The 129,282-nt window shown below is 47.8% G+C and overlaps 2 protein-coding genes across 4 annotated transcripts; one reads left to right on the forward strand and one right to left on the reverse strand.

Moving 5' to 3' along the window:
- The first annotated feature begins 9,346 nt into the window (after window positions 1–9,346).
- LOC144738098 (uncharacterized) lies at window positions 9,347–70,141 on the forward strand. Of its 3 annotated transcripts, XM_078621008.1 has the most exons (8): window positions 9,347–9,645; window positions 29,001–29,378; window positions 48,576–48,866; window positions 52,524–52,625; window positions 56,623–56,705; window positions 66,088–66,193; window positions 68,348–68,397; window positions 69,669–70,141. In XM_078621008.1, exons 1-8 carry the CDS (start codon window positions 9,525–9,527, stop codon window positions 69,738–69,740), a joined length of 1,203 nt encoding a protein of 400 aa, XP_078477134.1. In that variant the 5' UTR covers window positions 9,347–9,524; the 3' UTR covers window positions 69,741–70,141. The 3 variants fall into 3 exon arrangements, with proteins under 3 accessions (XP_078477134.1, XP_078477133.1, XP_078477132.1); XM_078621007.1 differs by lacking the exon at window positions 68,348–68,397; XM_078621006.1 differs by lacking the exon at window positions 69,669–70,141 and having other exon boundaries at window positions 68,348–68,864.
- A 14,421-nt stretch (window positions 70,142–84,562) lies between these two features.
- On the reverse strand, window positions 84,563–109,897 carry LOC144738082 (uncharacterized). The gene is made up of 7 exons (XM_078620992.1): window positions 109,435–109,897; window positions 103,181–103,462; window positions 102,578–102,682; window positions 94,382–94,446; window positions 90,719–90,848; window positions 87,629–87,678; window positions 84,563–85,435 (listed from the first exon to the last, which is right to left on the reverse strand). The coding sequence occupies exons 1-7, from the start codon at window positions 109,895–109,897 to the stop codon at window positions 85,244–85,246; spliced, it is 1,287 nt and encodes a 428-aa protein (XP_078477118.1). The 3' UTR covers window positions 84,563–85,243.
- Window positions 109,898–129,282: the final 19,385 nt, after the last annotated feature.

Raw genomic sequence — 129,282 nt, forward strand, 5'->3', positions numbered from 1 at the left:
GATAACAGCAGTGCATATTGACTGTACTCATCATTCACCCTCACCATTCACCACTCACAACTCACCCTTACCACTCATCCTCACCACTCACCACTCCCACTCACTATTCACCATTCACCCTCACAACTCACCACTCACCAACCTCCCTCACCAATCTCCCTCACCACTCACCCTCACCACTCACCCTCACCACTCACCCTCACCACTCACCAATCACCACTCACCCTCACCACTCACTCTCACCACTAACCCTCACCACTAACCCTCACCACTCTCACTCACCACTCTCCCTCACCACTCACCACTCACTCTCACCATTCACCCTCACCATTCAGCCTCACCACTCACCCTCACCACTCACCCTCACCACTCACCGTCACAACCACCACTCACCCTCACCACTCAACTTCACCCTCACTACTCACCATTCATCCTCACCAATCACCACTGACCAATCACCACTCACCACTCTCCACTAACCCTCACCACTCAACCTCACCACTCACCCTCAAAACTAACCACTCTCTCACCACTCACCCTCACCACTCAGCACTCACCCTCACCACTCACCCTCACCACTCACCCTCACCACTCACCCCTCACCGCTCACCACTCACCCATCACCACTCACAACCGCCACTCACCCTCACCACTCATCCTCACCACTCACCCTCACAACAACCACTCACCCTCACCACTCACCCTGACCACTCACCACTCATCCTCACCAATCACACCCTCACCAATCACCACTCACCCCTCACTAATCACCACTCATAACCGCCACTCACCCTCACCACTCACGCTCACCCTCACCACTCACCCCTCACTAATCACCACTCATAACCGCCACTCACCCTCACCACTCACCACTCACCCTCAACACTCACCCTCACCACTCACCGTCACCACTCACCCTTACTACTCACCACTCATCCTCACCAATCACACCCTCAACAATCACCACTCACCCTCACCACTCACCCTCAACACTCACCCTCACCGCTCACCACTCACCCTCACCACTCACCCTGACCACTCACCACTCATCCTCACCAATCACACCCTCACCACTCACCCTCACTGCTCACCCTCACCGCTCACCCTCACCACTCACCCTAACCACTCACGCTCACCCTCACCACTCACCCCTCACTAATCACCACTCACAACCGCCACTCACCCTCACCACTCACGCTCACCCTCACCACTCACCCCTCACTAATCACCACTCATAACCGCCACTCACCCTCACCACTCACCACTCACCCTCAACACTCACCCTCACCACTCACCGTCACCACTCACCCTTACTACTCACCACTCATCCTCACCAATCACACCCTCAACAATCACCACTCACCCTCACCACTCACCCTCACCACTCACTCTCACCACTTACCACTCACCCTCACAACAACCACTCACCCTCACCGCTCAGCACTCACCCTCACTACTCACCCTCACCACTCACCACTAATCCTCACCAATCACACCCTCACCAATCACCACTCACCCTCACCACTTGCCACTCACCCTCACCACTCACCCTCACCACTCACCCTCACCATTCACCCTCACCACTCTCCCTCACCACTCTCCCTCACCACTCACCAGTCACGCTCACCACTCACCCTCACTACTCACCACTCACCCTCAACACTCACCTCTCACCACTCACCCTCACCACTCACTCTCACCACTCACCCTGACCACTCACCACTCATCCTCACCAATCACACCCTCAACAATCACCACTCACCCTCACCACTCACGCTCAACACTCACCCTCACCACTCATGCTCACCACTCACCCTCACCACTCACTAATCACCTCTCACAACCGTCACTCACCCTCACCACTCACTCTTACCACTCACCCTCATCACTCACCCTCACCACTCACCCTCACAACAACCACTCACCCTCACTACTCATCCTCACCAATCGCACCCTCACCAATCACCACTCACCCTCACTGCTCACCCTCACCGCTCACCACTCAACCTCACCCTCACCACTCACGCTCACCCTCACCACTCACCTCTCAATAATCACCACTCACAACTGCCACTCACCCTCCCCACTCACCCTCACCACTCACCCTCACCAATCACCACTCACCCTCACCACTCACCCTCACCATTCACCCTCACCACTCACCCTCACCATTCACCCTCACCACTTTCCCTCACCACTCTCTCTCACCACTCACCATCACCACTCACCAGTCACGCTCACCACTCACCCTCACTACTCACCACTCACCCTCAACACTCACCCTCACCGCTCACGACTCACCCTCAACACTCACCCTCACCGCTCACCACTCACCCTGACCACTCACCACTCATCCTCACCAATCACATCCTCACCAATCACCACTCACCCTCACTGCTCACCCTCACCGCTCACCCTCACCACTCACCCTCACCACTCACGCTCACCCTCACCACTCACCCCTCACTAATCACCACTCACAACCGCCACTCACCCTCACCACTAACCCTCACCACTCACTAATCACCTCTCACAACCGTCACTCACCCTCACCACTCACTCTTACCACTCACCCTCACCACGCACCCTCACAACAACCACTCACCCTCACAACAACCACTCACCCTCACTAATCACCCTCACCACTCATCCTCACCAATCACCACTCACCCTCACTGCTCACCACTCAACCTCACCACTCACGCTCACCCTCACCACTCACCCCTCACTAATCACCACTAACAACCGCCACTCACCCTCACCACTCACTCTCACCACTAACCCTCACCACTAACCCTCACCACTCTCACTCACCACTCTCCCTCACCACTCACCACTCACTCTCACCATTCACCCTCACCATTCAGCCTCACCACTCACCCTCACCACTCACCCTCACCACTCACCGTCACAACCACCACTCACCCTCACCACTCAACTTCACCCTCACTACTCACCATTCATCCTCACCAATCACCACTGACCAATCACCACTCACCACTCTCCACTAACCCTCACCACTCAACCTCACCACTCACCCTCAAAACTAACCACTCTCTCACCACTCACCCTCACCACTCAGCACTCACCCTCACCACTCACCCTCACCACTCACCCTCACCACTCACCCCTCACCGCTCACCACTCACCCATCACCACTCACAACCGCCACTCACCCTCACCACTCATCCTCACCACTCACCCTCACAACAACCACTCACCCTCACCACTCACCCTGACCACTCACCACTCATCCTCACCAATCACACCCTCACCAATCACCACTCACCCCTCACTAATCACCACTCATAACCGCCACTCACCCTCACCACTCACGCTCACCCTCACCACTCACCCCTCACTAATCACCACTCATAACCGCCACTCACCCTCACCACTCACCACTCACCCTCAACACTCACCCTCACCACTCACCGTCACCACTCACCCTTACTACTCACCACTCATCCTCACCAATCACACCCTCAACAATCACCACTCACCCTCACCACTCACCCTCAACACTCACCCTCACCGCTCACCCTCACCACTCACCCTGACCACTCACCACTCATCCTCACCAATCACACCCTCACCACTCACCCTCACTGCTCACCCTCACCGCTCACCCTCACCACTCACCCTAACCACTCACGCTCACCCTCACCACTCACCCCTCACTAATCACCACTCACAACCGCCACTCACCCTCACCACTCACCCTCACCACTCACCCTCACTACTCACCACTCATCCTCACCAATCACACCCTCAACAATCACCACTCACCCTCACCACTCACGCTCAACACTCACCCTCACCACTCATGCTCACCACTCACCCTCACCACTCACTAATCACCTCTCACAACCGTCACTCACCCTCACCACTCACTCTTACCACTCACCCTCATCACTCACCCTCACCACTCACCCTCACAACAACCACTCACCCTCACTACTCATCCTCACCAATCGCACCCTCACCAATCACCACTCACCCTCACTGCTCACCCTCACCGCTCACCACTCAACCTCACCCTCACCACTCACGCTCACCCTCACCACTCACCTCTCAATAATCACCACTCACAACTGCCACTCACCCTCCCCACTCACCCTCACCACTCACCCTCACCAATCACCACTCACCCTCACCACTCACCCTCACCATTCACCCTCACCACTCACCCTCACCATTCACCCTCACCACTTTCCCTCACCACTCTCTCTCACCACTCACCATCACCACTCACCAGTCACGCTCACCACTCACCCTCACTACTCACCACTCACCCTCAACACTCACCCTCACCGCTCACCACTCACCCTCAACACTCACCCTCACCGCTCACCACTCACCCTGACCACTCACCACTCATCCTCACCAATCACATCCTCACCAATCACCACTCACCCTCACTGCTCACCCTCACCCTCACCACTCACCCTCACCACTCACGCTCACCCTCACCACTCACCCCTCACTAATCACCACTCACAACCGCCACTCACCCTCACCACTAACCCTCACCACTCACTAATCACCTCTCACAACCGTCACTCACCCTCACCACTCACTCTTACCACTCACCCTCACCACGCACCCTCACAACAACCACTCACCCTCACAACAACCACTCACCCTCACTACTCACCCTCACCACTCATCCTCACCAATCACCACTCACCCTCACTGCTCACCACTCAACCTCACCACTCACGCTCACCCTCACCACTCACCCCTCACTAATCACCACTAACAACCGCCACTCACCCTCCCCACTCACTCTCACCACTCACCCTCACCAATCACCACTTACCCTCACCACTTACCACTCACCCTCACCACTCACTACTCACCCTCACCACTCTCCCTCACCACTCTCCCTCACCGCTCTCCCTCACCACTATCCCTCACCACTCTCCCTCACCAATCACCACTCACCCTCACCACTTACCACTCACCCTCACCACTCACTACTCTCCCTCACCACTCTCCCTCACCACTCTCCCTCACCACTCTTCCTCACCACTCACGCTCACCACTCACCCTCACTACTCACCCTAACCACTCACCACTCACCCTCAACACTCACCCTCACCGCTCACCACTCACCCTCACCACTCACCCTGACCACTCACCACTCATCCTCACCAATCACACCCTCACCACTCACCCTCACTGCTCACCCTCACCGCTCACCCTCACCACTCACCCTAACCACTCACGCTCACCCTCACCACTCACCCCTCACTAATCACCACTCACAACCGCCACTCACCCTCACCACTCACCCTCACCACTCACCCTCACTACTCACCACTCATCCTCACCAATCACACCCTCAACAATCACCACTCACCCTCACCACTCACGCTCAACACTCACCCTCACCACTCATGCTCACCACTAACCCTCACCACTCACCCTCACCACTCACTAATCACCTCTCCCAACCGTCACTCACCCTCACCACTCACTCTTACCACTCAACCTCACCACTCACCCTCACAACAACCACTCACCCTCACAACAACCACTCACCCTCACTACTCACCCTCACCACTCATCCTCACCAATTACACCCTCACCAATCACCACTCACCCTCACTGCTCACCACTCAACCTCACCCTCACCACTCACGCTCACCCTCACCACTCACCCCTCACTAATCACCACTAACAACCGCCACTCACCCTCCCCACTCAACCTCACCCTCACCAATCACCACTCACCCTCACCACTCACCCTCACTACTCACCACTCACCCTCACCACTCACCCTGACCACTCACCACTCATCCTCACCAATCACACCCTCACCAATCACCACTCACCCTCACTGCTCACCCTCACCGCTCACCCTCACCACTCACCCTAACCACTCACGCTCACCCTCACCACTCACCCCTCACTAATCACCACTCACAACCGCCACTCACCCTCACCACTCACCCTCACCACTCACCCTCACTACTCACCACTCATCCTCACCAATCACACCCTCAACAATCACCACTCACCCTCACCACTCACGCTCAACACTCACCCTCACCACTCATGCTCACCACTAACCCTCACCACTCACCCTCACCACTCACTAATCACCTCTCACAACCGTCACTCACCCTCACCACTCACTCTTACCACTCACCCTCACCACTCACCCTCACAACAACCACTCACCCTCACAACAACCACTCACCCTCACTACTCACCCTCACCACTCATCCTCACCAATTACACCCTCACCAATCACCACTCACCCTCACTGCTCACCACTCAACCTCACCACTCACGCTCACCCTCACCACTCACCCCTCACTAATCACCACTAACAACCGCCACTCACCCTCCCCACTCAACCTCACCCTCACCAATCACCACTCACCCTCACCACTCACCCTCACCACTCAACCTCACCCTCATCACTCACCCTCACCACTCACCACTCACCCTCACCACTCACCACTCACCCTCACCACTCACTCCCACCACTCACCACTCTCCCTCACTCACCACTCTCCCTCACTCACCAGTAATCTTTTAATATATAAGAGTGATACAAAATAGTAAACATACATATTTAAATGTTTTAACTGAGCTGTGAAGTTGCGTGACTAACCTCGTAGCTTTTCGACGGAGATAAGAATCTCTGCGATTGTTTGAAGATATTGGGGAGGGTGGGGGGAAGGTAAACACGCCCACTTATGACATCCCCCCACACCGAACACCGAGCAACGCCGCGAGTGTGTGCGAGTCTGACAGTGTGAGTCTGTCTGAGTGTGAGTCTGAAAGTGTGAGAGCGAGTGTATGTGTGAGTCTGAGTGTTAGAGTGAGTCTGTGTGTGTGAGTCTGAGAGTGTGAGAGTGAATTTGTGTGTGAGTGTGAGTGTATGTGTGTGTGTGTGAGAGTGAGTGTATGTGTGAGTCTGAGAGTGTGAGAGTGAGTCTGAGAGTGTGTGTGTGTCAAATATCAAAAATGTAAATATTAAAAACATTTTTTACCAAATGTCTGTCTATAGTTTTCTGGTTAGATTTTTGTTGCTATTTCTTTTATAACTGCTCTCCCTCACCACTCTCCCCCTCACCACTCTCCCCCTCACCACTCTCCCCCTCACCACTCTCCCCCTCACCACTCTCCCCCTCACCACTCTCCCCCTCACCACTCTCCCCCTCACCACTCTCTCCCTCACCACATGTTAAGGGCGATCCTAAAGGAATATACAACCTTCGATGATTCCTTTGCGCGATTCAAAGAATCGATTCCTGGCGCATAGGAGGTTTCCATTTTTAATTACAGAGTTTTATTTTCATTCGTATGTTATGTTTTAAAGTTTGCAGGAGTTTTTAATTATATTTTAGCCCCGGTCAACGCCGGATATTTCCCATTCGTTGCAGTTTATATCAACTCTATAACCAACTTATATTAAACGGAAATTAGGCGATTCTAAATGAATCTACAACCGTCGATTCCTTTTCGCGATTCAGAGAATCGATTCTTGGCGCGGTCGGGTTTATAGTTTTAATTACACAGTTGTCATTGGGATGTTATGTTTTAAAGTTTTCAGAAGATTTTAAATGTATTTTTCCCCCGGGCAACGCTGGGTATATCGAGTTTATACCACAAATTCGTCGCCTGACAGAGTTGCGTGTTGAGGCCTAGTACCGTGCAGAGCCTCCGGCCTCGCCTAGATTGCCCACTCGGCTGAGGCTGGGTGCTGGGGCCGTTAACCCCCCCCCCCCCCGCGCTACAATAATACTGTCTAATCGCTATAATTTTATTATCTACCGACCCTATAATAGTAATTGCACACATTGGGGTGGGGGGGGAGTGAAGAGGACGTGAAACTTTGATGAATTTACCTCAGAGTCGCGTGTTAATGCGTGCACATATTTTTAATGGTAATTCAAAATGGCGTCCACCCCGCAGCGATGTTGTTGCTATCCGTTGCCAGGGGCAACCACCGTGGTCCGCGCCGGTCGGCAAGAGTAAATAAATAAATAAAGCGTTAAATAAATAAATAAAGATAAATTGCACTAAATCGATAATCGGTCCGATTTAAAGTTTAGAGACGAAAAATCGGAAATGCCTAAGTTTACCGCGTGGCCGGGGGCGTGCCCACCTGCAAAATTTAATCTCGCCGAACCCCACGGTCCGAGAGCTAAATCCCCCGGTAGGGAGCGTACGCGGACGGACGGACGGACGGACAAAGAATGAATTATATAGGTTAGATAAAGAAGATATCATATTTAACTCACACCTCATGAAAGGGCAACACCCTTCCATCCTGAGATAATAGACCAGATTTTTTCCAGCTATCTCAATTTGTGTGATCCTTTCCCCCGATCATCAATAAAAGGCTGCCCCATATCGTCAACCCCCTGTGAAGAGTGGTTTGCATGTAGTTTTCCTCGGTCCATGCAACTTGCAAATGTCGGAGTGACCATCACAAAGCGTTTGTATTCCTCGCGCTCTTGTTTTTGTCATGAGCCGTTGCAACTTCCGCAAGGGATCGTGGTCTAACCAACTCTTCCTCCCAGCTCTTGGCTATTCCTTGCTTCACGTGTGTCGAACCAGCCTTTTAAGTTAAGTCTAATTGTTAAAAAAAAAATCTAGATTCAAAACTCATTATTTTAGAACTGCTTGTTGTGTTTAGTTTATTATCCTTCCCCCATGCCTCCGATTACCATGGTTGGCTATGTACGGTGCGAAAGAAGTTCAACATACATAAAATGACTCCTCTACTTACGAACATTCGCCTTACAAACTTTCAGGGATACGAACACACCTGTCCGTATGTCCAGTTGCCTGTTCGGACTGAGAGTCATCTGCAGAACGTGAAGAACAAGTGACTTCTACATCTACAGGATATTATTAAACTTTTGGTGCCATTCCCCATGTTTAGTGTACATGTCATACAACACGTTTATAATCGACAGGAGTAAAGTTGTACTCACGAACAAATAGACTTACGAACAGACCTCTGGAACCTAACTCGTTCGTAATGGTCCATAAACAGAGATGGACCATTGCCAAAGGTTGATGTGTGTGAGTCTATGTATGTGTGTGTGAGTCGATGTGTGTGTGAGTCGCTGTATGTGTGTACGTCGATATGCGTGTGTAACTCCATATGTGTGTCTCTAAAGTCCATGTATGTCTGTGTGTGTGAGTCCATATGTGTGTGTGTGTAAGTCGATATGTTTGTGTGTGTGGGTCAATGTCTGTAAGTGTGTGTAAGTCGATGTATGTGTCTCTTTTTTCGCCCGGGCAACGCCGGGTACTTCCCGCTAGTGGTCCATAAATAGAGATGGACCATTGCCAAAACGGTGCCTACGAGATGGGTCATTTTCCTTTAAGGTCGTGCGTGCAGTGTTATTGAGGAGCGTGGTGAATTCTCTATTTGTTGGGATCATCAGCGCAAAGTTCGCAGTTTGCCTCTTTTGGCTCTTGTCCCGCAACCATTTCTGGACCTGCCCCTTTTCCTCTCTGCCCCGCCCCCTCCGCTGCCACTTGAGTTAATGGGGCCCCGAGTCTTATTCACTGCTGGCACTGAGATTGTGGAGCTGAAGGAGCGTGCGGGGATCGCGATGGCTTGGATGGTGCTGTTCATTCTACCGCTGATCACGCAGGCGGAATCAGGTACTGGCTACACAACATAGACACATAGACACGCGTATATACAGACACAGACACGCGTACATGAAAACTCATATACATTGACATACATACATACAGACACACAAATGCACGTACATACATACAGACACATGTACGTACATATATACAGACACAGAGACACGTGATTACATACAGACACAGACACACGTGCAGGCATACACACATATACAGTAGACACATCTACATACAAAACACAGAGACAAAGATCACCGGTATAGCCTGAACAGACTACAGTATTTGGGCAGTTGTTAAATTTCGATTTAAAGCTTTCGTGACTGCAGGGATTCATCTTCTTGGTTCTTTCGGTAAAGTCACGTAGAAGGGAAATAATAAAATAATTCTCACGACGTTTCGGCCACAACACACAGGTGAAGACCAGGTCTGTCGGGGAGACAGCGTCTGAATGAATCTGAATCATTCAGAATCTGAATCATTCAGACGCTGTCTCCCCGACAGACCTGGTCTTCACCTGAGGACGGCTGCTTGCGTTGTGGCCGAAACGTCGTGAGAATTGTATTTTATTATGTTTAATTTTATTATTTCCCGTGACTTTACCGAAAGAACCAAGAAGATGAATCCCTGCAGTCACGAAAGCTTTAAATCGAAAAGTCCTGGCCTTTGTTCAATTGTTTTTTTTTTTATAAATTAAAACATCAAAATATTCAGTCCTGTCGATGATAATTTAAGTATATGTGTTTAATATGCCTTTACATTTGACCAGAGAGAGTCTTACCAGCAAAAACCGAGGAATATAAAGATGGCTGCGTGTTGAAAATGGAGTTGCTCTCAATCTCTTTCCCGCCTTTTCCTCGAGCTATCCCACAATGCACTACTCCGTAATTTCACGGATATTCCGTTAAAAATTTCATTACAGTAAATTTTCCGTGAGCAAATACAGTATTTTCTCATGTAAAATTACGGATATTTTTTACAGTGTACCTTTTACCCTTACCCCATACAAATTACCCGATTACAGGGTAATTACTGGGGTACTACTACGCATGAAAAAGGTTTATAACGGTAAATGCTAGGTAGAGCGCTTTATTCATATAGAATACTCTCAATGATTCCAATTTTACACGCTTGTCGTTGTTGTCGCATCCTCAAATCTTGTAACTCAATTTTAACCCACTTCCCAATGTGGTATCGACTGCAAACTTGGTATACTTATGTCATACTGATGACAACACTATATTATATCAGAAAAATATCTGTTTATAAACATAATTTTTTATATGTTATGTTTCGGCTTTGATCTAATTGTCCACGCTCAACTGACGTTGGCTGTAAATCACCACGGTCCCTTACGTTATGGCAAGCTTCGGGGACATTTTCTGGAGTCGTGGAGTTCTGCCATTACTCGTACATTTCATTAAAGCGTATTTAATTTTTTAAAAAAAATATTACTTATTAAATGGAGGCCACGGACTGCGCCACGTAGCTTTTAGCAGTAAACAAGGCACCGTATTTACCGGGTAATTTTTCTGAGCTACCTCTACCCTAGCCTTTACCTTACCCCTTGGCATGTCGACACCTTTACCCATTACCTTTACCCTTTTACCCGGTAAAAAGGGTAAATTACCTTACCTTGCCGAGGCCTAGGCAGACCCAATTGCCATGGGTTGACTGACTTGAGATGACTGGCAAGGTCCGCTCCCTATCGGTGTGCCCCCTACCGTGCCAACTTGCTGCGTTGTATCCCGCCTGGCGCTCCGCTCGTTGTCGCGAATGTCGCTCATCTGCACACTCTCGCATATTCACACTCCACAGGCTCAAAAAAATGGAGAATTGTAGAAAACTCCACGGAGAATATCACCCCATTCGCGACTCGAACTCAGGACCGCCCTGCTGCGAGGCACCGGTGTTAATGACTGCGCCACCATCGCCGCCCGCCCTCATTCGTTGCACTTTTAGTGCGAGTCAAGGCCAGTCACTCACCAGTGCTAGAACCAGAGTATTCTATGAGAAATCTCCTTTACCAGTGGCAAAATATAGTGATAGGTTTTTACCCTTTCAACTGGTACAAAAACTGACACCTTTATACAAGGCATCATGTTTGCAATAACCTCAACACAAGCAGTCAAAATGCAAACAAAAAGAAACAACTCTGATGATGATAATGATATGCACTGTCCTTGAAGTTGATTGGTCCACACCCGAGACAGCTTTTCTTAGAGCCTAGTCTCCATTGGTGTTGGGCCAGATGACGCCAAAAGGCGTACAACTCAAAGACGGCGCACTATCGGAGTATTGAGAGCTCGGGGTAAGCATTTACACTATGAGACCTCCTTTACCAGTGGAAAAATATAGTAATAGGTTTTTACCCTTTCAACTGGTCATTATCATCATCATCAGAGTTGTTTCTTTTGTTTGCATTTTGACTGCTTGTGTTGTGGTTATTGCAAACATGATGCCTTGTATAAAGTGTCAGTTTTTGTACCAGTTGAAAGGGTAAAAACGTATCACTATAACCAGAGTATTGTATTTATACTGCAGCAGGGAGGAATTCGATAAGCTATGAAGCTCTTTACTCGCAGATGTCCAGTCGGGGGCACGGGGGTAAGAACGCGACAACAGTGCTGACACGCTAAATGCCCTGCCGGGAAGTGTATCAAAGGGAGATTTCCATGAGATCACGCCACCACATTCCAGATCTGATCGATAACACTGCTCGCCCACCCATCAGCCATATGGCAGCCCTTATCGTATCCAGTGCAGGCGTTTCCCGATACCCTAATCAGTTGGAGAGGTGATAGGGAATAAAATCCCCGCGGTTTTGTTTCCCCAAAAGTCGGCCTGTGCACTTATTTTTTCTCGACACGAATGTTTGCGAGTTTCGGGAAAGGGGTGGGTAATACAGTGTGGTTATAACATGGAACCTTTTTTAAATCCTTTATATTAAGTTCGCTTGCTTGCTTGCTTGCGTGCTTGCTTGCTTGCTTGCGTGCTTGCTTGCTTGCGTGCTTGCTTGCTTGCTTACGACCGTGCAAATCTTTCGGTCGTTTTTTAACCCACTTCCCGTGATCCAATCGAGCTGACATTTCCACACAGACTCGTTGTGACAGACAATTAATTTTCGTGAAAAAAAATTCAAAAATGTTACACTTTTTAGGCAAAATTTTTTTATTTTACATTTATTCAAATATAACTCATTCATGGCTTTGGCTGAACGTCACAGTATAGGAGCCCAGAGCGTAACCCTTACACAGGCCGTGGCGGAGTAGCGCAGTTGGTAGCGCCCTCGCTTCCCATGCCAAAGGTCGCGGGATCGATCCCCGCGTCCTCCACAGGCGAATATATTTTAAATCCTTTATATTAAGTTCGCTTGCTTGCTTAGGACCGTGCAAATCTTTCGCTCGTTTTTTAACCCACTTCCCGTGATCCAATCGAGCTGACATTTTCCACACAGACTCGTTGTGTGTGACAATTAATTTTCGTGAAATTTTTTTTCCAAAATTTTACACTGTTTAGGGATAACAAATTAAATATTTAATTACCAATTGCTTAATACTGGCAGACAATCATCTGACCCATAGATTGCAGCCATCTCAAGCCAGAGGACGAGAGGACTCTAGCCGCCACGCATATAAAGGATTTAGAGTGAAAAACTTTGTTTTTACGGGTTTACTTGTTTTCCAGTATCAAAGTATGAAAGAATAAGAAAATAAGAATGTTTGCATGTTCACCACAAGAACTGCGTGTGGTTAATGCAGAATTGATTCCTTACAAAATGTTTTATTTGGTGTTTGAAAATCTTAACACCTCCTGTTTTATTGCCATAAAGGGTAAAGCCTATTATTGTTTTCACACCGGTTATAACATTGCTTGCCTCACAGCAACAAACCACCTAAGAATGATGATATCGTAGAGTTATAAAATACAGTAGTTATTTTGTTCTCTCCTGCATGACGGTTACAAAATGAAAACATAAATGGTACAGAGTATTTTCCTGTTTGCAGACTTATCAACAGCGATAATCTAGGAGTATTATTATCCATTTAAAGCTTTCGTGACTGCAGGGATTCAGCTTCTTGGTTCTTTCGGTAAAGTCACGTAGAAAGGAAATAATAAAATAATAAAAATAAAACATAATAAAATAATTCCCACGACGTTTCGGCCACAACGCAAGCAGCCGTCCTCAGGTGAAGAACAGGTCTGTCGAGAAGACAGTCTGAATGACACACTCCAGGCTTGGAGCGACTATTTAAGCTGGGATGGAGGGGGGAAGGGCGCCTTGACAAAATAATTTGCATATCAAGAGGAATTTAGCATATTTATGGGAAATGCAGATATGCAATTAGTACTACTTGTGAAATGCGTAGGAGGTTTGGCGGGGGGTTTAAAGTCATTATGCTCGTGCATTATGCAGGATTAGCAGCATCAAAGGGAGGGGATAGGGGTAACATTAATAAAGGGAAGGAATGTTAATAGTATGTAGCTGCAGTAACTAAAACACCACGTAACAACTAAAGTATAAACTACATAGTATCATCAGTATACTAAATATACTCTCCTATGAGATGAGCTACTAGCAGTAAGTAATACCTTACAATTCTATGTCGCAAAAAATATAATATGCTTCCAGCTAAACGTTATTCTCTTACATCACACGCGTCTACACCATACTATATACTGCCATAGACAAACCCAATATTAAATTACATACATTAGGGTGGGTAGAATAATACATAGTGCAATATTACAATGTATAAGGCGGTGTATAGTAATACAGTATATAATTTAATGTTGGGTTTGTCTATGGCAGTATATAGTACGGTGTAGACTCGTGTGATGTAAGAGAATAAAGTTTAGCTGGAAGCATATTATATTTTTTGCGACGTAGAATTGTAATGTTTCTCGCACTCGGCCTACAAGTGTAGTGAGTTGCAGGGAGACTGACGACGGAGTTGAGGCACACTGTTTTTATTAACTCAAGGACAGACACAATAGCTGAAGGGGTAACGGCCCCTTCACCCGTACTAGCTGGGAAACCACCCCTAGTACTAAGTCCCCTGTCCTGTTCCCAGTCCTCCCCTAATAGGCTACGGGAGGCTGTCTGATCTGGCCCTGGTAAGCACAGATCCTGGCACCCAGCTAAGCCGGCCTTGCCCTTACAAGAGCAGAGGTCCGGAAGCTCTTGGGCCGCGCCGCTGGCTTACCCAGCTCGGCCCTGACAAGGGCAGCGAGACAGGGGAGTCCCAGGGCCTATTCTGCCGGTCTTCAGACTTCACTGGTCAGCTTCTTCTTAAACTGGCCCTGAGCTCTCTGGCTCTCCGCCTTTTATAGGGATCCCCTCGGAGGGGCGGGGTTATGGGGGATCACAGAGCCCCCATGGCCCCCCAGTGGTTAACGGATGCGGACATTGGTGTAGACACCCATGTGTGTGGGTGCAGACACCCTTGTGTTTCCCGTCCGCCTTTTCTCCCGTAATAACCCCTACATCACCCCCCCCCCCCCCCCTGTACAGCTCGCAGCCGTCCCGGCTGCAACAATCCCTCAAAACTCAAGAATAAAGACTTAACACAGTCAACACGCGTGTGCCTCGTAACAATAACAAGAACAAGTGTAACAACAACCGACGGTCCCCTATAAATACCCACCGCCCCCAAATGCAACATATGTACAGAACGTGGTTCCCCATCCCCACCCTCAAAAAAAAATTAAAAAAAAGGTGAGCGAGCCCTCCAGCAGCAGAACACGCGCGGAAAGCAACTCACAACAACCGGCGCGTCTTGGCGCGTGTCCGTGCAGCGGGCCCGTCACAAAGGCCCGACCCGGTAGGGTCGGCGGCAGGTGTTGAATTTGCAGGTGCACGGCCCTCCGGCTTCCTGGACGAGCCAGCGCCGACCCCCTCGGGGGAGGCTGGCGGCCGAGAGGGCGTCAGTCCTTGGGCCCCTGAAGACGGAACAGTTAGCAGCGGATCAGAGGCTGGCGGCGACCCCGCCCTCCAGGAGTCAGTGGACCCCCCACATGTTCGGCCATAGTCATGAGAGGAAGCATGTGGAGCAAAGAACGGCTTTAACCGTGAAGGGTGCACGAACCACCGACGCTTCCCCCATTTAATGCGAACACATTGAGGCCGCATAACCTGCACAATTTCCACGGGGCCCCTCCACGGTCGCAACAACTTAGACGAGGTGGCCAATGGCACCTGGGGGCAGTGTAGCCACGCTCTGTCGCCCGGGTGCCATTCGTCCGTGTGTGACCGGCGCGATCGCAACCTTTCATTCTGCTTCTGGCGAGAGTCAGAGTTTTGCATGGCCGCCTCCCGTGCCTCAGCCAACCGGAGGATGTTAAACTTAACATGGTCCGCCAACTTGGATTTAGCGTGTGGTGCGGCAATTGTCGCAACAGGCGGGTCAACTTCGCGGCCATACATTAAAAAAAAACGGCGAGAATCCGGTCGCCGCGTGAGGAGCCATCCTGTATGCTGCTAGGACTCCCGGGATCTGAAGGTCCCAGTCGGTTTGGGACTCAGATACCTGGTGGGATAGCATGGACGTAAGAGTCCTATGCAGGTGTTCTACCATCCCATCCGTTTGTGGGTGGTAAGGCGAAGTACGAATTTTCTTCGTACCGAGAAGCTCACACACCTCATGTAAAAGGGCACTAGTGAAATTCTTTCCCTGATCGGTCAACAACCGTTCCGGAGCGCCCTTGTCGAGGACATAGCCCTGGACAAAAGCCTCCGCAACGGCTGCTGCTGACTGGTTGGCGAGGGGCCAAGCCATAGGCCATCGCGTAAAATATTCCACGCCAACCAGCAGATACTTATTACCCCTCGGCGTGGAAGGAAACGGCCCCAAAATATCAAGAGCGACAAGCTCATTAACCCAGGTGACCGAAATAGACTGGAGCGGTGGGCTGGCTCCCCTCGCTGGCGGCTTCCGTTGAGCACACTGGGTACAAGACTGCAACAGATCGTCCACATCCCTTGCCATGCCCGGCCAAAAGAAATTAAGCTGGAGCATGGCAAGGGTTTTGAGGGTGCCCAGGTGCAGGAGCCGCTCATGAGCGGCCCATACAACGCGGAAGGCACCACCAGCCTGTGGCGGCGGATCGTTCCGTCCCAATGCATGAGGAGGCCCTGGCATAACCCCCATGAGTCAACGCCCGACTTCCCCTGACCAGATCCTTCCGCGCGACGCCGTAGTGCCAGGAGGGAAGTATCCTCCATTTGGAGGCGCCCCCACTCCGCACCTGACAAGCCCAGTAGGGAATCCTTCCCTCCCACAGCAATAGGGTCAACGTCCGAAGGAGCCTCAACGGCGGCCGCAAGGACCCGATCCTGGCCGTCGCTCGCCGATTTGCAACGCCCCGAGCCCAAGAAACAAGTACAAACAGAAGCGACCGGCAGGCGTGACAGGGCATCGGCATTGGTGTGGCGAATCCCCTTGCGATAAGTCGTGTCGAAATCGAAATCCTGAATGATCTCCAGTCATCGGGACAACTGCCCCGATGGCTGGTGAATACGCAGGGCATACTGCAATGCCGCATGATCTGTACGGACGGGGAAATGCCGGCCGTACAGATATGGCCGGTACTGTTGAATAAAGAAAACAATAGCCAACAGTTCACGGCGGGTGACGCAGTATCGCTGCTCGGCAGGAGACAATACTCTACTACCATAAGCCACAACGCGCTCCACGCCACCCACAACTTGGGAAAGCACGCCCCCAATCCCCGTGTTGCTCGCGTCCGTGTCGAGCACGAAAGGTAGAGAAAAATCGGGGTAACTCAACGGCGGGGCCCCCACCAGGGCGTCACGAAGAGAGTTAAAGGCGGCCTCTTCCTCCGGCCCCCAATGAAATTTCACCCCCTTGGCCGTTAAGGCATGTAACGGCTTAGCGATGGAAGCGAACTCCGCGACAAACCGGCGGTAATATGAAGCAAAACCGATGCAGCTTCTAACCTCCCCCCCGAGGTGGGAGTCGGCCAGGAGCTGACACAACGCGTTTTGGCGGGATCGGTTGAGATACCTGACCGGCCGACGATGTGACCCAAATATCTTACAGATTCGCGTAGCAAATGGCACTTTTGTGGTTTGAATTTCAAATTAGCTGCGCGCATTTTGAGAAAGACGACCCGAAGCCTATCAAGATGTTCCTCGAACGTCTTACTGAATACGATAATGTCGTCTAGGTAAATCAAACACACCTCCCATTGCAAGCCAGCGAGAACCAATTCCATCAGGCGCTGGAATGTTGCGGGAGCGGAGTGGAGCCCCATAGGTAACCGATTGAATTGGAAGAGGCCGTGCGGCGTTCGAAAAGCCGTTTAGGGCTTCGATTCGTCGTCCAAGGGAAGTTGCCAAAACCCTGAGAGCAAATCCAAGGTGGAGAAGAATCGTGATCCTGCTAGGGCATCCAGAGATTCGTCCATTCGAGGAAGCGGGTAAGCATCGGCCACCGAGATCTTATTTAACCACCGGAAATCAACGCAGAACCTTAGGGACCCATCGTGCTTTTTAACCAATTCTATGGGTGCACCCCAAGGGCTGGTCGAAGGAGAAATAATGTCAGAAGCCAACATGTCATCTACAGCCGATTTGACATGATCCTTTTCGGCGGGACTTAACCGAAAAGGATTTTGGCGGATAGGAGCGTTGTCACCGGTGTCAATATGGTGGCGCAGCAAATTGGTACATCCGATATCGTATTTGTGCTTACTAAAGACGTCGGAAAATTCTCGCAAAAGGGTGCGCAATTTAGCACGTTGTGAGTCGGACAGGTCAGGTGACTCAGCACACAGCGCTTCCAGCCAACCCTCGTCAATGTCTGAGTGCAGTCGCGGCTGAGAATCGGTGGCCACCTGGCCAATGATCGGCGTTTCCGCAGGTACCGGAATCGCATGTGCGAACACGGTTCCCTGTGAAACCACCGCCGTCTGTGTCCCGACATTGAGGACCGCGATAAACGGGTCCTCATCCCCTTTAACAATAGTCTGGGCCGTCACCAAATCTGGCCCATTCACCCCGGCCCTAGACGGCCCCAGCATAATGCCCCGGTCTGAGACCCCTTTAGCGAACGGTCGACGCAACCGCAGGGGCACAAGCATCTGTGCCCCCGGGGGTACGCGCACCGTTCGAGCAACGAGCGCCTGTACCATTGCACAGGCAGTACGCAAGACAGGGGTGGAAGGCAGGAACGTTATACGTCGGCCCGATGGAAGCTCGATGCATCCCTGATCAATAAAAATTTTGACAGGCAATTTGGCCAAAAAGTCTGTCCCCAATAGGCACGGAATTGCCAGCGAGGAGGAGACCAACACCGGGCCAGATAGTTTAATGTCCCCGATAGAAATTTGCACTCGAATTTGGCCAATGATACCTAACGAGCCCCCGTTTGCAGCGTAACACGGTATATCGACGGGGAGCAACGGGCGACTCTGAACGGGCAGGATATTATAAATCAAATCGGAAATGATAGTCGCCGAAGCTCCCGTGTCGATCAGTACCCGTACCTCCACCCCATCAATGTGCCCCGTGACAACGGACGACCCCGCCGACGCAGCCACAACCCGGTGAGCCAACTCGGACCATTGGCCCGGTTGGAGCGCCCTCCCCATCAAGCCGCGACCCGACGCACCAGCACCCGAACCCCGAGAATCGTGTGTCGGGCCATGTGAGAGGGAAGTGGGTGTTTGTGCAGGCCGAACATGTGGGGTGCCACGACTTGCCAGAGGATGTGGTGGAGGCTTTTGAAGAGGGCCGTCCTCAGCCGCAGTTCTTGCTCCGCGCTGTCGAGGAGCCCAGCATCCCGAAGCCACGTGGCCTCGGAGGCCACAGTTGTAGCACACGACGAGCGCTCCAGAAGACTTGGGCTGCTCTCGGTGGCTCGGTACGTCCCGAGCCGGTCGCCCGCCAGACCGCCATCCCGCAGAACGGCCCGCAGCGAAGCCCCCCTCAGATTCGGAGGTGGTCGCCGCCACGGTGTGTCCCGCAGCTGCCTTGTTAGCCTTCCTCCGCTGGGAAATCAGATTGGCATGAATGTTCCTTGCAGCCCGTAATGACGACATGTCCGCATCATCCTGTGCCAGGATGACGAAGTTCAAGTCGTCGGCCAGCAGCAAAATTTTCTCGGCCACCATCGCATCGATCCCCTCCTCGTCCATGCGCGGGAAGGCCGCCTTCGCCAACGACAGCAGGGCCGTGCGGTACGCAAGTGGTGACTCCTTGTCGCCCTTCTGCCGCTCGTAGAAAAGCTGGCGACAATCGGAAGGCGGCCCATAAACCGTGGCCAGCACCTGCAGCGCCGACTGAAGCGTGGAGCGTGCCGACTTGGGTGCAGCGGTGAGGGTGCCAAGGGCATCGCCATCCAGCATCGCCGGAAGAGCACACAGCACCTCGTTGTCCGTCCACCCAGCCATTTCTTGGTGGGCGAGGAAACTGCGCTGGAACCCACCCCAATCGCCGCCGCTCGATACGAACACCTGCAGGGCCGGCAGGCGTTGCTGAAATGTCGGCTCCGTCTCCGATAATCTCCCAGCACTCGTACCGTGTCCATGGACAGTATGGGGAGCAATGGCAGACCCTAATGGAGGTTGTGCCGTCGGTGACGCGCTGGTTCCAGCTTGGTCGGTGCTGTCGTCCGCTGGTGATGACCTGGCGACCGCTGATAGGCAGCCACTGCGACCCGCCCCCGCCGATGACGTGGCGCTCGCTGTTTGGGCCCCGCCGCCCGCGTGACGAGCTGGGGCCCCTCCCTCGGCTCCTACTGTACCCGTGGCGGGAAGTTCAAGCCTCCGGCCCATCGCAAAGGCGGGAGTTTCTGGCGGGCGCTGTCCATCTTCCCGCCGCGCCGCTCCCCCCGGCCCCAGGCGAGTTATCTGCTCCAGCATGGCGGCCGCTGCATATAGGAGCTCCGCCAGTCGGGAGTGGGCTAACGCCAACTCATCAGCCGACGTCCCGACCCTCTCCGACTGTCCCGCAGGTGTTGGAGCCGGCAGCGGTTGGCCAGGTACGTCGGCGGCGATGTCTTGCACCGTCTCTCCCTCGTCGTCATCCTCTCCGGGGTCTTGGGCACGAGTCGTCCGTCTCGTATCCATGCTTTGGACCACTCCTGACGCCAGATGTAGTGAGTTGCAGGGAGACTGACGACGGAGTTGAGGCACACTCTTTTTATTAACTCAAGGACAGACACAATAGTTGAAGGGGTAACGGCCCCTTCACTCGTACTAGCTGGGAAACCACCCCTAGTACTAAGTCCCCTGTCCTGTTCCCAGTCCTCCTCTAATAGGCTACGGGAGGCTGTCTGATCTGGCTCTGGTAAGCACAGATCCCGGCACCCAGCTAAGCCGGCCTTGCCCTTACAAGAGCAGAGGTCCGGAAGCTCTTGGGCCGCGCCGCTGGCTTACCCAGCTCGGCCCTGACAAGGGCAGCGAGACAGGGGAGTCCCAGGGCCTAGTCTGCCGGTCTTCAGACTTCACTGGTCAGCTTCTTCTTAAACTGGCCCTGAGCTCTCTGGCTCCCCGCCTTTTATAGGGATCCCCTCGGAGGGGCGGGGTTATGGGGGATCACAGAGCCCCCATGGCCCCCCAGTGGTTAACGGATGCGGACGTTGGTGTAGACACCCGTGTGTGTGGGTGCAGAAACCCTTGTGTTTCCCGTCCGACTTTTCTCCCGTAATAACCCCTACACAAGTATTTTTTTTCACTTGTGTTATACGTGTGTGTACCCTTGATATTTTTAGGATGGCAGTTCTCCTGCTATGCATCCTACTGCTATCCCTCCCGGCCATATTTAGTGCCACACTTAACTCTACCAGCAGGAACCCTCGTTACTTCTCATCCATACTTGTTGCTTAATTTGCCACTACACTTGCTAATAAAACAGCTTATAGACACTTCTACACTCCATCATTGTATCCTTTTAAACCCTATCTCTGTCCCATTACTTCACCAGCACTCCTTCCAAACTTCATTCTGCTCTTAAAAATATCGCCATCTGTGAGCTGCTGCTATTCGTCCAAGGTTCGCCACTCTTCATCCTTGCACAGAAAATACCTGTGCAAACTATTCTACTTTTCTTATTTCTGGGAGCTATTGAGCTTCATCCTGGCCCAAATGTAAAGAACTCGTATAATTCTGTAGATTTTTCTGGCAGAAAATGTATTTTTGTTCTACATGTCAACATCAGAGGGCTTGTGATTAAATTAAGTCAACTAAAACTAGAAGTGGCTAATCTGGACCCGGACATGTTTGCCTTGCAGAAACATTTCTCACTCCTGCCGTAAATGACTTGCAGATTACGATTGACAACTACAACTTTTATCGGCTTGACCGAGGGTCTAAAGGAGGTGGAATTGCCATCTATGTTCGTAATACTATTGCATGTTCACCAGCTCACTCCTTATTAAAAAATGTACTTTGAAGGTCTGGCTCTCAGAATAACTCTCCGAAATAATCAATAGATATTGGTCGTGTGCTGCTATAGACCGCCTAATGGTAAGGATGTTGAAGCTGTGTCTGCACTGAGAGAGCTTCTTGGGGGCCTCCCTAAAGGTGAAATAGTTTAGTGGGTGATCTGAATTGGAATTGGTTAAACCCGCCGGGCGTGTCCACAAATTTTGCAGATGAATTTAACCTATTTAAATTAATAAATGTCCCAACAAGACCCAACCTAAAAAATCCGCGACAGTCATCTCTGCTTGACGTCCTATTGACAAATGCCCCTCACAAGTTCACACTGACTGGTGTTCTGGGTAATAACCTTCATGATCACTCCTCCATATTTGGGGTGAGATCATCAGCCAGATGCAAAGCCCCCCCTAAATTGGTTGAGAAGCACTCCATGAGACACTTCAGCATACAGGCATTTACTAATGATGTGCTTCACTCGGATTTTGACAAGGTCTGTGATATCCCCAACCTGACTACGGCTTGGGAGACCTTCAGGTACACGTTTCTCCAAATTATTAACAAACATGCTCCGTTGGTTAGATTTAAAATTAAAGGCAACCACCCACCATGGTTTGATCCTTTGATTACTAAGCTCATGAAAACTAGGGACAATGCTTGGGCATGTGCTCAGAAAAGTATTTTGGTCAATGACTGGCTAGAATACAGGATTTTAAGGAATAGATGCGTCAAAAAAATACGGCATGCAAAAAATGCTTACTTTTCCTCCACTCTCCTGGAATCACATGGCAATGCCAGGATCTTCTGGAAAACAATCAAATGTATCGAAAAGGCATCCAACACAGATAATCTGCCCGTTGCGCTTAACCGAAATGGGGACTTTTTTTCAGAGCCCCAAAAAATCATTGACAATTTTAACCTTCAATTTTTCTGAAGCTGGTGACCTGATAATGTATTGGGGGTCACCCCTGCTCATGCAATTTCCTACACCCCTGTCCAAACATTAAACGAATTTAGTTTCCAGCCTATCCACGAAAGTAATGTTCTGAAACAACTGTCCTACCTCAAAGGGTCCTCCTCTACCGGAGTGGATAGTATTCTCGTCTTTGCTCTGCTAACTGTTGGTCACCTAATATACAAACTTATAGCCCATATTTTCAACCTGTCCATCAAAGAAGCATCAGTACCTCTAGAATAGAAACATTCCTATGTTCTTCCACTTCCCAAAGGGGACCCTAAAGATGATCCAAATAACTACCGGCCTATCTCAATTTTGTCCCCGTTGATGAATTTTTAAAAAAAAATATTGAACTACCAAATTAGCAGTTTCCTGTCCGACAACAATCTATTACATCGAAATCAATCTGGGTTTCGAAAAAAATACAGCATCACATCTACTGCATTAGACTCTCTGAATCACATTTATAGTTGCCTTGATAATAAGCAGTACTGCGCCAGTTTTTTACTTGTCCAAAGCCTTTGATATGTAGTGGTGGTATTGACGTGCGCCGACTGTGACAGTGATGGATCACGGGGCGGCGCGGGGTGCGGGGTTGGGCACGCGTTGTGGGCGTGGTGTGGACGCGCGCGCCGGGAGTGACAGATGACGGGGCGGCGCGGCGTGAGTGGTGAGGCACGATGAGATGTGGGAAAAGAGGATCGTAGCCAGCGCCCGGCGATTGGTCGAATAAGTGGGTGCTCGCAGCGACGTCCGCAGGTGGGGTATAAAGGGGGACGCGCGAGAGCACTCGGGGAGAGTTACCCAGTTGAAGACCCGAAGACGGAGCTGAAGACCTAGTGCCACGAGACCCCTAGTCCCGCCGTCCTTGTGGGGACCGGGGCCCTGTGTGGCTCGGAGGCGAGGCTGTGGGACCCGGGGTCCGACGCCCCCGTGGGTCGGGCTGGGGACCCACAGTCGAGACGGATACCCCGGGCAGGGAGTGTCCCGAGTAGCTCAGGGGCGTTAGTCGCCGAGTAGCTAAGTGGATGTTGGTCATCCGAGTAGCTCAGTGGCGTTAGTCGCCGAGTAGCTAAGTGGGTGTTTGTCACCCGAGATACTAAGTGGATGTTGGTCATCCGAGTAGCTCAGTGGGCGTTAGTCGCCAAGTAGCTAAGTGGGTGTTTGTCACCCGAGATACTAAGTGGGTGTTTGTCACCCGAGATACTAAGTGGGTGTTTGTCACCCGAGATACAAAGTAGGTGTTAGTCACCTGTGAACGAGTTTGATAAAATAAAGAGTGTGTTACCCGTGAAGTCGTCTCCCGCCGAGTTACTACACTACAACTGGCGTCAGAAGTAAACCTGTCTTCAAGAAGTATGGACACAAGGAAGACTACCCGTACCCACGAGCGAGGTCGGGATGACGACGGCGTACCGGGGACACCGACCTCGGGAGTAGAGGACGAGGAGTTGCCGCCGATGCAGCACTTCGCGGTGATGGCCGACGCTCCGCTTGCCTCCGACACCAGCCTCCAGGACGCGCACTCCCGGTTGGCGGAGTTGCTACTCGCCGCCGCCGCTGTCTTGGCCGACATCTCCGTTCCGGCGAGCGGAAAAACGGCTGCGGGGGTCGTGGAGGAAGCGACGTTGGAGGATTCCCGCCAAAAGGCGCTTCGCGCCAAAAGTCTGGAAGTTGCCGCCGTTTTTGGGGGGCCGCCACCGATTGGCGGGAAAGACGGACGCCACGTGGCCGGACACCTCCGCGCAGCGCAGCCCACGTCATCAGCGCGCGCCGGAGCCCTCCATTTTGCGCCTGACAACCGAGCCGACATTTTACACAACTCCAGCGGAGCGCGGGAAAATCTCTCCGACGTCGACGACGATCGGGTCCTCCAGCAAAGATTGCCCGCGCTGTCGGCGTTCAAGGCGGATGGGGGCGACTGGGGAGCCTTCCAACGAAGGTTCCTCGCTCATCAGGAGATGTCGGGGTGGTCCGACACCACTGCCCTGCGTGCGTTGCCAGCGATGCTTGACGACGACGCGCTTGCAGCCTTCACATCTGCTGCAAGGTCGTCCCGCTCTACGCTCCAGGCCGCACTACACCTGATGGCGAAGGTGTTCGGGCCGCCCTCCACGTGTCGCCACCAGTTCTACGATCGGCGGAAGGTGGCTGGAGAAACGACGCTAGCCTACCGCACGGCACTACTCGCCTTGGCGGAAGCAGCTTTTCCCCGCATGGATAAGGAGGGGAAGGACGCCATGGTGACGGAGCAGCTGCTGGTGTTGGCCCACGAGTTGGGGGTCCCCATCAACGTGGCGGACGAGATGGATATCTGCTCCCTGGCGATCGCCACGAGCATTCACGCGTACGAGGTCCTCAAACGCAAGCCGGGGGTCGTCTGCAAATGGGCGGGGAACGCGGCACTGGCCGCCACGATCGCCGAACCTCAGCCAGCTGCGGTGCAGGAGCAGGCCTTCGCTGCATCGCGTCCGGGGGAGTGGAGAACGGGAGGTCGTTCGCCCACACGTTCGCCCCGCAAGCTGGAGCAACCGAAACCTACGACGTCCGTCGTCTGCTACAACTGCGGCCTTCGGGGTCACGTCGCAGCCGGGTGCCGGGCCCCGCGTCAGCGCGCCACAGGACCACGTCGGGACGACGACCAGGGCCACAAGTCATCCCAACAAAACCCGGTGCCTCGGGCTTGACGGCTGCTGACCGTCGAGAGCCTGAACCCCGGGGCACGCACGGGTCCTCGATGCCTGGCCGATGTCTTCCTGAACCGCCGGCACCACCGGACGTTCAACCGCGTCTGGTGCCGTACGACGGACCGGCAAGGCGGACTCGGGCTAGGTCTCAACAATTTTCATGAAGACGTTTTTTCTCTACACCGAGCTCGCCCGGTGTTCCCCTCTGCCGGGGTAATGTCCCGTTGTAGGGACGCTCGGAAGAAAAAGGGGACACTGCACGAGTCGAAAGAAAAAAAAAAAATTTTTCCATTTATTTTCCTTTTTGCATACACATTGCTATTGTCACTCGCCGGTTTGTATATATTGTTCTATTGTCGCGGTGGCATTGGTTGAGGGTTGCGGATGGTAGTGTTCGCGTCGTGTTGTGTTGTTAGGTTAGTTGTTGTTCTTGTTGTTGTGTTGTGTTACGGGGCACACAGGGCGGTTTGTATATTTTTATAGCAGCCGGGGCGGCTGCGAGCTATGTGGTAGGGGGTGATGTAGTGGTGGTATTGACGTGCGCCGACTGTGACAGTGATGGATCACGGGGCGGCGCGGGGTGCGGGGTTGGGCACGCGTTGTGGGCGTGGTGTGGACGCGCGCGCCGGGAGTGACAGATGACGGGGCGGCGCGGCGTGAGTGGTGAGGCACGATGAGATGTGGGAAAAGAGGATCGTAGCCAGCGCCCGGCGATTGGTCGAATAAGTGGGTGCTCGCAGCGACGTCCGCAGGTGGGGTATAAAGGGGGACGCGCGAGAGCACTCGGGGAGAGTTACCCAGTTGAAGACCCGAAGACGGAGCTGAAGACCTAGTGCCACGAGACCCCTAGTCCCGCCGTCCTTGTGGGGACCGGGGCCCTGTGTGGCTCGGAGGCGAGGCTGTGGGACCCGGGGTCCGACGCCCCCGTGGGTCGGGCTGGGGACCCACAGTCGAGACGGATACCCCGGGCAGGGAGTGTCCCGAGTAGCTCAGGGGCGTTAGTCGCCGAGTAGCTAAGTGGATGTTGGTCATCCGAGTAGCTCAGTGGCGTTAGTCGCCGAGTAGCTAAGTGGGTGTTTGTCACCCGAGATACTAAGTGGATGTTGGTCATCCGAGTAGCTCAGTGGGCGTTAGTCGCCAAGTAGCTAAGTGGGTGTTTGTCACCCGAGATACTAAGTGGGTGTTTGTCACCCGAGATACTAAGTGGGTGTTTGTCACCCGAGATACAAAGTAGGTGTTAGTCACCTGTGAACGAGTTTGATAAAATAAAGAGTGTGTTACCCGTGAAGTCGTCTCCCGCCGAGTTACTACATTACAGATACAGTCGACCACAACACCCTGCTTAGTAAACTAAGTTGCCTCCGTTTCTCCAAACACGCAGTAGAATGGTTAAAACATTACCTCTCTTCTCGCACCCAAACTGTATTCATAGATGGTTGGAGGTCAAACAGTGATACGATAACAAAAGGGGTTCCACAGGGTCCCATCCTTGGCCCCCTCTTGTTCTCTCTTATGTCAATGACTTGGGCACTGACCTGGACCATTTCAGGGTAAATCTGTTTGCAGATGACACGATACTGATTACTGCTGGCCGCTCTCCGGATGACGTGATTAATAAGCTCCAGGGTAATTTCAACAAACTGCAACATCAGCTAGTTGCTCTTAAAGTAGTCCGGAATACCTCCAAAACCAAGGTGCTATGCTTCTCACCAGGACTAAAGCAGGAAGTGATTTTTCCCCAATTATATTCCTTAAATAATCATCAAATAGAGCAAGTCAAGATCTATAAGTATCTTGGGGTCTTCTTTGATTCAAAACTGAATTTTCAAGATCACATTGATTATATTGATAAAAAGACAACATTTCAATTAGTTTTTTTGTATCGACACAAGCACTGCTTCCCCCCTATGTTCCGCTTGGAATTGATAAAAGCTACCATACTGCCTCTACTTGATTAATGTGACATCATATATAAATCAGACCCCAATACTATACTGAAAAAGCTTGACTCAATTTATCACTCGGCCTTAAGATTTGCCATGAACTTCCCATATAGGACCCATCACTGCGATCTCTACATTGGGTCAAACTTAACTTATCTTAATGATTGACGGCTTGTGCTTCAGATCTTATTTATTCACGATGTACTTACACAAAAATCAGCAGACTACCTGGTGGATCTCCTCACTGTTTCGAAGAACAAATGTGACCTAAGGTCTTTACTCATTTACCAGCTTCACGTTCGTTATTGCCGTACAAATACTGGAGGAAGGGCCTTTTCTATTGATGCCCACAGGGTCTGGAATGCTATCGCCAATAAATTACCTGTGGGATCTTCACTCAAAACTGCTCTAGAGGAGTTGTACACCCCTAGCTGCCACTGCTATTCATAATGGCCTGAAATCAAATGTATCATTCCGGATGACCGCTGCAAAGTATGATCTTGAGTTTTGATTATAGTGTGCTGATCTTTAAAAGTATATTAACAAATTTTTATTCTGCTACTGATACTCCTGTTATGGAGTGACTCATGCAGCCAGCTATGGCTGCAAAGTTTGGTCGTACATGTTATGTATATCGTTTATTGTTAAATTTGAATTACAGGTCCTATGATCACTGTTACATTGTTTTTATAGCTTTATTTTGGAGATTTGAAAACGTTTTGGTTTAGCCATGTTTGTTTGTTGTAGTAGAGAGTTAGCCTGATAACTTTAATCTGCAAAGTCTTATAGTTGTTATTGTTTGACTTGCATCCTACTGGGATCTTTGCACACAGCGTTGAAATACGGTGTTTTTTCTGGAAAACTTTGCGGTTTTTCCTGGATTTTTCTATTGCATGTAGTCACTTTAAGATGTTTCTTGTTCATGTTTTTGTTTTGTTGCGGTTGCACCCGAGTCAAGAGCCGCATGGCTCACAGGATTATACCTAATATATGAAACTGAAACTAATAACAGCACTTGCCCCTACGCTCTGTTACAGGCTATACGGGGGATATTTGTCTTTGTTTGAGTATGTGGATGAGTGACTGAGCGGGTGAGGAGGTGAGGGGAGTGAATGGGTGAGTAAGTGAGTGTGTAAGTGGGTGGTTGAGTGGGTGAGTGAGTAGGTGAGTGTGTGAGTGGGTGATTATCTGACAAGACAAAAGCGGCCAGGCGTGTGTGGTGCTGGCCACCCACCCCCTCTGTGCGTGCCACAGTGCTGGCAGCCTTCATTGGCTCTGCTACCCGCTTGACCCAACAGTCTGTTAAAGGCTACGTGGGGGTTCTTTGTCTTTATTTTGCTTGTTTGTTGTCGTCGTCGTCATCGCATGCAGGGTGCCACGTGCAACTCTCCCAGGCTCAAGTGAACGCCATCGCCGGCTCCTCCGCACTCGTCCAGGCCCGAGTCTTGACCCCCGACGGCTGCAAGGTCATTGGAGCGTCGTGGTCCAAGAACAGCGGGCAGAACCCTGTGGCCAAGTACAACGCCTCGACCCAACGCTGGACGGCGATCGAGGGCTCGGATAAGTACCTGGGCCGCGTGGAGCTGAGCCCCGCCGTCGTCATAGAGGCGAGCGGGAACAGCACCGTATCACTCTATCTGCAGGAGCTTAGGATGGAGGACGACGGTTTTTACCTGGTCCAGGTGTCCTGGAGCCGTTACGACGAGAACTGGCTGGACAGTTCGAATGTCTACCTGAGAGTCAGAAACCGTGAGGTCCACACCCACCGCCCATCCACCACACACAACAACATTAACCGCCATTCACCACTAAGTGGCGATGACATTACCATGGTGCTTGTGCCAGGCTATGTGCACGTTAAGGCCACGTGACGTGTCGAACGCCCACTGGCAGGAGGTCACGGCACAGACCCAGGTGCCATGGGTTGACTGACTGAGATAACTGGCCGATGCACCACCTGTGTCCCCCTACTGTGCCAATTTGCTTATAGCCGCCCGGCACTCTGCTCGTTATTGTGAGCATCATTCCTCTGCCCTCCGTTGTTGCTGGAGGGCGACTGCCTCCAACTGCCCAGTAGCAGCATCCTTAACGAGCCTCCTCTTCCACAGAAACTGATCTTGACACTGCTGGTACGAGTCATCGGCAAGTCCACTCAGCTCCACATCCTCTTGTACCACATCACACCATCTCTTCTTCTTTAGCCCATGCCGTGCCCGTTTAGACCCCTCTATCCGGCCGAAAAAAAGCTGTTTAGGAATGAATGCGATGGTTGGGTATGCGGGCTACATAACCCAGCCAACACAGCCTTGCCTGCTGGAGCTCACAATGGGATTTTGTCCACATCTTTCAAGGATTTGTGAGCTCCTCACATAATAATTTCTAGTTAAACCTAGGATGGATCATAGGCAGGCCAGCCTAAATGTTTCTAACCAGTGACGATGTTATATTAGGGTGGTCCACGTTTAGCAAGCATAGAGAAAGGAGGGCATGACTGTGGCTTTGAGGACTCGAAGCTTTGTGTGGAGCGGCAGATCAGGTAGCTTCCACCAGCGTTATGCAGCCAATGAAAATATAATGCCACTCGACTGATTTTGAGCGAGACCTCAAACCAGAGCTGGTCATAAGCAGGCTGCCCAGGTATATGTAGTGGTGGTATTGACGTGCGCCGACTGTGACAGTGATGGATCACGGGGCGGCGCGGGGTGCGGGGTTGGGCACGCGTTGTGGGCGTGGTGTGGACGCGCGCGCCGGGAGTGACAGATGACGGGGCGGCGCGGCGTGAGTGGTGAGGCACGATGAGATGTGGGAAAAGAGGATCGTAGCCAGCGCCCGGCGATTGGTCGAATAAGTGGGTGCTCGCAGCGACGTCCGCAGGTGGGGTATAAAGGGGGACGCGCGAGAGCACTCGGGGAGAGTTACCCAGTTGAAGACCCGAAGACGGAGCTGAAGACCTAGTGCCACGAGACCCCTAGTCCCGCCGTCCTTGTGGGGACCGGGGCCCTGTGTGGCTCGGAGGCGAGGCTGTGGGACCCGGGGTCCGACGCCCCCGTGGGTCGGGCTGGGGACCCACAGTCGAGACGGATACCCCGGGCAGGGAGTGTCCCGAGTAGCTCAGTGGCGTTAGTCGCCGAGTAGCTAAGTGGATGTTGGTCATCCGAGTAGCTCAGTGGCGTTAGTCGCCGAGTAGCTAAGTGGATGTTGGTCATCCGAGTAGCTCAGTGGCGTTAGTCGCCGAGTAGCTAAGTGGGTGTTTGTCACCCGAGATACTAAGTGGATGTTGGTCATCCGAGTAGCTCAGTGGGCGTTAGTCGCCAAGTAGCTAAGTGGGTGTTTGTCACCCGAGATACTAAGTGGGTGTTTGTCACCCGAGATACTAAGTGGGTGTTTGTCACCCGAGATACAAAGTAGGTGTTAGTCACCTGTGAACGAGTTTGATAAAATAAAGAGTGTGTTACCCGTGAAGTCGTCTCCCGCCGAGTTACTACATTACAACTGGCGTCAGAAGTGAACCTGTCTTCAAGAAGTATGGACACAAGGAAGACTACCCGTACCCACGAGCGAGGTCGGGACGACGACGGCGTACCGGGGACACCAACCTCGGGAGGAGAGGACGAGGAGTGGCCGCCGATGCAGCACCTCGCGGTGATGGCCGACGCTCTGCTTGCCTCCGACACCAGCCTCCAAGACGCACACTCCCGGTTGGCGGAGTTGCTGCTCGCCGCCGCTGCAATCTTGGCCGAGATCTCCGTTCCAGCGGGCGGGAAAACGGCTGCGGGGTTGGAGGAAGGAGCGAGGCTGGCGGGATCCCGCCAAAAGGCGCTTCGCGCCAAAAGTCTGGAAGTTCCCGCCGTTTTTGAGGGGCCGCCATTGATTGGCGGGAAACACGGACGCCACGTGGCCAGACACCTCCGCGCAGCGCAGCCCACGTCATCAGCGCGCGCCGGAGCCCTCCATTTTGCGCCTGACAACCGAGCCGACATTTTACACAACTCCAGCGGAGCGCGGGAAAATCTCTCCGACGTCGACGACGATCGGGTCCTCCAGCAAAGATTGCCCGCGCTGTCGGCGTTCAAGGCGGATGGGGGCGACTGGGGAGCCTTCCAACGAAGGTTCCTCGCTCATCAGGAGATGTCGGGGTGGTCCGACACCACTGCCCTGCGTGCGTTGCCAGCGATGCTTGACGACGACGCGCTTGCAGCCTTCACATCTGCTGCAAGGTCGTCCCGCTCTACGCTCCAGGCCGCACTACACCTGATGGCGAAGGTGTTCGGGCCGCCCTCCACGTGTCACCACCAGTTCTACGATCGGCGGAAGGTGGCTGGGGAAACGACGCTAGCCTACCGCACGGCACTACTCGCCTTGGCGGACGCAGCTTTTCCCCGCATGGATAAGGAGGGGAAGGACGCCATGGTGACGGAGCAGCTGCTGGTGTTGGCCCACGAGTTGGGGGTCCCCATCAACGTGGCGGACGAGATGGATATCTGCTCCCTGGCGATCGCCACGAGCATTCACGCGTACGAGGTCCTCAAACGCAAGCCGGGGGTCGTCTGCAAATGGGCGGGGAACGCGGCACTGGCCGCCACGATCGCCGAACCTCAGCCAGCTGCGGTGCAGGAGCAGGCCTTCGCTGCATCGCGTCCGGGGGAGTGGAGAACGGGAGGTCGTTCGCCCACACGTTCGCCCCGCAAGCTGGAGCAACCGAAACCTACGACGTCCGTCGTCTGCTACAACTGCGGCCTTCGGGGTCACGTCGCAGCCGGGTGCCGGGCCCCGCGTCAGCGCGCCACAGGACCACGTCGGGACGACGACCAGGGCCACAAGTCATCCCAACAAAACCCGGCAAGTCGCGGCACCTCACACGTTCGGTCCACAAACACGGCACATTCGGGTCGCCGCTTCGCGGTGGGGGGTTCGCGGCTGGGTGCCGGGGGTTTAATTCGGCGGGGGGGGTCCGTACGCGGCCCGCAAGCAGTCGAGTGGTCCGAATTGGCCCACAGGATCGTGGCTGCGTCAGCCGGGTCGTCCGTGGTAACGGGGTTCATTGACGGGGTTGAGGTCCGGGTGCTTGTTGACACGGGTGCGTCGGCCACCATCATCTCGGACCTTATTTATAACATTCTTCCCGTCCAAAGTAGACCCCTTCTGCCAGTAGACGTGCCATTTTATGCGGCGAATGGGGGATCCCTGGGGATCATCGGCCAGATTCGGGCGACTGTTTGCATTGGTGACATTAAATTAGCGGGCCCTATTTTTGTATCATCATCGCTGGCCGTTCCCTGTTTGCTAGGTACGGACTTTTTGTCCAAAATGCCCATCAAAATTCTTATAGATCAGGCCTGCATAGAGCTTCCGTCAGGTCGGCGGGTTGCGTTCTTGTCGAGCCCTACCAAAGTGCGCACGGTTTGTGCGACGGTGCAGGCGCTGGCGACTCACACTGTACGGGTGCCCCCGGGATCGCAAATGTTAGTACCCCTTCGGTTGAGGAAGCCACTCGAGGTGGGCGCGGTGGCACAGGGGGGGCCGTTGGGGCCGTCTAACAGGGCCAGAAGGGGCCTCGACTTAGCGGTTGCTCAAACCATGGTGAGAGGGGACAGTGAGCCGTTCGTAAGGGTCCTGCATACGGGGTCGCGGCCGGCCGAAATTGCGCAGGGAACGGTGCTGGCTCACGCCGCGCCGCTACCCGTTGAGGAACGGCTCGTGTCTCAAGCGGATTTCACTGTCGAGTCGCATCCTCCAAGTGATGAGGGGACAGAGTGGTTGGACTCGTTGTGTGCCGGTTCTGCTAACTTGTCCAAAGTGCAATTGGGAGTCGACGCTCCCACGGGGAGGGATTCGCTGTTGTCATTGCCCCTCATTGAGTGGGGCCGTCTCCAAATGTCCGACAGCTCCCTACTTACGCTACGTCGAAAAGTTGGCGCTCCCGAGGTAGGGGATGCGCGGGTCGGTTCCTGGGTGTGCAGACAGGGCCTTTTGATGAAGTGGGACAACATGTCCCGGGGTCACGTGCTCGTTGTGCCTGTTGCTATGCGGGGTAAGGTCGTTCTGGCAGCTCATGAACGGCTCATGCATCTGGGTTTTCAAAAAACGCTCGCCCTAATCCAGCGAGACTATTATTGGCCGGGGATGGGTAACGACGTGGCGAACATTCTTAAGGGATGCGTAGGGTGCGCCGAAAGAAAACCGCCACCATTGGCAGCTAATCCACTGCTGCAATCCATTCAAGTTTCGCGCACAAACGAATTGGTTGCGTTGGACATCTTGGGGCCCTTTCCTGCTACACCGAGGGGAAATAGGTTCCTGCTGGTTGGCGTAGAATACTTCACCCGATGGCCCATGGCATGGCCACTCGCCAACCAGTCGGCTGCAGCGGTGGCGGACGCCTTCGTCCAGGATTATGTTTTGGACAAGGGCGCCCCCGAACGCTTGCTGACGGATCAAGGAAATAATTTTTCGAGCGGTTTGTTGCGCGAGGTGTGCGACCTGTTGGGTACAATGAAAGTGCGTACTTCCCCCTACCACCCGCAGACTGACGGGATGGTTGAGCGTCTGAACAGGACGATTACGTCTATGTTGTGCCAACAGGTCTGCGACGATCAGGTTGATTGGGACTTACAGGTGCCGGGGGTACTCGCGGCCTATCGAATGGCCCCTCATGCGGCGACGGGGTTTTCCCCATTTTTTCTTATGTATGGGCGGGAGGCCGATCCGGCCATGGACGTCCAACTGGGGATTTCCCAGCCACGTGCAAAATCTAAATTGGCAGACCACATCAAATTTAATATCGCAAAATTGACTGAAGCACGGGAGGCGGCGAGGTTGAATTCGCGGTCGCGGCAAATTGCGAACGAGAGATTGCATGAGCGGAGGGTGCATACGCATGATTGGAAACCAGGCGATAAGGCCTGGCTGCATTGTCCACATGCACCGTTGGCTACGTCCCCCAAGTTGTTGAGACCTTGGAGGGGACCGGTGGAAATTGTGCGGGTTGCACGACCCCAGAGTATACAGATTAAATGGGAAAAACGCCGTTGGTACGTGCACCCCTCCCGACTGAAGCCCTATACGGCACCGTGTGACCCCGTTCTGTGCCGTAACGACCGGGCGTGTGATGTGACCGTCGACTCGGGGAGGGAGGTGTCGCAGGCTGCTCCTCACGTGTTTCCACCTGACCCACCCCCAGGTGCCTCGGGATTGACGGCTGCTAACCGTCGGGAGCCTGAACCCCGGGGCACGCACGGGTCCTCGATGGCTGGCCGATGTCTTCCTGAACCGCCGGCACCACCGGACGTTCAACCGCGTCTGGTGCCGTACGACGGACCGGCAAGGCGGACTCGGGCTAGGGCTCAACAATTTTCATGAAGACGTTTTTTTCTCTACACCGAGCTCGCCCGGTGCTCCCCTCTGCCGGGGTAATGTCCCGTTGTAGGGACGCTCGGAAGAAGAAGGGGACACTGCACGAGTCGAAAGAAAAAAAAAAAAAAATTTCCATTTATTTTCCTTTTTGCATACACATTGCTATTGTCACTCGCCGGTTTGTATATATTGTTCTATTGTCGCGGTGGCATTGGTTGAGGGTTGCGGATGGTAGTGTTCGCGTCGTGTTGTGTTGTTAGGTTAGTTGTTGTTCTTGTTGTTGTGTTGTGTTACGGGGCACACAGGGGGGTTTGTATATTTTTATAGCAGCCGGGGCGGCTGCGAGCTATGTGGTAGGGGGTGATGTAGTGGTGGTATTGACGTGCGCCGACTGTGACAGTGATGGATCACGGGGCGGCGCGGGGTGCGGGGTTGGGCACGCGTTGTGGGCGTGGTGTGGACGCGCGCGCCGGGAGTGACAGATGACGGGGCGGCGCGGCGTGAGTGGTGAGGCACGATGAGATGTGGGAAAAGAGGATCGTAGCCAGCGCCCGGCGATTGGTCGAATAAGTGGGTGCTCGCAGCGACGTCCGCAGGTGGGGTATAAAGGGGGACGCGCGAGAGCACTCGGGGAGAGTTACCCAGTTGAAGACCCGAAGACGGAGCTGAAGACCTAGTGCCACGAGACCCCTAGTCCCGCCGTCCTTGTGGGGACCGGGGCCCTGTGTGGCTCGGAGGCGAGGCTGTGGGACCCGGGGTCCGACGCCCCCGTGGGTCGGGCTGGGGACCCACAGTCGAGACGGATACCCCGGGCAGGGAGTGTCCCGAGTAGCTCAGTGGCGTTAGTCGCCGAGTAGCTAAGTGGATGTTGGTCATCCGAGTAGCTCAGTGGCGTTAGTCGCCGAGTAGCTAAGTGGATGTTGGTCATCCGAGTAGCTCAGTGGCGTTAGTCGCCGAGTAGCTAAGTGGGTGTTTGTCACCCGAGATACTAAGTGGATGTTGGTCATCCGAGTAGCTCAGTGGGCGTTAGTCGCCAAGTAGCTAAGTGGGTGTTTGTCACCCGAGATACTAAGTGGGTGTTTGTCACCCGAGATACTAAGTGGGTGTTTGTCACCCGAGATACAAAGTAGGTGTTAGTCACCTGTGAACGAGTTTGATAAAATAAAGAGTGTGTTACCCGTGAAGTCGTCTTCCGCCGAGTTACTACATTACATATAGAAAACTCTCCACTCTCTCCACAACTGCCACATCACCAATGGCGAGTTGAGGGGGTGGAGCGCTTGATAGCACAACATACCCAAGCAGGTGATTAGTTTTGGTGGGGCTCATGGTAAGGTCCCATTTCTTAGGTTTAGCAGCAGTGCCTCCAACTCCTCCTCCAAGTAAGCAGCAATCACCAGATGATCGGCATACGTAACATGATTGACCAATAGGAAGCCATCCCTTGACCATACCTGGGCATCGATCCCCCATCCCATTGTATCTGTACCAGATGAATATTCCTCCGGTACAGCCATAGAAGGCTTCATGAACTATGTGGTCAAATAAGATGTTCAATAATGTGGGAGCCAGAGGACATCTCTGTCGCACCCCAAAGTGAACAGGGAATGGCTCCAACTCCCAGCCACGCAGCTTTACCCGGTCCTGCCCACCATCATGAAGGTCCTTAATGAATGTGAGCAGAGAGGCAGGGACTCCGAAAGCACAATGAACAATCCAGTGCCTAGGCATATTGATTGTATCATAGGCCTTGACCAGGTCAATAACGTAGAGATGTAGGTCCTGTTGGAATTCCCTACACATCTGCTGTAGCAGACAGAAAATATGGCGTCTGTGTAGGACTGCCCTGACCTGAAACCACATTGGGGTTCCACAAGCCTCTCCTCAGCGTGCTTGGCAAGGCAATGTTGAATAATGAAATTCTCGATTTAAAGCGTTCGTGACTGCAGGGATTCACCTTCTTGGTTCTTTCGGTAAAGTCACGTAGAAGGGAAATAATATTTTATAATGTTTTATTTTTATTATTTTATTATTTGCCATTCTACGTGACTTTACCTAAAGAACCAAGAAAATGAAATTCTCGCTTGCAACTTTCATTAGTTAGCTAAGACCAGCCAATTGTGCGTTTCAATGGGATCCTGGATGTACACCGGAGTGGAAGAGTGACAGGCGCATCTTACAGATGACAGGCCGATGGTCAGTGGCAGATCAACTCCACGGTAGGTCCTAGTGTCAAGGACATGGGCCCACATCCGCTATTCCATCACTATATAGTTCAGCAGATGTTCTTTCTTGGACCCAGCATGCCTTCATGAAGTTGTGTGGATGTGCCAATGTCGGAACAGCATGTTAGTAATTACAATCCCATGGGCTACACAGAAGTCTAGCAGCCTCCTACCATTGTTATTGAGCTGATCTGGCCCAAGCCTTCCAATCACTCTAGCCCAGGTGCCAGCATCATGACCCACTCGGGCGTTCAAGTAACTAAAACGATGACTCTATACCGAGGGGCCACTTTAGCTAACACCTCTGACAGTGGGTCATAGAAGGCATCTAACTCATCAGCTTTGCCTGCATCCCTTCACTGATGTTCATTTTCGGTAGGGGCATAAGTAACCACGACCACAACTCCCCACTTCTCGTTGATGGGAAGGCGAGCCCACAGTAGCCTGGGGCTTACAGGTTCTGATAGTATATGCATTGTCTTTGAAACTGATTGGTCCACACCAGATACAGCTTTCTTTCGAGCCTCGAGCCTAGGCTTTCTTTCAATCCTAGAGCCTAGGCTCGAAAGAAAGCTGTCTCTGGTGTGGACCAATCAGTTCCAAAGACAATGCATATGCATATATGCAATGCATATACTATCAGAGTATGTTTTTTTTTGCATTCTGACCACAAGTATATGTGGTTAATGCAGCCATGATTCCTTGTTAAAAGTTTCAGTTTGGTGTTTTAACATCTTAACACCTTTTTTGTTGCCAGAAAAAAGGGGAAAACCTATTTTAATATTCATCTTCTTGGTTCTTTCGGTAAAGTCACGTAGAAGGGAAGTAATAAAATAATAAAAATAAAACATAATAAAATAATTCTCACGACGTTACGGCCACAACGCAAGTAGCCGTCCTCAGGTGAAAACCAGGTCTGTCGAGGCGACAGCGTCTGAATGAAACAGCACACGTGCTTGGAGCATGTATATAAGCTGGGTTGGAAGGGGGGAAGAAAGGGGGAGCCTTAACAAAAGAATATGCATATCAAGAGGAATTTAGCATATTTATGGGAAATGCAGGTATGTGATTAGTACTGCGTATGCCCGTGCATTATGCAGGATTAGCAGCATCAAAGGGAGGGGATATGGGAAATGCAGGTATGTGATATGGGAAATGCAGGTATGTGAATAGTACTATTTATGCCCGTGCATTATGCAGGATTAGCAGCATCAAAGAGAGGGGATAGGGGTAGCATTAATGAAGGAAAGGAGTGTTAATAGTGTGTAGCTGCAGTAACTAAAACCACCACGTAAACAACTAAAGTATAAACTACATATTATCATCAGTATACTAAATATACTCTACAATAAGCTGAGTTACTAACAGTAAGTAATACATTACAATTCTACGTCGTAAAAAATATATACAATATGCTTCCATCTAAACTTTATTTTCTTACATCACACGAGTCTACACCCTACTATATACTGCCATAGACAAACCCTATGGCAGTATATAGTAGGGTGTAGACTCGTGGGATGTAAGAGAGTTTAGATGGAAGCATATTATATATATTTGTATATATATATCTTTTTTTACGACGTAGAATTGTAATGTATTACTTACTGTTAGTAACTAAGCTTATTGTAGAGTATATTTAGTATACTGATGATAATATGTAGTTTATACTATATTTGAAGCTTTCGTGACTGCAAGGATTCATATTCTTAGGTTTTTTCGGTAAAGTCACGTAGGTAAACATTAAAATTAATAAAAGTAAAATAAAATAAAAATCACGACGTTTCGGAGGCAACACAAGCTTCTGTCTTCAGGTGGAACCGTCACATCCCGACAGCTGTATCAAGTAAATGCGAGATTACAGGAGATACCACTCCGTATATATAATGGTTGAGGGGGGGGGGGGCAGGAATGGCCCACTTTTTATTATTATGGTAAGGTGCGGTTTGAGACCATGAATAGACTGCACAACAAAAGACTGAGCCTTTATTATGGAGAGGTTCGGTTTGTGACTACGCCTAGCCTACATAATAAAAGTGTGAAAAAAGAAAGCTAAACCTGGTAGAAAGCCAAACCTGGAGAAACAACTGGCTGTCCATCAGTAACCTGCAATAGTTTTCTGTCAAATAAGATGGTTCAAATAAGTGTAGTTGAATCTTTTTTGCATTGTTAATCACATCTTTCCAATGATTAAAGGTGCGGCTTGAGACTATGAATAGACTGCATAACAAAAGACTGAGCCTTTATTATGGAGAGGTTCGGTTTCTGACTACGCCTGGCCTGCATAACAAAAGTGTGAAAAAAGAAAGCTTAACCTGGTAGAAAGCTAAACATGGTAAATCAACATTGGCTGTCTATCAGTAACCTGTAATAGTTTTCTGTCAAATAAGATGGTCCAAATAAGTGTAGTTGAATCTTTTTTGCATGGTTAATCACATCTTTCCAATGGTTACTCAGTTTGTAACCATCATCACGGTTGAAATTATGTCTGTGTTTGTATATTTGTATGGCTTCGTGTACAAACCTTTGATGGTAGCCAGGAGGTTTGCAGAAAACCTTTGTCTCGGAAAAGACAATTTCATGAGAGCCCACCAAGTTGTAGCAATGATCGGCAACGGCCGAAGAATCAGTTCTGCCGTGTTTCAGATCTGACTTGTGCTCGCGGACACGATCAGAAACATGACGTTTCGTTTCTCCAATGTAGCAATCACCACAAATGCAACTCAATTTGTAGACTCCAGGGTACTGTAAGTCAGGAACGACATCCTTCACAGATGGAATCAGATCACGGATTTTATGCACTGTACTGAATCGGACTTGGAGCCCGTTTTTTATCAAATACTCTGCTCCCCTTCACAGGCAAGACCTCTTCAGCAGTACTCAACTCAACCCAATTAGTCTCTATGGTTAAGGACATGGTTCTATCTCCTGATGACATCCTCGTCAGCTTTGATGTAGTATCTCTGTTCACCAAAGTCCCAGTACCGGACACCCTAACAATAATTGAGGACTTAGTCCAACATGGATTGAATTCTGATGTACCTGCGCTGGTTAGGCATTGCCTCACCAACACCTATTTTACCTGGAATGGCACCTTCTACAAACAGAATGAGGGTACCCCTATGGGCTCCCCTTTGTCACCAGTTATAGCCAACATGTTCATGGAAAAGTTTGAATCAGACGCCATCCAGACATCCACCCTGCGTCCTTCCCTGTGGAAGAGGTATGTTGATGACACTTTAGTCATCTGGCCACATGGCCTCCCAGCATTGAACCACTTCTTGGACCACATCAATTCTAGACACCCATTCTTCAGATTCACCATGGAAGTGGAGAAAGACGGTAAACTACCATTCTTGGATATTCTGTTTGAGAGGAGGCCTGACGGATCCTTGGGACATTCTGTCTACAGGAAAGCCACCCACACAGATTCCTACTTGAAACCGGATTCCCACCACCACCCATCTCAAAAGAATTCTCTCATCAAAACGCTATACCACAGAGCCCATGGCATTTCTGACCAACACCACCTGGCCGGTGAATTAAGACATGTATATCGGGCCCTCAGGATGAACGGATACTCTGACCGCACTATCCGCCAAGCTGTTTCTCCCACCACACAGAAACAGCCACATGAAATTCCGACCAAAACTATCATGTTACCATAGATAGCAGGCGTGACCAAAAAGATCTCCAAAATTCTTAACAAACATAAGATCCAAGTCCGATTCAGTACAGTGCATAAAATCCGTGATCTGATTCCATCTGTGAAGGATGTCGTTCCTGACTTACAGTACCCTGGAGTCTACAAATTGAGTTGCATTTGTGGTGATTGCTATATTGGAGAAACGAAACGTCATGTTTCTGATCGTGTCCGCGAGCACAAGTCAGATCTGAAACACGGCAGAACTGATTCTTCGGCCGTTGCCGATCATTGCTACAACTCGGTGGGCTCTCATGAAATTGTCTTTTCCGAGACAAAGGTTCTCTGCAAACCTCCTGGCTACCATCAAAGGTTTGTACACGAAGCCATACAAATATACAAACACAGACATAATTTCAACCGTGATGATGGTTACAAACTGAGTAACCATTGGAAAGATGTGATTAACCATGCAAAAAAGATTTAACTACACTTATTTGGACCATCTTATTTGACAGAAAACTATTACAGGTTACTGATAGACAGCCAGTTTTGATTTAACATGTTTAGCTTTCTACCATGTTAAGCTTTCTTTTTTTACACTTTTGTTATGCAGGCCAGGCGTAGTCACAAACCGAACCTCTCCATAATAAAGGCTCAGTCTTTTGTTATGCAGTCTATTCATAGTCTCAAGCCGCACCTTTAATCATTGGAAAGATGTGATTAACCATGCAAAAAAGATTTAACTACACTTATTTGAACCATCTTATTTGACAGAAAACTATTGCAGGTTACTGATGGACAGCCAGTTGTTTCACCAGGTTTAGCTTTCTACCAGGTTTAGCTTTCTTTTTTCACACTTTTATTATGTAGGCTAGGCGTAGTCACAAACCGAACCTCTCCATAATAAAGGCTCAGTCTTTTGTTGTGCAGTCTATTCATGGTCTCAAACCGCACCTTACCATAATAATAAAAAGTGGGCCATTCCTGCCCCCCCCCCTCAACCATTATATATACGGAGTGGTATCTCCTGTAATCTCTCATTTACTTGATACAGCTGTCTGGCTGTGACGGTTCCACCTGAAGACGGAAGCTTGTGTTGCCTCCGAAACGTCGTGATTTATTTTATTTTATTTTACTTTTATTAATTTTAATGTTTTACCTACGTGACTTTACCGAAAAAACCTAAGAATATGTAGTTTATACTTTAGTTGTTTACGTGGTGGTTTTAGTTACTGCAGCTACATACTATTAACACTCCTTCCCTTCATTAATGCTACCCCTATCCCCTCCCTTTGATGCTGCTAATCCTGCATAATGCACGGGCATAAATAGTACTTTTCACATACCTGCATTTCCCATATCACATATCTGCATTTCCCATATCCCCTCCCTTTGATGCTGCTAATCCTGCATAATGCACGGGCATACGCAGTACTAATCACATACCTGCATTTCCCATAAATATGCTAAATTCCTCTTGATATGCATATTATTTTGTTAAGGCTCCCCCTTTCTTCCCCCCTTCCAACCCAGCTTATATACATGCTCCAAGCACGTGTGCTGTTTCATTCAGTCGCTGTCGCCTCGACAGACCTGGTTTTCACCTGAGGACGGACACTTGTGTTGTGGCCGAAACGTCGTGAGAATTATTTTATTATGTTGTATTTTTATTATTTTATTACTTCCCTTCTACGTGACTTTACCGAAAGAACCAAGAAGATGAATCCCTGCAGTCACGAAAGCTTTAAATCTAAATCTATTGTCATATTGTGGTGCATTTGTGGCAATAACTCTGTGTATAATGAGTGCGACCTTATCTCACTGAGCCTCGAGACATTTTTTTTCAGAATGTTGCTGCTGCTGCTCCTGCCGCTGCTGCTACTGCTGTGTGTGCTTTGATATGAATTAATTTCCAGGTCATTGGGATGTTTGGCCAATACCAGTTAGATTTTAACAATGCAAGCAAAACTGGAGAACTCACAGGGAAACACATGCAATAATAACGGGGAGAGCATGCAAACTCCACACTAAAAGACGCCCAAGTTGGTAATCAAAACCAGCCCCCCCCTTCTTAATGTGAGGCGCAGGCGTTAAGACTATGCCACCCTGCTGCCCTGTACCATGAATGGCTGCAGTATAGCTTCCCTGACGGTTACCGTCTACGTTATGTGCGTGTATGCATGAGCTCAATGTATAATAGTGTAGTGTATAGTGTAGTGTGTAATAGTGTAGTGTATAGCAGTGTATAGGAGTGTATAGTGTAGTGTATAATAGTGTAGTGTATAGTAGTGTAGTTCATAGTAGTGTAGTGTATAGTAGTGTATAGGAGCTTAGTGTATAACAGTTTAGTGTATAGTGTCGTGTACAGTGTATAACATAGTGTGTGTAGCATAATGTAGAGTGTTATATGTATGTTTAACTTATTTCACACTGTACATAGCCAACCATGCTAATTGGAGGTGTGGGGGAAGGACAAGAAACTAAACAAAACAAAAAGCAGTTAATGTGTTTCAGTAAAATATGAGTTATTTCTAAAAAGAGTAGCCGACCTTCCATGTCTTTCATCTAAGGTTCCGGGCATCAATTAACCCGCTCAGTCCGTAACTCTATGCCCGTATCAGGGGGTGCACGATTAATCTCGTAATACAATTGCTAAACAAATTAAACTCAATTTGATCGTAAAAATTGTGTTGCCAAGTGAGGAATTCCCCCTCCCTCCGCCAATTTAAAACAAAAACAACCAAACTAAACGCATCAAGGCAATTGCCCCAGCACTAAGCAGACAAAGCAAGCACTCACAGGACCCGTCTCGGCTTCCAAGTCGAGTCAATTTATTCGGTGGCTTTTTTTTTCGCATCAAAATCGGGCCATCAAAAGCAACTGGTCCCGGAGGCGCTCTACTGCCGGCCAAAGGGTGTGGATATCACGCCCCCTGTCCATCCCATCTTGGGTTCACAGACGCATTTAGAAACACGCGATTTAGACTGTTTAGATTATTGTGCTGCTATAAATGTCGAAATGATGATGGGCCACTTTGTTGAGCTATCATTTGTGATGGCGAGGTCGCTTCAGAAAAATAAGTGAATACCTCAGTGGGCTTTGCCTGATGGGATTGGGGATGTTTGAGTGTTGTATTTGTATTGTGTTTGGGCGATTTATTTACCTTTCTTGTACTTTGCACGACTATCGTGTTTTTGTCACTGTCTTTGTTGTTGTAATGTTCTTACCCCGTACCCCGACTGGACATCCATGAGTAAAGAGCTCTGGGCATGATTCGGTCATGTTGAGAGACGACAGGAAAATTACGTGGGTCAGAAGGTGGAAATCGTTGCAAGTGGAAGGGAAAGAGATCAAGAGGCAGAAGGAGAGGTGGGGGGGGCGGATGTGGTGCGATCGGATATGGTGGAACACCCCCACATGAGTGGGGCAATCGCGTGGAAAAAGAAGTGTTAGTAACGTACCGAATTAGTAAAAATAGACTACACATTTAAGGTGTCAAGTATATTTTTTCCTGGGCTAGCTTTCTCACTAAGAATATATGCAAAAGTAATTTTTACATGTAAATAAATCTGCACTCACTGGTGTTAGTTGCGAGATTTATGATGGAAGTTTGTATCAGTTCATCAAATGCTTCAGTCTGGTTAGGCCTTCAGTGACAACTTTCTACAATTGGCACTGCTGCTGCTCCGTGTCACTCCCGCCACTGTCACTCACTTGTTTCAGGCATACTTTCATTGGTACTTTGTCCAATTGGCAGGGCCGGATTAAGTTTATTGTAGACCAGTGGTTCTTAATCTGGGGTGCACGCACCCCCTGGGGGTGCAAGATTCCCTTTCTGAGAACCAAAGGGGTGCAGGCTGCAGTAGAGGTTAAAAACCACTGTTGAAGGCCCTAAGCAACTTATGTTTCGTTAGGCCTTCAGCAATAACTTTCCAACAGTGGGCACTGCTTCCCATGTTACTACCACTGCTGTTGTCTCTCATCTTGTGGCTCTCGACCATTCGTGGTCGACCGCCAGATGCATGTACAGTCTGCACTGTAAAGAAGTATTGTACTCTAGCTGCACTCTGCTCACGCCACATTCTGCTCATCCTCGCAGCGGTGGCTTTTGGCTGGCCATCGAACAAAGATGGTGCTCGCTGCATAATCGCACGGCGCTTTCGGGTGCGCTGCTTCTGCGGGCGTCTGGAACGCTCTTGCTTCCAATATTAGGAAGCCACAGAGAACTACGCACTTTTAGATTATCATCTATATTGACAAACTATTTAGTCTGGCTTGTTGTTGTGTTATGTTTGTTGTTCTTCCCCCTGCTCCTCCGATTAGCATGGTGAGGCTACGTACGGTGCGATAGAAGTTCAGCAACATACATATATGCTACTACTGCTGGAGAATCCACACATGCTGTCTTGTCTCCATCTTGACTCCCATGTGGCCCATCGCGAGTCCCAGGTCACACGTTGATCCACAGCGTCCAATGAGGCAGTGAGGTTCAGCCGGCCACCATTTTCTTTATCAGTGCCCTCATTAATTACACTCTCTTGCTGTTCTCCTGTGACACGGTAGTAGTAGTAGTTGTGTTCCTGAAGAAAAGTCGCGTTATAATAAATAATGATTTATAGTGTATGGGGGTTAAGCGCAGTCCATGATAACGCCACGAGATATGTAACTTAGGGGTTGCACATAGACTGAAGAATGTGGTGGGTAGCATCTAGAAGCATCATCCAACATCATCCCAATGCCTTGTGTGACGATGATGATGATGCTACACCGAGGCAGGCGTACGACTAAGAGTTGGACGCCATGGGTAGCGAGAAGTTAACTACCTCGCCTGGCATACAGAAGGTTGTGGGTTCGATCCCGACCATGACGCCATGGTGGCTAGTAAATGTTAACTACCTCGCCCGGTATACAGGAGGGCGTGGGTTTGGTCCCGACCCTGACGCCTGTATATTTGGAGTCTGCATGTCTCTTCCCATGGTCGCATGGATTTTTCTCCAGGTCCTCCGGTGTTTTGCTCCAGTTTTAGAATCAACGTTACATGTTTATAGTATTTGGCTGCTATACATTTCCTTATTCTCAGGTTTTTTCGGTAAAGTCACGTAGGTAAAAACATTAAAATTAATGAAAGTAAAATAAAACAAAACAAAAATAAAATTCACGACGTTTCGGAGGCAACACAAGTCTCCTTCATCAGGTGGGACCGTCACAGCCGAATTAGCTGCATCAAGTGATGCTGGAGAATCCACACATGCATCAAGTGATGCAGCTAATTCGGCTGTGACGGTCCCACCTGATGAAGGAGACTTGTGTTGCCTCCGAAACGTCGTGAATTTTATTTTTGTTTTGTTTTATTTTACTTTCATTAATTTTAATGTTTTTACCTACGTGACTTTACCGAAAAAACCTGAGAATATGAATCATTGCAGTCACGAAAGCTTCAAATCTAGAAATACATTTCCTTCACGATGAGAAGCAATTTCGTTGAGCAGCCATAATTTGTGATAGATCTCTTCTGCAAAAAGAGCTGCATAGCTCAGTGGGGCCTTACCAAGAACAAATAAAAACGTAAAACAAATCAATTAGATTTAGATGAGTTAAAAAGTTAAAATGTAATGTTAGACTTATGGAAGGTGAGAGCGCTGAGTCAATAATAGCCTTTTCTTCATTTTCAGGTTGACGTGTACAGTATGGTACTGTTCGTTTGTTCGTTTCTCAGCCCGTTCGTTCTGGAGAGAGTCACGGCTGCAGCAGCGTGTTGAGTAGTGTGATCTAGACCTCCCTTTCCCTTGCGAAAGACTCCAAGCACTACTACACTATACACTGCTATACGCTACACTACTATAAACTACACTACTATACACTACACTTTTCACTACTATTCACTACACGACTATACACTACACTATACACTACACTACTACACACTACACTATACACGACTATTCACCACACTACTATACACTACTACACTGCTACAACTAATATACTACTTTACACAACACTACTATGCACAGACTCCTATCTCTTCATGAGGAATTCCCATGCATTCCCAGGTCAGCTGAGGCACATGGTACCGGTACTGTACACTCCATTAATTTTTTTCAGTCTTTCCATTTGCTCTTACGAGTTATATATTTAACATCACGGCAAACATCGGTCACATTGCACTTAAATATACTTTCCCGCGTAATGTGTTGGGTTGACGTGGCGTATATCATATCAAACTTAAGAAGGGGTGGGTGTTGTATTAAGAACCGTGAACTAAGCACGCCCCTCCCAGTTATTATTTTTCCCATGAATGCCTTCGAGATGGCAGATCACGGATTTTGCCGATAGCGGCCGTTTTTGAGACCGTAACCACCCCTCATCCCACCAGCCCCCCGTACGATGGAAAGGTTTTGGGGTACAGTCAGTTCTACTATACTGCTGCATAGACTTTCGAATGTCCGTGTGCGCTTTATCCGACTTGCAGCACTTTTGAGATTTTTACGTAAATTGATATCTTGGGGGATGTTCCCTTAAGCCCAAATTAATAATCTAAACACAGTTATACAACATTGTTATTCTTGGAAATGTGTATTACAAGTCACACTGTGTTTAAACCAAACAAATATGTTGCTCCGGTTTATCCGAAGTCCACGTGATCGCCTCTACAGTACAGTAGTTGCAACAGTGGGGGGCGGAGTTTTATTAATGTTGATTGACTGTGTCTCTGCTATTATCCACTTAGTGGGCCGAGTTTTATTGATGTCTGATTGGCTGTGGCTCTGCTATCATCACCTTAGTGGGCTGAGTTTGATGTCTGATTGGCCGTGGCTCTATTATCATCTACTCAGTGGGCTTAATTTGATTGATGTCTGATTGGCTGTGGCTCTGCTATAATCCAGTTAGTGGGCCGAGTCTTAGTATTATTATCACTGAGCATGCGGATCATCGATAAGTCGATGATGCCTCATGTGCTGTCCTGGCCTTCATCGGCCCTGCTCGCTACTAACAGAACTTGCCCCAACAATCTCTTACATGATATGAAGGGGCATCTTTGTCTTTGTATCTCTCCTCCCTCTTGCACCCCTTGGTGCAGGAGGGAGGAGGCTCCCTGTCTCTATACACTACACTATACACTGTGATACACTACACTACTATACACTACACTATATACTACATTATAACAATCTTGATTTGAAGCTTTCGTGACTGCAGTAATCCATACTCTTTGGTTCTTTCGGTAAAGTAACGTAGGTAGAAAAAAAAAATTAACCCGTAAAAACAAAGTTGTTCACTATAAATCCTTTATATGCGTGGTGGCTAGAGTCATCTCGTCCTCTGGCTTGAGATGGCTGCCACCTATGGATCAGATGATTGTCTGCCAGCATTAAGCAATTGGTAATTAAATATTTTAAAAAAAAATCTCTAAACAGTGTAAAATTTTTGAAAATTTTTTTCACGAAAACTAATTGTCACGCACAACGAGTCTGTGTGGAAAATGTCAGCTCGGTTGGATCACGGGAAGTGGGTTAAAAAATGACCGAAAGATTTGCACGGTCGTAAGCAAACAAGCAAGCACGCAAGCACGCAAGCAAGCAAGCGAACTTAATATAAAGGATTTAATAAAACAAAATAATGTTTTTTTTTCTACCTACGTGACTTTACCGGAAGAACCAAAGAGTACACTACAACACTTAGTAATCTTCACGTCTCTCTCTCTATGTCCGTGTATCTCAGAGACCATGTCCAAGCCCGAGGTCTCTCCCCGTAACCCCGTGGCGCACGTGGGAGGCTCCCTGTCTCTGCGCTGCGTCGTGCACCAGGGCTTTCCTCCCATCTCCTACTCCTGGCTCAGGGGAGACGCGAGCTCGGAGGAGAACCTAACAGCGACCGGGGTCCACACGGAGTCGTGGACCCTGCACAACGCGCGGCACGGGGACGCGGTCGCCTGTGAGGTCTCCAACAACGTGGGCGGGGCAACGACGACGGAGAGGAGCGACGTCGTGACGGTGACGACAGTGGCGCGCGGTATGGAGAGGATGACTGTTTAATTTGTATTGTCTTGTTTTTGTTACGTTTATTTTAACCCAGGAAAGCCTGAATTGCAGGTACATTTTCGGCATTGGGTTGGTGGATTTTTTGGGGAGAATATCAGTGAGCTATGGAGGAAACCAGGGGGTAACCCATGCAGAGCAAGGGGAGAGAATACAAACTCCACCAGTCAAAAAGCGAACCAAATAGGATCTTGCTGCGAGGCACAAATAAAATTTGTTTACCTCAATGTTATCCTCACGGCGACTTTGATGTCATTGAATAGAATAAGGGGGAAACAATTAACGTGACAGAGAATGCAGTTGAAGCGGGTAACCACGTAACATTTTGTGGTGACAAGGGATGTGAACTACCTTGCCTGGTAAGGAGGATGTCGTGGGATCGATCACGCACCTGATGCCTGCTGTATATTTGGAGTTTGCGTCTCTCTCTTCCAGAACCCTCGTTTCATCCAATATGGAACCCTCGTCTCATCCCATACAGAATCCTCAAGTCATCGCATATAGAAACCTCGTCTCATCCCATACAGAACCCTCAAGTCATCCCATACAGAACCATAGTCTTATCCCACACAGAACCCTCGTCTCATCCCATACAGAACCCTCATTTCGTAGGGCATGACAGAATCCCAACACACAAGGCAATTCAAAATGAAGTGGTAGACTTTCGCAACCAATGTTATTAATAATTAAAGTTATTTTGGGCTTCAATTGCATAAGTATAAATGTGTCGTTACCCCACCACCACTACCACCCGACACAGCCAAACAGTGAGGGTTTGTTTGTCACATGAACACAAACCGTGCCGATTTGGTTTACGACTTAAGCTCACTTCAGCGCACGGAATTCCGGCACAATTCGCCCGATGAAGCTGCTGGTTATTGTAATCACCAGCAAAACTTCACAGCTACTCAAATTGTAAATGTCCCATTGGGTTTAACTCTCCAACACACAACAACCAGTTAGTCCTGAACTAGTCACGAATTGTACACGTTTTATTTTACGCGACAAACCCCTTACTGCTTGTCTATGTCAGGTGGTGGTGGTGGGTTAACGTCACATTTACAAACCTGTTAACTCCTTATCAGTGTCTACCTTAGCGGCCGTCCATAAATGACGTCACGCACCTGGGGGGGGGGTGTTTGATAAATGTGACGTCACATCAAAATGCGCAACTTTAAATAAATATAGACAACGCGTTCTATTAATTAAATAGACTTTTTAATAAATGTTTTCTCCTACATCAGAGTGCAGCGCCACATTAAATACGCACTACAATGACAATAGTTTAAAGCGATTTGAAGCATGTTTTATTTTTCGGGGGGGGGGGGGGGGCAGAGCTTTGTGACGTCATATTTGAAGGGGGGGGTCTGAATTTTTGTGACGACGTCGTGTGACGAAGGGGGGGGGGGTCAAAAATCGTCTAAAATCGCGTGACGTAATTTATGGACGGCCCCTTATTACAGACCAATTCAGACCTTATCGGTCACCCCGTGCCCTTATAAATCTCAACGTTCATCCTTAAAAGTCCCATCACAAGGGGAAAACACAAATAAATAGACACAAATATTGTCCTTATTAAAACGGCTGTATGCCGTATGGATCTGAAAGCTCAATTACCCCATACAATTCTCACGACGTTTCGGTCGTGAGAATTATTTCATTATGTTTTATTTTTATTATTTTATTACTTACCTTCTACGTGACTTTACCGAAAGAACCAAGACGATTATCTTCTAGAGTTTCAGTTTATACTGGGGTTCAGAGTTCAGATTTAGGGGGTTAGATACGAGGCTATGGAATAGGAGTGCCTCAAACACACTGATGTCCACGCCTTGCTTCTGCAGAAACAGCAGTTTCATTGTAACCATAATGAAACTGCTTAGGGTCGTATCGTCTCATGTGGTTTTTTTTCAGTCGTCAGTTGTCTTTGACAGCGCTAAACACAACGAACTCAAAATGGACGCAAACCCCTTACTGATTGGCTGTGTCGGGTGTGGGTGATGGGGTTAACCACACCACATTTATATTTACGCAATCTAACCCAACGTAACTTAAATATTTACTTAAAGCTTTCGTGACTGCAGGAATTCATATTCTTTGGGTCTTTCTGAAAAGTCACGTAGATAGGTTGAAAGAAAATAACCAAAAACTACAAAGTTTCGATCGCAACGCAAGCGGTCATCATCAGGACAAAAAAACGTCGTAGTATTTTGTTATTTTTTTTCAACCTATCTACGTGACTTTACCGAAAGACCCAAAGAATACCAAAGTAACTTTTATTATGACAAAGACCCCCGTATAGACTTCAAAGATTGTTGTTGCAAGTGCTGTTAGCAAGCACCTATTAAGGCCAGCACGGCACATAAGGGGGTGGGTGGCTAGCACCACGCCCGGCCGCCACTGTCTCCCCAGGGGCGATGTTTACTACACACCGCACCAGTTACTTATTTAAGGCTGAGTACACCTAGGGTAGGTCCAGTACCGGTTCAGATAATGGTCATTAGTGTTGGCCGTGATCAGAAATCCAACTCGGGCCGTCGGGTTCGTAGCGCAGCGTAGCGCTAACCGCTACACCACCACTCCCCACCTATTATGAACACACACATACATAGCAAGCAAATAAAAATCCCCCACATCTACTGCTACTACTGCCGAAAAAAAATGTGAACGAGTAAACAAATTAAGAATATTGCACCTAACCAAAAAAACACAAAAGTTATATTCTTTGGTTCTGATAATTGTTTTTTTACCCTTCTATCTGGCAACAAAACTGACACCTTTTTTGTTGTTGTTGCCAGATAGAAGGGTAAAAAAACAATTATCATATTTTTTTCTGGCAAATGAGGTTCCAATGGTGTAAATTCTTTGGTTCTTTCGGTAAAGTCACGTAGGTAGAAAAATAAAATAAATAAAAGAATATTATTTATATTATTTACTTTTTTGTTTTATTTTATCATTATTTATATTATATTATTTTTAGTTTTCTTTTATTTTTCTACCTACGTGACTTTACCAAAAGAACCAAAGAGTATGGATTCCTGCAGTCACGAAAGCTTCAAATCAACACAAAAGTAACAAAATGGGACCTTTTTTCCAGTATCCAAAAAATACCATTTTGTAGCTCTTCACCCCGAGCTATGAATCCCCTGATAGTGCATTGCCCTGGTGCTGTTCGCCTTTAGGCATTTTCTGGTCTGACGCTGGTGGTGAGACTATGCACCTAAAGAAGGCTGCTGTCTCTGGTGTAGGCCAATCAATTTCAAGGACACACAGGTACCGTGGTTAATGCAGTGACTTGATTCCTTGCAAAAGGTTTAGTCTCTTTGGTGTTGGAACATCTTAACACCTCTCCTGTTTTATTGCCAGAAAGGGTAAAACCTATTTTTTTATTTTCATAATACAAAAGTTATCAACGGGAAGAAATTGCATCGTAAGTATTAAGCACACGTGCAACAGCAATGACACACGCTTGAAGATCCATTTTTTTAGGAACGATCGTGGTTTTAAGGTAGATCTTGGTTGATTTCGTGATATAAGCCATGTGCATATAAAAGCAAATTGTTTTGGTTGTTTGCTTTGCAATTGAGTGCGAAGGTGAGTTTTTTCTCTCTTTCTCTCTCCCTCTCTCCAGAAGATGGAGACACCATTCCTCATTACACCTACTGGGCTCCTCTCCTCATAGTTACCTTGCTCATTCTCATCGCAATCCTGCTATACGACCATCGCCTTAAAAGTAAGAGATCATGTCATGGTGCATTCATGGCTCTAGACTGACACGGGCATTGCGCCATCGTGGAGATTTATTCATTTAGCAAATTCTACATTTAACTTGATTGCCCACAGTCAAAATACGAAAAATAAATAAATGCTCTTTGAGTGGACGTCTTTGGCACTGCGGTTGACTTTGGCCCTTATCCACGATTGGGGAGAAGAAACTTGCTCGCCAGTCCTGCACGCAGGATCCAAGATGTTTCAGTAGTTCAGGGGGTTACGTTGTCTAGACTAGGAGCTTTACCATGCTTCTCTTTCTGAAGTGCTCGGCACTTTGGCAGTGGCGAAATGCTCACAATGGTGTTTTCTTTCACCATGCAGGTATTTCTGCCACTCATGGCGTATGTGATGCTCATGCGCCTAGACCTGGTGACCTGCACCAGGTTAATCGCAACTCGAGTTGGTGTAACCAGTAATTGCTTGAATTATGGAGGTTGCTGGGCTGCATCGGGCTTGCAGACAGCTTTCCAGGACCTTCTGCTTGACTTAGAGAAGTCTGCACTGGTTACTGATTTTTGCCGGCGAGCGCACCGCACCAATGTTGAGGCTGTTGATAAGACGAGTCGGTACCTTCGGGTTTCCAGACTGCCCATTTTTGCTGAAGTAGCTGGGCTGACTCAGCTTCAAGACGACATAAACACCGCGAGGTTTGGTCTTTGTGGCTGCTTTTATCAGTGCGGGAAAGGGCAACACAACAACAACAATCAGATTCTTAGGTTTTTTCGGTAAAGTCACGTAGGTAAAACGTGACTTTACCGAAACGTCACGTAAATAGGTTCAAAGAAAATAACAAAAAAATGAAATTCAAATAATAAATTCGTTCATGAAGCCATCCACATATATCGACACAGACACAACTTCAATCGAGAAAATGGGTATAAACTGAGCAATCATTGGAAGGACGTTATCAACCAGTTTAAGTCATAACTGGCTGTGATGTTCCCATCATACCACCTTCCGATGTTAGTTGTTATTTTCAGCTCTCTGATTTTACATTAACAGGTTAAATCTCTCACATTGACACCTCCACGCCCTCGTCGTGGTCGCCCTCTGGTCCTACATTAACATGCTAATTTGTAACATTAACCTCACTAGCCCCGCCCACTTCGTTTATGACCCTTGGGCTACACCCATTTTAAACCATTAAAACAGTCTGCCTCAGCAGCTTTCCTCATTTTTCTTCCTGATGACGAACGCTTGTGTTGCGATCGAAACGTCGTAGTTTTTAAATATTTTTTTGTTATTTTCTTTGAACCTAGCTACGTGACTTTACCGAAAGACCCAAAGAGTATAGTGTATAGTAGTGTCGTGTATAGTAGTGTAGTGTATAGTAGCGTACTGCATAGTAGTCTATAGTGTAGTGTCCAGTAGTGTAGTGTATAGTAGTGTAGTGTTTAGTAGAAGTGTATAGTAGTGTATAGTTTAATGTATTATAGTGTAGTGTATAGTAGTGTACTGTATAGTAGTATATAGTGTAGTGGCCAGTAGTGTAGTGTATAGTAGTGTAGTGTATAGTAGTGTAATGTATAGTAGTGTATAGTCTAGTGTCCAGTAGTGTAGTGTATAGTATTCTAGTGTTTAGTAGTAGTGTATAGTATAGTGTATTGTAGTGTAGTCTATAGTAGCGTAGTGTATAGTGTAATAAGCGAGCGCCATCTCCTGCATAATTGAGGGGTTACACTTTATATACTGTCAGACAGTCCATGCCTATCAGTGGTGGGATTCTATCTGGGGGAAAGTTTAATGGGTGTAGCTAGCATGGAAGCCTCTGGAACGTTCTCGAAGGTTCCTAGAGGGGCGTGGCTAGAGACGAGGCTTAGCCTTGGAAAAGGGAATATAAGCAGGGGGTAGCGGAAGGTTCGGGGTTGGTGTTTGAAGATCGAAGAGGAGCTCCCCGTCGCTTCTGCCCCGCCATCTCCACCAGCCACGTGGCGGCGCGACCTCCAGCCGCTCAGCCGCTACCCAGCGCGCCGCCAGTCAGCGGTGCGGTGGAGAGCGGGGTGAACGCCAAGGAAGAACGACGGCATCCGCGTAGCGAGAGGAGTCGTGGCTGTGAAGAACCTTAATAAATACAGTTCTGCCGTGTCGGAGCCACTTATTACAATATAGTAATGTCGTGTATAGTAGTAGCATAGTGTAAAATCGATATTTTGTATAGTAGTGTAGTGTATAGTGTAGTGTGTAGCGTAGTGTTTAGTGTAGTATGTAGTGTATAGTGTAGTGTATGTTCAACTTATTTTGCACCGTACATAGCTGACTGTGCTAATCGGAGGTGCGGGGGTAAGGACAACAATATTTACACAACAAAAATCAGCAGTTCTAAAGAAATGAGTTTGTCAATCTAGATTTTAAAATGCGAAAATAATATTTATGGCACGTGGACAATGCAGTGTTATCAATGAAGTGGACGATTCTGCCACGATTATACATTTCAACCTTTTAGCGGAGAGCACAATTTAATCAGCATTCATTCAACACAAGCAAATTCTGGACCGGTCTCAACGTGCGGTGTCTCAGGTCTCCGTTATGTTGTATTGTTAATAAAGGGCGTTTGCCCGTACAGTCTGTTCTCCTATAACGCGGTTCGTAGAAGTTACATTCCTGAAGAACACCGAATTAGATCTAGAAGCATCCAGCAGCATCCCAATGCCTCGTGTGATGGTGATGATGATACAACGCTGAGACAGCCGTTATGACCACCGCTTGTTCCTACTCGCACTGTGACGTAGCTCTGTTTGCTCGATCACGTTATATCCAATTCGCATCCGCGTTATAGAAAAATGTGTTCCCTATGATACATTCATCATCGCGTGATATCTAATTCGCGTCGTGAAAGCAACACACGTGGACATTTATAGCACCAGCCAAATACTCTTAGCGCGTGATGTTGATTCTACATGTGGAGGGAAAAATTGATGCAGTCACCACCATGGGGGGAGAGAGACACGAAATATCTAAATATGCAACAGGCATCGTCACGGTCGAACCGACGATCTCCAGTATACCAGGTGAGGTAGTTAACATTTCCTAGTCACCGTGGCATAAGGGTTGGGTTCGAACTCGCGACCTCCTGTATACCAGGCGAGGTAGTTTACATCTCCTAGTCACCGTGGCGTGAGGATTGGGATCAAACTCACGGAGCACCAATGAAGGCCGCCACGGCGCAATCACGCCCGGCCGCCTTTATCTCTCCCCAGTGGCGATGTTTGCTACTACACACCGCTACACCGGGTACCTATTTGAGGCGAGCTAGGGGAAGAGGAGGCCCAGGACTGGTTCAAATATCACTCGCTACTGATGTTAGCCATGGCTCGGCACTATGCTCAGGCATTTGGGTCCATTGTTAGACTGACAATCACTCACATCCGTATGCATCCACAAGGGCGCCGTGGTGGCTAGGAGATGTTAACTACCTCGCCTGGCATACAGGAGGGCATTAGTTCGATCCAGGACCCTGACGCCCACGGTGTGCTAGGGGATGTTAACTACTTCTCCTGGTATACAGGAGACGTGGGTTCGATCCCGGACCCTGAAGCCCACGGTATGTTAGATGTTAGCTACCTCGCCTGGTATACAGGAGACGTTGGTTCAATCCCGGACCCTGAAGCCCACGGTATTCTAGGATATGTTAACTTACTTGCCTGGTACGCAGGAGGTCCAGGGTTCGATCCCGACCCTGGCGCCTGATGTACATTTGTAGTCTCCGCGTCTCTGTCTCTCTCCCTGTGGTGGTCAAGTGGATTTTTTCTGGGTCCTCCGGTTTTTTCCTCCACATTTAAAAACACGCGTTTCGAGTATTTGGTCTGCTACTATGAATGTCCACATAATGATGATATCAACCAATTGGAGCTATCCTTTGCTCAGCTGATAACAATAATAATAATCTTTAAGAATCGACGGCACTGCCATGGGATATGTATCGCCGGTAGCAGCGTGCAATTGTGTTTTGTTTTCAACAGAGAGTCGACAAGCAGCTGCTGAGTACGACTCGTCATCACCACCACCACCACCACCACCTTCTCCTCGTCCTCTTTATTACGAGGTGAGTTCAGCTCTACCTGGGTCCACCTGGTGCTCGCCGAGCTGTACTGGCTTCCGGATGCCGAACGAATACCGCGTTATTATAAGGTCGTACTCATTACACACACAAAGCGCTTGCCACATATGAAACACATTACCTTGCTGATCTCAGCAACTCGGCTTCTTGCTCAGCCATCGAACAAGATGGTAGTCACTGCATCATCGAGCGGTGCTTTCGGATGCTGCTGCCACAAAAAGCGGCCGTCTGGAACGCTCTTCCCTTCCGAGATTAGGAAGCCGCTGGCAGCTATGCTACACTTGAACCTCATGGCGGGACCCCGGGGTCCCGAATAAATGGAAGTCAAAAGCGTAATTAATTTTTTTATTTTTGGCGATGCACATAAACGCCGTGACCCACCTGGCGCGGATCATTCCGTTGTCATGTCGTCCAAGCGCAGCGAGGCCGAATGCGCAGAAGAGACAAAACTTTGATAAGCGCATCGTGTAGAGCTCGTCAAGAGGAATAGATTGCTATATCATTTGCCTTAAACAGACATAAAATGGCGTCGCAACGCAGTTTATGCAAGAGCCGGGGGCTTATGGGACCCCGGGGTCCCGCCATGAGGTTTACGTGTAAATCATCATCTAGATTGACAAACTCATCTCTTAAGAACTGCTGCTTGCTGTTGTTATTGTGCGTGGTTTGTTGTCCTTCCCCCGCACCCTTCCGATTCGCACAGTTCACTACGTACTGTGCGAAAGAAGTTGAACATACATACACTATAAACTACACTACTGCACACTACACCACTATACACTACACTCACTATAAAATATGTAAAGGAGAGCCGACACAAGATTGCAGGGGTTTCGTCTTTTAATACTTTTCTCCCATCCACACCTGTCCCCAGCCGTCCCAATCTCGTTCCCGCCAAAGGCCCCCTCTTCCCGCCCGTTCTCCCCTTATATCTACTCGATCACCCCTCCCACTAACCCTCCTATTGGTGGGAATCCTTCCCCTGACACCCCTACAAATACACTATACCCTACATACTCCACAATAATATAGACGACGACACACTACACTACTACACTATACACTACACTACTATACACTACACTATATAGATAATATACACTACTATACACGACACTACTATACTAAATAGAAAACGGACTTCTTTAGAACTGCTTGTTGTTCTTGTGTTTAGTTTGCTGACCTTCCCCGCATCTCCAATTAGCACGGTTGGCTACGTACGGTAAAGAAGTTGAACATACATACAAAATATGTGAGCCTACGGCAGGGGTCCTCAAACTACGGGCCGCGGGCCACATGCGGCCCGCCGAGGACATTTATCAGGCCCGCCGGGTGTTTTTGCCGCCGCTGCCTGTCTGTTACTTTTTTTCTACATGAGAAGGACGGTCATTGGTGGAAGAGGGAGAGGGGGTGGCTGCCGCCGATTGGCTGGCCGGCTGAAGCGCTGGATCATGGGAAATGTAGTCCGGCCGCAATCAAGCTTCAGGCAGTGGGAGGAACCGAACAGCGCAGCCGGACTACTACTCCCACCTCCCAGGACTCAGAGGAAGCCAGGGCATGTGGGAGGGGCCGGCTGCGCGGTGACTTGTAGGCAGTGAAAGCCGGAAGCTGGTTCGTGGGAGAGAGAGCGCGGGAGACGTGACAGACAGAGCATCACAGCGCAGCCACAGTCTTTTAGAGCAGAGGCAGCTTGGAGGAAGTTGGCAGCATCATTACCCCCTGAACCGAAGAGGTGAGACAGATGACACCCACATCCCATGGTCACTAATTGAGCTGCGCTTGTGAGCACTAATTGGGCTGCGCTGGTGAGCACTAATTGGGCTGCGCTGGTGAGCACTCATTGGGCTGCGGTGGTGGGCACTGATTGGGCTGCGGTGGCGAGCACTGATTTGGCTGCGTTGGTGATCACTGATTGAGCTGCGGCGGTGGGCACTGATTGAGCTGCGGCGGTGGGCACTCATTGGGCTGCGCTGGTGAATGGTTCAATGGGCCAACTGACTGGACTTGCCCCAGGCCTAAGGCTGCCAGCCCTCCCCTGGCTGCGCTTGACTGGCTCTCCCTCCCTCAGCTCCCTCACATGCCCCTCGGCTCCACTCCCAGTGATATTCCTGTGTGCTGGGGATGTAGATCCCCAGCACATGCACCGCTGAGTAAATGATAGAGGGGTAATAACAGAGTGATCTCTGATCTCTGGAGGGGCTGCCTGCTGTTTTCCCGTGCTGGTCAGTGACAGACAGCCGAGGAGTAGGAAACCCAATTTAAATGACAGTAAGTGCATTTATATTCTGATTGCTATTCAGTTGTATGAAGTTATATGTTGTATGTTGTGTAAGCCCCGGTTCATACTGTTGCGATCTCTGAGCAGTGCGAGTTCAGCCATATGCTTGTATGGCTGAACTTGCATTAGATTCGGAAGAAAAAAGGCACATGTGCCTTCTTTTTTCCTGCAGTGGAATCGGATCGCATGGGTCTTCTCCCCCATGCGATCAGATTCTTATGCGAGTTCGCAGATCGCACTGCAATCTGTGAACAAAACTGCAGGTGTAATTAACTTTTTAATGGCACCCGCACCAGTGTGAGCCTGGGGTAAAAGCGGAGTTCCCCCAATCAGACTGCATTGATGGGCAGTGCAGTCTGTATGTCTCTGTGTGGGCAAAGTTATTGCTGGTATATTGTTTTTGTAGCGCTGTATATATATATTGGTATTTTACTAATAGCAATTTTGACTCCATAGGAAACAATGATGTCAAGAAAGAGAAAAATTGACTCGGAGTGTAGGATATTCAAAGAACAGTGGACTTATGATTACTTTTTCATGCAGTACAAGGAAAGAGCTGTGTGTCTGATATGCCAGAATATAGTGTCTGTGTTCAAAGAATACAATTTACGTCGACACTATGAAACTCAACATAAAGATAAATATGATTGTTTGGTCGGAGAAGTGAGAAGAGATAAAATATTAAAACTGAAAAATACATTAACAACTCAGCAAAATACTTTTGTGAAGCAGAAGCAGCTAAATATTTCATCACTGCGAGCAAGTTTTCAAGCTGCCAAGCTAATAGCGTGCACTGGCAGACCATTCGTGGAGGGAGAATTTGTTAAAGAATGCCTTATTTCTGTTGCCAAAGAGATGTGTCCAGAGAAGGCCGATTTATTTAGTACAGTGAGTCTTTCAGGACCTACAATTACACGGATGATTGAAGAAATGGGAGACAATTTGCATCAGCATTTTCAAAACTCCACAAAAAAACTTTCCTATTATTCCTTGGCACTCGACGAAAGCAATGATGTTCGTGATTCTGCACAACTTCTAATTTTTATTCGTGGGACGAATTACTATTTCGAAGTCACAGAAGAGCTTGCTGCACTGCAAAGCATCAAAGGAACAACTACAGGAGAGGATATCTATGAAAAGGTTTGCCAAACTCTATGGGAACCTCATTTGCCAGTAAAAATATGATAATTGGTTTTTTACCCTTCTATCTGGCAACAAAACTGACACCTTTTTACAAGGAGTCATGTTTGCATAGACCGCAATACCTGCAGTCATAATACAAACAAAAGAACATAACTCTGATAATGTGCACTGTCCTTGAAGTTGATTGGTCCACACCCGAGACAGCTTTCCTTAGAGCCTAGTCTCACATGGGTTGGACCAGATGACGCCAAAAGGCGCACAACTCAAAGACAATGCACCATCAGAGTTTGAGAGCTCGGGGCAAGCATCTACACAATGGGAACCTCATTTGCCAGTAAAAAATATGATAATTGGTTTTTTACCCTTCTATCTGGCAACAAAACTGACACCTTTTTACAAGGAGTCATGTTTGCATAGACCGCAATACCTGCAGTCATAATACAAACAAAAGAACATAACTCTGATAATGTGCACTGTCCTTGAAGTTGATTGGTCCACACCCGAGACAGCTTTCCTTAGAGCCTAGTCTCACATGGGTTGGACCAGATGACGCCAAAAGGCGCACAACTCAAAGACAATGCACCATCAGAGTTTGAGAGCTCGGGGCAAGCATCTACACTATGGGAACCTCATTTGCCAGTAAAAATATGATAATTGGTTTTTTACCCTTCTATCTGGCAACAAAACTGACACCTTTTTACAAGGAGTCATGTTTGCATAGACCACAATACCTGCAGTCATAATACAAACAAAAGAACATAACTCTGATAATGTGCACTGTCCTTGAAGTTGATGAGACTAGGCTCTAAGGAAGGCTGTCTCGGGTGTGGACCAATCAACTTCAAGGACAGTGCACATTATCAGAGTTATGTTCTTTTGTTTGTATTATGACTGCAGGTATTGCGGTCTATGCAAACATGACTCCTTGTAAAAAGGTGTCAGTTTTGTTGCCAGATAGAAGGGTAAAAAACCAATTATCATATTTTTACTGGCAAATGAGGTTCCCATAGTGTAGATACTTGCCCCGAGCTCTCAAACTCTGATGGTGCATTGTCTTTGAGTTGTGCGCCTTTTGGCATCATCTGGTCCAACCCATGTGAGACTAGGCTCTAAGGAAAGCTGTCTCGGGTGTGGACCAATCAACTTCAAGGACAGTGCACATTATCAGAGTTATGTTCTTTTGTTTGTATTATGACTGCAGGTATTGCGGTCTATGCAAACATGACTCCTTGTAAAAGGTGTCAGTTTTGTTGCCAGATAGAAGGATAAAAAACCAATTATCATATTTTTACTGGCAAATGAGGTTCCCATAGTGTAGATGCTTGCCCCGAGCTCTCAAACTCTGATGGTGCATTGTCTTTGAGCTGTGCGCCTTTTGGCGTCATCTGGTCCAACCCATGTGAGACTAGGCTCTAAGGAAAGCTGTCTCGGGTGTGGACCAATCAACTTCAAGGACAGTGCACATTATCAGAGTTATGTTCTTTTGTTTGTATTATGACTGCAGGTATTGCGGTCTATGCAAACATGACTCCTTGTAAAAAGGTGTCATTTTGTTGCCAGATAGAAGGGTAAAAAACCAATTATCATATTTTTACTGGCAAATGAGGTTCCCATAGTGTAGATGCTTGCCCCGAGCTCTCAAACTCTGATGGTGCATTGTCTTTGAGTTGTGCGCCTTTTGGCGTCATCTGGTCCAACCCATGTGAGACTAGGCTCTAAGGAAAGCTGTCTCGGGTGTGGACCAATCAACTTCAAGGACAGTGCACATTATCAGAGTTATGTTCTTTTGTTTGTATTATGACTGCAGGTATTGCGGTCTATGCAAACATGACTCCTTGTATAAAGGTGTCAGTTTTGTTGCCAGATAGAAGGGTAAAAAACCAATTCTCATATTTTTACTGGCAAATGAGGTTCCCATAGTGTAGATGCTTGCCCCGAGCTCTCAAACTCTGATGGTGCATTGTCTTTGAGTTGTGCGCCTTTTGGCGTCATCTGGTCCAACCCATGTGAGACTAGGCTCTAAGGAAAGCTGTCTCGGGTGTGGACCAATCAACTTCAAGGACAGTGCACATTATCAGAGTTATGTTCTTTTGTTTGTATTATGACTGCAGGTATTGCGGTCTATGCAAACATGACTCCTTGTAAAAAGGTGTCAGTTTTGTTGCCAGATAGAAGGGTAAAAAACCAATTATCATATTTTTACTGGCAAATGAGGTTCCCATAGTGTAGATGCTTGCCCCGAGCTCTCAAACTCTGATGGTGCATTGTCTTTGAGTTGTGCGCCTTTTGGCGTCATCTGGTCCAACCCATGTGAGACTAGGCTCTAAGGAAAGCTGTCTCGGGTGTGGACCAATCAACTTCAAGGACAGTGCACATTATCAGAGTTATGTTCTTTTGTTTGTATTATGACTGCAGGTATTGCGGTCTATGCAAACATGACTCCTTGTAAAAAGGTGTCAGTTTTGTTGCCAGATAGAAGGGTAAAAAACCAATTATCGTTTGCCAAACTGTGAATGGTTTGGAGCTGAACTGGGCTAAACTAGCCAGTGTGACAACTGATGGTGCTCCTAGCATGGTGGGGTCTAAGAAAGGAGTAATTGCTCGCATTAAACAAGAGATGGACAAACATAACCATTCTCATCCAATAGCCATACACTGCCTCATCCACCAACAAGCGCTGTGTAGTAAATCACTGAAGTGGGACTCTGTTATGAAAATTGTGGTATCTTGTGTTAACTTCATTAGAGCTCATGCACTAAACCACAGACAATTTCAGGAATTTCTGTCTGAGCTAAATGTTGATTATGAAGATGTTCTGTACCACGCAGAAGTCCGTTGGCTGAGTCGAGGGAGAGTTTTGAAACGTTTCTATGACTTACTTCCACAGATTACAGCTTTTCTGCTTTCAAAAAACAAAGAAGTACCAGAGCTCAATGATGCAGAATGGAAATGGCACCTTGCCTTTCTGACAGATGTAACAGAGCTACTCAACAGTTTCAATGTGCAACTTCAAGGAAAGGGGAAGCTCATCTGTGATATGCAATCACATGTCAAAGCATTTGAAGTAAAATTAGGCCTCCTCATCAAACAAGTGAAGGAGGAAAACTTCTGCCATCTCCCCACAACTCAAAATCTGTTAGCGGAAAAACCATTGGTTGCATTCCCAAACAAAACATGTGTGGATTCACTGGAAAAATTGCAAAAGGAGTTTCAATTTAGATTTAAAGAGCTTCATCTCCATGAACAGGACATACAGCTTTTCCGTAACCCATTTTCTATTGATATAAAAAATGTGGATACAATTTACCAAATGGAACTGGCTGAACTGCAGAATTGTGACTCTCTGAAAGACGCATTCAAGTCAAGCAGCCTTCATAATTGCTATGCATCTCTCCCCTCTGAGACATATCCTCATCTCAGGAACCATGCACTCAAAATGGCAACCATCTTTGGCAGCACTTATGTCTGTGAACAGACTTTTTCCAGAATGAAACATTTGAAATCTCCAACCAGATCTAGACTAACAGATGCACACTTGCATCACTTGTTACGACTAGCAGTGACAAATATGGAACCGGACATTAACCATCTCATTAGCCAAAAGCAGGCCCATAGTTCCCATTGAAATACTGGCAAGTTTGTTGATTTAACTTTACTTGTTCTTCATTTTAAATATTGTATTTGTTCCCGTTTTGTTTCTTCACTTCAAAATAAGATATATGCAGTGTGCATAGGTATTTGTTCATAGTTTTTTTAAACTATAGTCCGGCCCTCCAACGGTCTGAGGGACAGTGAACTGGCCCCCTGTTTAAAAAGTTTGAGGACCCCTGGCCTACGGCATTGCTAACCTATGGGTTAATCTGGCCGCGCATGCAGTGCGAGATTACCGATCTCGTGGCATGCAAGGTGACCAGTCTATGGGCAGTAAAAATAAACTAGCACGCTAACCGCTACACCACCGCTTCCCTAACCACACGCACCACACTACCACACACTCACCACACACTGCACACACACTTATCACACACTACACACTCACCACACACACACCACACTCCCACCCACACAATACACACACTACGCACACCCCCACCACACACTGCACACTCACCACACACTCACCACACACGATCAGCTTCCCATTGTATCTGCACCGGATGGAAATTCCTCCGGTACAGCCATCGAAGGTTTTACGAACTACGTGGTCGAAATAGATGTTAAATAGCGTGGGAGCCAGAGGAGATCCCTGGTGCACCCCAAGGTGAACAGGGAATGGCTCCGGCTTCCGGCCGCGTAGTTTTACCCTGGCCCGCTCACCATCATGAAGGTCCTTAATAATCGTGAGCAGAGGGTCAGGGACTCTGAAAGCACGAAGAATAATCCAGAGCCCAGGCCTACTGATGGTATAATAGGCCTTGACCAGGTCAATAAAGCAGAGGTGTAGGACTTGCTGGAAATCCTTACACCTCTGCTGTAGCAGACGGACAGAAAATATGGCATCTGTCCAGGACCACAATACTATACACAAAACACTCACCCCACACTAGACACAAACCACACACACTCACCACACACCACACTCACCACACACAAACACCACACACACTACACACACACTCACCGCACACCACACACCCTACACCACAATCGCACTACACACCACACACACTACACTACACCACACACTTACCCCACACGACACACACACTCACCACACACCATACTCACCACACACCACACACTACTACACACAAACTCACCCCACACACTCCCCACAGACACCACACTACCACATACACACCGCACGCTACACACACCACACACTCACCACACACAACACACACATACTCACCACGCACACACTACACTCACCACACACTCGCCACACACCAGACACATTCACTACACACACTACACACACTCACCACACACCACACACCACACACACTACACACACTCACCACACTACCACATACACCACACACTACACACACTCACCACACACCACACTCACCACACCCCCACTCACCACACACTACTACACACTACACACACACTCACCCCACACCACACACACACTCACCACATACTCACCACACACACTACATACACTCACTACACACACTACACACACCACACACATTCACTACACACACTACACACACAATGCACACACACACTCACCACAAAAACCACACTCACCACACACACCACACTACCACATACATACCACACACCACACACACTAACCCCACACTGCACACACACTCACCACACACCACAAATTCTCACTACACACTACACACACACTCACCACACACCACACTCACCACACACACAACACACACTGCACACAGACTAACCACACACACCACACTACCACATACATACCACATACATACCACACACACACACTCACCACACACCACACTACACACACACCACACTCACCACATCCCCCACTCACCACACTACACACACTCACCACACACCACACTCACCACACACACCGCACACACTCACCACACATTACACACACACTCACCACACTCTACACACACACCACACTCTGCACACACACTACAGACACACGCCACTCACCACACACACACACCACACTCACCACACACACCACAAACTACTCCACACCACACACAGACTCACCCCACACTACACACACCACTCACCATACACCACACTCACCACACACCACACACACTCACCACACACTACACACACACACACTCACCACACTCTACACACACACTCACCACACTCTACACACACACTACAGACACACGCCACTCTCCACACACACACCACACTCACCACACACACACCACACACCCCACACTACCACACGCACACCGCCACAACACCACCACCACCAACCCGACCTGACCGCCGAGGTCTGAGCGAGCGTGCGACGTCTGCGGGTTGGCGCAGGGCAAGGCGGTGGCTCAACCGAAGGTCACCTCCGAGGGCTCTCATCCATCGCGGACGCTTCGGCCGCGGACCTTCTCCAAAACTCGACCCCATTCCTGCGAGCGGGGTGCGACTCGAGTCCAGTGGGGGGGGGGGGGGGGGGGAGGGTAACGGACGACTAAAGATGGCAATGGGCTTTGCTCGATTATTTATCGATTGATCTATTCCCACCTCTTAGTCCCAGCCTGTGAGTTTCCACATGGCAGAATATCCTTCATAATAGAGGGTTTTTTTCGGGGGGGGTTAGATCGTGTAAATATATAAATGTGTCGTTAAAACCCGCCACCACCCGACACAGCTCAACTAGTAAGGGTTGTCACGTAAACATAAAATGCCAATCTAGATTTGAAGTGTTCGTGACTGCAGGGATTCATACTCTCTGGTTATTACGGTAAAGTCACGTAGGTATAAAATTAAATAAAAATAAATCACGACGTTTCTATTGCAACACAAGCAATCATCATCAGGTGGGAAACCCACAGCAAGAAAAAAATGTTCTCTCCCACTGTGGTTTTCCCACCTGATGATGATGATTGCTTGTGTTGAAAATCGAAACGTCGTGATTTATTTTTATTTTATTTTATACCTACGTGACTTTACCGAAAGAACCAGAGAGTACGTAGCTCTGTTTTTCAGAAACGGACTTCACTACCACAAATGATGGCTCGCACGAACTGATTGATAACATCATCACGTGGAAATGTATAGTGGCAGCCAAATGTTCTAAACGCGTGGTGAAGTTGATTCTAAATGTGGAGGGGGGCAAAACCGGAGGACCCGGAGAAAATTCCACGCGACCACGGAGAGAGGAGAGAGACACGCAAACTCCAAATATACAGCAACAGGCATCGCGCTCACGACCTCCTGTATACCAGGCGAGGTAGCTAACATATCCTAGCCACCGTGGCGTCAGGGTCGGGATCGAATAACATTGCCCATAGACTCAGCACTGCACCATACACTGAGCACTGCACCATAGACTCAACACTGAACAATAGACTCAACACTGCACCATAGACTCAGCACTGCAGTCCATAGACTCAGCACTGCAACATATACTCACCACACACAGTGACCCATAGACTAATCACCACACAGAGACCCATAGACTCATCTTAGCGACGATGATGATGCTTCACTACTCCACTACTGATCCTGATGCGGTTGTCTGTGGTTTGGCCACCTGAATGTGAAATTGTAGCCGTTGGCTCTGCATCTACATCAGCGGCCATATGACAGCAAGAAGACCGGCTTGCGCTGAACATCATTGCACAAAAACAAGCATCAGTTCAAAAGGAATTAGTTTGTCAATATAGATTATTTCAAGGTTGCATAGCTCCGAGTGGCTTCCTAATATTGGAAGGAAGAGCGTTCCAGACGGCCAGCCAAATATGTAGTGTATAGTGCAGTGTATAGTAGTGTAGTGCATGGTGTAGTGTAATCTATAGTAGTGTACTGTATAGTGTAGTGTATACTGTGTTGTATATTAATGTATAGTGTAGTGTATAGTGCAGTGTATAGTGTGCTGTATAGTGTAGTGTATACTGTGTTGTATATTAATGTATAGTGTAGGGTGTAGTGTAGCGTGTAGTGTATAGTGCAGTGTATATTGTGCTGTATAGTGTAGTGTAAAGTGTAGTGTATAGCAGTGTAGAGTGTAGTTTATATAGCATCCGAAAGCGTGCGATGCAGTGACCGTCTTTGCTCAATGGTTAGCCAAAAAACTGCAGCGAGGATGAGCGGAGTGTCACACGATTATGGTTTATAACTCCTTGACGAGTTCGGGAAAGCGAGGTGATTGCGGTTAATTTGTGGCGAGTGCTTTATGTGTGTAGTGAGTGCAGGTCGACGCCCATAGTGACACTGCTGATAGGGATTGTGTTGTTGTTGTTTTATGGGTTATGGCGAGCGGTGGTGCAGCGGTTAGCGTTACGCTGCACTATGAACCCAGCGAGCCCGGGTTTGATTCCCGCTAACGGCAAACACCGGTGACGATTATCTGAACCGTTCCTGGGCCTCTTCCTCTAAGTCAACTCAGCCTCAAATGAGTACCTGGTGCGGTGTGTAAACATCGCCACTGGGGAGACAAAGGCGGCCGGGCGTGGTTGCTGGAAACCCCCTCGTGTTCCGTTCCAGCCTTCATAAGTGGTCGCTAAAAGCACTTTCCCTAAACAGTATTTCAAGGCTATATAGGGGGATCTTTTGTGCGTTTGTTTAACAGGTGGTCGGCAGGCATCTGCTCAATATGAAGATCGCCCTCCTGAGCAGGAGGTGAGGGTTCACCTCTTACGCTCATTACGACGTCGCACTCAGTACACACAGAGTGCTTTTACCACAAACGAACCGCAATCACCTCTCTGCCCGGTCTCGTCAAGGAGCTAAAAACCATGATCAAGTGACACTCCGCTGATCCTCGGAGCGACAGCGGTGGCGTCTGGCTTGGCCATCAAACAAAGATGGTGGTCACCGCATCATCGTGCGGCACTTTCAGATGATATATAAACTACCCTATAAACTACACTATACAATACACTATACACTACACTTTATACTACACTATACTATAAACTAAACTATAAACTACACTATACACTTTACACTACACTTTACACTATACTCTAAACTACACTATATGCTATACACTACTATACACTACACTATACACTACACATTTGGCTCGGCCATGGAACACAGACGGTTGTCACCGCATCATCGCCCGGCGCTTTCGGATGCACTTCTGCTTCCGTCTGGAGCGCTCTTCCGCTATTATAAAGCCACTGGGAGCTATGCAACTTTTAAATCATCGTGTAGATTGACAAACTCATCCCTTTAGAACTGCTGCTTAATCTGTTTAGTTTATTGTCCTCACCCCGCACCTCCGATTTGCACGGTGGGCTACGTACGGTGGTGAGAGATACGATAAACATACATACACTACAATATACACTACTCTACATACTAAATACTACACCACACATGACACTACTATACAGTATACTCCACAATATACTACGCTACTATACACTACACCACTATATACAACACTATTCACTACTCTATACATTACACTATACGCTATACTCCTATACACTACACTACTATACACTACAATACACTCCACCACTAAACACTCCACTACCATACACTACTATACACTACACTACTATAAAATACACTACACTAGTATACACTACACTATTATGCACTACACGAGTATACACTACACTATACACTACACTACTATACACCACTACTATACACTACACAATACACTACAATACACTCCACCAATATACGTAATTGAAAACTAATTTCTTTAGAACTGCTTCTTGTTGTTGTGTTTCATTTGTCTTCCTCCTCCCACACCTCCGATTCGCATGGTTGGCTACGTACGGTGGTGCGAAAGAAGTTCAAAATACATACACTACAATACATACTACACTACACACTGCACAACACACGTACTTGCGTATGCAAGTCGTCTTGACGGCTGCTGCTAGCTACTGACCGTGCGAGCGCGGTGTTTTCGCCACCCGCCCCAGTACGAGGATCTGCATCACAGCGAGGTCATCTACGACAACCTCGAGCCGTCGCGAGTCCAGGACCGAGCCTAGACGGGGGACCCGAGGAAGCCCGTCGACCCGTCTGGAAAAAAAAACACTTTGGACATCAAATTCTTTGGTTCTTTCGGTAAAGTCACGTAGCTAAAAAAAAACTACGACGTTTCGAGCACAACACAAGCGATTGTCATCAGGAGGAAAAAGGACATCTCCACTTTGAACATATCGAGGGATTTTCTTTTTTCAATTGTTTTATTCAACGGTTTTACTTAACTTGACTTCTGTGTCATGGTCAAATCGTCAAATCTTGTAATCTACATTTCGTCCACAATCCCTAATTTTGCACACGTACTCAGATCCGGTGACAATGCATGCCTGAATCAAAATCGCCATCAATTAATCAATTACTTGTCTCGTTTAAACCAATTAATATTTGGTATGGACGACTTATTCCACGAGTGGAATAAGTCGTGCATGGATAGGGTCAGTGACATCTTGTTTGCACTAACCCCATTGAAAGTTAACTTTTAACATTTATATTGATGTTATATCCATTTACATTTAAAAAATAAGCTGTTTGTGGTGGACAAATCGCTGCAGTGTTGGCCTTTCGATCTAAAGCTCAAAAGTTCAAATCTTGGGTATGAAATTGGTATTTTTTTTCAATTCACATTTTTGGTACTTTATATAGAGCGTTATACTCTAGCATATTTAAGAGTGAGTTGTATGTGCTTTATAAGTGCTTTATAAGTTGGCTGAGGTTTGGAAATGTGACTTTTATATTAACATTTTCAACTCTCAGCTCATGAGTTCAAGCCCCGACTTATCACAAATTGCCAGACACTCTTTGACCCAAAGTCATTTGTCCTATACTCGTGCCAACAAAAATGCTAACCAACAAATCAAACAAAAAACAAGGACCTATGGTAACGACAAATGCTAAACAAACAACGGATCATGGGAAGAGAAAGCGAAAAGAAACTGCTACGCAACGAAAGCGACGGTTAGAAAAGGATCGGCAAAAGTACCAAGAAAAGCGTGCTAATGAAGATGAAGAGGCAAAGCGCGCCAGACTTGACAAACGACGTGATCGTTTTCATGATGAAACACCAGAAGCACGTAACGTCGGATTGCAATGAGACGGTCAACATCACATACAATCAAGAAATCAAGAAACACCAGAAGCTCGTGATGGTCGATTGCAATCTGTGCGTGAACACACGTGACAATTCAGAGTTGCAGAAAGACTTGAAGCACGTGATGTCATATTAAAGCGAAATTGTCATTAGCAATCGCAACGTCTTCAAGCACTCAATGCTGACATGACAACATTTGACAATGCAATCAATACATTCTGTCATTAAATCTTTGAAGTCTACCCAAACGCTCCTATCCAAATCAGATTTACAGAGTATGACGTAATGAAAATGCATTGCACTATCTACCAACCAAATTGTCATCAAAGCAAACATTGGAAATGTGTTCACGTTGCAAGACACACATCAACATGGACAAAAGGGATGCACTGCCAAAAGCTCACTGGAATAATTTGGATTCTCGTGAAATTCCAGATGTGATTCCAGTCTTAACACAGCCAGAACAACGTCTATTATCAAAGAGTTATACAATTTGTCAAGATCATCAAATTCTGTGGAGTCTTCGGTCAATATGGCTTCCATGGACAGGCAGAGTGCTCTTTGCTGTAGACATCTTTCAAGTTAGTGACACACTTCCACGAGCAATGGATAATACTGCAATGGTTGTCATCACAAAACATCTTAAGACTCTCAACATCACACGTGAATTCTCTATTAATCGGGAACAAGTTTACAATGCACTCAACTGCCTAATTCAAAACAATCCACTTTATTCGGATGTAACAATCAATTAAGAAGCAATGACTAAAATAAACTCCTTTAAAAAAAGTTTTTTTTAAACAACGGTTTTCTTTTAAAGTTCGCTGAAAAGTGAAAACATTTTGAGCCGTCACCAGCTGATCAAAATATTTTTCGACATTTGTAACTAAAACTTTAAAGCATGGGGCTCTCCTTTAATATTTGTATGCATAATGAGTTGCTTTGAATTTTTTAGTTTCATAAAAGTTTATTTGTGTGATACAATGTATCTCAAAATGATTGTCAATCATTAGTAGTAGAAGGGAAAATGTTGATAATTATGTAATTTAAGTTTGCTATGAAGTGTAGAATATTTGCAAGTGTTTTGAGTATAATTACAAATTCCGTATTACGGTACCAGCTCTTTCTACTCGTATCCATGTTGAAGTGCTTTTTTAAGAAGAGTTGACTGCAAAGTGATGAAAAGTTTACCAAAACCCATATATTTTTTCGCACCTTCCTGTGCCAACTTCTATTCTGGGTGAGAGTATATTAGTCGAAGGGAAGATAAGTACATAAATGACATGTACATGTAATTGCTATATATAGATAATAAAATATATCTTTGGTTATCCCAAAATATAATAAAAGCGTAGTAGATTTGTAACAAATTATTTCGAAGGTATTTGTCAAGTTTTGTAATTGTAATAATTTTAGCTATTATTTATGAATTATTTTATTTCCCTATCATAATCAAGTTGACATGTGCGTTTCAATTGCTCAAAATACGTATTACTTCTGTTTTTAAGTTTTCACTTTTGATAAGTAAAGATTGGTCGTCAAGATTTGCAGATGAATGGTGAACTTTATATAATTTCATACTAGACTTTGTATTATTGATAGGTGATATTCCATATAACGCATATTCTACATTGCCTAGGACAGGGGTCGGCAACCTACGGCTCCGGAGCCGCATGCGGCTCTTTACGGGCTGCTTCTTGACAATATGTACGTGAGTACAGTATGTACTCAGATGCATTGCGGCTCTTGAAATACTGAATTTTGTACCGAATTGGAAAGAAATGGCTCTTCTTGTTATTTTGGTTGCCGACCCCTGGCCTAGGACCTTACACCTTACCTTTTTATTGTGTTTAGTTTACAAAGGAACACTAGAAGCTATTTCATATTATAGTTTGTTCTAACTCTTCACAACCTAAATACTAGAATTGTAGCATGGAATAGGTTAGATTATTCCAACCGTGCTACTAACACATCAAGCCATGTCAACCAACCAAGTACCATCATGACATTTTTAATAGCAAATAGAGATAGCCGCGCTATATTATTATAAATGTTAAAGTATTTTGTTATGCTATTGAGTAACATTTGTTGATAACTTTGTTTAGCTATTTTTGGTCATCGATGAAGATATAAGTGATGTTAAGGAAGCGCCCCACGGTTTTATGTTTTAGTTACAAATGTCGAAAGATATTCTGATCAGCTGGTGACGGCTGAAAAAACTTTATTTTTCACTTTTCAGTGCAATTTAAAATAAAACCGTTATTTATAAAAAAAAGATTTTTTTTTCAACGGTTTTATTTAACTTCACTTGTGTTTGCCGTGGTCAAATCTTGTAATCAAAAATTAGTCTACTTCCTATTGTCCAATCAATTCCAAAATTTGCGCACGTACTCAGATCCGGAGACAATGCATGCCTGTATCAAAATCGTCATCAAATCATCAATTAATTTCCTTCTTTCAAGCAATTATTTTTTTTATGGACCGCGTATTAATTATACATTTTTGTGAAGGTCAAAAACGCCGCGGTCCCTAAACTGTGGAATCGGCTTGCACAAAAAGCAGGCGCCACGTGTCTCAGGTGCCATTGACGTACTTCTAGACCAAGAGTTAAACGAAGCTGTTAATTAAACTGTTGTTTTAAAAAAAAAAATTGAGGAGTTTATTACGAAGTGGGATGGGTGCCCACCCCCCATAGCTACTCGAATGACCTCACCCTCCCTCCCTCGGTTTAGGAGGTGACCACCCCAACCCTCTCGAGGGACCTGCCACTTTGCTTGCCAACTGGGTCCGCTGATCCCCTGAGCCTCCCGTTTTTAAATGTTTCAATGAAAGGGGGTTAACCCCCCCCCCCCCCACAGCCTGGATCTCCGAGGGAAGCCACGATGGTTTCGAGATGTTAACTATCTTTCCTGGTACATAGGTCGTGGGTTCGATCCCGATGTTGTATATATGCGATTTAAAAAAATTATATTAAGAGTGATTGCCGATATTTTTACGTGATTGTTCTCTTTTTTACATACCTGGATTTAGCGTGTTCTAAAAAACAGAGGCCTGTGAACATCTCCCTTGAGACAAAGGCCAAAGGAGCACCTCCTGCTGCTTCGGCAGTGTCCATCAAACAAGGGAGACTCAGCATCTGGAGATTTATTATTCACAAGCCTTGGCTTGGAAAAGTTGTAAAGTTTGGATTGACCACCACCTCATAGGAATATTTTCAAACATCATGGTATTAAACGTTAAGTTGGTGATATAATATACTGTTATATGATGATGCAGCTCAGGTCAAAAGGTTTAATATGACTTTTGCATTTTTTTTTATTAACAATTACTTTTACCTATAATAATAGGGGTTTGTCCCCTTTTTTCTGGCAACAAAACTGAAACATTTTTACAGGAATTCATGTCTGCATTAACCACAATACTTGCAGTTAAAATGCAAACAAAAACACACTCTGATAATTGCAGTCAAAATGCAAACAAAAACACACTATGATAATATATGCATTGTCCTTGAAACTGATTGGTCCACACCAAGGGACGGCTTTCTTTTGAGCCTCGACCCAATTACTTTGACCGCATACGGTCTGGGATACGCAGGTAAAACTTAATGATAATGCAAGGGGTACAACGAAGCCCCATCCAACCGCCTTTGTTTTCCCAGTGGCAATCTTTTACATGCCAGACCAGGTTTTCATATTTAGGGTAACTTGACCTATGGAGAAAGTCATTTGCAGCAGTTAACTGCACTGTATGGATTGAGGTGGAATCAAAGTAGGTAAACCAGGCCACAGAGTCAAAATATATTCCAAAGGGCAATTAAGAACATCTGCGTCCCAAAGCCTTGAGATGACCTCCAGAGGAGGGGGGAGCTATGGCCGAGGTGACAATCACTGGCGTCAGGATGTCCAAGCAGCCAGATCAAAGGTCCACCAAAAACTGACCAAATGAATGTCAGGGGCGTGATAGTGGAAGGAGCCTTGGGCTCTTGATGTGTCTGAAGGAAGAAATCCCTATACCAAAATCACACATCAGTCTTGCAACGGCAAACTCCGGGGGCACCCGTAACCAGCCAAGTGTCAAGAGTCTTGTGGAGATAAATGCTCTGTGTCGCTAAGTGTTCTGCGCTGACAGACTCTTGAGTATCGCTGAAAGTTTTTATTTTCCGTTTTTTTCCTTATGTTTTGAGTCACTTTCAGCGTCAAGGAATTCAAAAAGTTGTACTGTCACAGTTGTGAGAAGCTAAGAGGTGTGCGAATGCACTTTCATATAATACTGTGATCACCTATGACGTGTGAGAAGTTAACTGGAGATGTGATTTATTCATCAATATGTTGTCCAAGATATAGGCTGGAAAAGTTATGTTGTCCAAGTGACTGATGTTCTATGAGTTTTAGAGAATTTTTGACAGTTCGCAAGGAGCAGCGGGGCTAGGATACCTCCTGACGGAGTTGTGTATGGTCGCGTTACCACGAGACAGCCTATTGTTTTATTTTAATCACGTGATTGTGAGATCTGATCGTTAACGTTTTATAACTATTTGATGCCTATTTGACGAGTACGCATTCTGTGCGAATATTGCCATTGTGAGGTGTTGCCTATTCTGGGTTAACCACGTAATCGTGAGATTTGACCATTGATAATTTTATGATCATCCAGTACGGATTGATGAATACGTATATTTGCATGGGCACTTTTGTTGGAATTCTAATGATAAGAGTTGTTGGATGTTATGGTAAGTTGAGATTAAAGTTTGCCGAGTTTGAAAAACAGATTTCTGTGTGCTTATTTCCTGAATTCGTGCATCATTGTTCATAACGTTACTGCAACAACAAACACAATACTCACAAACACGATAGGAGGTGCAACGTATAGGAAAGGGTAACCAAATCACTTTAGAAATACTTTCAATAAAAAATAAACTATTTTGTATCTTGCCAGGTCAAGCCCACCGAGCGTTTGAGCTTCTTTTTTAAATCATTTATATTAAGTTCGCTTGCTTGCGTGCTTGCTTGCTTGCTTAGGACCATGCAAATCTTTCGGTCGTTTTTTAACCCACTTCCCGTGATCCAATCGAGCTGACATTTTCCACACAGACTCGTTGTGCCAGACAATTAATGTTCGTGAAAAAATAATTCCCAAAATTTTACACTTTTTAGGCAAAAAAAAATATTTTACATATATTCAAAAGAACTCATTCTTGGCTTTGGCTGAACGTCACAGTATAAGAGCCCAGAGCGTAACCCCTCCACAGGCCATGGCGGAGTAGCGCAGTTGGTAGCGCCCTCGCTTCCCATGCCAAAGGTCGCGGGATCGATCCCCGCGTCCTCCACAGGCGAATATATTTTTAAATCCTTTATATTAAGTTCGCTGCCACGCATATAAAGGATTTATAGTGAAAAACTTTGTTTTTACGGGTTATACTTATTAAATCCTTTATATTAAGTTCACTTGCTTGCTTGCTTGCGCGCTTACGACCATGCAAATCTTTCAGTCGTTTTTTAACCCACTTCCCGTGATCCAATCGAGCTGACATTTTGCACACAGACTCGTTGTGCGTGACAATTTATTTTCGTGAAATTTTTTTTCCATAACTTTACACTTTTTAGGAAAAAATATATATATATTTAATTACCAATTGCTTAATGGTGGCAGGCAATCATCTGACCCATAGGTGGCAGCCATCTCAAGCCAGAGGACGAGAGGACTCTAGCCGCCACGCATATAAAGGATTTATAGTGAAAAACTTTGTTTTTACGGGTTAATTTTTTCAGAAGCGTCCTGGCCTGGCCATCGCGAACGAAGAACGATTGCCATTGAAAGGAACAATGTTCACCACAAGCACCGTGTGTGGTTAATGCAGACTTGATTCCTTGCAAAAGCTATCTATTTGGTGTTTGAACATCTTAACACCTCCCGTTTTATTGCCAGAAAATGTAAAACCTATTCTTATTTTTTCAGAAGTAAAAACATGTTTAGAAAAATTATTCAATTTGTTGAATAATCTACCATGGTCTACCATGGACTAAGCCCGATGATTAACGCATCTGGCTATCGTATTGATCGAGCAGCATCAAGTTGCGCGATCCATCACCCCATTTGAGGAAATCCTCGACCGATGGGGCCGGCATGCAAGCAGAGACGCACAATAACTTTATTGTGAGTTATTGTAGCCTTTAAATCTGTTTCTATTGATAACTGTTACTGTGCAGTGACGCCGACATATGTTGTGCTTTATTCGGACAGCGCTATCGAGGCCAGGGCTTCGTTCCTTTCATATTTTCCAAGCCACCTTTCTGGAAGCTTCGCTCACCCCGCTTTGCTTCAGCCAATCCTCGTCCTCCTCCTCCAACAGTTGTCACCTGTCGCCCCCTACAGTCTAACCCTCGCTTCCCGCCTTTCACGTTTGAATCTCTCCTCCAATCCCTTTCAATCTCATTTCCTGAATAATCGTCTTTGAGGCCTCCCTGCACCAATCAGAGGCCTTTATTGACTGCCTGACTGTTCGCCCGCATGCTCGTGTCGGGTAAATGGTCTGTTGCTTCGGTCATTAAAACTGTGACACTGTCTTCCTCTTAACCCAATACATGGTGCAACATAATATATAGTTATAGCCTAACCTTCTTTATCTTTATATATAAAAGTCTCCGCGCGCTCGCGCTTGCGGGGGATTTCGCTCTCGGACGGTGGGCTCAACGTAGAAAAAAATTTGACAGGCGGCACGCCCTAAGTCCCGCGGTGGGAATAGGCTATTCCGTTTTCCCATATGTAAACTTTATAAAGTAGTTTAATTAACGCATTTGTGCCGTTTATATTATTAATTATTTACTTATTGCGCGCCGTCGACCGTACCAAGTGACGCCAATTGCATGGGGGGGGGGGGGGGCGGACCCTGCCAAGTCATGCGCATTCGCTCCAGCTCACAGGGACATTTTATTTTACGCGTTTAACATGGAATAGATATACACATCACGCTGTCGATTTCTCTTCACAGTGTGATGCCCTCTTCCCCCCCCCCCACCCCAATACGTGCAGTTACTGATATAACGTCCTTAGATATTAATTTAATATTATTAAAGCGGTTACATAGTATTATTCTGGCGAGGGTGGGGGGATGGTGGGGGGGGGGTAGCGGCCCAGCTCGTAGCCTGCCAATGTCTCACCTCCTCTGGCTTGCTAATCTAGGCGAGGCTGCGGGCTCTACACGGGACGAGGCGTCACCACGCTAAGAACTCAGGTTTATTCTTTACTATTATTAAACAAATACGTTTACAAATATTACAATGATAATATTTGTGTTTGTGTGCACATAACAACTCTGCTTCATTCTTTACTATTATGAAACTAATAAGTTGCCTAATACTCTATTACTATTATAATGTTCGTGTGCAGAAACTACATGCGTGTGCCTAAAGTCGATGTCTGTGTGTGCGAGTCCATATGTGTTTGTGTGCGTCTAAGTCGATGGGTTTCTATGTGTGTGGGTCCATGTCTATGTGTAAGTCCATGTGTGTGTCTGTCTTTTTCAAACGGACAACGCCCCATTTGTGTCTGCGTACAAGTGTTTGTGTGTGTGTGTATTAGTCCATTTGTGTGCGTATCTGTCGCTGTGTGTGTGTTAGTCCACATGTGTGTGTTAGTCCACATGTGTGTGTTAGTCCATACGTGTGTGTTTCACTCCATGTGTGTAAGTCAATGCGTGTGTGTGAGTCGATGTGTGTGCATGGCTCCATCTGAGTGTGTAAGTCAATGCTCGTTTGTGTGTCTATGTGTGTCGATGTGTGTGTGTTAATCCATGTGTGTGTATCTAAAGTAGATGTCTGGGTGTCACAGTCCATATGTATGTGTGTGTAGAGCAATGTGTGTGTCAGTCTATGTACGTGTGTGTAAGTCCATGTGTTTGTGTGTGTGAGTCGATATGTCTGTGTGTCAGTCCATGGCTGTCTGTGTTAGTCGCTTTGTGTGCATGGCTCCATGTCAGTCAGTGTAAGTCCATTTCTTTGCGTGTCTGTAGGTTCATGTGTGCGTGTGAGTGAATGTATGTGCTTTATTGACCTGCTCAAGTCCTATGATACCATCAGTAGGCCTGGCCTCTGGGTTGTTCTTCATGCTTTCAGAGTCCCTCAAACTTTGCTCATGATCCTTAAGGACCTTCATGATGGTGAGCGGCCCCGCGTAAAACTACATGGCCGTCAGTCAGAGCCATTCCCTCTACACCTTAGGGTGTGACAGGGATGTCCTCTGGCTCCACATTATTTAACATATCTTTTGACCACGTAGTTCGTGAAGCCTACAATGGCTGTTCCCGAGGAATTACCATATGGTACAGATACAATGGGAGGCTGATCGATGCCTGGGTGCGGTCAAGGGATGCCTCCCTATTGCTCAACCATGTTATGTATGCCGATGCTCTGGTGATTGCTGCTCACTGCGGCTGAACCTGGAGCTTGCCACTAAGAGGTGGGGCCTTACCATCAGTCCCACCAAAACTAAGCACCTGCCTGGGTATTTTGTACCATCGAACAATCCACCCCCACAACTCACAATTGGTGATGCGGTAGTTGTGGAGATATTGCCGAGATTCCCATACCTAGCCAGTGTGCTCTTGACAGGCTCCGGTTTAACAGCAGAGGTCTCACTCCAAATCAGTCGAGCGCCATTATCTTTTCATCGGCTGCGTTACGCTGTGTGGAAGCTACCTGGTCTTTCGCTCCGCATGAAGCTCCAGGTCTTCTCGGCCACGGTAATTCCCTCCCTTCTGTACGCTTGCGAAACATGCACCCCCCTAATGGAACATCTTCGCCAGTTAGAAACATTTAGGCTGGCCTGCTAACGATCCTTTCCTGGATTTAACCATATGTGTGTGTGTGCGTCTAAGTTGATGTGTTTCTATGTGTGTGGGTCAATGTCTGTGTGAAAGTCCATGCGTGTATCTTCCTTTTTTGCCCGAGCAACGCCGGGTACTTACCGCTAGTTTTATATATATTGTTCAGGTATCTTAAAATTAGGGACACAGTAGTGAATTCCCCGGACAAGAACCCAGTGATATTAACCTACCCAATTATGAAATGGTTAGAGGCTCCTAAAGACAAATACAGTTTAGCAAAGGACTATTGGCTCCAGAAAGAGGGGGACCCTGTCTTGAGATTGACTACCAAGAAAGTGTGGAATGGGTCAGTGCCCCCATGAAGACCTCAACAGACTACTATGATATAAGACATTATGTACTCTGCGACCGAGGTATGGGTAGTTTTCGGTTTACGAACGGGTTCCCTTCCTGAGACCCATTCGTAAATCGAACTGTTCACAAGTCAATATGTTTGTAAGTCGGAACACCACAATGTACTGTATTAAAATAGACACGTTCGGTGTTTTGAAATGCTTTGTGGTTCAACATAAAACAGGAACATGGCTAAACTCATAATTAAGAAGAAATATTAAACATTTGCATGTACTACTGTAATAAATACTGGATAGTAAATGCAACGTAATTTAAAGAAGCATAGAGCAGGAAGCGAATTCGCGTCGCCGGGTTGGTAGCGCAGCGTGCTAACCGTTGCACTACTGCTACCCACACAAACACACACGGGGGCACAACGAGAAAGACAAAGACCCCCCGCATAGCCTTAACAGACTGTTGGGGCAAGTGCTGTTAGCGAGCACCTATGAAGGCCAGAAAGGCACATGAGTGGTTGGGTGGCCAGTACCACGCCCAACCGCCTTTGTCTCTTTAGGGGCGATGTTTTAATGCATTGCACCAGATACTCATTTTAAGCTGAAACGACCTAGTGGAGGCCTAGGACCGGTTAAAATTATCACGGATGTTGGCCATGAGCTGAAATCGAACTCGGGTAGCCAGGTTGGTAGCGCAGCGCGCTAACCACTACACTATCGCTCCCCCCATACACACGGGGGCACACGCATGCACGCACACACAAACACGTGTGCGCTCACATACAGTATTCACAAACGCTCACTCTCAGCGGGTTGCTGTGACACATTAACATCTCGCGGAGGATCGCTCCCGGTGAACACAAGATTCCGCGGTTCAGTTCGCAAGCGCGAGTTCACGTTTACAAGTCGATGTTTTATTAAAGAGTAACGTAAGCTGCTTCGTATGTGCGGATGTTCGTAAAGTGAGGCGTTCATGAGTCGAGGGTGGCCTGTACTTACCAGTCAGTTGTAGAGTACCTCCGATTAGCACGGTTGGATTACGTACAGTGCGAAAGAAGATAAACATGCATTCATACAGAGAGCATGCTAAGTTTATTTGCATAGAAGCAGTGGCACAGTTTAGAGTACAGTATGCAGTCGTACTACAGCACAATCACTATGTGATCACAATGGAGGATGGTGGACGTCTTTCAATCGTGGCTCCCGTTAGCGACGCCACTCGGCAGCGTCCTGAAGCTTCCGTTAACAACGGATCTGTGAGAAGGGCATGGCAAGCCATTTCAGTCTGCTTTTGAAAGCAGACCGAAATGGATATGTGGCGCCGTCCTCTGGGGCCCACCTTGCGCAGGACGAAGGGTGATGGGCGGGTGCGATGCCAGTACGGTAGGGAGAGGGATGGTCTCAGATGGACTCGACCTTGCCGATGGACACTCGCTACTGGGAGGTGGAATGTCACTTCACTGGGCAGAAGGAGGTGGGAAGGAGCCACAGTTGGGTTTGGTGGAGGAGGTGGAAACGTCCCGACATAAGGACGATTTTGAAGGCAGCTGCGGGAGGGGGGGGGGGCTCCAAGGGATTTTCCATGCCAAGCTGCTCGGGATTAAAAGTGCATCGCACCACACCCCGACGTGTGTCACCCGTCACACAGGCCAACATAGTGCGATAACCACTGGGCCACCACTCCGCCACGCAGGGTCGCCCAAGCCCTACAAATACCCCTAGATATGGGCGCGTTCACGGCGGTGTCGAGACGCACACACTTCTTCAAGACTATGGACACCACACTACAATTTTTCCAACTGGTTTCATTGCACAGCACCCTCTTAACCACTGAGGTTATTAAGGGTTAGCTGGGGCTGCCCGAGAGCGTGCGAGGTTGGAAAGAGCCCTTCCTGCCACTTTCTATTCACTCACTAAGCCGAACGTACTCACTCGTTCTCCATACCTGGCACCACTCGCGTCTCTCAGAAGTTGGTGGTCGGCGATGAAGAACCGTACTTCTCGCCTGACATCGGGAATTGGGAACTGTCCTCCCTCCTCTATTTTGTGGTTCTTATAACCTCGCATCTAAAGGCTTGGGGGCCCGGGATCTCTGCACAGCGAATTGTGTGCTTACCTGCGTCTGTAAATAATTCCTGCCTCCCATTGTTTTCCTTCCCCCGCCCTGCCGCTTTGCACCCCCACTCCCCAGCGCTATCTCCGGGGGGGGGGGGGTCACTGAGGCAGGAGTGACAGGGGAGGGGCCCCGGAGAAAGAGAGATGGGAGGGGAGGAGCCAGGAGGGAGGAGAGCCACTTGGTGGAGAGAAGACACGACTGCTTCAGAGCCACTGTCATTTTAATGGAATACAGCAGAAAAGGGGAGACAGGCAGCGCTGTGGTAACAATAAGAGCAAACTGCGATGGAATCACCGATGTTTGCTGATGTTAGCCAATCAAATATAACTGTGGCGTGTCATGCAAATATTCTATTCTAAGTATCGCTTGCCAATAAATTGATTGCCAAATGAATCGGATTGCCAATGAATCGACATTTTCAAGCTGGCTACCCAATCAACATTGAGCTTGCTGCCGGATCGACTGAGCTGAATTGATATAAATTTAACTTCGATTCACGATCCACAATGACCATATATGGACAAAGACACGCCCCATTAGGCCAACATCGTGTTCTACTTCCCTGGGTTATGGAAGACCCAACTTATGGAAATTCGACTTCATGGAAATGCTCCCATAAATCATGTACAAAAAAATAAATAATGTATGCTTAAATGTTTGCATTAGTTGCATAAGTGGAAATAGTGCGGCACGGTAAGGTTGCGAATGAATACAGCGGAGTGAGGCATAAGGTGGGCCCCATATTCCCCAAGGGGAATGCAGTGTTTTGTGTAGTGTCCTGGATAGCACTCTGAGTCACGCCATTACATTTGTTGTACAGCAGCTGCTACTGCAGGTGGACAATTAGCGCACACGCCGCTGAGCATATACGGCGGGTGTGCCGGCAGGGCAAGGGTCACGGTAGATAGACCTCGTGGGGAAGCCCCTGGAACCCTCTGGTGGGTTCGAGAAGGGAGGCGCGGCTCGGGGGGAGCCAAGCTGCGCCGAAGGGAATAAAAGCAGCGGTGAGCGAGAGCTCTGGGCTGCCGGTTCTGGGAGTGGACTCATCTCGTTGTCGCTGTCGTCATCGCTGCCTTCATCACTGTCGTCGTCGCTGCCCTCGTAGCTGCCGCCTTCGCCCGATCATTGGGCGGCCGGACAGTAGTTGACTGTCTCGATCGACGCCATCGGTGCAACGTGAACAGGGTCGTGTCTGGGCCGGGTCGTGCGGCAGCGTGGTCGCGAGAGAGGGAGCCGGAGACCGGTGCCTCCTGCGACTACCTCGTCTCTGACTGTGTGTGCGATGCACGCCACCCGTACACACACACAAGCCTCGAGCAGAAGGATGAAGAGACCTCCGACACTACACATTGTTACCATGAGTATATTTTCCTTTTGTAGTATTACGTAATTGTTTTCTATGCTTTGTGGTATTCAAAAACAATTGGGCACAGTACAATATATGTTCCATTAGTTTAATTATGGTTCTTGTTATGGTAGATGTTCCATCAAATTAAATAATAGGTAAGTTCAGAGCGTATGTACAGCAGCAATGCAGTACTCAGAAAAATGGTAGGAGAGGCACAACTATTTCCCGACATGGGGTTTTATCTTGAGATTGGGGAAAATTGTTCAGCTTCCAACATACAGAAAATTCGGGTTACGGATATGTCACGGGAACCTAACCCTTCCGTGACCCGGGCACTGCCTGTATATGGAAGGAAAAGCTCTGATCGGATGATTTCGTTGTGTGTCTGATTTCGTCTCTCTATTACAGCGCCCATAGGAGCTGCAGCCTGACTATACGTGGAAACCTGCCCCTTCGCCTGGAAAGAGCGCGGGGGTGGGACCTATTTTGTTTGCAGTGCTACAGAAGATGATTCCGGGTCTGCACGAACTCTGCTGAGCCTGTCGGTTCCGATAAAATCATGGTCGGGAGTGTGATAGGTGGGGAATGACGTGGTCAAATATTGTGGAGTCCGAAAAAGACAGACACAGGAGCGGGTTTACAAACATCTTTATTGTTTTTTTTATACAGGTGGGAGCACATTGAGCCGTGCATCAGGACCATAGTCATTAAACGCTATTGGCTTTTGGCTCAGCCATCGAACAAAAGACGGTCACTGCATCACTCGCTTTCAGGTGCGCTTCTGCGGCCATCTGGAAAGTTCCTTCCGATATTGGGAAGCTGCTGCGAGATATCCATTTTTAAATCATCATCTAGATCGAGAGCTCATTTATTTTAAACTGATGTTGGTGTTAAGTTTGTTGTCCTTGACCCACACCTCAAATTAGCAAGGTTGGCGACATAGGGCGCGAAAGACGTTCAACATACAGTACGTACATGAGATTAGATATTGAAACACGTAAATACTTTTGGTGAAACAGGATCGATCACCTTGTTTAGTAACTGTGAATTTTTAAACGACTACTTCGTTATTTTCTTAATTAATACATGCGGTGCCATTATTGCTCTCTATTGTCCGTCATTCTGCCCTTTCACTACTCCCAATGAAAATGTGTATTTTGTTGTACATTTTAATTGAGTAGTGTCTTGGAACAAAAACCTAATAAGCCACAAGATGTCATAGTCTATAAATCAGGGTTCGATTGAAGATTTACCCCATTAAGTGAATGAAAGATTTTCATTTCGGAAGAAAAATGTCCTCATTTAATTTTGCTTGCGTACTCAGGAAAGCCTCGCTGAGTCTCCGTGCTGTTTTCCGCGAGAGTCCCGCCAAATTTTGGGAGAAGCGGGCGATGTTGCTCGATGCGATCTCAAGTGAGAATGTTTTTTTTGCTGGCCAATTCCAGTCACGTGGCACGTTCCTCTGGCTGGCGAGATGCAAAACTCATCGAGAGGAAACCAGGCAGAGCAGGGGGGGGGCATGCAGAGTCGACAGAGGAATCACCCAAGTGGGGAATTAAACCCAGACCCTTCCTGCACAAGGCACGCGACTTACCACTGCCACCACTCCACCACCCAGTCTGACCGAATGCACGATATCTCTGGTTGCAGAGTACAATAGTCACGTAAACTAGAAGTGTCGCAAGTGGATTATAAAGTCATCCAATGACAGAAAATATATATTCGTATACAAAACTGGGTTATGAGGTTTTCCAGAACGCCTTAACAGCTATTTATATGGGCTGCTTCAGGGCTGCTTAAATAACTGCTTCTGGTGGTGGGGTCCAGGATCATGGCTTCCATTTCTTTTATATCTTGGAGACGTCCGAAGTTCGTCTGGACGGGTGACCGGCTCCTTGCGTCCCCATTTACCCCGACCCTGGACTCGCGTCGACTCGAGGCTGTCGTAAAGAACCTCCCTGTGGCCCAGCGGCTCGTACTGCGCAGATACAAAACACCACATTCGCATGGTCAGTAGCAGCAGCTGTCAATGAGACTCGCAGAGAATTACAAGAAATCATTCAGGGTGCATGGCAGACAACGTTGCTGTACCAATACCTTCCACTCCAGCAAGCAAATAGTCCACTCTCAACACCACCACTCAACCTATTCTAACTAACTCCTATTTTAAATTAATCAGGTAAGGCCCAATGAGCTGTGTAGCTCTTTTTTTAAGAAGCGATCTGTCTATCACAAATTCATCGTTCAGTCACTCACCCACCCACTCAGTCACACACTCACCTACCCACTCACTCACCTACTGAGTCACTTATCTATTCAGTCACTTACCCACTCAGTCACTCACACACCCACTCAGCCACTCACCCACCCACTCACCTACTAAAGTCACTTATCCATTCAGTGACTTACCCACTCAGTCACTCACATACCCACTCAGTCACCCACCCACTCAGTCACCCACCCACTCGGACATGGTGCTTGACGAAGAGGGAGGGGTGGATTGGGCTCACTGCCCCACCCAGGCTGGGGGGGGGGCTCTCAGCAGAGAAGTGAAAGTTTACATGCAGGGGGTGGGTGGTGGTGGGGACGGTAAGGGTAGAAGATGACTGAGACGAGAAGGGGGACGGGAGAGAGGTGGGGAAAGGGAGGAGGGGAGGATAGCGGCAGGCAGTGCTGGATTAAGGTAGTTCTAGACAGAGGTGGGACAAAGTCATTGTTATGCAAGTCCAAGTCGAGTCGCAAGTCATCAAATTCATGACTCGAGTCTGACTCGAGTCCAAGTCACATGACTCGAGTCCACATCTCATAGGTGGGACAAAGTCATTGTTATGCAAGTCCAAGTCGAGTCGCAAGTCATCAAATTCATGACTCGAGTCTGACTCGAGTCCAAGTCACATGACTCGAGTCCACACCTCTGGTTCTAGGCCTGTAGTATGTTATGTCTCTAAATAAATAAATAAACTTTAATATGAAAACACATTTTTAACTTGCATAGTAAAGTAATTGTATTTTTTTCATTTGCTATACAGCCGTAAAATACGACAAATCGCTAACCCAGTCGTTCATAAAAGTTGAAGGCAGTTTAGTACTATAGTAATAGAGCAAGTGCAGAATCACTGAACCGGAATTGATAGTCTGAGAGCCTTTAGCGTGGGGCCCTTGAAAGTGCAGGGCCCGTAGTTTATGTAGCTACTTTTGCTACTAGTGTAGTGGGTCCAAAACGAGGAGAGACGGTTCTTCAGAGGCAACACGTTTATTTAACACAAGGTCCCTTATACAAAGGGGTAACAGCCCCTTCCACCCGATACCTGGGGAGGTATATCCTCCAGGCTATCGTTCCTCTATCACTGGGACCACTCTAGATCACAGACCTCCGGCTAGGGAGACCTAGGGGAGGCTAGCTGACCCGACCCAGCCAAGGTCCTCGGGTCCCAGCCACTGGCCCACTCGGTGCCGGCCCTTAGAAGGACGTCGGGTCCGGGGGTTCCCAGGGTCCTATTCTCAGCTGGCTCTTCGGGTCTTCGGCTTGACGACGACTGCCGAACCCGTTCAAGGTTCCGGCTTTTATACCCACTCCAGGGTCTCTCCGCCCCTAGCCATGCCTCCTTTCTGGAACGTTCTAGTGGGCTCTGGAATATCCCCCAACCCCTCTATTGGGGTCTGGGGAACGCTAGTGGCCCAACGGCCTTGTTCATCCCGCCTGGCCTGCATACCATCCCCTGCTGACACATGTCTGCTACTACAGGTAATTTCCTTCATACAGCATGTCAATGGCACGACACGAGGATAATTCGGCACTGACGGCAGGGAAAGGAAAAGCATTAAAAAAAACACGAATAAAATAAAAACGTGTTATTTCACCAGGTAAGGTCCCACTGAGCTGCTGTGTAGCTCTTTTACAGAAGCGACCTGGCCATCACAAATTATTGCAGGTCAAGCAAATGGCAGATATCATCATCACCGTGTGGACATTCATAGCAGCAGCCAGACACTCTAAACGCTTGGTGACGTTGATTCTAAATGTGGAGGGGGAAAAAACGGATGCCCCTGGAGAAAAATCCACACGACCACGGGTAGAGAGAGAGACATAGACTCCAAATATACAGCAGGCGTTAGGGTCCGGGATCAAACCCACGACCTCCTGCATAGAGTCTAAGAGCCAAACTCTCACCTCGTGCTCAGGAGGAAGATTTTCGTATTGATCAGATGCCTGTCGACCGCCTGTGTGACACAACAACAAATACACAATCACACATCGCCTACTATCGGTAGCAGTGTCACTATGGACGTCTAGGCCCACGGGAGAGCGTCACTCGGCACCCCGAGGCCGCGTTCATAAGACCAGGGCTCCGTTTTGGATGAGTCAGAATCTCTATGAAGACTGCAGGAGGATGAATCCGACGAGCTGTGAAGCTCTTCACGTGCTACCCTTGTCCAGCATAGGGGCACGCGGTCGGCAAATTCGCAATGGAAAAAACCGCGACAAACACACGGACGCACACAGCGAACGGCACGAGTGCAACATGAAGAGCATGTGTGGTAAGTCGCAAAATATGAATAAATAAGTAATGAACACGTGACTTGTCATGAGTCTGATTTATCACGCTTGGACAAGGTGACAATCGAAACGACAGAGCCGTCCCAGAGCGCGCACGTGCACACAGACACACAACAACAACAACAACCGCCATTCGCCACTAAGTGACAGTGACGTCACCACGACGCTTGTGCCAGGCTATGTGCACCTTGAGGCCACGTGAAGTGTCGAACGCCCGCTGTCAGGAGGTCACGGGGCAGACCCAGATGCCACAGGTCGACTGACTGAGAACACTGGCTGATGCACCACCTGTGCCCCCTACTGTGCCAACTTGCTGTGCTTTAGCCACCCGGCGCTCCGCTCGTTGTTGTGAGTGTCGCTCCTCCGCCCTCCGTTGTTGCTGGAGGGCGACTGCCTCCAACTGCCCAGTAGTGTCCTTCACAAGCCTCCTCCACAGAGGCCGATCTTGACACCGCTAGTACCAGTCATCGGCAATTCCACTCAGCTCCACATCCACCTGTACCACATCACTCCACCTCTTCTCGAGCCTGTGCCGTGCCCGTTTAGCCCCCTCAATCCGGCCGAACAAAAGCTGTTTAGGCATGCGGTGGCTGGGCATGCGGACTACATGACCCAGCCAACGCAGCCTTATAAGCCACAGGAGCTCACCGATGGGACTTTGTCCACATCTTTCAAGGATTTGTGAGCTCCTCACACAATCCAGCTTGGTTAAACCCAGGATGGATCGTAGGCAGGCCAGCCTAAATGTTTCTAACCGGCGAAGATGCTCCATTAGGGGGGGTCCACGTTTTACAAGCGTAGATAAGGGAGGGAATGATTGTGGCCAAGAAGACCTGAAGCTTCGTGCGGAGCGATAGACCAGGTAGCTTCCATACAGCATTACAAAGACAATGATAAAGATCCCCTGTATAGCCTGAACAGACTGTAGGGGCAAGTGCTGTTAGCGACCACCTATGAAGGCCAGAACGGTACACGAGGGGGTGGGTGGCCAGCACCACGCCCGACCGCCTTTGTCTCCCCAGTGGCGATGTTTACACACCACTCCAGGTACTCATTTGAGGCTGAGTCGACCTAGGGGAGGCCCGGGACCGGTTCAGATAATCGTCACTGGTGTTGGCCGTGAGCGGGAATTGAACCCGGGTAGCCGGGTTCGTAGCGCATTGCGCTAAACGCTACACTACAGCTCCCCACTGACACAGACATACACACGCGTGCACACCAAGCGATAGCAAACCACACAGGAGTGGCGGCGCCTCAATAGAATGGCACCTTAACATCCATTATTGGTCAACTTCGATGCAAAGTTTGCGCAGCACGACGCGTGATCGAAGTGCTACGTGGACTCCACCACGAGGGTTTAATTCGCAACAAATCCAACGGGGGCGAGCGAAAATCTGACAATGGCCTGGGTCGTTTCCAAGGGGGCGCATAGGGCTATGGCTGGCAGGGCTATGGCTGGCTGGGGTATGCCACAGCATTGTGCGACGCATAGCAGGCCCAGTAGGTCACTACAGGGGCTTCGAATCGTTACGAATTTACCTGCGGTCTACCATGGACCAAGCACCATTAACGTACCTGGCTATCCATATCATTAGAGCAGTGCAAAGTTGCGTGATCCAAAGCATCACATAGAGACCCCATAGCATCACATGTGTAGTGACTTCGACTGAGTCGCAGTCGGAGATGTGGAGCCAACACGTTTATTTAACTCCCACACAGGAGGTAACTACCCCTCAACAGAATAAAAACCTATGGTTGTGACCACCAGTCCTGGTCCGTCCTGGTCCGTAGCTACTACGGACCAGGACTGGTGGTCATCACCATATGTTTTCCTGGTCCGTAGCTACTATGGACCAGGACCACAGCTCAGGTCCAGGTCCACGTTTTCGAGACTCACTGATCGGATAACGTAGAATGTAGTCGAAGGTTTATAACGGATGAACCACCACCCCGGTCCCTCTGGGGACCCGGCTCATTATCTGCAGCGTGGCTGGCTCTGCCCTTGGCCACGACCACTTTCCAGAATCCTCGGGCAGGATCTGGATGCTAACTACGTGACCATCTCTAGCCCCCACTTGGGCCCCTTTGTCGACTTAACTGGTCACGTGTCCTCTCGGGTCAATCAGAGTGCCATGTCCTGTAGGGTTGGCACTGCATGCCAAGCGTGGTGCCATCTAGCGCTATCAATCAGCACTCAACGAGCCCCTCTAGGGCCGGTACTACACCAAGACTCTTGTGGTATCCGCGATGTCGTTACACTGCACGCCGTGCCTCTCTAGGGCCGGCACTGCACAGTGACATCCCGGAATGTCACTACACATTGATACCCATAGCTTCACATAGAGACCCCAAAACATCACACACAGACACCTTAGCATCACATAGAGATCCATAGCTTCACATAGAGACCCATTGCTTCGTATAGAGATCCAGAGCTTCACATAGAGACCCATAGCTTCATATAGAGACCCATAGCTTCACACAGAGACTCATAGTTTCGCAAATATACTCATAGCATCACACAGACACACATATAGCTTCAGATAGAGACCTATAGCTTCACACAAAGACTTATAGCATCATATAGAGACCCATAGCTTCACATCGGACCAATAGCTTTACATCGTTTTTCCGTGTCTCAGATCCTGCAGAAGCCATCGGCATTTCTAGACGGGAAATCGGATCCCCTCAGTCTTGGCTCACCCCTTGGATGGTGGACTCGAGTCGCTCCCTGCCCGCGCCGGGGTCGAGTCTTGGAGGAGAAGTTTGTTGTTTGAACCTGCGACGGATCCAGGCTGTCGTAGACGTTCTCCCTCTGTCCCAGCGCCTCGTACTGCGCCACCCACGGACATCGCGCACTCGGTCAGACCGGGCGGCTCTGGTGGGCGTTAGCGCAAGTGGCAACGCTCGTGCCTAGCTTGCAGCAACAAGTGCCGGGGTACATAAGTGAGTGCGTTCGTCTGTATGTGTGGTGTGGTGTGAGCGAGTGGTAGCGTTGTGGTTATCGTGCCGCGCTACGAACCCGGCAACCTGAACTGTGACAATTTTCTGAACTGGTCCTGGGCCTCCCCTAGGTCGACTCAGTCTCAAAGGAGTTTCTGGTGTGGTGTGTAAAAACATCACCACTGGGGAAACAAAGACGGCTGGCCACCCACCCCCTCGTGTCCCGTTATCCAGTGTTCATAGCCGCTTGCTAATAGCACTCTGCACTTTGTGTAGTGTGAGGTGAGTGCACGAGTTCGTTTGCGCGACGATGTGCTAGTGGAGTTTGCATATTCTCCCCTGTTCCTGAAAAAAAAGAAATCTGGGCATGTGGAGTTTTTGCGTGGGAAGTTGGTGAGCTTAAAAACCATGACGCATGCACTTACTACGGCCGCATTGGGTACGCAGCACAGAATTCATCAGAAATGCTGGCTAAGGAAAGAGCCATTCCAGCCCGTTTTCAGTAAGAGGCAGGCCCACTCCCGTCGTCTACAACATCTGGTGTCCAAAATCAGGAGGCTTACCACATCCCTCGCTTGGAGGTTCCAGAGAACCGTGCGGTTTCTGCGAGGATGAGTGGTGAATCTAGATTTGAAGTTTTCGTGACTGCAGGGATCCATACACTTTGGTTCTTTCGGTAAAGTCACGTAGGTATAAAATAAATTAAATCACGACGTTTCGGGCGCAACACAACCTACCCCACACCCCCTCTCTATCTCTCCTCCCTGGCTCCTCCCCCCTCTCTTACCTAGAAAGCCTCTTGTCACAGCAGCCCTTTTGCCCACTTCAGCAATTGTTTCTTGCTGTGGTTGTCCCACCTGATGATGGACGCTTGTGTTGCGATCGAAACGTGATATTTTTATTCACTTGATTTTAATTTTCATTATTTTTTTCTATCTATCTACGTGACTTGACCAAAAGGACCAAACAAGGGACGGCTCCCTATTGGTCAATCATATTATGTGAATGACCTGATGATTTCTCCAGACCCTTTACAGAAGTTGGAAATGCTGCTGAAGCTTGAGCCTATTACTAGAGATGGAGGCCTTACCATCAGTCTCACAAAGACAAAGCACCTGAATGGGTATTTTATATAATAAAATGTACTATCCCTTCACTACTCATGAGCGATGGGGTAGTTGTAAATAGAGTGTAGAAGTTTCCGTATTTGGGCAGTGTGGCTATGACCAGCTAAGGTTTTACAGCTGAGGTCTTGTTCCGAATCAGTCAAGTGGCATTGTCTTTTTATCAACTGCATAGCGTTATTTGAAAGCTACCTGGTCTGTCACTCCACGCGAAGCTTCGGGTCTTCTTGGCCAGTCATGGCCTCCATTTTTGTATGCTTGAAAAACGTGGAGTCCTCCAAAGGAACATCTGCGCTAGTTTTAAACATTCAGGCTGGCCTGCCAACGATCTATCCTGGGTTTAACCAGGCTGGATTGTGTTAGGAGCTCAAAAATTCTCGAAATATCCTGGCACAGTCCCATCAGTGAGATCCTCTGGCAGGCAAAGCTTTATTGGCTGGGTCATGAAGCCTGCATGGCCAGCCGCCACATTCCCAAGCAGCTTCGGTTTAGCTGGATAGAGCGGTCTAAACGGGTTCGGCATGGGCTAGAGAAGAGATGGAGTGATGTGGTACAGGAGGACGTGAAGCTGAGTGGACTTGCCAATGTCTGGTACCAGAGGTGTCAAGATCGGCCTCTGTGGAAGATGCTCATGAAGGACTCTACTACTGGGCAGTTAGAGGCAGTTGCCCTCCATCAACAACGGAGGGCAGAGAAGCAATGCTCACAACAATGAGCGGAGCGACAGGTGGCTTAAACACAGCAAGTTGGCATAGTAGGGGGCACAGGTGGTGCATTGACCAGTCATCTCGGTCGCCAAAACCCATGGCACCTGGTTGTGTTCCGTGACCTGCACAACGAAGGCAGGTGACTCCACACTTAAATTCCTATATAAGGTGGCGAAGAGATGTGAATTCCCTCGCCTGGTATGCAGGAGGTCGTGCGTTCGATCCATGCGTTTAGAGTATCTGGCTGCTGCTATGAATTTCAACCTGATGATGGCATCAGCCACTTTGTTGAGGTGTCATGCATGGCCAGATGGCTTCTGAAAAAGAGCTACATATCGATTTAAAGCTTTCGTGACTGCAGGGATTCATCTTCTTGGTTCTTTCGGTAAAGTCACGTAGAATGGAAAATAATAAAAAATAAAACATAATAAAATAATTCTCACGACGTTTCGGTCACAACGCAAGCAGCCGTCCTCAGGTAAAGAACAGGTCTGTCGAGAAGACAGAGTCTAAATGACAACCCCAGGCTTGGAGCGTCTTTTTTAAGCTGGAATGGAGAGGGGGAGAGCGCCTTGACAAAATAATATGCATATCAATAGGAATTTAGCATATTTATGGGAAATGCAGATATGCGATTAGTACTACTTGCGAAATGCGTAGGAGGTTTGGCGAGGGGTTTAAAGTCATTATGCCCGTGCATTATGCAGGATTAGCAGCATCAAAGGGAGGGGGTAGGGGTAGCATTAATAAAGAGAAGGAATGTTAATAGTATGCATCTGCAGTAACTAAACCACCACGTAAACAACTAAAGTATAAACTACATATTATCATCAGTATACTAAATATACTCTTCAATAAGCTGAGCTACTAACAGTAAGTAATACATTACAATTCTACGTCACAAAAAATATAATATGCTTCCAACTAAACTTTATTCTCTTGTGTGATGTAAGAGAATAACGTTTAGCTGGAAGCATATTATATTTTTTGCGACGTAGAATTGTAATGTATTACTTACTGTTAGTAGCTCAGCTTATTGAAGAGTATATTTAGTATACTGATGATACTATGTAGTTTATACTTTAGTTGTTTACGTGGTGGTTTATAGTTACTGCAGATACATACTATTAACATTCCTTCTCTTTATTGATGCTACCCCCACCCCCTCCCTTTGATGCTGCTAATCCTGCATAATGCACGGGCATAATGACTTTAAACCCCTCGCCAAACCTCCTACGCATTTCACAAGTAGTACTAATCGCATATCTGCATTTCCCATAAATATGCTAAATTCCTCTTGATATGCAAATTATTTTGTCAAGGCGCTCTCTCCCTCTCCATCCTAGCTTAAAAAAGACGCTCCAAGCCTGGGGGTGTCATTCAGACTCTGTCTTCTCGACAGACCTGTTCTTCACCTGAGGACGGCTGCTTGCGTTGTGGCCGAAACGTCGTGAAAATTATTTAATTATGTTGTATTTTTATTATTTTCCATTCTACGTGACTTTACCGAAAGAACCAAGAAGAAGAGCTACATAGCTCAGTGGGGCCTTACCTGATACAAAAAATAGTTTATAGTTTAATAGCTGAATCACCTCATCCTCAGGAGGAGGTGGTGGTGATGGTGATGAATCTTCTTGAGCAGCTTCCTGTCGCCTCCCTGTTTAACACAAAAAGCAATCACACATCGCTAATGGGTGACATAGATAAATGTAGATATTTATTGCAAGGGCGCGCCTCTGAATCTTAAAAACTCGTTATCATATCAGAGACACGCTGTCTACGATGAAGAGTGGATTGCATTTTAATGCACCTTTCAAGCGCACATCAATGTGGTGATTTCTGAACTGTGCACTGAACCCAGCGTCTTGTGTTTAGATCTGCATCACAGCTAACATCGGTGGCATTTAGAAACTGAACTTTTGGATCATTTGGCTGCTGCTAAAAAAATTGTGCACTTGAAAATCCACTTCGTAGAGCTGTCATTTGTGATAGCCAGGAGGTCGCTTCTGAAAACCGAGCTAATGGCTCACTGGGCTTTACTAGGTAGCATTAACAAATTTTAGTTTTAAGTGGTACCCTATCCAAACCAGTCCTGGGGCCCACTCCTCAAATTAACTGACACAGACTGACGATCATGGAGAGGTATCGTCAACCAACTCCCACCACTGATAGCGTGGCAAGCCCTTCATCGAGACATGGATTGATGCGTCCGTTGAATTGTCACGATTATTGATTATACGGAGTCATCAAAGCGGCATGTATCAACAAGTCTGTTGCCTTCCCGCCCACGTTATTTCGACTGAAACTTCGCCTCCCACCCAAGCTGCCTGCGTCTGCCCCGCCCAATGACGTTCCCGTCGTTAAAGCGTCAACTGTTAAACATCAGCACGCATCTGGCGTCTATCGCCTCCATATCCCACTAGAAAAAAAGTCACCTATCCACAAACAGCGGCCGAGTCTACCTTATTCCGTTTGTCTACCCGCAGTGACCACACCTTCTTCCTTCAGTGAAACCGGTTGACATGGCCCGTGACACCCGGTTATAGATAGGGCCCAGTGGTAGTGCCTTCGTCACCTGTTGCAGAGGTTCGCCTTAGTCAGTACTAGGGCACCACGGTAACTGGGAGATCTTAACTCCCTCGGCAGTATTTTTGGATTTAAAGCTTTCGTGACTGCAGGGATTCATCTTCTTGGTTCTTTCGCTAAAGTCACGTAGAAGGGAAGTAATAAAATAATAAAAATAAAACATAATAAAACAATTCTCAGGACGTTTCGGAGGCAACACAAGTCTCCGTCATCAGGTGGGACCATCACAGCCGAATTAGCTGCATCACTTGATGCATCAACTTGATGCATCAAGTGATGCAGCTAATTCGGCTGTGTTGCCTCCGAAACGTCGTGAGAATTGTTTTATTATGTTTTATTTTTATTATTTTATTACTTCCCTTCTACGTGACTTTACCGAAAGAACCAAGAAGATCCCTCGGCAGTTATACAGGAGGTTGTGGGTTCGATGCCGACCCTGACGCATGCTGTGTATATTTTGAGTTTGCATCTCTTTCCCCATGGTCACGAGTATTTCTCTTCGGGTCCTCCGTTGTTTTCTTCCACATTTAGAATCAATGGCACGCGTTGAGAGAGTTATTTGGCTGCTTCTCTCCATTTCCACGTTATATCAGCCACCCGCTACGTTGAGCAGCTATCGTTTGTAACAGCCAGGTCCACTTCTGAAAAAAAGCTACATAGTTCCGTGGAGCCTTAACTGGTTAAGAAATCTTTATATATAAAAGTCTCCGCGCGCTCGCGCTTGCGGGGGATTTCGCTCTTGGACGGTGGGCTCAACGTAAAAAAATTTTTGACAGGCGGCACGCCCTAAGTCCCGCGGTGGGAATAGGCTATTCCGTTTTACCATACGTAAACTTTAAAGTAGTTTAATTAACGCATTTGTGCCGTTTCTATTATTAATTATTTACTTATTGCGCGCCGTCGACCGTACCAAGTGACGCCAATTGCATGGTGGGGGGGGGGGGGGGGGCGGACCCTGCCAAGGCATGCGCATTCGCTCCAGCTCACGGGACATTTTATTTTACGCGTTTAACATGGAATAGATATACACATCACGCTGTCGATTTCTCTTCACAGTGTGATGCCCTCTTCCCCCCCCCCACCCCAATACGTGCAGTTACTGATATAACGTCCTTAGATATTAATTTAATATTATTAAAGCGGTTACATAGTATTATTCTGGCGAGGGTGGGGGGATGGTGGGGGGGGGGGGTAGCGGCCCAGCTCGTAGCCTGCCAATGTCTCACCTCCTCTGGCTTGCTAATCTAGGCGAGGCTGCGGGCTCTACACGGGACGAGGCGTCACCCCGCCAATGTAAAGTACAATTTTATTCAATCTTTCGCTAAGAACTCAGGTTTATTGTTTACTATTATTAAACAAATACGTTTACAAATATTACAATGATAATGTTTGTGTGCACATAACAACTCTGCTTCATTCTTTACTATTATGAAACTAATAAGTTGCCTAATACTCTATTACTATTATAATGTTCGTGTGCAGAAACTACATGCGTGTGCCTAAAGTCGATGTCTGTGTGTGCGAGTCCATATGTGTTTGTGTGCGTCTAAGTCGATGGGTTTCTATGTGTGTGGGTCCATGTCTATGTGTAAGTCCATGTGTGTGTCTGTCTTTTTCAAACGGACAACGCCCCATGTGTGTCTACGTACAAGTGTGTGTGTGTGTGTATTAGTCCATTTGTGTGCGTATCTGTCGCTGTGTGTGTGTTAGTCCACATGTGTGTGTTAGTCCACATGTGTGTGTTAGTCCATACGTGTGTGTTTCACTCCATGTGTGTAAGTCAATGCGTGTGTGTGAGTCGATGTGTGTGCATGGCTCCATCTGAGTGTGTAAGTCAATGTTCGTTTGTGTGTCTATGTGTGTCGATGTGTGTGTGTTAATCCATGTGTGTGTATCTAAAGTAGATGTCTGGGTGTCACAGTCCATATATATGTGTGTGTAGGGCAATGTGTGTGTCAGTCTATGTATGTGTGTGTAAGTCCATGTGATTGTGTGTGTGAGTTGATATGTCTGTGTGTCAGTCCATGGCTGTCTGTGTTAGTCGCTTTGTGTGCATGGCTCCATGTCAGTCAGTGTAAGTCCATTTCTTTGCGTGTCTGTAGGTTCATGTGTGCGTGTGAGTGAATGTATGTGCTTTATTGACCTGCTCAAGTCCTATGATACCATCAGTAGGCCTGGCCTCTGGGTTGTTCTTCATGCTTTCGGAGTCCCTCAAACTTTGCTCATGATCCTTAAGGACCTTCATGATGGTGAGCGGCCCCGCGTAAAACTACATGGCCGTCAGTCAGAGCCATTCTCTCTACACCTTAGGGTGTGACAGGGATGTCCTCTGGCTCCACATTATTTAACATATCTTTTGACCACGTAGTTCGTGAAGCCTACAATGGCTGTTCCCGAGGAATTACCATATGGTACAGATACAATGGGAGGCTGATCGATGCCCGGGTGCGGTCAAGAGATGCCTCCCTATTGCTCAACCATGTTATGTATGCCGATGCTCTGGTGATTGCTGCTCACTGCGGCTGATCCTGGAGCTTGCCACTAAGAGGTGGGGCCTTACCATCAGCCCCACCAAAACTAAGCACCTGCCTGGGTATTTTGTACCATCGAACAATCCACCCCCACAACTCACAATTGGTGATGCAGTAGTTGTGGAGATATTGCCGAGATTCCCATACCTAGCCAGTGTGCTCATGACCGGCTCCGGTTTAACAGCAGAGGTCTCACTCCAAATCAGTCGAGCGCCATTATCTTTTCATCGGCTGCGTTACGCTGTGTGGAAGCTACCTGGTCTTTCGCTCCGCATGAAGCTCCAGGTCTTCTCGGCCACGGTAATTCCCTCCCTTCTGTACGCTTGCGAAACGTGCACCCCCCTAATGGAACATCTTCGCCAGTTAGAAACATTTAGGCTGGCCTGCTAACGATCCTTTCCTGGATTTAACCATATATGTGTGTGTGTGTGCGTCTAAGTTGATGTGTTTCTATGTGTGTGGGTCAATGTCTGTGTGAAAGTCCATGCGTGTATCTTCCTATTATGCCCGAGCAACGCCGGGTACTTACCGCTAGTAAGCTATATATATATATTTTAAACACGCTTTATTGAAATGCACCATACGAGTAATGGCAGAACTCCACGACTCCAGAAGTGGCCCCAAAGCTTGTCATAATGTAAGAGACCGTGGTGATTTACAGCCAACGTCAGTTGAGCGTGGACAATTAGACCCAAGCCTAAACATAACATATAAAAAAGATAGTTGAAAAATATATATATTTTCTTTTTAATGATAGAATATAGTAGTCATCAGTATGAAATATGTATACCAAGTTTGCAGTCGATACGACATTGGGAAGAGAGTTAAAATTGAGTTACAAGATTTGAGGATACGTCTGTAGGGGTTATTACGGGGAGAAAGGTGGACAGAAACACAAGGGTGTCTGCACCCACACACGGGTGTCTACACCCACGTCCGCATCGGTTAACCCTGGGGGGCCATGGGTGGCGTTGTGATCCTCCATAGCCCCACCCCTCGTAGAGGATTCCTATAAAAGGCGGGGAGCCAGAGGGCTCGAGGCCAGTGCTTGAAGCTTTACCAGTGAAGATGGAAGACTGGCAGAATAGGCCCTGGGACTCCCCTGGCTCGCTGTCCTTGTCAGGGCCGAGCAGGGCAAGCCAGTGGCGCGGCCCCAAGAGCTCCAGGACCGCTGCTCTTGTAAGAGCACGGTCTGGTTAGCTGGGTGCCGGGATCCGAGCTTGACCAGGGCTGGATCAGATAGCCTCCCCTAGCACTCGTAGTGGAGGACTGGGAATAGGACAATCAGGGAATAGTGCTAGGGGTGTTTCCCATTGAGTACGGGCGAAGGGGCCGTTACCCCTTCAAGTGTTGTTACCGCCTTTGGTTAAATAAACGAGAGTGCCTCAACGACGTCGTCTGTCTCCCTGAGAATTCACTACACGTCAACAACAGTGAGTTAATAAAAAGCGTGTAAAAGAATGTTTTAAAATATATTTTTTTATTATAGAATATACTGTAGTATTGTCATCAATATGACATAAGTATACCAAGTTTTCAGTCGATAGACCAGGCGAGGTAGTCAACATCTCATCAGGGTCTGGGATCGAACCCACGAACCCTGTATCTTCCGGAAAGATTACATCCGGAATTTTCTTCTGGAAGATCGTTAGCAGCCCGGTGGGGTGAGGTTTACGAACACAAACAACTCTTCTGGAAGATGATTCCGGAAGATCGTAAGAAGAGGCGGTTGGGAAGTGGGTAAATATTTAGTTACAAGATTTGAGGATACGACAACAGACATAGTGAGTTAAATAAATAAAAGCGTGTAATAATAATAAAAAAAATACTCCAGGTGTATTCGCCGTGACGTACTACACGACGTGGGCTTCACGGCAGATGCAGAGTAATAGCGCTGGCTGTTGACGGAAAGTGGTAACTGCAGCGTATGGCGGTACACACGTCAGCAGGCGACAGCATACACGGTAGTGGGTGGTGTGTGTAGGGTCCTGAGTGTGTAGCAAGGCCGATATTCAAATATGCTAAAATGTCCCCCCAATATATTGCTATTAAAATAATTTCTATGCTATGTAAATAAAAACAACAATTTGCTAGACCTTGGCCACAATATCTGGACTTGTCTTCATATACATCAATGCGTAGATTTATGTTGATATGATTGTGGTTATGGTTGTACTTTATTAATCCCTAATCTCTGCCATTACATACAATGAAACAAGAAATGGTAAAAAAAAAGTTAAAACAGAGCAATGTAATACAATACATTAGACATGATTGTAAAAAAATAAAAAAAAGTCCATCCCATGTGTTAGTGATTTTTTTTATATTTTAGGCAGCAAATTGTTGACTCCATGGCTACGGCCTTGGTGTGTAGTGTAGTATGTACTGTGCGTAATGTGTGTAGTGTATTTATTGCGTAGTGTATGTGTGTAGTGTGTGTATAGTCTGTGTGTAGTGTTTGGTGTTGTGTCCAGTGTGTGGTGTGTGTAGTGTATGTATTGTGTAGTGTATGTGTGAGACCAGGAAAAGCACCGGGCAGAGATGATCTCCCAAGCGAAATGCTGAGAGAGGATGGCATTTGTGCGCAGACTGCCCTACATGACATGGATGGGTTCCGCTGGAAATGGAAGGATGCTCTGGTGGTCCCCTTCTTTAAGAAGGGGGACCCGGTACGACTGTAATGGCATCTCACTCCATGCCAGGACCTTTCCCGGCACAACATCGCCTTGCTAGGCACCCTGAGGATAGGCTTGTATAGCCTCAATGTGGTGTCAGGCCAGGACGGCCTTGCACAGATGCCATATTTTTTATCGGTCTGCTACAGCAGAGGTGTAGGGAATTTTAATAGGACCTACACCTCTGATTTATTAACCTGGTCAAGGCTTATGATACCATCACTATGCCTGGGCTCTGGGTTGTTTATCGTGCTTTTGGAGTACCTGACTCTGCTCACGATCATTAAGGACCTTTGTGATGGTGGGCAGGCCCGGATTTCGACCACGTAGTTCGAGAAGCCTCTTCTCCATGGCTATACTTAGGAATCTCCATCTGGTAGAACTGGAATGGGAGGCTGATTTATGCCAGGGTGCGGTCAAGAGATTCCTCTGTTTTGGTAAACCATGTTACGTATGCTGATTATGTGGTGATTGTTGCTCAGTCAGAGGAACAGTTGGAGGCGCTGCTTTTAGCCCCATCAAAAATTAGCACCTGCATGGGTATTTTGTGCCATCAAACACTCCACTCCATCTACTCCCCATTGGTGAGGTTGCAGTTGTGACAAAAGTGGAGAGTTTTCCATACCTGGCCAGTGTGCTTATAACCAGCTCTGGTTTGACATCAGCCGAGCAGCATTATCTTTTCATTGGCTGCATAATGCTGTGTGCAAGCTACCTGGTCTGTCTCTCCACACAACGCTTCAGGTCTTCTCGGCCACAGTCATGCCCTCCCTTCTCTATGCTTGCAAAACTGGGACCCCCCTAATGTAACATCATCACCGGTTAGAAAACTCAAGCTGGCCTGCCTACAATCCATTCTGGATTTAACCAGCGGCCTGGATTGTGAGGAGCTCACGAATCTTATAAAGATCTGAACAAAGTCCCTTTCGCGAGCTCCTCTAGCAGGCAAGGCTGCATTGGCTGGGTCATGTAGCCCGCAAGCCCAGCCACCACATGCATACACAGCTTTTGTTTGGGCAGATTGAGGGGGCTAAATGGGAGCGCATGGGTAAGAGAAGAGATGGAATTATGTGGTATAAGAGGCTGAGGAGCAGAGTGGTGCCAGAAGTGTCAATATCGGCCTATGTGGTGCAGGAGGCACGTGAAGGACACTACTGAGCAGTTGGAGGCAGACGCCCGCCAACAACAATGGAGGGCAGAGTAGCGATGCTCAGAACAATGAGGGGAGCGCCGGGTAAATAAAACACATCAAGTTGGCACAGTACGGGCCCAGGTTGTGCATCAGCCAATCATTTCACTCAGTCGACCCATGGCACCTGGGTTTGTCGCGTGACCTCCTGCCAGTGGGCATTCAACACTTAACGTGGCCTTAACGTGCACATAGCCTGGCACTAGCACCGTGGTAACGTCACTGCCTAGTAGTGGCGAATGGAGGTTGGTGATCTTGTTATAGCGAGATGGTGTATAGGTGTGTGGTATGTGTGGTGTGTGTGTGTTTGTGGTATCTGTGTAGTGTAGGTGTGTTTGTGTGGTGTGTGTTTAGGTGTAGTTGAGTATATTGTGCGTGAAGTGGGAGTGGTTGTGTAGCGGTTACTTTACTTTGACATCACCACTGGGGAGACAAAGGCGGCTGGGCGTGGTGCTGGCCACACACTACCTCGTGTGCCGTGCCGGCCTTCATATGTGCTCGCTAACAGCACTTCCCCCAAAGGTCTGTTACAGGCTATACGGGGGGATCGTTGTCTTTTTAGTGCGTGTGTAGGTCTAGGTCGACTCAGCCTCAAATGAGTACCTGGTGCCGTGTGTAAACATCGCCACTGGGGGAGACAAAGGCGGCCGAGGAACGGTGCTGGCCACCCTCCCTCCTCTGTGTGTGCCACAGTGCCCGGCCTTCATAGGCGCTGCTGCTCCTCACTACGAACAGCAATTGCCCCTATTGCTTGTTACAGGCGACACGGGAGGGGGGCGTTGTCTTTGTAGGATCATAACTCCTCACCTTTGTGGCGGTGGTAAATGATGAGGCACGCGATCACGATGAGCATCAGGATGATGAGAACAGGGGACCAGTAGATGTAGAGCTGAGTACTCGGGCCATCATCCCCTATGAAGACAAACAAGATGTCTAAACACGAAACAGAAACCTTTTACAAGTCATCAAGTCACTGCATTAACCACACGCGGTACTTGTGGTGATCATTCACCAAAAAAAAACATGCTCTGGTAATATACAATACATTGTCTTTTAAACTGATTGGTCTGGTGCGGTGTGTAAACATCGGCACTGGGGGTGACAAAGGCGGCCAGGCGTGGTGCTGGCCACCCACCCCCACCGTGTGCCACAGTGCCGGCCTTCATAGGTGCTACTCGCTAACAGAACTTGCCCCTACAGTCTGTTAGAGGCTATAGGAGGCTTTGTTAGCATGTGTGTGTAGGCGTGAGTGGAGCGGGGGTGTAGTGGAGTAGCAGTTAGCGCTACCCTGCGCGAGACTCGAGTTAGACTCCCACTCACGACATATAACGGGCCCGAATATGTAGAACTGGTCCCTGTGTATCCTCCCCCGTAGGTCGACTCAGCCTCGAATGGTCGCGATCTCCGTACCGGGCGCCGCTGCCGTCACCGTCACGACGTCGCTCCTCTCCGTCATTGCCCCGTCCACTTTGTTGTTGACCTCACAGGCGACCGCGTCGCCGTGCCGCGCGTCGTGCAGGGTCCACGTCTCCGTGTGGACCCCGGTCGCTGTGAGGTTCTCCCCCGAGCTCGCGTCCCCCCTGAGCCACGAGTAGAAGATGGGAGGGGAGCCCTGGTGCACGACGCAGCGCAGAGACAGGGAGCCTCCTGCCACGGGGTGACGGGGGGAGACCTCGGGCTTGGACACGGCCTCTGAGACACACGGACACAGAGAGAGATGTGGAGATTACTAAGTGTTCAAGTGTCGTCTATAGTGTAGTGTACAGTATTGTATAGTGTAGTGTATAGTGTCGTGTGTATTGTAAAGTGTAGTGTATTGTGTAGTATATAGTGTAGTGTATAGTGCAGTATATAGTAGTATTTAGTGTAATGGGTTCAACTGAGTTGCAGACGTAGACTTGGAGGCAACACATTTATAAAGTCCAACACACGGGGTAACTTTCCCTTCACAGAATAACAACCTATGGTGGTGACCACGAGGTTAACTACACTAGTTACAACATAACTGATACTATGGACCTGGACCAACAGCTTGGGTTCGGGTCCACGTGTTGGAGACTCGTTGAACGGAGAACGTAGATGAAGGTTTCTTCCAGGATGAACAACAACCCTGGTCCCTCTCGGGACCCGGCTTATATTCTCTCCGGCGTGACCTGCTCCGCCCTTGGCCACGATCACCTTCTAGAATCTTCGAGAAGGATCTGGGTCCCAACCACGTGACCACCCCTAGCCCCCACTTGGGGCCCCTTTGTAGACTTAACTGGTCACGTGTCCTTCCGGGTTGACCAGAGTGACATCGCCTCGAGTAACCTCATCCCTTGGCCGGCACCCACACACCCTGTCCTGTAGGGTCGGCACTGCACGCCAATCGTGGTGCCATCCAGTGCTATCATTGAGCGCTGACACGGCCCCTCTAGGGCCGGTACTCCACCCACACCATTGTGGTATCCGCGATGTCGTTACACCGCACGCCGTGCCTCTCTAGGGCCGGCAATGCACGTTGATACCCGGCGATGTCACTACAATAGTGTCTTGTAGTGTAGTATATAGTGCAGTATATAGTTGTGTGTAGTGTGTGTATGTTGAACTTCTTTCGCAATGTACGTAGCGAACAGCACCAATTGGAGGTGCGGGGGAAGGACAACAATCTAAACACAATAACTAAAATAAGCAGTTCTGTAGAGATGAGTTACAATTTAATTTAAGTGGTGTAGTGTATAGTGTCGTGTATAGTGGTGTAGTGTGTAGTTTACCTTATAGTAGCATATAGTGCAGTGTATAGTGTAGTTCATAGTAGTATAGTGTATAGTGTAGTCTATCATAGCGTAGTGTATATAGTAGTGTATAGTCGTGTAATGTGTAGTGCAATGTGTGGTGTCGTGTATGGTGTAGTGTACAGTGTAGTGTAGTATATAGCAGTGTAGTGTATAGTAGTATATAGTAGTGTATTGTATAGTAGTGAAGTGTATAGTAGTGTAGGGTATAGTAGTGTGTATCGTAGTATAAATAAGTGTAGTATATGTTGTAATATACAGTGTACACGTAGGGTCGTGTGTAATGTAGTGTATAGTGTAGTGTGCGTATGTTGAACTTCTCTCCCGCCAAACAGAGCCAACCGTGCAAATCGGAGGTGTGGTGTGAAGGACAACAAACGAATCATTCTCTCTCTCACCCAATCACCTACTCACTCATACACTCACTCACTCACCAACACACACTATCCACTACATTACACACGACACTACTCGATCACTCACCAACTTACTATGCCACTCATATACTCACCATCCAGATTTTATGGTCTTCCAAAAATCAATAAAGAAGGTACTCCGCTAAGTCCTATCGTCTCCACCATTAACTCTACCTACAAACTGGCCCGATTTCTGTCTGAGACCCTGCTTCCTTTCACGGGCAAGACCACCTCAGCTGTACTTAACTCAGCTCACCTGGTTTCTCTAATAAAGGATATCTCACTGTCTCCAGATGATTTGCTTGTCAGTTTCGATGTAGTCTCACTGTTCACCAAGGTACCTGTACCTGACACCATTGCAATCATTGAAGACTTGGTCCAACAGGGACTGAATCCTGTTGTACCAACTTTGGTGAGGCATTGCCTTATCAACACGTACTTCACCTGGAATCGTACATTCTACAAACAAAATGAGGGTACCCCAATGGGTTATCCCTTATCGCCATGTGGTAGCAAATGTTTTCATGGAGAAATTTGAGATGCCATCCAGACATCCACCCTATGTTCTTCCTTGTGGAAGATATACGTAGATGACACGTTCGTCATCTGGCCACATGGCCTGCCAGCACTGAACCAATTTCTCAATCATATCAATTCCATACACCCGTCTATCAAATTCACCATGGAAGTGGAAAAAGATGGCAAGCTACCATTCCTGGATTTTTTGATACGAGAAGAGACCTGATGGCTCGTTGGGACATTTAGTCTACAGGACAGCCACCCACACGGATGCCTATCTAAAGCCTGACTCCCACCACCATCCAGCCCAGAATAATTATCTCATCAAAACACTACACCATCGGGCCCGTTGCATCTCCGACCAGCACCACCTATCCAGTGAACTGGAGTACGTATGCCAAGCCCTCAAGATGAATGGATATTCGGATCGCACAATCTGCAAAGCTTTATCCCCAACCATAGGGAGAGAACCATTTGAGGACCCAATCAAAACCATAACCGTGCCATACATAGCAGGGGTTACCAAAAATATTTCCAAAATTTTGAACAAACACAAGATCCAAGTTCGCTTCAACACAGTACACAAAATCCGTGATTTGATCCCATCTGTGAAAGATGTGATTCCTGACATGCAATACCGTGGTGTCTACAAACTAACTTGTGTCTGCAATCGCAGTTACATTGAGGAAACGAAACGACATGTCTCGGATCGTGTTCGCAAACACAAGGCAGATTTGAAACACGGCAGAACCAATACATCTGCCGTGGCTGATCACTGTTTGAAGGCGGTGGGCTCACACAATATTGTCTTTTCCGAGACCAAGGTACTCTGCAAACCTTCGGGCTACCATCAAAGATTTGTCCATGAAGCCATCCAGATTTATAAACACAGACATAACTTAAACCGAGAAGATGGATACAAAAATAAGCAATCATTGGAAGGACGTGATCAACCAGGTAAAGTTTTAACTGCTTTGATGTTCCCTTTCTACCTGACAATATTAGCCAACTCTCACATTTCCAAGCCCTAGCCGAGCTCGGCCCTCGCCGAGCTTAAATTTAACATTAGCTGCCCCGCCCATCTCTAAACCTTTATGAACAGTCTGCCTCACCAGATTTCCCTCTCTTTTTCACCTGAAGACGATTGCTTGTGTTGTGATCGAAACGTCGTGATCTATAATTTTTTCTACCTACGTGACTTTACTGAAAGAACCAAAGAGTATGGATTCCTGCAGTCAAGGAAGCTTCAAATCAAGATTGATACTCACCTACTCACTCAGCCATTCACACACTCACTAAATCACCCACTCACTCACACACTCAAAACACTCACCCACTCACACTCTCACTTACACACACTCACCCAATGACCCACTCACCAACTCACACCCTCACTCACACAACAACTTAAATTTGCCACCAGTGATGGTGACCTCACCATGGCACCTGTGTTAGGGCAGGTGCACTTTGAGACCACGTGAAGTGTCGAAAGCTCGCTGACAGGAGGTCATAAGACAAACCCAACCGGTGCTTCACGAACTACGTGGATTAACTGACTGGCATATGAACCTCATGGCGGGATCCCGAGGTCCAGAATAAACGAAAAAAACAAATTCGCAAAATATTTAATTATTTGTGGCGACTCCATACCACCGCGCACATAAATGCCGCACCCCACCTGGCGCGGATCATTCTGATGTCATGTCATCCAAGCACAGTGAGGACGAATGCGCAGAAGAAATAAAACATTGAAACTTTGATTAGCACATCGTATAGAACTCTTCAAGAGGAATAGATTGCTGTATCGTTCGCCTTCAAAAGACAGAAAATGACATCGCAACGCAGTTTATGCGAGAGCCGGGGGTTTATGGGACCCTGGGGTGCCACCAGAAAGTTCCTATAAACTAGCCAACTTGCTGATTTTAGCTGCCTGGCACCTTGTTCGTTGTTGTGAGCGTCGCTCCTCTGCCCTACGTTGTTGCTCGAGGACGACTGCCTCCAACTGCCCAGTAGCATCCTTTATGAGCCTTCACTACAGAAGCCGATGTTGATATCGTTGGTACCGGTTTTCAGCAAGTCCACTCAGATCCACATCCTGCCGTACCGCATCAGTCCATCTCATCTCTAGCTCGTGTCATGCCTATTTAGCCCCCTCTATATGGCCGAACAAAAGCTGCTTAGGTTTGCGATGGCTGGGCATGCGGGCTACATGACCCAGCCACCACAGCCTTGCCTGCAGGAGGAGCTCACTGATGTGAATGTGTCCAAATCGTTCATGGATTTGCGACCTCCTCACACAATCCAGCCTAGTTAAACCAAGAATGAATCGTATGCACGCCAGACTAAGCACAAGCTTAGTTTGATGTTTTTTTCGTAGTAAGGTGGTAAGTACATTGGAGGTTTAGAGATTACCAGCCCCTCACACCTGTCCAGAGCCCTATGTTTCTGCCGTGGTGGCTACAATCATACTCCCCCACACACTCACTCACTCACCCACACATTAACTCACTCAGGTACACTCACTTACTCACTCACATACTCACACACCCAATCACTCACTTCACAGTCTCACTCACCCGTTTAGCCCCCTCGATTCGGCCAAACAAAAGCTGTTTAGGCATGCGGTGGCTGGGCATGCAGACTGCATGACCCAGCTAATGCAGCCTTGCCTGCCGGAGGAGCTCACCGATGGGACTTTGCCCAGATCTTTCAAGGATTTGTGAGCTCCTCACACAATCCAGCCTGGTTAAACCTAGGATGGATCGTAGGCAGGCCAGCCTAAAAGTTTCTAACCGGCGAAGATGCTCCATTAGGGGGGTCAACATTTCGTAAGCGTAGAGAAAGGAGGGAATGACTGTGGCCGAGAAGACCTGAAGCTTCGAGCGGAGCGTTACACAACCGATGAAAAGATATTGCCGCTCGACTGATTCGGAGTGAGACCTCTGCTGTTAAACTGGAGCCGGTCATAAGCACACTGCCCAAGTATGGGAAACTCTCCATTCTCTCCACAACTGCCCCATCACCAATTGGGAGTTGTGGGGGTGGAGTGTCCGATGGTACAAAATACCCAGGCAGGTGATTAGTTTTGGTGGGGCTGGTGGTAAGGCCCCACCTCTTAGTGGCACGCTCCAGTCTCAGCAGCAGCATCTCCAACTCCTCCTCTGAATGAGCAGCTATTACCAAATCATCGGCATACATAACGTGGTTGACCAATAGGGAGCCATCCCTTGATCGCACCCGGGCATCGATCAGCCTCCCATTATATCTGTACCAAATGGAAATTCCCCCGGTACAGCGATTGAAGGCTTCACGAACTACGTGGTCAAAATAAATGTTAAATAATGTGGGAGCCAGAGGACATCCCTGTCGCACCCCAAGGTGAACAGGGAATGGCTCCGACTCCCAGCCACGTCGTTTTACCCGGGCCCGCTCGCCATCATGAAGGTCCTTAATTATCGTGAGCAGAGGGTCAGGGACACCGAAAGCACGAAGAACAACCCAGAGCCCAGGCCTACTGATGGTATCATAGGCTTTGACCAGGTCAATAAAGCAGAGATGTAGGTCTTGTTGGAATTCTCTACACCTCTGCTGTAGCAGACAGACAGAAAATATGGCATCTGTGCAGGACCTCCCTTTCCTGAAACCACATTGGGGCTCCGCAAGCCTCTCTTCAGCGTGCCTAGCAGGGCAATGTTGAATAATCCTTGCCAGGACCTTTCCCGGCACACTGAGGAGTGAGATGCCCCTTCCTGTAGCTGTTACAGTCTGTGCAGTCCCCCTTCTTAAAGAGGGGGACCACCAGGGTATCCTTCCTACTCAACACACTCACACACACTCACACACCCACACACTCACAGACCTACTCAACACCCACACACTCACAGACCTACTCAACATACACAAACTCACACACCCACACACTCACAGATCTACTCAACACACACATACCACTTACGTTCAACGATCACCACGTCCTCGGGCCACGTCACGTTAAAGAAGCTGCCCTGGTACTCCCAGCGGAGCGCGATCACAAAATTGCCCGCGTCCTCCCGCGTGAGCCCCTTCAACTCCACCGACTCCAGGGCTGCTTTGGACTCCGGCACCACCGCCACTCTGTCCGTGTAGGCAGGCTCCGCCCTGAGACCTGAGATGTGGTCCCAGGTCAGGACCCTCACTGGCTCTGCCCGTGCTCTGTCGACCTTTCCGGGATGCTGGAGGGAGAGGCTGAGGAGGCGGCAGCCGGCAGGAGGCTTGGTCAGAGTGAAGGATAGGGAGCCACCGACCACCGCCCGCGACTTGGAGATGTTCACTACGCATTCTGTGAGGAGGTGGTGGATGAGGAGGTGGTGGATGAGGAGGTGGTGGAGAGAGAGGGAAAGAGAACGGAGGATGGACAGAAGGGAGAGAAAGATACACATCCTTGGGGCAATGTAAACATTCGGAAAGCTGACGACCGGCTTGTTAGATACAGTGCCGGCCCGAGCCTCTTGGGGGCCCTAAGCAGAATTTGATTTGGGGGCCCCCCTCCCACCACGCAGACTCATCTGTCTGTGCATCACAGAAGCCTGTTTTTCGGTAACTGATAAGTTCGCCTTTGTTCTTTTTTACAAGGTTAACCGCTACATCAAGCTGCATGTTGGTTGACTGTAGAAGCTTGCTCGTGATGTTAATTTTAGACAAAATGTCACACCAGACAACACAACAAATCTGAAACCTAAATGAACCTATCTCTTCCGCAAGGGAGTTGGCTTCAACAGCCACTACAGGGTCAGTCGCTTTACTTCTCAATTCATATTCTATTGGCAAATGAGGCATAATTGCAGTATGGTGAAAAATTAACATGGTGATCTACTGCAGCCTATAAATATGAGGATAGCACTGCTACATCAGTTGCCACCATATTAATAAAATTGAAGTCTATTTTCATTACAGAAGTCTCCCCACCTAACATGGCTTTGGTATATTTTCTCATAAAGATCAATACCATCGCTTGCCAAAGATCTTAAAGCAGAGACCGCACGTGCTTTGCCTATGAAGCTGGAATATTCACTTCAACACAAACAGCAATGCTAGCTAAGCTTGTCATCGCTGTTTTCTCCAACTTAAACCGATATCTATCAACGTGAAATACACACCTACTACCTAGATAAATGTATATTAATAACATTTCACTGTTGTGGCGGGGATTTAGCTCTGGTGCGTTATATTACCACTTTTATGGCTTATAAAAATATCATGAGTCATGACTAGCTAGCTGCTTCCTCAAGTGACGTGAGCACAATTTGTGCTGCTGCTGCACAAAACATACTGTAAATAATAATGCAAACATACCTTTATCTCGCTCTTTTTTCTCCTCCTCGGTCCTTTTCTTTTTTCTTTTTTCGGCACCAGAGGGATACGTCCTTTTTTGTGACATGGCTTAGGCGTATTTATTATCGTGACGTACAATTGCGCGCACCTGCCCGCGCCCGCGCCCGCGCCCACGCGAATTGTCAATGAGCCGTGACATCCGTGAGCCGTGACAAAGCAGCAGTTGTCGACAGAATTTTCTTGTCTTGAATCATTTATTCATTCATTCATTAATTCATTTATATCACTTGTTTAAGTTATTTAATTGTAAAAAAAAAAAAAAAAAAAAAAAAAACGATTCGGGGGCCCCCTGGTGGCCAGGGGGCCCCAAGCAGCCGCTTAGTTCGCTTATGCCTCGGGCCGGCCCTGGTTAGATAACTCGATCTTCGAGCGAATCTGCCACTGGTGTTTTTTCTTTCAATTATTTCTGCATACAAATGCAGGAACAACATGAATTCACCAGCGAATTACGTTTTTTGTTGTTCAACATCTGCTGGATAGACTGCAAAAAATCATACCTGTCAACCACTTATAAGTGCTGCCAACCTGATTACAGACCAATTCAGGCCTTATTGATCACCGGTGTGTCCTTATAAATCTGAATGTTCATTGTACGAAGTCCCATCCCAAGGGAGAAACACAAAGAAATAGACATATTATTTTATTTGCCCGTATTGAAACGGCTATACGCCATTTGCACCTGAAAACTAAATTTCTCTGTACCAGAATACGCGGTAAACCGAATGGGTTGACAGCTCTCTAATTGATATGCTAATGTCCCTGCTCCAGCAGACCCACCTCTCTTTCTGCCCACCCCCCTCTCTATTTAAGGCCAAGACACAGAGGCCTTGGGTCTCTCTTTGTCTATGTTGTGTGTCTCTCTCTGTGTGTATATGTGTTGTCTCTCTATGCTTGTGTGTCTGTCTGTTTGTCTCCATGTCTGTGTTTTGTCTCTCTCTCAAATTGAGTTCTACCTGATGACGACTGCTTGTGTTTTTTTCTACGTGACTTTACCAAAATAACCAAAGAGTAATCCCTGCAATCACGAAAGATTCAAATCAAGTTTGTAGTATATAGTGTTGTGTGTAGTGGTGTAGTGTATAGTATAGTGTATATAAGTGTAGTGTATGGTAGTGTAGCATACCAACAACCCCTTATCAGTGTTGTCTACCTTATCACAGACCTTATTGGTCACTCCATGCCCCTTATAAATCTCAACGTTCATCCAACAAAGTTCCATCACATGGGAAAAACACAAACAGACAAACATTATTTTAGTTTTTGCCAGTTTTTAAACGACTGTCCTCCATATGGACCTGAATACTCAATTTCCCCTGCACAAGAATACGTGGTAAACTATATGGATTGGCAGCTTTGCCAATGCATTGGCCGGCACAAGAATTTATCCCGTGGACGGCAATCTGTTGGCAAGCCCAACGGGAATCGATCGTTCAATGTGGGACGTTGTATTTCGCTCCCTTTTTTCCCTTCCTTCCTTCCATCTCCACGATGCGATGAGAAAGCATCGGATACGGAGTCGTCGCGCGCTGAAAATCGGTTTGCCAGTTTCATCAGATCATTGCTATGGAGCCTTGTCCAGCGGCTGGACGAAAGTGATACGTCAAACGAGCCGAGTGCCAGTGGTGGCGGCGGGGCAGCCACTGCCAACTGTTGGAAAGTTATCACTGACGGATCTGACGAAACTGATCGTCCCACAGGGCCTACAAGAACCTTAAACCGGCCCTGGTACCAACTGAAGAAAGTACCAACGAAAGTCACGTGTCAAACGTGCCGAGTGACAGCAGCAGTAGGAGTGGTGACGTAAGACAGCCAGTGCCAACTGTTGGAACGTTATCGCCTCCAACTCCTTCTTAAATCCTAAACAACAACAACAACAAACACCTCGAGATTGTGGCGGACCTGTCGATGACTCCTCGTCAAAGCAAGCGATGTCACCCGTGAAGCTTCCCGTCCTCCTCCTCTACCTCCTCCTCACATCCACCTCATCCTCCTCCCATCTCATCCTCCTCCACAATAGACAAACAGTCCGCCTCTCTGCGCTGCTATGGACTCTCAGCGGGTGCTATGGCCTGGGAGGGATTACTCACGGTTGAGCACAGTCAGGTAGACGTTCTCGCTGTCCGTCCAATTGGTCTCGTGCCTCCAGGCGACCATGACCTGGTAAATTCTTTCGCCCTCCATCCTCAGCTCCAGCAGTCGGAGCCACGTTGTGCCACCTCCATTGCTCTCCAGGGCGTTTCCCGGGCTCAGCTCCACCCCGGCCCCGGTATTGAACCTTGGCGCTGTCCGAGGACACAAACGGTGGTGGTGGAGGCGTTGTAGGAGGCCAAGTGCTCGTTGCCCCACGTCTTGAACCACGCAGCTCTCGCCACTTCGCAGGGGTCATGCCCGGGGTCCCGGCTGGGACCCTGGGGGCCCTGGGCGGTGATGCAGAATGAGAGGAGGGCCGAGGAGCCCACGGGTGCCATGACCACGGCCAGATCGGCACTCAAGCGGCACTCTGCAACGGCATCGGAAGGTACAAAGGTTTGATTGGGTCCATTGGTGATGTGTTGGTGGTATAATCAGGGTTGGTCCAATAAGAATATCAACTTACATAAATATTGGGGCATGCGTGGTGGTGGTTGTGGTATAATCAGGGTTGGTATGAAGGAAGTTTAACATATATATTGGGGTATGTTGTGGTGGTGGTGGTGGTGGTGATGTTAGCACGGTTGGTACGATAGAAGTTCAACATACATACATATTGGTGACATGTGTGGTGGTGATATTAGCAGGGATGGTACGAAAGAAGTTCAACATACATACATACATATTGGGGTATATGTGGTGGTCGTGGTGGTTATCAGGAATGGTCCCAGGTTGGAGGGGAGAATATCAGGGGTTAGGAACGAGCCCACGACCTCCTGTACACCAGGCGAGGTAGTTAACATCTTCCTAGCCACAAACGCTTAGTGTTGGTGAATTGTTGAAGTCTTAGCGGTTTTAAGAACTTGATTTTTGAAGATGATGCAACGAATTTGTAAATAAAATAAACATTGACGGATTGAAATACTTCATTGATGAAGATCGTGAAATCAATTTGCAATTAAATAAGAAGAATAATTTAGCTTGTATATTTTGACGAAGGTTAAGCTCTTCATGGTTGAAGATAATGACATTAATTTGTATTTAAATAACAATAATAAAGTTTCTGTTAAATTTAGAAGATTTGAAAATAATTATATTAATTTGTGATTTAAAATTATATTCAAACGATTTACCCCTCACGTTTTTACGCAGTTTATTACCACTTCATTGTTCAAATTTTTTTTTATTAATTTGTAATTAAAATTAGATTCACAATTTACCTGTTCGATTTTTGACGAGTTTATGCACTTAAGTGTTTCTGAAAATTAAACAAATTTGTAATTAAAATAAAATAAACATTTAGCTGGTACGTGTTGACAAGTTGGAGCACTTCATTGTTGAGGAAAATTAAATTAATTTGTAATTATGAAATAATAGAAGTGTCGCTGTTATGTTTGGCAAGTTAAATATCTTCATTGTTGAAGATGATTAAATAAATTCGTGAAAAAAATATATAGAAGTGTAGCTGTTACATTTTAACGACTTTATTAACCCTTCTTTACCTGAGAAAATGTAAATTAACCGATGATATGAAGAAAGGTATTTCGTTTTAACTTTTTAACCAGTTCAAGCTCTTAATTGTTGAACATAATGAAGTGATCGTGTAATAAATAAAGTAAGAAAAATGTTTTAGCTGTTATGTTTTGATGAGTTAAAGTACTTCATTGTTGAAAAAATATATATAAATTAGTAAAAAAACGGCAAAAATTGGATGTTACATTTTAAGGAGTGCTTTAAGCTTTTCATTGTTGTTGAAAACGAAGTGAAATATTTGAATTTAAATTAATCAAAAAAGTGAATTGGCTGTTGCGTGTTGCCGAAGAGTTCGGGTTGCGTGTGAGTGCGCCCTTGAAAATTATTAAAAACCAAACCAAAGCGAACTATAAATGTTGAATTAACCTTAAGGGGTGCTGATCAAAACGCGCATTTGAAATAATTAACAAGGACAAAATTAAGTAGTTGAACTGTTGTGACCACGTTCTGAATGTTGTAGAATTTTAAAGAATTAAAGAAAACATTCGTCAGGTAATAAACTGTGTGAATTTTATCATCATCACCATCACGATCTATGAGCAGATATTCCGTTAGTAGAGACCCAAAGACTCACACAGAGACACAGACTCAATCAGAGACCCATAGACTCACATAAAGACCAACAGATTCACACAGAGACCCACATATATATTCACGAAAAGACCATTAGGCTAACACAGAGAACCATGGACTCACACAGAGACACATAGACTCACACAGATACGTTGCAGATTCACACAGAGACCAATATGAATCTATAGACTCACACAGAGACCCATAGACTCACATAGAGACCCATCGACTCACACAAACATCAATAGACACGCACAGAGACCGAAAGACTCACATTGCGATCCATAAACGAACACAAAGACTTACCATAAAACCCATATCTTCACACAGAGAATCATAGACTAAAATAGAGACCCACTGACTCACAGAGAGAGAGATATACACTCACACAGAGACCCATTTATGAAGACAGAAATCCATAGGATCACAGAGACACAAGACTCACATTGTGACCCATTGACTAACACAAAGACCCATAGATTCACCATGAGACCCATATACTCAAACAGAGACCCATATACTAAGATAGAGACTCAGACTAACACAAAGACCCATAGACTCACACAGTGATCCAAAGGTTCACGCAAAGACCCATAGACTCACACAAAGACTCGTAGACTCACACAGAAACCAATAGAATCACCAGAGACCAATTGACGAACATAGTCACATCTAGACTCACACATAGACCCATAGGATCACACAGACCCATAGGCTCACACAACGATCCATAGACTCACCATGAGACCCATATACTCGTACAGAGACAAATAGACTCATACAGAGATCAATACACTCACACATAGACCCATAGACTCACAAATATACATATTTTCAAACAGAGATCAATAGACTCATACAAAGACCCACGGACTCACACATAGACACATATACTCACACAGAAACCCATGGACCCAGAGGCGTAGCTAGGATATTTTGCGCCTGGGGACGAACTATAAAATTGGCGCCCCCCCCCCCGTTTAATCACATTTTCCTATTACATCGAATAAGGAATAACAATTTAAATTTTAATGAAATATTGTATTTAAAGAAGCTAATTTATAGAAATTATATTGCATGGCTCACTCAGTCACTGTCGTAGACTGGTTGACATAGTCTACAAAAGATTATTTTTTCTTGATTTCACTGTCGCAAACTGGTCAATCAAGTAATCAAAATCAGTTTTTTCCAATGTTTCTCCTTCAATGCTAAGAAGAGCAAGATCGCTGAGACGATCTTGTCCCATTGAAACACGCAAATACAACAAAATAAGTTTCAATTTGCTGAACGACCGCTCACAGCGTGCAATTGAAACTGCTATTGTTAATCAAATTTGCAGTGAAATTCGCAAATTCGGAAATATGTCGTCTTCATAAATCACAATAAAACCAAGAAGATCCAAAGGAATTTCTGGTAGAACTTTATTCCGGTTACTGAGCAGCATTTTACAATCTCCAATTTCTGTGAAAAGTTCGTGGCCATTGATGTCGGTGTCATAGAAATTTCCAAAATCTGTGCAATTTCGACGAATTGCATCGACATCTATGTCAGATAGAAGAGTTTTGACGTCCAGCAGAAATACAAATGTTGTGTTCAGGTCTTTTAGTCGTAAAAACCGTATTGACATCTCCTGTTGAAGTCGATAAAATATGCTCTTCATAACGCGCACAATTTCTTCTTCTGCTGAAAGTCCTGCATCTCTTGCCAGTTCTCTGGCATCTTCGACGCCACCTAATTCTTTTGTCCAAATTGATCCCCCAGGCTGTGCATCTTGTTTTGGCGTTTTCTACAGCAACTTGGCTCAAATCATTACGAAGCTTGACAAATTCATGCTCCAAAGATTCAAGATCAGTTGCTGCTCCCTTGAAATTCATAGTAGGATTCTGTAAGCACTTCTGAACACGATCAATTTTTCCAAGAATGACATTCCAGAAATGTAATAAAACTATGAAGTTAAAATTTAATACGCATGCCTGTAACTGTTCTGCATCACTTCCGGTTTCAGGCGTCATAGTTATGTCCTCCGATAATTTGTCTAGCAGCCCTACTAGTTCATCCAGTCCTTCATAGATAGCTTTAACAGCTTCTGATCGTGCACTCCAGCGTGTTTCAGACTCCCGCTTTACTGTGATGGGCACAGCTTTTTTTAACTCTTCGCAACGAATTGTTGAAGGACAGAAAAACAAATATATACTTTCAACTGTTCCAAAAATGTGACAAGTGGATCCTGTTTAGCTGAGTATACTCCTGCTAAGTTTAAGCTGTGGTTGTCACAGTTGACAAACAATGCTCTGATTTTTGTCACATATTCGTTGTTGAAGGCCAGATATATGCCCAGTCATCACAGCAGCATTGTCATAACATTGTGCCCCACAGTCGGCTAGAGGTATGTTGTCAGATTTCAGTCTCTCGACGATGACTCTTTCTAGGCTTGCTGCATCTTTTGCATGTATCTCAATATAACCTAAAAATGATTCTTTGATAGTTACTTTTTTAGTTTGAAAATCCACATCCACAAATCTTATGACCTGAGAAAGCTGTTCCCGATGGCCTAGATCAGGGGTTGAGTCAAGTAAGATACCGTAGTACTTGTTTTTCCTGATATCACTCAACAATTGGTTCTTTACAGTCGACGCAAGTATGTGGATAAATTCAGTCTGGATTTCCGGTGACAAATAAGAAACTGATCCCGGATTTTCTCCTGCGTGCTGTACGTGTTTTGCTAACAATGGGTCATACTGAGCAACGAGTTTGATCAGCGCGAGAAAGTTTCCAACATTTTTATCCTCATCCGCATTCAAATTTTCCTCATGGCCACGTAGTGCCAAATTTTGTGAAACCAGAAACTTAATACAGGTGAGTATTCTTTGCAATATAGTATATCTCGCCAACGTTGTTTTTCCAAATGAATCTGAGCTTGAACCACTGCGTCAATAGCCGCCATCTTCTGATTCTGAAGAGTTGGAGTTTGCAGCTTCAGCTTCTTTCTTCTTGGCTTTCTTTAAAAAGCTAGCCAGTAATGTACTTGACTATTTTGATGCCATTTCAGCTTCTTTTTTTCTTTTACGACATTGAGCTCCACTTCGTTTTCTTCCTGACATGGCTGACAAAAATTATAAATATATTATTATATCACTGAGTACACTGAAGTGAAAAAAATATGTGTAGGCCTAGACAATAACATAGTGGCACTGGTATAGTGCTACTATAATAAATAATTTTTATATTAATTAGGCTATACATGCAGATTAAAAGTACATAATTTATACGCTTAAATGCAGATTGTGCTGCAGATATTAAAAAAAATATCGATATAATAAATTTTATTCTATATTTACATTTTTTTATCAAAAAATATAAAACATAACTCTTGTTGTTCAAGTAACCAAAATAGGTCGCCGCTTTGGACGCCACCGCCTATAAGCTTCTACTGTCGGTCGTAAGCGGCCATGTAACGGCATAGACTTACCCGCCGAGGTTGACGCTCGTCCGGTGGCTTGTAGTTGTGGCACGGTGGTCTAGCTAACACAGTAACACTCTCACTTAGTGTCCGCCAGCGAGCATGGCTCGGCTCTTAGGTCAGTTCAAATATAAGGTACGAGCGACGTACACATTTAAGTGAGCCTTGTAGTAGATGCTGCTAAATGAAGGCCACGCTTTGTTGACGTGCGTGGGCTGCTTCGGCTGCTGCAGCCGCCTGGAGCGTGGTGTCACTAATAAGAACTCAAAATAGGCCGTCGTAGTTTCCGCCACTAAAAAACAGGCCAGTGACTAAGGCTGAAAGACTGCGCCTGTCTGTTGTTTGGGATGTTCTTCCATGTAAGTTCTTAATAGGCGCGCGTACCAAAATGTTATTACATGACATGTAGGCTGTGTGTGGCGGGATATATAAACTTTTAGGTTTAGGTGTAGATTTTTGCAGTAGTTTCAGGCTGCCGCGCCCGACGCAATAAGTTATAATGTAACGTTGTAAGCCTCATTTTGGCGCCCCTTTACCTTGGCGCCCGGGGACATATGTACCCCCCTGCCCCCCCCCCTAGCTACGCCTCTGCATGGACCAACATAGAAATCGATGGGATCAAACAGAGACTCATAGCCTCATACTATGACCCACAGACTCACAAAGAGACCAATAGACTCACATTGTGACCTATAGACTCTCCCTGAGACCCATTTACTCACACAGATACCCGCAAACTAACAGAAACCGATAGGCTCACACAGAGACCCCTAGACTCACACAAAGACCAGTAGACTTACATAGGGACCCATAGACTCATACATAGACTAATACATTCACACAAAGACCCACAAACGCACACATAAACCCATAGGCTGACGCAGTGACACAGTCTCACACATTGACAGGAAAATCGCAATCAAACTCCATCCACGGAGTGGAAAGTAGAGCCACAGCCAATCAGTCATCAATCAAATCCCACCCAATAAGTGGATGATAGAAGAGCCACAACCAATCAGACATCAATCAAACTGTCCACTGAGTAGATTATACCAGAGCTACAGACAATCACCATCAATCAAATTCCACTTAACCGTGAGAAAAGATATTCCAACTAATGTCTGTAGAGGAGGTGGGCACGTAGATTTCTGATTAATCGGAGCAACGCATTTATTCGGTCTAAGAACCGTATGTGACTTGTATATAAATCATCTCCAAGAACAACAATGAACATAACTGGCCCTTTATATGATTAATTCGGGCTCAAGGGGACATCCCACAGGATTTGAACTCACATCAAAATTAGAGGCGCTCTGCTATCAATCCGCAAATCCAATAAACCACTAACACAATCGATAGTTTAACTCTATTATAATTATTTGCTTTTAATCGTAGTTCGCCTTTGATTCGTTTGGCTTGATTCGTTCTGATGGCATCGAAGTTAAACCCCGTTTGTCACCTAGAGAAAACGTACTTTGTAATATTTACACAATGTATTTTAATACATGAAGATACTAAACACATAACTAACACATGAAACTATACACTACTATATGAACTACTATACAACGCTATTATGCACTAAACTACTATACACAACAAAACTATACACTAGACTTTAAATTAATAAAAGTAAAATAAAAATCACGACGTTTCGGAGGTAACACAAGCTTCCGTCTTCACAGCACGATAGCTGTATGATAGCTGTATCGTGCTGTGAAGACGGAAGCTTGTGTTGCCTCCGAAACGTCGTCATTTTTATTTTACTTTTATTAATTACAATTTTTTTACCTACGTGACTTTACCGAAAACCTAAGAATATGAATACTTGCAGTCACGAAAGCTTCAAATCTAGAATTATACACTAGACTACTATACACTGCACTACTATACACTACACTACACACTGCTATGCGCTACACGACTATTAATTACACCACTATACACTACACTCTCCATTACACACTACACCACTATACACTACACTACTGTAAACTACACATGTACATTTTCACCTGGCAGCCCTTTGGGCTACGCCCATTTCAAACAATTATGAATAGTTTGCCTTTGGAAGCTAACCCCCCTTTTCCTGAAGGCGACTGCTTGTGTTGCGATCGAAACGTCGTAGTTTTAGTTTTACGTTATTTTCTATGAACCTATCTACGTGACTTTACCAAAAGACCCAAAGAATATTAATTCCTGCAGTCACGAAAGCTTTACGTCAAAATTACGATATCCTGTGTACCAGGTGAGGTAGTCAACATCACGATTTCCTGCGTACCAGGCGAGTTGGTCAACATCTCCTAGCCACCGTGGGCGTCAGGGTCGTGATCGTACTCTCGCGAGCCTCTCGCGTACCAGGCGAGGTAGTCAACATCTTCCGTGCGATTCCTACAGGGGGTTTCTCCACGTTCACTTGCTACGGCTCTCCTTTCGCGCATGCGTGGGGCTCATGAGTCAGGGCCTCGTGAGCCCAACAGATGCTTTTTATCTATTTTGAGCTTGGCTCAACGGGGCAGCAGCCTCCTCCCCGACAACCCTCAACAACCCTCAACCCCCTCATTCCTTCCTTCCTTCGTTTTGAAAGAAAAACGAATTTCAGCTGACGTGATGGGGGCCAGACGCCGATAAGAAATCCCACACCGCCGTGTGGAGATCGTCCGGTTAGATTGGTTTCCCAACCAAAACCTCGAGTCGCCCAGGTGCGCTGGGAGATGTTGACTACCTCACCTGTTGTGCACGAGGTTGTGGGTTCGATCCCTCACCATAATGCCCACTTGCACTAGGAGATGTTAATTACCTTGCCTGGTGTGCACGAGGTCGTGGGTACGACCCTGGACCCTAACGCCCAGGGTGGCTAGGAGATTTTAACTACCTCACCTGGTGTGCAGGAAGTTGTAGGTTCGATCCCGGACCCTATCGCCCAGGTGTGCTAGGAGATGTTAACTACCTCGCCTGGTATGCAGGAGGTCCTGGGATCGATCCCTCACCATAACGCCCTCGGTGTCTAGGATATGTTAACTACGTTTCTTGGTGTGGAGGAGTCATAGGTTCGATCCCTGAACCTAACGCTCAGGTGCGCTGGAAGATGTTGACTCTCTCGCCTGCTGTGCACGAGGTCGTTTGTTCGATCCCTGACCGAACGCCCACGTCGGCTAGGTGATGTTAACTACGTCACCTGGTGTGCACGAGGTTGTGGGTTCGATCCCTCACCAAAACGCCCACGGTGTCTAGGAGATTTTAACTACCTTGCCTGGTGTGCGTGAGGTCGTGGGTTCGATCCCTGACCCTAACAACCAGGTGTGCTAGGAGATATTGACTACCTTGGCTGGTGTGCACAAGGGCCTTGGTTCGATCCTGGATCCGAACGCCCACGGTGGCTAGGAGATGTTAACTACCTCGCCTGGTACGCATGAGGTCGAGTGGTCTATCCCCATCCTAATGCCCACGGTCGCTAGGAGATGTTAACTACCTCGCCTGGTGTGCAAGAGGTTGTGGGTTCGATCACGGACCCTATCGCCCAGGTGCGCTAGGATATTTTAACTACCTCGCCTGGTGTGCAGGAGGTTGTGGGTTCGATCCCAGACCCTTACGCCCAGGTAGCTCTTTTTTACAGAAGCGGACTGGCCATCATAAATGCCAGCCATCTCAAACAAGTGGCTGATATCATCATCATGTGCACACTTCATCACCCGGATATCTACAGACTCATTGAGACCCAAAGAGACCTACAGGGACCAATATAAACCCTTAAAGACCCATGCAGACCCACGGAGCCCCATACTCAGAGACGAGTACTAAAACGAAACTATGTTTATTTTTCTCTTCTTGGTTCTTTCGGTAAAGTCACGTAGAAGGGAAATAATAAAATAATAAAAATAAAACATAAAATAGGACCCACTGAGCTGTGTAGCTCTTGATCAGAAGCGACGTGGCCATCACAAATGATAGCCGTCAGTAGTAGCGAGTAGTAGCAGCTGAGCCTATGAGTACCGTCACTGTGACACACACAGAGGGGGTGGGTGGCCAGCACCACCACGCCCGGCCGCCTTTGTCTCCCCCCAGTGGCGATGTTTACTGCACTACACCGCTACACAAGGTAACTCATTTGAGGATGAGTCGACCTAGAGGGGAGACCCAGGTACTGGTTCATATCATCCCTGTCACTGCTGTTGGTTTCCGTGAGCAGGACTCGAACTCGGGTCTATGTGCCGATGCCGGAACAGCGCGTTGGTAATTACAAGCCCATGGGCTGCACAGAAGTCTAGCAGCCACCTACCGTTGGCATTGAGCTAATCTGGCCCATGGCTTCCAATCACTCCAGACCAGGTGCCAGCGTCATGACCAACTCGGGCATTAAAGTCACCCAACAGGATGACTCCATCCCGAGGGGCCACTGTAGCCAGCACCTGTGATAGGAGGTTATAGAAGGCATCTGACTCATCGGCCTTGCGTGCATCCCTCCACTGATGTTCATCTTTGGTGTGAGCATAAGTAACCGCCACGACTCCTCGCCTCTGGTTGATGGGATCGTGAGCCCACAGTAGCATGGTGCTTACAGCTTTCCCATACCTCACTGCCAAACAACAGGGAGAGCCACTCCCTGTTGTTTGGCTGCCCCGAGTGGAGGACTGTCCATGCCTCATGGTGGCAGGAGCCACAGCCCGTCCAACCGGACCTCCTGAATATCGCAAAGATCCAGACAGAGGAGTGGCAGCCTCTCCTCCGCAGTGAGAGGTGAAACATTCCACGTGACCACCGGCAGTGGCTTTTTCCTGTTTCTGGATGAACTACGAGGGTAAGGATTCAGTCTCATGGCTCTGCTCAATTGGGTTTGGCCAGGAGACGTCACAGATGCCTGTCTCCCCCCGGGGCCTCCAGCACAAGCTTAGTTCGATATTTTTTACGTGGTTTAGTGGTAGTCATGTTGAAGGTGGAGGGGTTACCAGCCCCTCGCACTTGTACAGAGCCCCCGTTTGGCCGCTGTGGTGGCTATAAGCGTCGTGAAGGGGTAGAGCCGATTTTGGAATTGGCCATCTCTCCATGGCAATTGCTCACATCCACCACAGCGTTAACATCCGGCGAGGAGGAAGAGTTTTTTTTTATTCCCGGAACACTCACACACACCACAGCACACAAACTACACTATCAATACGAAGTGACGGTGACGTCACTACGGCGCCTGTGCAAGGCCAGGTGCAATTTGAGGCCACGTGAATTGTCGAAGGTTCGCTGACAGGAGGTCTCTGGACAGACCAAATGTGACATGGTTTGGCTGACTGAGATGACTGGCTGATGCACCACCAGTTTTACCCGCAACTGTGCCACTTGCTGCATTCTAGCCACGCGGCGCTCCGCTCGTTGTTGTGAGCATCGCTCCTCTGCCCTCCGTTGTTGCTGGAGGGCGACTGCCTCCAACTGCTACGCAGCGTCCTTCACGAGCCTCCTCCACAGAGACTGATCTTGACACCACTGGTACCAGTCATCAGCAAATCCTCTCAGCTGAACATCCTCTTGTACCACATCACTCCATCTCTTCTCGAACCCGTGCCGCGCTCGTTTAGACCCCTCTATCTGGCCGAACAAAAGCTGTTTAGGCATGCAGTGGCTGGGCATGCAGGCTACATGACCCAGCCAACACAGCCTTGCCTGCCGGAGGAGTTCACCGATGGGACTTTGTCCAGATCTTTCAAGGATGTGTGAGCTCCTGACACCACACACACCGCACACTACACATCACTCACACTATGCACCACACTCCACACACTAAACTACACCACACACACACTACACAAAACACACCACACACACCAAACTACACCAAACACACCACACACACTATACTTCACACCACACACCACACACACCACACTCATCACACACACTACACACAGAACACTACACCACACACACACTACACAACACATCAACAACAACCGCCATTCGCCACTAAGTGGTGGTGACGTCACCACGACGCTTGTGCCAGGCTTTGTGCACGTTGAGGCCATGTGAAGATTCAAACGCCTACTGGCAGGAGGTCACGGGGCAGACCCAGGTGCCACGGGTCGACTGACTGAAATAACCGAGATGACTGGCTGATGCACCACCTGTGCTCCCTACTGTGCCAACTTGCTGTGCTTTAGCCACCCGGCGCTCGACTCGTTGTTGTGTGCGTCGCTCCTCCCCCCTCCGTTGTTGTTGGAGGGGGACTGCCTCCAACTACCCAGTAGTGTCCTTCAGCGGCGTCAAGATCGTGAGCAGCGGGTCAGGGACTCCGAAAGCACGAAGAACAACCGACAGCCCAGGCGTACTGATGGTGTCATCGGCCTTGACCAGGTCAATAAAGCAGAGATGTAGGTCTTGTTGGAATTCCCTACACCTTTGCTGTAGCAGACGGACATAAAATATGGCATCTGTGCAGGACCGCCCTTTCCTGAAATCACATTGTGGCTCCGCAAGCCTCTCCTCAGCGTGCCTGGCAAGGCGATGTTGAATAATCCTTGCCAGGACCTTTCCCGACACACTGAGGAGTGAGATACCCCTGTAGTTGTTACAGTCGGTACGGTCCCCCTTCTTAAAGAGGGGGACCCCACCAGGGCACCCTTAAAATCCCGTGGAACTTGTCCAGTGGTCCAGACTGTTATTATGATGTCATGTAGAGCAGTCTGTGCACAAACCCCCTCCCTCCCTCAGCATTTCGCTTGGGAGATCATCTCTGCCTGGTGCCTTTCCTGGTCTCAGGCTCTGGATCACCTTCGGTACTTCCTCATCAGATGGTACCTCAGCCAGCCACTCACAGGGAGTGACTTCTTCTTCCAATATTTGAGGCACCGGCATATGAGTGGCAGCCTTTCCTCCGCCAAACATTCCACGTGGTCATCCGCAGTGGCTTTTGTTGTTTCTGGAGGAACCCCGAGGGTAAGGGTTCAGTCTCCTGGCTCCGTCAAATGGGGTTTGGCCAGGAGACGGCATAGACGTCTGTCCCCCCGGGGCCTCCGGCACAAGCTTAGTACATTTTTTAACTCGTAGTTTAGTAATAGTTAATTGAAGGTGGAGGGGTTACCAGCCCCTCGAACCTATCCAGAGCCCCCATTTGGCAGCTGTGGTGGTTACAAACGCCATGAAGCGAAGGGCCAATCGGAATTGGCCCTCCCCCCACGGCACTGCCCACCACAGCGCTGCCGTCCAGCACCACGAGGAGGTAGGGGGTTGTTTTTGCTGGACACCACACTACACTACACACCACACTACACCACACTACAATACACACCATACACACTCCAATACACCACACCCCACACACACTACACTACACACCACACTACACCACACACACTACAATACACCACACACACCACACTACAACACACACACCACACACACTACACACACCACACTACACACCACACACACCACGCTACGCCACACACACACCACACTACACCACACACACTACACACCACACACCAATCTCCTCTTTCGAACTGAGGAGTGTAAAACTTTAGAGGAATAACAAAACAAATAAATGCATTAACTACGGAAGAGGGGGGGGGGGTGGGAAAAAGTGACCGTGCATGTATCGGTCATTAAATCAGCGGTTCCAGCCACCTACACATGGAAAGATGTGGTATGCGTGGCTGGAGATAAGAGAGGGTGATTTCGGAGTTGGTTTAAGTATTTATATAAATATCAAGAGATGTGAAGGCAATGGCGTGCGAAGACGGAGGTGGTCGTGACACAACTGGTTACTCACTCAGTCATCCACCCACTCACCTACTCGGTCACTTACTCAGTTACCCACCCACATACTCACTGACTCAGACACTCACTCAGCCACACACCCAATGACCAACTCAGTCACTTACTAAGCCACCCACTCACCCACACACCAATTTAGTTACTCAGTCAGCCACTCACCTGCCCACTCACTCACCCGCACATCAACTCACTCGCCCACTAAGTCGCTTCGTCACGCACTCACTCACCCACTCAGTCACTCACCCACTCACTCATTCAATCACCAACTCACTCACCAACCCACCCACTCATTCACCCTCCCACTCAACTACTCACTCATCCACTCAGTCAATCACTCACTCACTCACCTGCTAACCCACTGACCCACTAACCGACTCACCCACTCAGTCACTCAGTGACTCACTCACTCAGTCGCTGACTAAATCACCCACCAATTCACCCACTTACTCACCCACTCACCCGCACATTCACCCACCCACTCACCTACCCACTCAGACGCAACCTGGCCACAAATAATTTCCCGTGGAAATATATAGAGAGCAGTGGCCAAATACTCTAAGAGCATGTTTCTACAGATGAATAGAAACCCACAGACCGATAGAGACACATAGAGACCAATAGAGACCCATTCTCATGAAGACGCACACTAAAACTAAACTATGTTTGTCTTATCAGGTAAGGCCCCACTGAGCTATGTAGCTGTTCGTCAAAGCGACCAGGCCATTAGAGATGATATCAGCTCAATCAAGTGGCTGATGTCATCATCATCATCACCCACTCAGTCACTCACTCAGTCACCCACTCAGTCACCCACTCAGTCACTCACTCAGTCACCCACTCACCCACCCACTCCCCACATACTCACCAACCCACTCACTGACTCATCCACCCACTCGGTCACTCACTCACACACTCACCCATTCAGTCACTCACTGACCCACTAACCCACTGACCCACTCACCCACTTAGTCACTTGCTCACCCACAAACTCAACCACTCAGTCACCCACTCACACACCCACTCAATCACCCACTCAGCCCATCAGTCACTTACTCACCCACCCAGTCACCCACCGAGTCACCTACTCTCTTGCCCTTACTCACTCACCCACCCATTCACCCAAGCACTCACCCACCCGCCCACTAACCCACTCACCCAGCCACTAACCCACTTACTCAAATGAGTAGCTGCTGTGGTTTGATAACATCGTCACTAGGGAGACAAAAGCGGCCGGGCTTGGTGCTGGCCACTCACCCCCTCTGTGTGCCACAGTTGCGGCCTTCATAGGCGCTGCTGCTGCTGCTACTACTGACATTCACTTGCCCCAACAGTCTCCTAGAAGCTACATGGGGGATCTTTGTCTGTGTGTGTGGGTGCTTGAGTGAGTGTGTGGGTGAGTGTGGGGAGCGGTAGTGTAGTGGTTACCGCGCTGCGCTACGAACCTGGCGACCCGGGTTCGATTCCCGCTCACGGCCAACATCTGTGACGATTATCTGAACAGGTCCTGGGCCTCCGCCTAGGTCGACTTAGCCTCAAATGAGTACCTGGTGCGGTATGTAAACATTGCCACTGGGGAGACAAAGGCGGCCGGGCCTGGTGTGGGCCACCCACCCCCTCGTGTGCCGTGCCGGTCTTAATAGGTGCTCGCTAACAGCACTTGCCCCTACAGTATGTTAAGGCTATACGGGGGATCTTTGTCTTAGTGTGGGCTAGTGAGTTGGTGGATGGGTGAGTGAGTTGGTGTTTGGGTGATTGAGTAAACTGGTGGGTGAGTTAGTGGGTGAGTGAGTGAGTATGAGGAGACAAAGGCGACCGTGCAGGTGTGGTGCTGGCCACCGACCCCCTTTGCATGTGTCTTTGCTGTTACTTGCTACTACCAACAGCCACTTGCCCCTACAGTTCGTTAGAGGCTACGCGGGGGATCTGTGTCTGGGCGCTTGAGTGAGTGAGTTGGTGAGTGAATTGGTGGGTGGGAGAGTGGGTGAGTGGGTGAGTCAGTGTGTTAGTGAGTGGTTCAGTGGGTGAGTGAGTAAATAGGTGGGCGATTGTGTGAGTGAGTGGGTTAGTGAGTGTGTAGGTGAGTGGGTGAGTGAGTGTTTGAATGGGTGAGTGAATGGGTGAGTGAGTGGGTGAGTGAGTAAATAGGTGGGTGAGGGTGTGAGTGAGTGGGTTAGTGAGTGTGTAGGTGAGTGAGTGTGTAAGTGGGTGAATGTCTGTGTGTGTGGGTGAATAGGCGAGTGAGTGTCTGAATCAGTGTGTGAGTGAGTGAGTGAGTGGGTGAGTGAGTGCGTTAGTGAGTGTAGGTGAGTGAGTGTGTGAGTGAGTGTGTGAATGGGTCAGTGAGTCGGTGATTGAGCAAATAGGTGGGTGAGTGTGTGAGTGAGTGGGTTAGTGAGTGTGTAGGTAGGTGAGTGTGTGAGTGAGTGTGTAAGTGGGTGAATGAGTGTGTGTGTGGGTGAATATGTGAGTGAGTGTCTGAATTAGTGTGTGAGTGAGTGGGTGAGTGTGTAGGTGAGTGAGTGTGAGTGAGTGTGTGAATGGGTCAGTGAGTGAGTCGGTGAGTGAGTAAATAGGTGGATGAGTGTGTGAGTGAGTGGGTTAATGAGTGTGTAGGTGAGTGAGTGTGTGAGTGAGTGTGTAATCGGGTGAATGAGTGTGTGTGTGGGTTAATAGGTGAGTAAGAGTGTGAGTGAATGTGTGAGTGTGTAGGTGAGTGAGTGTGTAGGCGAGTGAGTGTGTAGGTGAGTGAGTGTGTGAATGGGTGAGTGAGTCGGTGAGTGAGTATGAGTGAGTGTGTGAATGAGTGTGTGAATGAGTGTGTGAGTGAGTGAGTGTTTGAATGGGTGAGTGAGTGGGTGAGTGGTTGAGTGAGTAAATAGGTGTGTGAGTGGGTTAGTGAGTGTGTGAGTGTGTAGGTGAGTTAGTGTGTGAGTGAGTGGATGGGTGGGTGAGTGAGTGAGTCAGTGTGTCAGTGAATGG

The sequence above is a fragment of the Lampetra planeri genome, chromosome 77 (assembly GCF_965212315.1).
Source record: "Lampetra planeri chromosome 77, kcLamPlan1.2.h2, whole genome shotgun sequence".
Lineage (NCBI taxonomy): Eukaryota > Metazoa > Chordata > Hyperoartia > Petromyzontiformes > Petromyzontidae > Lampetra > Lampetra planeri.

Bases quoted from the DNA above. Each gene is read 5' to 3' on its own strand.
- LOC144738098 (XM_078621006.1), top strand. From the start codon at position 9,525: ATGGGGCCCCGAGTCTTATTCACTGCTGGCACTGAGATTGTGGAGCTG. The intron at 29,379-48,575 runs GTGAGGTCCACA...CGTGTATCTCAG, and splicing joins CTACCTGAGAGTCAGAAACC to AGACCATGTCCAAGCCCGAG. The intron at 66,194-68,347 runs GTGCGACTCGAG...TTTGTTTAACAG, and splicing joins ACCCCATTCCTGCGAGCGGG to GTGGTCGGCAGGCATCTGCT.
- LOC144738082 (XM_078620992.1), bottom strand. From the start codon at position 109,897: ATGTGTATCTTTCTCTCCCTTCTGTCCATCCTCCGTTCTCTTTCCCTC. The intron at 103,463-109,434 runs GTAAGTGGTATG...CGTGTGTCTCAG, and splicing joins GGACGTGGTGATCGTTGAAC to AGGCCGTGTCCAAGCCCGAG. The intron at 90,849-94,381 runs GTGATTCAGCTA...TGGGTGGCGCAG, and splicing joins CACCTCCTCCTGAGGATGAG to TACGAGGCGCTGGGACAGAG.